Raw genomic sequence first — 144179 nt, 5'->3', positions numbered from 1 at the left:
GACCTTCTATTTATAGAGTATAGGGACTCCGGTATCCCATTAAGAAAAAGAGGCATAATTGATGTCAACCTATAATCATACTTTCTTAATTGATAAGGTCTTCCCTCGTTAAGTAACATTTATAATTAAAATAAAACTCTAAAAGTTGTAGAGATTTTGAAGATACTAAAAACAAAGCTTAACAAACATAATAATTATAAACATGGTTCAAAAATAAGATTTACAAAAAACTTGTTTGTTTAATTACATCTTTGACTTAATATATGCACATTTATTAGTATACTAATTGAGACCCCAATGAAAGATGTACTAAAGGTCTGACCTTAATACAATGCGAGCATCCAATTAATAAAAAATGCCAATATATGACACATTGATTGTCTAAGACCAAAGTTGGCATAACAAATATTGTTTTGGAGGCTAGTAACAAGTGTGATTATCAACCATTGTATCTTAGTAGGGTGACATGCCCCCGTACACATCAAATTACTTAACTGGCAAAGTGGTAATATCAAGTCTATTGTAAGCATATGTGTCACATGCTCCACTACCTTTGCCAGATCCATGGGTGATTTTTCCATACTGACTTTATGAGTAAGTTTATCTCTTGAAGGCTTTATCTTCAAGAGACTCTACTACAAAAAAAGAATAAGATACATTCATCTCATTCAAGCTTATACCCCTAACCTGATTTATGAGACATCAAAGGCGGTGTATCCAAAGTTTTGAGGCTGAGGTTTTTTCTTGTGTCTAAATTAACATAACTTATATAATTTTTTAGATGAGCTCATCCTTTTTTTTAATATTTACATGGAGAAACCACCCCCAAGTTTAGAGACCTAGTCATGTTGGTTATGCCTGCTATGCTTAAAATCACTATCCTGACAACGCAAAACTATGTGAATATAGCCTTTGACCTCAGGAAGTTGCCATACTTTAGCTTGCGCAAGGGGTGACACTCACTAGATTTGAACTTAGGCCGCCATCCCACTACATTGAACCCCTTTAGGGCAAATGATCTTGCAACCAAAAAACAAAAAAAACTATGATAAAATCTTGCATAAAAATACCAAAACAACAATTAAACATGTTCACAGCTATATTTGACTATCCTTGAATTTTATTAAAAAGTTATGCAAGGTCATATAAAATATACCAAAGATAGTAGGTGGCCAGGTGCAATGAAGCAACACACTAAAAATGTGCAATCACATTGCACCCGATCCGTGGACTAGAGAAAGAACGTAGTATGTCCTAATCTTTGCGACATGGACACCTTATTTGGCGATCCTGTGTTTAGGGAACATAACATGACTGGTGGACACACCACCTGATATGGTAGTACATGCGTTTGACACTATTTGCAGTTTTTTTTTTTTCCTTTTCTCGGCTATGCAACCGAAAGAACTCTCACTAATGATTGCAAATTGCCAGGCTTTTTTTTTTTAAAGGCAACCTGAGGTTAGGCAGACTCCACCAGTTATTATTCAACATACCATTGGATTTTGAACCTGCAACGTCTCACCACAAGGAGACTTGCATTGACAGCTCCTATCAACCACGTGAAGCTTCTGGTTGGTAAAACTTTTGAGGTCCTCCTTATCCACTGTTGAGTATACCCAGCAATTCGGCGTCACAACAAGTGACACCCGTCCATGGGTTTTGAACTGTGATCGTCATGTCATAGCTATTTGTATTTTTTAAATAGATTTTGGTTTTCATATTTTTTGTCGATGTAAAAATATGTGCTCGCCTATCCTACTTTTCTCCAAAAACATGTAATCGTGTTTCACATCCAAATCTTCTTCGTATGTTCTGATCCTCTTCAACCTTTTAGAAACGTGGATCTCAATTCAATTCAATTCAATAAAAAAGGAGGTGCATTTGGATCCAGAACTGAGCTCAATCCAGGTCCTCTTTTCATGACTTCCTAGCAATAGCATCACTAAACAAAATTAGCATTATACCACTGTTCTTTTTTTAGATAATCCAAAGGAAAATCTCCCATCTCATCGATGTCGCATTGGCTAGCCTCTGGTTGGTAAAATCCTTGTGCCTACAAAGGAGTACACTAGCTTCAACCCTGCGGCAAGGGTTGTCACCCATGGGCTTCGAACTTGTGACGTCCCCTTAACTTGGTGGCATTCACAAGTCCCAAATGAGCGAGGCTTCGTGGGCATTTACCACGATTCTATCTAAAAGAATATTTATGCAAAAAAAGCAAAAAATTGCTCAGTTAAGATGCTTGTTCTGATGTGGTTATAACAACGTCCAGCATGTTTTCTCATGCATTTTTTAGACTTTTGCCAAGAATGTCCAATTGATCAACGAATTCCATGAGAATCGAATATTTTGAGGGGACTTTAACAAGTCACCGTCGGTATTCATTCTAAAGAAGCAATCAGTAATAGTGTGTTTGTTTTACCCCAAAAGGTATGAAAATTAACAATTTCCCACCTTATTTTAAACAAAACCCAATAAGATGGGCTCATGCGGCACCCACGTGTTTTCCTATGAAGCAACGAGTTTTGTGAGAAAATGGAGCCATGGCCTCTCCATTTGCGAAACACTTTCACACAGAAGACTAAATTCTCATGCTTTTCATGTGGAAGCAGCTTTCCCTTCCATGCTATCGAAAAATGTCTGTCATTTTTTTAAGAAATTTTTCGTTTAAATATCTCGAATATTATAAAAGCAGAATATATGGAATGTCGGTTTAGTAAGCAACGAAGTAGTGATGGGAGTGTAGTGAAGCTTGGTGAGCAAGAAATACCGGTGAACGATTGTTTCAAATATTTGGGATCTATCATTCAAAAGTATGGAGAAATTGATGGAGATGTAAATCATATGATAAAGGTTGGGTGGATGAAATGAAAAAGTGCAACTGGAGTGTTGTGCGATCGTAGAATGCCATTGCGGTTGAAGGGAAAGTTTTATAGAATGACTATTAGGCCCGCTTTACTATATGGTACGGAATGTTGGGCTGCCAAGAGACATCATATTCAAAAAATGAGTATAACTGAGATACGTATGCTTAAATGGATGTGTGGAAATACAATAAAAGATAAGATTCAGAATGAGGAGATACGTAAGAAGGTAGGCGTTGCACTCATTGAAAATAAGATGAGAGAGAATCGTTTACGGTGGTTTGGACATATTCGGTGAAGGCCTAATGATGCTTCAATTAGATGGATGGAAAAATGAAAAAATATATTAGTTAAAAGAGGTCGGAGTAGGCCTAGGAAGACTTGGATGGAGATGATAGGAAAAGATATGAATGCTTTGAACCTCACCAAGGACATGGCATTGGATAGAAATGATTGGAGGAGAAGGATTCATGTGGAAGACCCAGAATGATTTTCTTTGTTGGTTCATATCGCCGACCCCAATTGTTTTGGGATGAAGGCGTAGTTGTTGTTGTTGTATTATAAAAGCGGAAGCAAGGGGTATAGGTGCAAAAAACTGGATGCTTTATAGTTTGTTTTTAATTGACGCTCTTGTCATGTAAGTTAAGAATGTAATTAAAAATTTGTATGATTATTTGCATAATTTTTTCATAAAAAAAATGCAAGTGTTGGGGCCTGTTTAGATCAAGGAACGCTGAGATAGCAAGGAGTAAATGCATTTGGCAAAAAGTTGGTAAAGCTATCACCTGGTGGCTGTTTGGAAACTGATAGTTAGGATGGGAGTTAATGCATTTGTGAGGGGAAGTGGCATTGTATTTAGGGCCTGTTTGAAATATGTAGCTGGGATGGACGTTTATGGAGTTTATGCATTTAAAGAAGTGGCAGCTGCCAAATCCATGATTTAGTGTAAATACGAATTAAGGAGAAAGGGCTTCACTTCCCATCTCAAATGCATAAACTTTCATCACAAAACGGACAACCAAGGTAGTTTGACTAAGATTTTACCTTGGAACCACCAAACGCATAAACGCCCATCCCAAAGCTGAGATTCCAAACAGGTCCTTACACTAAAGCTAGAATTTACAGCAGAGGTGGTAGCTGCCAAGTCCTGCCACTTCCCATCCCAGCTACTAGTTTCCAAACAGGCCTTATTTACGTGTCACATTATAATTTTTTTGGTTTTTTTACAAATTTGTTTTCTCACCTTATTAGCGAGTTGCAAAATAGTCGCTGCATGATAGGATTTAGCAAATTCGTCTTCACCTTTTTTGGCCGTTTGTGCAAAATAGTTCTTCTGTTAAGAGGGCATCAAACTAATCATGGTCAGACGTTGACCATGGTTAGAAGTCATGAAAATGACTTCCATACCCTTGTCATTTAGTTCCACGATCAGTTTGCCCTTAACTAACCCTCCCTCTCTGGCCCAAGCCATCTGTTCTCCTAACCCTCTCACACACCAGAGCTCTCCCTCTCTTACACCCAAACTGTCTATTCTCCTAAGCCTATCTCTCACACCGGAGCTCTCAGCAGCATTCTCCGGCAGCTCATTGAGATGTATAGCGATCCCTAAATCATGTCCAGCATTCTCCGGCAGCAGCGTGCCCAGGATCCCTAAATCGTGTCACTCGCTGAGGTGATAAACCCCTCATTGAGGTGTCCGGCGATCCCCAATTCGTGTCCGGCATTCACCGGCAGCAGTGTGTCGAGCGATTCCCAAAATTCGAGCTTGTGAATCCCAACCAGAACTGAACTCGAACAGGATTCAAATCGGTTAGAATACATTTTAATTTTCAAACTTGGTTTAACAATCGACCTTGTGAAACCCAACAGGAACTGATCTCAAACAGGATTCAAAATTTCAAATCAATTTGAATATGCTTTAATTTTTTGACCATTCAAAATTCGATCTTGTCAGGAAAGGGTAGAAATGACAAATTGCCCGCCTTTAACAGTTACTATCACGAAAACAAACGGCCGTTAACTTCAGGTACGATTTTTGCAAAGGTCAATGAAAATGCAAGGACCAATTTGCAAAACAGCAACTTTCTGGGACTATTTTGAAAATTGCCAATAAGGTGGGACCAATTTGCAAAAAAACCTAATTTTCTTAAAAATTAATGAGTTATTATTTATAACTGTCTCTTTCTATATATATATATATATATATATATATATAGAGAGAGAGAGAGAGAGAGATATGCTGCGGTGAGTACCTACTTTCACTTATTACAAGTCATGGTTGTAGGTTGCATTTCTCAATTAAACTTTATAGATATACTCAACATAGTACGTTCTTGATTTTTAAAGGTCTTAAAAAACATGCTATAATCCCATCATCCAAAACTTGTTTTCTACTAAATAATGCTTATACCGATATCTATAGGTTTGATCAACTAAAAAGTTTAAGAAATTTGACAATCTAAAGCTTTAATGAGTTGGGAGTAAGTACTTCAGGAGCACCGTACCGTATCATTATTAATATATGAGAGAGAGAGAGAGAGATTTATTATTTTAATTTACTCTCAATCTTGACAAATGCAGATGATATAAACTTTTTTTTCTCCCCATTTGAGTTGTCTTTTGGGTCCCGACCACATGGGTGGCTGATTATCTAGAATTCATAAAGTTTCACACTATCCATTGATTTCACTCTGAAAACTAAGGCATCTTCTTTATGGGCACGATTGGAAGTGAGAAAAACTTTCATAGGAAAAGAAAGTACTGCCTATGAGAGTTTTTGATATGAGAAGTTTTATAAAAAAAAACATTTTTTGCTTGTTTGTGTAGAATAAGAAAAACAGAGTTGGAAAATGTGAAAAAGTGAGGGGTGGTGGAACTTTGAAGCTCTATCAGAGAGAGGCCCTCTACCCCTAGCAGAGTTTGGCCTATCATTGTCAATGACAGCACCTCCATCACAACCATGCTCCTCATCGTGATGGCTGTCGTCATCATCGTCAATTCACCGATCAGCATGGCAGCAAGAAAGGCAGTTATGCCGTCTCTAAGGTCTCTAAATCCGGTAGGGTGAACATTGTCGTATGATCCATGGTAGACCACCCATCCACCAATGTCTCTTCAATCATCGACTCCCTCGGCCAAAAGGCCATCGCTGGAGCTGACCCTTCTTCTTTCTCTTCTCCTGCAGCCAGAGCTGGCCAAACGGTCGTCAAATGGAGGCTGTATCATCACTGGATCTGAGTATCGTTATCGGGGGTGGTGGGTGGTGAGATAGATGGTGGATGGTGGTGGTGAGATGGGTTGTAGAAAGTGGAAAATAAATTTTTTATTGATAGGAAACATTCCTCTACTTCCCTTCCCCTCCCCACCCCCATAGAGGAATGTTTCTTGTCAAAAAGTGTATTTTGAAAAAAAAAAAAACTCTCCCAACAAAAAAGTCTCTCATTTGAAAGGGTAAAAAAAATCGTAGATTTTTTTGGTTTTGCATCACTTTTCTTACATTTTTTTTGCTTCCAAATATGCCCTATCAGTACATTTGAAAGTGAGAAAATGATAAGAAAAAAGCAAGTAGAAAAAAAATAATAATAAGAGTTTTCAAAAGAAAAGTTTTTCTAAAAAATAGGACTTTTATAGAAAAATTCCTCAACCCGATAGAGTAGAGAAATCTTTTCTATAAAAAATTCTTTATGATTAGTTCAACCATCCACCTACAACCCATCTCATCCCATGGCCAGCCACAAGAAGGGCTTCCGTCCGCCATCTTCATCTTTATCTCACTCACCACCATTTTCAAGTCTCTCTCTCTCTCTCTCACTGATCGGCCCTCCATTCCCTCTCTCATTTTTTTTTTGTTTCCTTCACACTACACAAACAAGGGAAAAATTTTCATTAAAAAAAAATATCAAAACTTTTTATTTTTTTCGTGTGAAAATTTTTCTTACTTCCAAACGGCCTTATACGCACTGAAATGAATGCCACAATGGAAAATGACTAGGGAGCCCCATAAATTTTGTCAGAAACAAGCGTTTTTGTATGAAAACTGCCTCGCACGGGGTTTCTCTAGTTATAAAAAAAACATGCCACAAAGAAAGCATACTGATTCTTTGAACATGGCTACTGATCCCTACGTACCTAACTGGACATGGTCTAACCAATCTAAAATTGCATTTGAACTAGAACCAACAAGAGTCCTCAATAGATCTGGACATGATTAACCTTTGATCTGCAAAGAAATGATTGTGCGTGATTTAATTGGATCCGATGTGTCCAATAATTGAATCGGATCTAAATGGGGCAACTGAACCATATAAATTGTAACAGTTAAAAGAATGTTTGCAATGCCTTGTGATTCTTGATCTTGTAATTACCAATCACAATCACAATACTTTCTCAAGGTTAGTGAAACATGAAAAAGTAAAAGTTGTGATTTTGATTTTCAACTGTAATTGTTTTTGCCTATTTTACTCACAAGGTTAAATCACATCTACTTTCTCAGCTTCTACTTTCTCACCTGTGATCAAAACAAACATGCCCTTAGTCGATATCCAAATCAAAGATGTTTTTTTGACATCACTAGCTTCAAAACCATACATGGAACCGGAAACCAAACAGAGTGGACCCTTGATTCACATCCGGTCCATACAAGTAGGGATGGCAGTGGGGCGGGGCGGGGGACAAGGTCTCCGCCCCTGCCCCGCCTCAAGATTAGAACCTCCATCCCTGCTTCCATCCCCGGCGGGGATGGATTTTAACCTCCACCTCTGCCCGTTTCATGTCCTCCATCCCCTGTTCAAACGGGGATGAGGCAGGGCGGGGATACTGCGGGAAAAAGTGACGGGGATGGGTCGGGGCGGGGATGAGGAGGGGACGGGGTGGGGTGGGGAAAAGTGTACGTCCATCCCCGCCTCCATCCCGGAACGGGGATGGATTTTAACCTTCGCCGCCGCCTCCACCTCTGTTTCATACCCTTCATCCCCGGTCGAAACGGGGCGAGGCGAGGCGGGGCGGGCCCCCGCTTTCCCCCGGTCCACTGCCATTCCTACATACAAGGGTGGATCCAGGGAGAGGAGGGGCTTGAGCCCCTTCTAAAGTTTTGAAATTTTTTATTATTTTATTATAAACATTTATATTGCTCCCTTTTATATTTTAGTTTATTATTAAAAATTTTTTACCCTCTTTTATACAAAATCTTGGATATATTTTAGCTTTATATTTTATTTTATTATAAATTTTTTTTGCCCTCTTTTAAACAAAATCTTGGATATATTTTAGCTTTATATTTTATTTTATTATAAAATTCTTTTGCCCCACTTTAAGAAAGTTTTGAAAATTTTTATTATTTTATTATAAAAATTTATATTGCCCCCCTTTATATTATAGTTTTATATTTTATTTTATTATAAACTTTTGCCCTTTAAACAAAATCCTTGATATATTTTAGTTTTATATATTGTTTTATTATAAAAAAATGTTTTCCCCCCTTTAAGCAAAATCCTGGATCCCCCACTGATTCCATATATGTACCGCAACTCATGGAAGGCACTATGTGAAACAGAAAAAGAAGAAAAACCGTTAAATGATTAATACATGATCGCAAAGGTTTTGCATTTAGAAAGATGGATGAAAATGAAAAAGGCATACAAGATGCACTAAAATCAGTAAACAATATATATATATATATATATATATATATATATGAGTTCAATTCAGTTTTAATTTTATAAAACAAGGTAAAAAAATAGAGATATGCATAAGATTTTTCCACGAAAACAAGTAAAAGTGTATGAACTACAAGATTCAAATTCAAGACTCAATGTGATCTGAACTCCAGTTTCAACGAAATTAGATTCATACTGAGATTTTCTAAAAAAACTTTTTGTGCTCTAAACATGTCTCCAAACCCAAGTATGTGTATAAAAATGCAAATCTAAAACCTACTTGGGTTGACCAGGACCCAAGCCGAGTAATATGTATGGGTGAAGTTCGAGTCATGGTTTTTGTCCAAACTAATCCATCTTGGCTCGAGTATTTTGTAAGCCACACCCACACCCACACACACAATATTCTTTGAATTATACTGATCAGGTTTGGGCTTCCATTTTCTCAATCAGACATAAACCAAACCCAGACCTGAAACTAATCTCCTATTATAAAATATGTCCTCTGAGTTGGTTATGGACCAAATTGTTTTTTAAAGATATTCATATTTCAGAAAATTGGCCTGAATCATATCTCGACCTATATTAAAATTTGTTTTTTTTAATTCAAAGAATCATAATAAATCCAAAGAAAGGAAATTAAATTTATCAAAAAAGAAAGTAAAAATGCAGGTAAATGACACTTAAAGGGTCAATCAACTTCTAAAATATGCATTTTGATGCCTACATGGGCCCCACCTTCCTGGCTAAAGGTGGTTGTGGTTTGTCACCTAACATGTGGTGACCACAGTTTGAAACCCACAGGGAACATTTCTTGCAGCAAGGTCTAAGCAGCCTGTATTTCCTAAGTGAGGAGAGAAACTTTAAAGGTTTTACCAATTGGAAGCTTGCAATGTAAAATCCATAATTGAGGGTTCCTCTTAGCCTAGAAAAAAAATAAATAAATAACCAATTGGGGCGGTTGTCTGGCAGGAGCAGTTAATTAGTGCACATCACCTTGTGTTGAGACGTTGCAAGTTCGAACCCCAAATGGTATGATTGTAGCCTAATCCCAGCTTTCTATATATGTCGAAAAAAGAAAAAGAAAAAATTAATAAATAAAAAAATAAAAACACATTTAGTAGTTAAAAAATAAAATAGTAAACAAATATCACAAATCATTAAAGACGTGAAAGGAAAACCAATTCATGCAGATTTTCAATTAAATTGAATAAGGTGCCTATTTGATTCCAATGGTCTGGCTTAGACTGATTTTGATAACATTGCTTATTATTTGTTGGAGTTGAGGTGCACTCTCATGGATCGGATGCCCGAGCCATTGGTGGACCTAAATTGGTAGATTCATCCAGAGACGTGGTTAGATGATCAAGCTAAGTAATTTACAAAGCACTGGGGGGCCACACAAAAAATGCAGAAGTGTAACGATCTACAGATTTTTTTTTTTTTTTATGTAAAACACAAACACAGAAAATAGCTACGCTGGCACAGATTTTCTGTTTGATCTGATCCATGATAGTTCTTAACCACCATGACAAAAGTGGGAAACTTTTTCCCATTATAGTCCAAAAGCACTTTGCGGTAGCACGTACGCCCCTTGTGTCCATCACTAACAGCAACAGCGACAAATATGGCGCCCACCACGCCCCTTGGGGCCGGGGGAGATGGGCCACACCTCTACCCAATACTCAAAAGTAGAAGAACCACAGCATAAATTGGGGGCTCAGCAGTCACTCAGCCTCCCCCCCAACTCCTCTCTTCCTCCTCCACCACCACCACCAACCAACCCTCGTTTCTCGGCCAGAGATGCTGAGCCCACTGGCGTCGCTGAAAAGAGCAGTCCGCCGCTTCAGGAGCGGCGCGCGCGTCGCCGACGAGAACGCGCTGGACGTCCTTCCGGAACTCGACGCGCAGCAGCGGAGGAACGCGGCGTCCCTCATCCGCGAGATCGCTTTGCTGCCGCTCTCGCTCCTCAGCTGCGCCACCTGCGCCCACCAGGGAGACTTCTTCGCCGGCGATCACCAGTCGGGGTGGCCGGACGCAGGCAGCGAGGCAGCGTCCAGAATCTCCGAGATCAACCACCTCATGGTGCGTGACAGCATGCGTTATGCCATTTTCGTGTAATTTTCGATTGATTGTAAAGTTAAAAAAAAGGAAAAAACAAAAGAAAAAGCTTCATAATTGAGGGAAAAAAATGTTTCTCCGGTTTTAATTTGCAGCCCCCTTCTTCATGCTGTTCATAACCATTTTTTTTTTCTTTTGGTAATTGTTATGATTGGTGTGTGGAGTAAAAGAATATATATATATAATAATAATAATAATAATAATAATAATAATAATAATAATAATAATAATAATAATAATATAGTATGGGTTCGATTTAAAATAAAATATCCTTTTATTTTGTTTTAATTTTATTTTTATAAAGAGATAGAAGATTCGTCAGTTTCCTGAACAACTGGATTACCAGACAAAGTTTTACTAATGCTAACAAATTAACACACACACACACATATATATATAAAGTGAGCACGATTTCTAATGCAAATTCAAATTCTTTATATTAGCTCAGACACTATTATTTTGGTTAAGAGGAGAAAATTAATGAAAGCTGGGGAATGTTCTCTTTCTGGTAAAGTTGTTCATGAATTGAAAGATAACCATGTTGGCCAATTCTCACTTCAGGGCCATATTTTTCATTAACCTGCAATTTCTTATCTATCTCCTAGTCAGTGTTTGAGTTCACCCACTTATCCCATAAAAAGCATGTTTTGTTTTATTAATAAGAAATCACTCCCAAGCTCACTCTGGTGTAAAAAAACCCCATATCATTCTTGCCCACAGAAAGACCACACCTAGCTTTAGCCTTGTAACAAGGGGCACACACCTGTAAGTTTCGAAATCGTGACGTCTCTTCAATTTAGTGAGGTTCATGAGTCGCTTACTGGATGATCAGTCATTTGGTTGGCAACTTGCATAAAAATGCAATTTCCCAACTTATCCCTCTTTTTAAGGATATAAGTACAACCTGACACCTAAGGAATAAGCAGAGGTATTCCACATCTTGGAGCTGGAGGTTCCGATGACACCAAGAAAGTGTGAAACCTCTTACTTAAAAGGAACCAAACTGTCCACGTCAATTTTTACCACAAAGCATTGTCTTTGGTCTCCCTTCTCTGAAAAAGAGAATACTAAATTCTAGTGTGACATTAGTGCCTCATGCCATCATGATGAAGGTGGGACGCGGTAGGACCAGCAAAAAATTGGTCAAAGTTTGACCTACTTTGTGACCACCATAGCCTTGGCTCCAATTGCATCAAGTACATCACAGCATATATCAAAAAACTAACAAATTACATGTAAGATAGCCCCAAGGGGTTTGGTGTGGTGGGATGCAAATGGGTCTAGCCAAATATCATAAAAATGCTCATGCTGGATCTGGTCTATTTGCATCCCTAGCCTAAGCCGCTAGATGGGTGGTCTAGGTTCAAATCACACGGGCTACACCCTCCCGCGCAAGCCCAAGCTGGTGGCTCTTCAGGGGCTTGAGAAATAGAACCATCCGATTTGATATTCATGCTAAGGTTATATACAATATGACATCATGATCTGTCTCAGAATCTGGTATAGACCTGGACCATCTGGTTGGCTCAGTTCTACTAGGTTCTTGCTTTAAATCTACCAGATAACCTAACCTACCTTTTTGAGAATTGATTATGATATTCTTATAGCTTTGCCTAAATAAAGGACATCACAAGTTGAATACCCAAAGTGTGTGTCCTTGCTGTAAGATTGAAGCCAACAGGAAATTATCTCCAGCAGGAAAGGGGATTACTCTTGAGGTTTTTACACTATAGGACACCGATCAATGTGGCACCTCTGCCCATAATGAGATTTCTGAATCATAATGGTAGTTTCTCTTCGGTATAAAATAAAAGGCAGAAGGGAACCCAACCCTCCGGTTGTCTGGTAGGAGCAGTTAGGGAACGTCACCTTGTGTTTGGGGCGTTGGTTCAAAATCCAATGGTATAGTTGTATAACTGGTAGGGGTCTGCCTAACCCCAGCTTGCCTTTAAGTAAAACCCCAATAAACCACAAGTAACGTTATATTTGCTTTCCCCTATATGTATTTGTATTTTCCAAGGTATCTCTGCCAGAGTTACCAGAAGCGCGTTTCTCCGAAGCACGAAACATCGCGCTTTCGAAGCGTGAGGGGAAGCGTCCAACTTTTATGGGAAGCACACTTTCCTTTTATGGGAAGCACGCTTTTCTCACGCTTTCTCATTTTTTTCATGTTTTTTGCTTTTCTCTTGCTTTCGGTTCGCTTCTTAGGTCGCTTCCGAGACGGTTCATAATTTTCTTTTAAGTGGTCTCACGCTTCTCCACTTCCTAAATTTTTGAAAGTGCCTCGCTTCCCGCTCCTGCTTCCTCGACTGGTAACTCTGATTCAAACACAGTAGGGCTTTATCAGAACTTCACCTCTAAGAAATTATCCCAGTTACTTCTTTCCTATAATCCAGGATATAAAGCAATTTCTAACATTAGTGTTGTAAATTACGTTTCAAAGAAAGGAAAGCAGTTGAGTTTTTTTTTAGTTAAGGCTGGATGTAATTTTGTAATTAAAGTGTGCATTTCTCTATTTAGTCTTTTAATGAGCAGGCTGGTACATGTATGAGTTCTTTATTTTGACCATAGTTACTATGAAACGAAATGGATACGGGAAGAATAGGAGGCAGAGAAGTGAGTATTAAAAAGTAGTATGAAGTGAGAAGCGAGATTTGTTTTGGAAGCAATTGTGGAAGTGTGTGCAAAGCAAAAAAAGTGGGAAGCAAGCACTTTCCTTTTTTTTTTTTTTTATAACCTGAAGAAATCGCACCCGGCATGAAGACCTGGTCGTGTTGGCTCAGCCTGCCATACCTATGGTCGTTGTGCCTGCAGCGTAAAACTCCAAAGCTAGGACCCCTGCCTGTAACTATGATTTTTACTAGAACTACAGTTACCGACTTCCCTCTAATACTAATCTCTTACTTTACCCTTCTTCTTACATAAAATGCCACTGGTATGAACAAAGTTCCAAATTGCACTTCGGATTTGATTGGTGACTTCTGGCAATAACCGATCCAGTATGCGTAGATTCAACTGACATGCTCATCCAGTCGACCAAACCGATTAGTGGCGGATTGGACCTCCTTTTGTGGGTTAAAAACTCAAAGTCCCATTACTGCTGGATCTAGACAAGTAAAATATGATGGTCACGTTTGAAGATGCCCAATTTCATCTTCGAGTAGAGTTGTGAAGGTGATCCACTCTTTTTGTTCTTTTTATTTCTGTTTTATTTCTTTTTCTTTTTCTTTTTTGAGGGGTGGGGGCGGCCAACCACACCCCCACCCCTGACCATGCATTTATAGGCCTCCCGTTCATAAAGCCCTTGAGGTCCTGCTGCCCACCTGGGAATACACTCAGCTTTTACCTTGCTGCAAGAGATGCTCCCCATGGGTTTTGAACCATAGTCATCCCTTTTTAGATGATAAATCACGGTTGCCCCTACCAAGAAAGATGGAGCCTTAGGCCCACTCCGAAAATTGATTGTGACATGGATTTTTGTTTATTTTTTCTTGCAACTCACGTTGACTTCATGGTGCTTGTGGTTAGAGGACTTTGTGCGATTTTGAAAACATCACCACCATATGACTTTTGAAGTTTGAACTTGGATATCTAAATATATCACAATCAAGGCCAAATTGTCAGAAAAAAAGAAGGTCCACTTCATTCAAAGAAAAATTAGCTGTTGACATTAGTTTCAAGTGCCTTCTTATGGAAACCCATAAATCATCCAAGTCTTACTTTAGGATTCCTAATCTTTCTCTTAAATCTTAGGATGTAACAACATGAGATCACCAATGTTGGCATTTTGGTTTTTAAGCACACTGCTCATAAATCCTAGTCTACCTACCGGGGGAGGGGAATGTTTCTTGGGCCCATTCTATATGTTCTGGTCTTTGGGCTCGATGTCTCAAACCCTTGGCCTATCGCTTTATTTCTTTAATACAATTAAGTTTGCTTTTTCTCTAAAAAAATAAAAGTACACTGATTGGTACTACAGCATATATATTACAGCATATATATGGTTTAATTCTATACAAGATGATATTGCAAAATCAAGCTAGTTATGACAAGTTGATATGCGAACATTAGCTCATTCAGACTAACGATCTCGCATTTTTTTTTTCTTGTTGATACATGATTGAATTAATAATAACAATGATTAAAAAGGTGATCGCTCTCGTGCACACATATACACACAATGGGTATACGAGTGGGTTTGTTAGGACTCCTTTTTGTTGAGTCCCTAGTTAGGACTCTTTAAAAATCATAGTTTAGGTGTTTTTTTTTTTTCATCAGAATCAGGAGAGATGTTTCTCACTGCTTGTTTACTGAAAGACATGGCTTGGATCAATTTGATTTAATGAAAACTTTTGAATAATTTTAATATGTGCATGAGAAATATCTAAACTAATTCATGTTTTGTACCGAGTAAATGTTTATAAGTTTATTGCTCTATTCTATTCAGATCAAATAAAAAGCACAAACACATTGTTCACACACACACATAGGGATAATCGTAATGGTGGACGCCCAAACAATGGACGCTACCATCAGACGAATCTCCACCGCTGATCATGCATGCAATCAGCAGCGAAATTTTTTTTTCTGCAAAAATAGTCTTTAGCAGCAGTCGAGACTGCCCCTAAAGACTTTTTTAACAAAAGTGTGCACACCCTTGTTCAAGGGTGCACACGTTCTAGCCTCATCTGACAGAAAGTGTGTTCGACACACACACACACATATATATATATATATATATATATATATATAGAGAGAGAGAGAGAGAGAGAGAGAGAGAGAATTGAACATATTAGGCTCTATTTTCTCGTTCTGCCCTGTTAGGCCCCATAGTTTGAAGTGTTTTATGATAGATCTGAACCATTAGATGTGTTTAGCATGCTCGATCTAGTGAGAATCAACTCTTGGATCATGTTTTTCCAACAAAAAAATGTATTTTTATGAGCCAGGATACCCATTGATTTTGGATCATCATAAAAACCTGTATACAAGTCAGATTCTGGTGATCCAAAACCCAGATCCCACTAAACAAAACTTATAGATCACATCTACGGTGTTAGATGTGGGGAAAAATACCAAAAACTATGATTTCGAAGGGGCCTAACAGGGCAAAACCGGAAAGCATGGCAGAACCAGAGCATATATATATATATATATATAGTAGAGTGCAGGTGTTCGAACATTAGGTACTTGAGATACCTACTTGATGGGTGTTTTTTTTGTTTTATTTTTAAATTCTGACCATATAGATATGATCCATGTAGGGATAGCTCTTGAAGTGTTGGATTCCGGCACATGGGTGGGTTTTTATAAGGTTTAAAAAATCAACGGTCTAAAATCTTTGTAAATTTTTTAAGCCCCAAATATCATTTTTTCATCAAAACACATGATCCAGGTGTGGTTCCCTAATAAATCGACCATGCCCAATACATTTATGGGGTCCAAACTGAAACACGTATCCCAGACACCTAATGTTCAAGCACCTACGCTCAACGATATACACTAGACTTGGATGATTGGGACACAAATCTAACTCAACCCCTTTACTGTTGACTCGTGGTCTTTTATTGAAAGGCGAGCTGGGGTTAGGCATGCCCCACCAGTTGAAATTCAACGTACCATGTGGTTTTGAACCTTCAACGTCCCACTAGAGGGAGACGTTTACTGATAGGTCCTACCAACCACAGGAAGCCCCCGTTGGTCTGTTACTTGTGGTCCATGCTCTGCTTTTAATTGGGACTTAGGCACCAAAGTGGAAAAAGCTAAAAATTAGGATGCTTAGGTCCATTCCAAGTCCACTGCATAGTATTCCTTAAAATTACGTTTTTAATCAAAAGGATTCGACCTTGTTTGTGCATATATGTTCACATTCATGTTTTTGAATTGTGACTTTTCATGGGCCCTTGACATCGAATGAGATAGCTGAATTGTTAAGTGTCAGGTGCCTAATCAATAGGCAAGAAAAAGGCTTTAGGGTGATTAAGGCGTGTAAAGTCAAGTCTTTAATTTGTTAGGATCTTTAACAATCTACCATATACTATGCAATTGACATATTCTGCTGTCCACTCTAATTAAGTTATCTTTTACTCTGGCCTTAACTCTTCCATCACTCTAGTTCAAGTAGCTTTCTTCCTAAAATTAAACTCTAAACGTGGTAGTTTCTTTAATATCAAATATTAGGTGCCTAACCAATACACCAAAAGGTCTAGAGTGATTAAGGTTTGTAAAGTCGAGTCTTTAAACCCGAAGGATCCTATTATTAAGTTACACTATCATAACCAAAGGGTCTTGAGTTGAAATACCATAAAGGATTTCTCAAAAAGAAAAATAGTTTACATTTTACATGAAAGGTGTAGACCTTGTTCATGCATACATGCTCACATGCATGTTTCTGAGTTTTTATGGGCCCCTAAGGTCAAATGAAATAGTTGGATGGTTAAGTTGCACTATCGTAACCAAAAGGTCTCGAATTTGAATTCGAGTGCCCCAACTCGCAAAAGGAGCTTTCCTGTGCCCCCACAAGATGCAAGTGTGAAATGGAGTCGTGAGGATAAGACTGAAGTCCTGTGTTACCCAATTTAAAAATGTGTTTGCAGCCCCTACTAATCATAAAAGTAGTGGGGATCCTATTTGGGTTGGAGTTGGTGATGTAAAAAGGCTCAGTTGGAGTTCATCCCCACAACTTGAAATGAAAGTAGATGCACTCAATTATGCTTTCGACGTTTTTTTTCTCTTTATCTCATCTCTTTATTAAAGAAATGCAACAAGCCATAAAGCAAAGAAAACAACTACTAGGATGGGGGAGTAGGAATTTTCACATAACATGGTGAGGTGGATGTTTGTGCCACCTTACAACAAAAAGCAAAACCTGTGGTTTTTAAAACTTCTACCATTTAACCTAATTTTTCAAAGTTGATATTGATATTTTGATGCCCAATATCCATTATTTGCATGTTCACAACATGCTTAATAATTACCATAAGGTCAACCCAGAGCAAAGCAATTATAGTCGAGATATTTTAGTGTACTTATGGTCGTTGATCTTTGCATTGTTAGAAAAACCTGTATACAAGTTGGAATCCAACATTCCAAAAACTGATTCCTACTAATCGAACTATGGAAGCATGTAGATCACATCTATGAGGTTAGATTTAACACCCCAAAAAAAAGTCTTGTTAAGTCTATTGTATCCAATATTCTTCATGTGTGTGTGTGTGTGTGTGTGTGTGTGATTACTCATATGGGAGAGCATATCAAGTAAAACACTGTTTTACAAGGCTAACAAAAAATCCCAAGAAGTGGCACTTGTCTTGCTTTGCACTGAAAGTACCTGTAACTTAAACAACGAACAGGTTCCAGTCATCCTGTATGTGATACCCTTTCATCATACAACCTCTAAGATCCTACTGTTCTGACAGTATAGATATGGTTTACATAGTCCGTTAGTTAAGACTGGCAACTGAATCATTGAAATTGGACATTTCTATACCAGCTCTCTGTCTGTGAAAGAGTTCAATGAAAAAAAGAAATTCAATTCAAACTCTTAATAATCTAAATGAAAGAATTAATGAGATGGAGGAAATAAAATGCGCAAGAAAGTGGATAGCATTCCTCTTCATACAAAAATGGTGTTAGAAGGCGCTAAATTAATAGGTGCCGGAGCAGCTACAATTGCTTTAGCGGGAGCTGCTGTTGGTATTGGCTCGAGAAAGTGAGTGCCACATTTAGATAGCAGCATGTCGTGCTAAGAACTCCGAAGGATTGAGCGTCTTGCTCCAAACAGATGAAGGCCTGATCTCAATTATAGAAAGAATAGCTCTTGTTTTTCATTGGGCCAGACCAAACAACATTGGAAGCATTCGGTTGGTTGGTTTACTATATGTAAGGATAGGGCTTCCACCCATAGAATTAGATCGTTTCGAGCTCATGAACTACTACCTTCGTCTTGTTTGTGGACAAACTATTTTCGGTCAGGCCTATGGATGGATCCGATCTACGGGCCGGCCGGCCCCGGCGGTTCCCATGAGCATAGGAAAAAAAGACTCGAGCGTTCGACTGGGGCCCTTACTAGAATTGGTTCCAACACGTTTACTAGAAGTGGACAATCGAGTGGTTGTATCAGCCAAAATTCATCTACGTGTGATTGTAACAGCAATTTTCCAACGATTCAGAAATTAACAGCTATAAAAACACTGAACTTTATGATTTAAAACATACATGTTTTCCCATTAAAAAAACATGATCCAAGGTTTGATTGCTATCAATTGTTGAACATGCTAAATCCATCTATGGATCAGATTTGATCAAAACAGCTTGGAACGATATCTGATAGGTGGTATTTATGACAAAAAAAAAAGGTATGACTTATAAGATGACCAGAACCCTTCCCTCATCGTAACCTACAGGGGCCATTCTTGTGTTAAACACTCACAATACGTTTTAGTTGAGAGGGGCATAGACGTGTCTCTTTCTTGAAAGTAACTAACGACATTAATCTCTAGTCTGCATAACCCCTGGTTGGTTAAGTATCTTGTAATTGAAAAACATCGTCTTGTTATCTCATGATTTCTTTTTTTTTTTCAAGTCTAGCAAATTTCACCTTGAAAATTGATTAATCTAACTACTCTGCTCACACACACACACACACACAAGAGCAGATCAGATGATCTGTGAAATCACCATGGAAAATGCACTAACATTGATGCAGGACAGAAGCAAGATATGTTCGGGTTGAGGATGCGTTTGGATTCATTTGATTTTTTTTTGTTTTTTAATTAAATTTAATTGAATATTTAGTATCGCATTGGATTATGCATTATAGTTAAGTATCAGATCTATTTGAAATCCGTATTAAAATTAGGGTTTTTGTATTTTTTTCTATAAATACTTATCGTAGAGACTCTATTAAAAGATGGTCGATGAAAAATTGGTACTTTTGTCATTTGATTCTTGCAAATTTATAGATTTTCATGGTAACCTAGCATTGAGGATTAGAAGTAGTTGGTAGCATAGTTTGATCCCTGCAACCTTGGTGTGAGGTTGCATCAAACATTCACACTACTCATTGTGATGAACAACTGCCGCCTTCATGGCTGCCAATGACGATGTCATCAATACCTTTACGATGGGTTCAACGGACGGTGAAGATGGTAGAACATTTCTCTTATAGTGTTGAGTAAATTTTGGAGGAAAAGTTATTGATGGGATTGCAGAAAAGTCTATTGCTGAGCCTACAGACCGTAAGTTATTGGTTAAACACTAGGACAGACTTAGTCTGCTCCCATAAATCTAGTGGGCTCAGGTAATGCAGCACCGTCTTGGTAATTACTTTCCATATCCTGCTGTCTTGGAGTCAAAAAGCAGATCATCTCTCCCATCTTTTGCACTTCATATTCCTCAACCAAATGATGAAATACTGAGCTGACTGAGCATACTGTTTGAGTGTCATCTTCATTTCCTTGAGTCATCAAGGCATTATAACTTCCATCTTATCCTCTTGAAGCTCTTCCACTAAAAGAGTAAAAGATGAAATTTGCTCTTTCACTATACATTGATCAATGTATTCTGTCTTTTCAGTGAGACCAAACGACAATGTGTCAAAAAAAGAAACAGACCAGGACGGTCGTAGGGCTCACCCAGGGTTCCATTAAGCGGCCCAGTTCTAGTCATAAAAAAAAACAGAAACAAAACAAAGAGAGACCGAACAAGGGAGGAGGCTCCTTCCTAACTGGGAAATTGACTGATCTATCAGTCTAATTTGAAATGGAAGCCACACATCTACCGTCTTCATGAAAATATTTTCTCAAAAATCTGCTGTCTTTTTTTTGATGACCTGATTCCCAAAAGCATCCTTCATTGCATTGTGCACCTTGGAGCGACAGCAGATACGGTCATATTGTATATAACCAATCATCTGATATATTCAATTCTCACTGCACGGTGGGTGGTTTGGAGGGAGCGAAGCTGGAGACCATTTGTGGCTTGAGCTAGACCTCCATCTGCACCTGCACTGCTTCTGATGCCTACCACATGGTCAACCTCAAGTGGCCGAAGCAGGATTTGGGTTGGATACGCCCTATCTTTACCAGCTGTCCTGAATTACTTGTAAAAACTGGGTGTTGATATTGTTGGTGTATTTGCAAAAATTGAATTTGGAATACAAATATGCACTTACCAGTAGACGCCATGGTCGATGCGACATGCGGGTGCTCGACGTTCTCCTCAGCCTATTGACGCCCACGATGAGCTCAGGCCTTGAAGTCAATCGTGAGCAGGACCCTGAACCGAATGACAATTACGGGCAATAGGCTAGAGGCTATTGTTATGACTGCTCTTATCATACAATCAAGCCCTCCATTTATAATGGAAGATAGGGAGTGATTACAAAATGTGAGTTCTACACATTCACGTAACCTCTACCCCCACTAACACCCATTTAGTGCCTACTAACAACCTCACTAACCCACTTATAGTGTTAAACTGGGTCACACTATGGGTTGAACCTAAACCCAAATATTCAACATTCTCCCACTTGACCCATTGACACTAAAAAGGTATTAAATTGAGGTTTATACTGTTATCTCAACTTAATTCTTTATATGAGTTCACATGCTATCATGTATCACAAGAATAAATCATAAGTCATGAAGATGATCATTTTTTTAAATGTTATATTTTCATATACTATAATACAACTCATTTTTAGTGCTTTAACATGTTAAGATTACCTTTATGAATAGGTTGGTCTTTGACCCATTTTATTGGTTCTTTAATATTGTTATTTTGCTATTCTCTCTAACCAAATGAGAGATCCTTTATGCAAAATCAACGATCCTTAAAGGCATAGAGAATCAATTCATTTTCACAAATGTGATCACATAATGTATTGTCATACATTAGAAGGAATAAAAAAGACCTATCCCTTTTACATGTTGAGAATATAATCCCGATGCTAACCCTTTAGTAAAAAGATCTGCAGTCATTTTCTTCACACCAATTGTATCAATACATAACAGATGATTCTCAGTTTTTTCTTTAACAACAAAGTATTTTAACTTCATGTGTCGACATAAAGTTGAGCTCTTGTTATTATTTGAGAAGAACATAATTGCCTCATTATTACAAAAGATCTTTAGTGGTCTCTCAATAAAGTCCATAATTTGAAGACCCATAATGAAGTTTTTTATCCAAATGGTCTAAGATGAAGTCTTGCATAGAGCAATAAATTTTACCTCTATGGTATGAGCAACAATTATAGACTGATTTTCACTTCTCTATGAGACAACACCACTTGCTAGTAGGAAAATGTATCAAGTAGTAGACTTTCTACTATTAAGACATCCTTCTAAGTTCGCATTAGAGTATCCAATAACCTCTAGGTGGTCAAAAGAATGGTCCAAGCAACATGTAACGCTTGCCACACTCATAGGTGTAACAATGAGGTGACTTCTGCCGGTTGAAGTAGTCCCAAACAATCTCATCTTTATGCAGATTCTCAATCAAGACTCGGTACTAAGGAGTAGGTTGTGGCTCTTTGCCATTGTATCTTAAAGAGTTGGCTCTCATTATCACATGCTGGAGAAACCAAGATTGTAGGGCGTAGGTACACCCTTCCACCAAAACTGCATCTTCGAGAGTGAAGCAGGTCAAACCATGATAAAAAAAAAAGCTAGGGTAGCCATGGCAATAGAGAGGCAGCTAGTCTGCTGACTTCTTCACCTTTGCAAAAGCTTAACAGTTCTGATGTCCACATATCTTTGTCTGTCCTGAAAGAAAACCAATCATACACTGCACAGGACCGTGGCATGTTGAATTCTCTCTCGAGCTACTCTAGACAGAGTATCAACATCCTCGTATGTCCCATACTGGCGATAGAGCTCGAATAGATCAATGTATTGATCCCTAGATTCTTCAATAAATGGCCACGATCTACGTCTTGTCATTCGAGCTAGAGCATCTCGAAGATCAAGTCCTCTCATATTGATTAAGAATTGTTGCTCTATGGGATCATCTGACTGACCAGCTGGTTGGGGTAGGCCAATGATGTCGGTGTACTCATTCAGAAGTAGTGTCATCTCTCCCCACGAAAACCAAAAGGTGCAGGCTTGAGGATTCCATCTCTCTGCTAGGGCTTGAATAAGGTTATCATTGATATTATGCTTGCCCACTGTTGATGCCAGTTCCAATCCACAGTCATTCAGATGGTCTGAAAAATATACGGGAGAAGTTGGTGAGCCAAGAATAGTATCATCAAGGAAGGAAATGACCAGTGTCTAGGATCCTATGTTCTGGAAGACCTCACCTTATCTTATATAAGATATGACCCTTAGGAAAAATGGTGTCATTCTGGTTGAACACCATTGGAACACACTAACAATCATGAAGAGAGTTAGAACAAGATGATAACAAAATTTGAAGGAGACATAAGATTTGTTGAAGATGATAGATGGCAGGACTAGATTTGATTGAAAAATCGAGATCGAGGATAACAAGGAGGAAAAAGATACACGTTTGGATTGTTGGAAAATAAAAAAATTTAGAAAAGACATCAAGGGTTTTAATAAATGTATTCTAAAAATATAGGAAGTAGTTAATAAGGATCGCATAATCAAATTCAAATCACAACAAAGCTGCACAAACAAGAATGCACATACAACACTCCCTAAAGGATGACTCTACCATGCAATTTTTAAAAGGCTTGTAGGACTCTACCCTAACTCTAAGGGTTCAAATCATCTATGTCCAATCATAACACGCCTATATACTTGAATTGAGCCTCAATGTATGTGGCATAAAATATCTCCAGGGTTCTAAGGGTATGGCTCTTTGACATCTTTGAGCGCCTATCGATATACTTTGGACTATGGCCCTCAGTACTGACAGGGGGGTTATTAGCCCAAATAAGTGGCTCAGTTGTGAGGCTTTGTCCCGAACTATGGTTCAGGGATAAAGCCCAACAACATGATGACTTAGACAACATAGGTAGGGGTGTTTTATTAAAAATGATTCAAGCATGCAAAAATCATAGGGCTCTAATGCATTTTGACCTAAGACAGAGCTTTAAATAATAAAAGAGCATACAAGGTTTGCATTCAACACCTAGATTAAGGAGGGTTGTATTTGACTTAGGTCTAAGTGAGCATGAATAGACCTCCTCAATCAATCCTACCAAACCACACCTAAGCCTACATGCATCATGTCAGCTAGGTCAGATTCTAGGCTCCTAGGTCCATAAATAAAGGCTGACATGATAGAATGATAACTTAGATATTTAAACAAGATAAGACATAAGTTCAATCAATTTGAAGACAAGTCCCATCATGGTCGCCAAAATCTATATCCATGCAAAATTTTTACTTTGCAATTCAACTAACCTTTTAAAAATATTTTTAGAAAACTTGCCTCTGTTTTAAAAAAATACGGAAAAAACTTGAAAGATGGGACTCGCCTGTCGGTACGAGGTTTAACCGTTCCTGACACCTTAGCCAGGGGTTATTGAACAAAGGATTGAACGATTATGCCTTGTTTGTTTAAATGCCTAAGAAATTATTCTAAATCCTAGAATGTATAAAAAAACATACATATGGCATGAGTTTTGAAAATAGTTAATAAAAAACATGATGCATGCTTGAAATTCTTGAAAAAACACTTTGAAAGAAGTTTGAAGAATTTTTTTGAGATGTTTTGAAATTGAGTTTCTGAAAAGATCAAATGACTGGATGTGTGGCCTTGTTAGCATTCGCAGGATGTAGCCTAAGTCTAAATTATGCATGAATGTATACTCTTTTGAAATCCAAAAAAGAAATCCTTTACAAATCTCCTTCATTTTGAAATTCGTTTGATGAAAATGAGTTTTTATGCCTTATAAAATTCAATAAAGATGAATTTGCCACATATCCATGGCTATGACCATAAATATGTTTTAAATACCTCTTATTAAATTCTAAAAGGAAGATTTGAGAAAATATCTTGAAAACCTTTCAAAATATGCAATAGTTTTTTTCTAAAAAAGCCTAAGTATTTAGGCTTTTTGTAGCTTAAAAGAGGTTAATAAACTTGAATTTCATTCGTATTTTGACTATGGAAACAAATACGAATTCCACTAATTTTATTAACTTCTTAAAAGAGGGTGCATGTGCCATTCGTGGATCACCAAAGTGAAATTAAAATGTGCATATGCATGATAAATAATGACAATTAATATTAAGAAAATAAACTATATGCATATGCAACCTAAACTATGCATAGAGTAAATAAATTTTTACTATTTTGGCTCTTTTACATTTACATTGAGAAATTACATGATAAAATAAAGAGAGAAAACATAATATAGAACTTCGAACTTCCTGCAAAATTAGCAAACATGTTAGTAGCATCCTCGTTTTCGCACATGACAAACAACTTAAGGCCTTACACTTGTGCCCGGGAGTCTACTTCTCATTGCAGTTGTAGCACGTCCCCTTCTTGTGCCTATCCGTCATTTGGGCTTTGCTAATAAATTTGGTTTTAATGGGAGGACCAAAGTCAACCTTGGTATCATCTTCTTTGCTTGGGGTGCATGTTCCTGGCCTATTAGGGGGTCAACTAAGCCTCTTAACATATGTGTACTTTTTTTATGTGCTCTTCCACAACTTGAGCCTTCACAAAACACTAATCTCTGGTCAATCTTTGCACATTATGCTAAGGTCCTCGAATTTCACTTGGCACTCTTGAATGAACCATTTTTTCTTTTAAATTTTCATCTCTATATTATGATTAACATAGGAAGAAAGTCCAAATCTTTTCAAGAGTTCTCTTCCAAACTCATGCCAAGTGGGTGTTTGATGGCGTTGTTCATGCCATTGGTATACCACCTTAGGGATTTACCTTTGAGGTGAGCCACGATGCATCCTAACCTATTTTTGTGGGGTATTGATTGACTGACATACTGTTGTTTTGATTTGTACATCTAGTCATGCAAATTTTTTCTCGTGAAGATTGGAAAGAGTATCTTGGCAGGTCACGAAAGAGAGATGACAAGTTAATGCGTCATTGAGCCCAGCTCCACGGTCATTCGGGTGTAGTCCAAGGATAGACTCATGCACGTCCTCCTCCTCATGATCATCATGCTTCTTGTGAGAGACTTTGCCTCCGCCTTCGTTAGTGAATTAGAAATGTTGTTAGGAGACTTGGACTGTTGTCTAGAGTTGTTGCAGCAGGTTAGTGATGTTTAGAAGGTTGGTTTTGAAATCGGCCATACGAGTGGAGTAAATAGGTTTTGGTTTTCTAATAAGCTTCGAGAGAAAAATCATAACTCTCAAACAGTGTCACAAAAAAAAATCAGATTTAGAGAGATAATTCTAGACACCTTGAACTAAATTCTAACCAAATTTAAAGGTCACAGGACTTAGAACGAGGGAGATATGATTTTAGGAAGTGGTAGGTTTTTCAGGGTTAAACAAGGCAGACTGAGTTTTGGTTCTGAAAGACCCGAATTGAAAAATCGATTTCTTTGTACATAGAGCTCATTAAATCATGAAGTTTAGGAGGTTAAAACTAGACACTTTAATGAATACTGAGTCCATATTTCAGGCTTAGATCTTTCACATCTTGGGCTAAGCGAATTTTAGAAGCTGACAAATTTCTAGGTGTGTGAGAATTCAAATTTGAGTTGAATTGGGTTCAGTAAGTTCTACCTTAGAATTTGGGTCATGAGAAGGGCTTGATCGACTTGCTGAGTTTTGGTTGGCTTAAAAGGGATCTTCTACAATGGGTGGGTTGGCCGAGAAAGGCCTGATTCACCAGGAGATCGATTTGAAAAGTAACGACCGCTAAAAACTTGGTGGTATGCTTGGAGTTGAGTGGACCTTGGCAACACCTTGGTTCGCTTATTGAGCTAGACCCATGAGGGATCAACACACAGATATGCGAGAGGGATGAACCCTTGAGAGAGAAAGAGAGAAGAGGGGTAGAGAGAGCCCAAGAGAGAGAGAGGGACGTGAACTAGAGAGAGACTAATTTGAGAAAGAGATCAATTCTGATTTTTCATTTCATATCTCACAAGCCAAAAGCAAGGCCTATATGTAGGCCAAGGATGGCTCATTAAGCCTTACACAAGTTGCAAACAATTCTTAAAAGCAAACCTAAAACTGGATAAACCTTGAAAGAGTTAGGCTATTGTTAATTAAACCCTTCTTGGACCAAGTCTATTTCTAGAGTCTTGCATCCCATAAATAGTTTGGCTCTTGGTCCACCTTCTTCCATTTTTAGGGGCTCCATAAACCACCTTGCATGACCTTTGCTCTCCAGAAATAGGTGAGCTCAGCTTTGAGCTCCAAAATTAGGAGAGAGTGTCTCGTGAGTGGGCCCCATTAGCTCATTCATTTGAGTACTGGGATCTGGATCTGCATCTTCAACAACTGAGTATGCATCAGATCCCACCAGTGAAAGGTACCCACACTCAATCAGAGTCGAACTTGGGATGAAGGAGTCAGCTCCCCAAGACCCTAGCTATATCAATGATTTGAAGTCCCTGATATAAAGGCAATGAAGGAGAGGTCCGTGGTGCTCTCTTTCGATTGGGAAGGGTCAGACCAGAGATCCTCAAATCTCTCGTCAACTGATTTCCCTATTCGAAACGCCCTCTAAATCCCAATGGGGACATTGGATATTGAAGTCCCGGATCTCTTCTGGTACCAAATTCAAAGCGATAACTTGATCTCAAATTCAACTTTGCAACCTCAACTCATAAATTGCTCAGGTTCAACCCATGGATTGAATGGGGATGTTCCCTGGATTAGGATCCCTACATGCAAGAAGACGCCTTGAGATGCTATTTGTAGGAACTACTTAAAACTTCAAGCATCTTAGAACGTTTGGGTTCTTGGGAAGCATTGTCTTGAACCCATTTATACCCGACCCAAATTTGTGTTTGACCAAATTGTTTCGTTTGCTGCGATACATGTAAGCACCCAGCTTGGCACTCAAACCCATCATTTACCTGAACCTATATTAAACAGAAACCATTTTAGACCTGAATACCAACCGGTTCTCTAAAATTTATACTCGAACCAATCAAAACCATACGTACATAGGTTGTATTCGAACCCATTCAATACCCAACCCATTTGAGAACCGTAGCAACAACCGTGTTTGTGTTTCTGATTAAAGCTTCCCATTATCATCGATATGAAAGGATTGGTGCAAAGCTATGGCCAGAAAGTTCCTTCTTTAGGCGGTCATTGACTGTTGAAGAACAACCATCCTTTCATTCATGTGCGGTCCAAAGTCTTCGCCAGCTGACTGCCAACCCACTTTTAAATATTTCAAAAAGAAGAAAAAGAGGTGCTTCACATCTACATCGAATAAGCCCACCTTACGGGTATGAGGACCCAAATTGGGGGCCCTGACCTGACGACCACAAGTGATTGGAATCCTATGCCACAAATATGGAAAGTCGATTTATTAAGCAAAAAAAAAAAAACTTAATATGTTTAAAATATCAAATATTCTGAAATCGTGGTGTCTTTTATCACGATATTAATATGATCATAAAACCTTTTTGCTGTATTTTTTACGTAGTAACTATGTGTTTATATATTTTGCCTACTTTCTATATTTTATATATGCTGATATTTTCTTAAATTTTTACTAAGAAAACAAACAAAAAACTTCAAAATATTGAGAGATTTTCTTGAGCTTAGATATTTTTTTCAGTGTAAGAGAGCATCTGATCGCTAAAATTGCATGGTGAAGATCTTCGGGACCGCGATCAAGGTAATCTTGTAATCGCATTCCTTTTCGAAGGCATTTCAATTTGTAAAAGTTCGGATCGGGTGCAATATGATTGCACAAAAAATTGTGTATTGATCACCTCATCACCCTCCATCAGGTCTTGAGTCCCACACCTGACGGGCCCAGGTTCTTAATTTACAAATATTTGTGGAATCATATAGCACCTGATCTTTTCACAATTTGTAAGGCCATGTTTTTTCAAGAAAGAAAAAAGCCTTTTCTCGCTAGAAAAGGTAGGATTGTTTTCCCACGGGACATTAAAAAATGCAGCCTGCTACAAAGTAGCCAGCTCACTTGGTCTGCCATGGTGCCCATACCTTTCTCCACGGGCTACTTCCTTTTCCTAGGAAAAAGCTTCCCTAGAGCTCCCTCAAGGCCGAACTTGTATCCAGATATATGATTTGGAGATGAATACCTAGTGTATTAATGTGAAGAAATTCGGTGACCAAATAAAATATGACAAGAATTCGAATGAATCTTACACCTTTTGATACCAGCGAGTGGACTGGGAATGCATTTTTTGCCAATCTACTAATCTATTGTGGCATTTACATAATGCCACTAAACATATACAGTAGCAATCTTCAACCCATATAGTGTGCCATTATATTTAACAAAGCTGCTGCTATATGTCTATAGTGACATGACTTATAGTGGCCGAAGAAGAATTGTCTCTGCATATATAGTGGCATTTTTTGTGGTCTTTATTAGCATTTCATTTCTATGAATTTTACTCCATGTCACAAAGATACAGGTATGACTTGAAACGCAACTCTAGTTCAGCACCTGTTCATTTTTTTTTTAACGAGAACATCAAATTTTTATGAATAAAAACTATTTTTTTGATAAAATGCTATTTACTAAAATATTATTAAAAGGGTTAAAGCCATAAAAATTTATGAAAATGATGTCCATGCATAGTGTATTATAGTGTGTCCAACCGCACTACTCTAAATGGCACGCCACTATGTGCATATTACAATTATTGTTTTCTAATGATCAAATTGGGAGAACGATACCACTAACTTCATGGTATCATCATATGATTTAATCTTTGTTTACAATTCAGCTAGGAAGTTTATCTTTTGACCAAATTTTCTCCCCATCCTTATTACAATCAAGCAAATAAACAAATGGATAAAACTCCCACATAAAAGAAGTGAAATGAGATAGCTAAATGGTTAGGTCACACTATCATAATTAGGGTCTTCGGTTAGAGTCCCATGATAAATATCTCTAGCTTAACTTAAAAAAAAAAGATAGAAGACCAAATTGGCATCTGTTCTTTATGAATAAAAGTCTAGCTATATCTTGATTAATAGAAGTTCATAGGAGCTTAATACTTTTTTGCATATATAAAATCAGCTAACAACTAGCTAGGCACTCGAATAAGGCTAGTAAATGAGCGAGGTGATTCAAGTTGGGTTCATGCTTGTGGCCAAACTGATCACAAGTTGGAGATAGACAAGATGAGCTTGAGCTAGCTCATTTTCAATAAAAAAAAATTGTTGTTTCAAAGCTGAAAATAATAAAATTTTTAAATTCAAACTTATTCAAATGAACCTGAACAATTTCATTTACAAAAAAAGGTACATTGCATCAAAGTTAAAAAGCAAATGAAAGCTCATACCTAGAGATCGTGTTTCTTGCTGCAAGGCCGAAGCCAGCAAAATAACCTGTAATTTTTTTGGATGAAGGTAATTACAAGATGCCCAAATTTCATTGATGATTTCTTCTTCTCATCAGGAAGAAAACAAAACTTTTGAATAAAAGAAAAAAAAATTGCAAGTCAACTTCTTCAGGTATATTTGTTACTGTTTGAGTAAGATACTGGTTGAGAGAATGAAAGCACCTTGGAGCTAGTATTTCACTCACCAAGCTTTATTTTATTTTGCTGAGTTCGACCAGTCCTCCTTGCGAGCTGAACACGGAACACACGGGTCAGACCTTTCTGCAAGATGCGTTTACTCTCCAATAATTGCATGTACGCTCAGTTTCGGCCTGAAATCCGCTGCGCCATGTTTGGTTTGTCGTTTTGAGCGTTAAACTTAGTCCGGTTGAGACGGAGCGTGTGGGGCCCATCCACAAAAGCGAGCATGCTGGGGTGTCATTATGGGACAGCAGTCCTCCACACTCTCACTGTCAGCTTTTTCCAGTGGTGTCAAGTTTTGTTGGTGTTGTGGTGGTGGTGGTGGCAGCGGCGGTGGATAGCTGTAAAAGTGTGCGGAGAGAGAGAGAGAGAGAGGTTGTTCCTTTTGCTTTCCTCTGCTTCATGAAGCTTCATTCTCACTTCCATTCCTGATACTTCTCATAGGAGCTAGGCGCAGCTCGCCCGGAAAAAGAGGCCGATCCAGTATCGAAATCGGTCTTCCGGCAATGCTGAAGCTTATCTTGGCCGGACTCCTGGTCCTGTGCTTCGTCTCTTCTTCTCCATCTCTTGTTGCTGCCGCCGGAAGTCGGCGGTCCAGAACTGGGGGCACATGGAAGACTCTTTCCGGTAATAATGAGCCTCCGTTCTCTTTCACATCACCTCTCCCAGATGAACTTTCTTTTTCCTCGATTTCTTGAAATCAACCAGAAAATTTTGAGAGCTTCGTGGCTCCGTTCTTTTGCGAGGAGAATGCGAAACTTTTGCTTCTGAATCAGAAGTTGAAGAAGAAGAAGAAGGGATTTTCGTGTGGTGCTCCTTCAATTTCGCCGCGTTGAGAGTCGGGTCTGTGGTTGGTGATTCGTTTCCTTCTGTCTGTGATTTCAGGTGATCCGCCGCTCGTGGTAGCGAAAGGCGGGTTCTCCGGGCTCGTCCCGGAGTCGAGCTATTTGGCGTACTTGTTGGTGAGATCGCTGAGCTTCCCCAACACCGTAGACTGGTGCGACGTGCAATTGACGCGGGACGGAGTGGGCGTGTGCGCCCGCGATCTCAATCTCGCCAACTTCACCAATATCATGGATGTTTTCCCCAACCAGGAGAAGACCTACAACGTCAATGGCGTCTCCACGAAAGGGTATTTCCCGATTGATTACAGTTCAGACGCCATTCTGAACAATGTCTCTTGTAAGTCCTTCATCCGCCATTGTGCGTACCTTTGATCTGAGCTATAAACTCTGTGATACTGACCTCTGCATTCTCTGCATGTAGAATTTGTGATATTTGTGATACGAATTCCGGGGGATTACAAATAAGATTTATGATTAACTGTTGGTGCCCGGTGTCCTTGATTCACTTTTGGTGTCTGATTTCTTGCTGGTTGCCTGACGTTGAAGACACATAACCAGTTCAAGTTATGGGCTTTAGATTTTCATGAGCATTCTGAGCATACTTTATGTTTTCTGCCCGAGAGAAACGGGCCGACGAGATTGATGGGCAGCTTTTCCTTTTGAGTTCATAGTGTCTGTGTGTGGTCTCGGAGTAGATCGAGTGCCTCTTTCGGAACTCACGGGAGTTCTGCAATGTAAGTCATACATGATACGAACTTGATTCAACATATTGACCTGCGAATGCATTCCGGGGATGATTCGCCTCCGCATTATCCATCCTATCCTCAGGCAAACCATTTACACAACTTTTTTTTCATTTTATGTGAAAATTTGTCATACGGGTGTGCATTGGTTCAGAAAGGACTTGTTTGATGTTAATGCGGGTTTCCATTATCTGCCTTAGAAGGCCTGCTATTGTCATTTCCTTTAGGCATAGGCATTTGTTTTTCTCTTTTCATGAAATGCAGTGGAATTGCCACCTAGCAGTACTTTTTTATTTTCTAGTCTTGGAATTCATCTAATCACTTCAAGCTCGTCTCCATAGCTTGAATGCAAGGCTTCCATCAAATCTGCCTTTACATTTATTGACGATGCAGTTTGTCAAACCATGTTCATTTTGCAATTGTGCCTCTTTTATGTTGCTATAAACTAAGCATGTGTCTGAATCCAAAACATGCTAGCTTGAATCAGAAACATGTTGTTATATTTATATCATGACTTTTTCAGTTGGTGCCGTGATCTGAATTTGATGGGCCCATCACTATTTTCTCTGTCTAACATTTGGTATTTAAGCATTAAATGGTTTTCCTTTTGTTGATTCATTCTCCAGTGATTCAGGGAATTAATTCTAGGCAAAGCTTGTTTGATAACCTACAGATCCTTAGAGTTGATGATCTGCAACAAATGGATCCTCCAATTCCAAGTCTCTGGCTGAATGTGCAGGTATGCCCATATATTCTTTGCAATATACATTTTTGGAATGTGACTTATTTTGGTCCTTGGAATTTTGATAGCAATAACACTCATGCAGTCATGCTCCATTTGAACTACATCTAGGGAATTTTAGGAGATTCATAATTAGATAAGCAGGTTTAGGGTGACACAAGGAAGAACTGGTGCAGATAGAGCGTTATTTAGGGCATCCTACTAGGCCATGGCCATATGCTCAAGCTTGTATTTGGTAAGAAGATATCAATCTTTCATGGCTTAACACCCTCTCTTTTTGTGTTTTTGGCAGCATGATTTCTTCTTCACACAGCATAATCTGAGCATGAGATCATATATTATTTTTGTGTCAAGAAGGGGAATAGTTAACTATATTTCCTCCCCAGAGCTTGGTTTCTTGAAAAGTATTGCATCACGGCTAAGAGGGAGCAAGACAAAGCTAATTTTCCGCTTTCTAGATCCAGAAGTTACCGACCCGTCAACTAACCTGACTTATGCTTCACTCTTGAAGAACTTGACACAAGTCAAGACAGTTGCCTCTGGAATTCTTGTGCCCAAGAGTTATATATGGCCAACGACTTCTGATCTGTATCTATTGCCTCACACTTCTCTTGTCTCAGATGCTCATTCCATGGGCCTGGAAGTCTTTGCATCAGATTTTGCAAATGATATCTCCTTCAGCTACAATTACAGTTATGATCCAGTAGCCGAGTATTTATCATTTGTCAAGGGTGCTGACTTCTCTGTGGATGGTGTGGTGACAGATTTCCCAGTGACAGCATCAGCTGCAATAGGTACTGTTCTCTGTTTTATCATATAATTTTTCGTTTTCTTTTTGGGTATTAGTGAATGCTGCATAGAGATTTTGGCAGCTTCTTGGTTTTCCCGAAATTGCATTCTTCTGGTCAACCTTTGTGTAATTCTGTGAGGTAAAATTTTTGTTTCTGTTAGATATATTGGAACAAGTAAATGCCCTTGCATATCTAATTTCCAAAAGCAAAAACTAATCTTTCAATCATGTTTAGCATTTTCTATTTACTATTTGCATGTGTTGAAGTTGATTCCAACATGTTTTATACCAATTTTAAACCATCCTTATATTCATGATTTGTGAGCCATGGATTTTTTTCATCATCTATAAATTGAAATTTATGGTGTATTAGGCATGCTACAACCTTCTAAGATAGTAAATAAACCATGCTGAACACATATGTACAGCCGTGTGTCTACATACATATTATACTGTGCAGATTCTTTTTTTTATCCTATGCTGGATGCTTCAACTCCAACTTCTGTCAAGTGGCAACTATATCATGCATGGTTGTCCCATAGGGTTTCACTGAATCATGTGGGTCTGGTTTGGCTTCAGTATATGTAACAGAGTCTTGGAAGGTGATAAATGGTTCACATTGTTTAAAATGGTATTCTGTAAAAGCTTTTAGAAATGGTTCCTGTTAGCTTTAGGTATATCACTAAATGTGGAGCTGCATTTGGTAGCTTTGGTCACCTTTCTTCTGCACAACAAAACATAATTATGAAGATATTAAAGTTTTCCATTTAGCTGTTCCACTTGCTCGCAAAATATTCTTCAGTCTTGGATTTTGTTTGTCTTTCTAGTGTTGTGATAGTAAATATGTTTTCTTCCCTGTGAGGGGGTTCTACTGGTGGGGCAAATGATGCTCTCTTACCATTTCTCTGCTTTATACAGTGGAATTTCTGATTATCTTGTTAAAATTATTAAGACTTTGATGCTATGCATCTCTTATCAGCTATAGGGCAAAAGAGATGTTCTTGTTCACCTTCTCTATGCTATCCAAACGAGCCTTTTGATTTCATGTCTCTGATCATGGCAACCTTGCTCAACAAGCCATATTAGACATTGTTTGCAATTCTGTCCAGGCATACACCTGATGCATTATTCTTTGCTGAGACATTGTTCATCACTCTTGACATGTTAAATTTACTGTTTCAGGTTGTTTTTCTCAGGCAGTCAACAGTACCTCTAACCATGGTATATCAGTCTTGTCACATTCTTAATCTATGTTGTTCTCGATGTCAAGTTTCCTAATCATATAATGGGGTTACCGCTTTGTAGGAAAACCATTGGTTATCTCACATGATGGATCTAGTGGGATATATGCAAGCAATACTGATCTGGCATATCAGCAAGCTGTAAAAGATGGAGCTGATATCATTGATTGCTCAGTTCAAATGACAAAAGATGGTGTTCCTATTTGTTTACATAATGCTGATCTTTCATCTTGCACGACAGTCGCTGAATCAAAATTTAGTTCTCTTGTGACTACAATTAATGAGATTCAGCCACGTGGTGGAATTTTCACCTTTGATCTCACATGGGAAGACATTCAAACATTGAGGCGTAAGTGACCAACTGTCATACCTCACAATTTGCTCCGTATAGAGTAGCACCCTTTAGTACTCCTATTCTACTATCACGTGGGAAATAATATTTTGATAGATGACAGTAAAAAGAGCAAACACATTCTTTTAGGTAGAAGGTACCTGCCATTTTTTAGATTTTAACCTACAGGATAGTTTTGCTAGAACATGAGTTAAGATATATCCCACTTGGTTCATGCGACCAAGTCTCATAGTGAATAAAAGTTTGTCTGGTAGCATCTTCAAACATGTAACTCAATAGACTTAACAGACAGGCAACTAGTGAAATAATCTCTGTTTTTCCCTTTTAACCAGAAAAATTGGGAAATGTTTTGAAAGGCACATTTTTTATTGCAATTCTAAAGTTGAAGAGCTTGTCTTTTATTTATTTGTTTATTTTTCTGCTACAGATGGTGATAGTTGCTTTAATGGATGAAAGGAGTACAAAGCTATCTTCGATGATACTTAAGAAACACACATGTATCAAATGCAGAATCTTCATGTGGCAAGATTTATTTTTCTGTAGCAAAAAAGTCATCCTATATTGTTTTCCATTATTCTCCTTTTAATACGTTGTGTGAACCATATCTTTTTGCCACAATATACACTTCAATTGCTGGGAATTAACCTTTCCTCCTTTCCATCTCTCAGACTGCCAGTTATAGAATTCAGCACTCCCAGATATATACAAGCTTGGTTAATGGGACTTTAGTTGGAAAAACAAGACAACAGGGTTTGCTGAATGAAACATGGAAGCATTGCAACACCCATCCATTTTTTTCTCATTACCTGGATGTGATCTCACCTGCCTTGGAAAGTTCAGTTCTACTAGTTTGGCTATCACATTTTACCCTTCATCTCTGCAATTCTCTTGTGCTTCAAAAGTCTCATTTGGCTTATCCAACAAGTCCAATAAAACAGGCTTCATGTGTCAATTATAAAATAAAAAGTGCAACTTATAGTAGACAACAAGAGATGTATTGGATCTGCTCATCTTAGTGGAGAATCCATTGTTTTTAGGGTGTGTTTGCAACCACAGAAAAAATATTGGTGGGGGACTTTTTTCTCCATGTCTTTGGGGATATCTTCCCCCAAAAGCGCCCAAAAGTGCAGAGATTTTTATTGTGTTTGAAACACACCTGTGGAGGGTAAAAAAGTCACTGATTTTTTTTTACCTCCTTTTCAAGTGCGCGCTATGTTTCTTACATTTCTATTTTTCTGGTACACGCTTCTTATATGAAATTGTATCCCCACAGCTTAGTTTATAATCAAGGATGCTACTTTGTGTGTGTATAAATCTTAAACAAAGAATGAAAAAATCATAGAAATGGCTGTTGAATATCACTGGGCATTAAAACATAAAGCTCTAGAAGATTATTCCATTCTGTTAAAAAACAATACAGTAGCCTGGTTGCTATCACCTTTTCTTCATTGCTCTTTTGACATAACCTTTACCATTCAAAACTTCCAAACTGAGGAGGCACCTTGTTGGATGTCTCTGTTCCATTATATACCATGTACCCCTTCTTTGCAAACTGTTTTGACTTCGCATTGTTGGTGCTTTTTGACACATGCCTAGCTCGAACACAAATTTTGAAAGAGAGAAACATATGAATTTTTTATGGCACTATCATTAATTACGTGCTTCATGCCTTCACGCAAAGATTGGACCACCTTTAGGTAGCACAGGTAGTCTTCTTTTGGACTGGTGCTTGTAGGTTCTAAGTGAACTTGTCTCCATGTTAACATGATCCCTCACTCTGTGCACTTGTTCACGAGGTGATGTCTTGTTGCTTCTACCCCTATCTCTTGTCTGCTATGTAAGATTTTGATCTTAACACATCAGTGGAGAAGTACTTGATGAAAAGGATGTTAAAAAATGACATACAAGAGAGAATAAGGTGCCTAGGGAAACAAAAGAAAGGGCCTTCTGCAGTGCTCCACAGGGTGCCTCATAGTCTTATTTATAGATAAGACTTTACTTGGTCAACAAGATACCTCTACACTTCTCTATGCAGTAGTTGCTGAATCGACTTCCCAACACCTGCATTAATAATGCATTACTTTTGCCTATTTCCAAACAACAACAAATACAATATTGCTTTTGTCACAACTCACAGAATATAACCGAGAAACAAGTGAAACAAATATAACAACATTGTCTATAAAGGGTAACAGCTTGTAAATTCACCAAAATGCCCCTGGTGTCATTTTTTGCAGTTAATATGGCTATTCTATTTTAAGAACAAAATCTAACCTGTTGCTTTTGGTCATGCTAACAAGTCCATGGCTTCCTGAATACTTAGCTGCAACTAACCAATTTTTCTTGAGGAATTGGATGATGGGAAAGCTATGCTAGTGCAAACTTAGTTCTTCCTGCTTATGACAAATTTTATATTGCAAAAATTATTAAGATCTTAATGTATTGTGCATGCAGTTGCTCATATGTTTGGAGTAGTTTTTTTCTTTTAATCTAATTGTATTACTGGCACGACCTGGATTAAGATTATTATGTACTGCAAAGTCTGCAATAATTCATCAGTCGTTGCATTTTCATTTCTAGCATTGTCATTGTGATGGTTTTGTCCATTTTATTCATTAAGAAAAGGATCTAAAAATATCAGTATGTTAGTTTATGTATTTTTTAAAATAGGTTATTAGCTATATCACATTGATTAGTATGCAGGAATGGGACATCAATGTGGATACACTAGGTATGTGATATGGAAATTCTCAAAAATTAAAACATGGGGACATGACCATACAATATATATATATATATGATTCTTAGCTTAGAGCAATAAAACTATGGTGTCAACGGGTTGGGTTTACCCAGACCCGACCCGTGCCAAACCCTATGGGGTTTGGGTATGGTGATAAATAAGAAGACCCGATTAAGACCCGGGTCCGGATCCGAAGGTCCGATTAATACATGGAGCCAGGTATAGGTTGTGAAATTTTATACCGGGCCCGACTCGAGTTCCGATTAAGACCCATAATTTTTCAATGTAAAAATGATAAAAAATATTATTTTACCGGGTATAGCCCAGGTCTGGTTCATGTAGTTTTTATCGGGTCTGGATATGGTTTCTCTTATTGTGGGTCCAATTAGACCCGGGTCTGGACCCAATACCATACCTGAAAATATGGGCCAGGTTTGGTTCCACCTGGGTCTGAACCAAACCCAACCCGTTGACACTCTTAAATAAAACATAAATATCATCTCAAGTGTAAGCTCTTGATTAGCAATTCTAAATCACTATAATTAAAAACATCAAAGAATATAGTAAAACTAAGTTGAAATTGAACTGTAATGCAATTTATAAAATTTAAGAGAAAAAGAACACAAGCGAATACAAAATAAGTAATTAAGATTATATAAGGAAATAGATAGATAAAGTTAATGAGACAATGTTGATTCGCCCCACATTGGTTTGATTGTGTCCATAAAGTGTCCAAGTGTTGGATCAATGTCAATATGTGATATGCATACTAAGTGAATTGTCCATGTGGCATATATTATTGGTGCAATCTGTAGTTTATTACTTTTTTTATCTAATGGTCAATGTTCACTTTATCAAGTATTATATGCATTTTTAACATCTGGTCTGTATTAACTTCAGTAGGGTTGTTGATGTTAGACTGTTATATTAGCACCTGGATTGTGGATCTTATTTTTTTGGTTTTCTGCAGCTGAAATACGACAACCATATTTAAAAGAAGGCCTTTTGCGAAATCCTGCTTTTCTTAATCAGGGAAAGTTCATGACATTGTCCAACTTTTTGAACTATACAAAAACTCAATCTATCACTGGAATCCTGATGAACATTGAGGTAAGTGAAGACATTTATTTTTCTGTTGTTATCTTGCATATACTGATAAATTGTTGATCTCAATCAATTTTGTATTTTCTGTTTTTTTTAGAAAAAAGAATTTTGGACAGAATTGATATTGCATTGATGTACAACCATGTAATTTGGTTGCAATTGCATGAAAAGTTATTAAGCCAGGAAATGTAGACCAAGCCACATTATAAAAGTTTAAGGTATTTGTGTGAACCATGTGACGTGAATTGTACAAGATTGTAACACAAGTCACCTCAGGAGGTTATCTTTAACTAACTGATGTTAAGATGAATGCATATATGTGAAAGATGTCTATGTGCATCTAATAAAACTGTTGACCATCCTTAGACATAAAATGTGGTCAAGGTATTCTTCATGGTTCATTCTGAGCAGCTCTAAGTGGAGGAAGGCTGCATGCCAAGATTCAATAAGGTTGATAAAATATATTCTAGTGAAGAATGTCCGCCTTGATGTTTAGGATATTGAATCCAGCAAGCTCAGTTCTGTAGGATGGCCTGTATCTTTAAGGGGCTCTTTGCTGGAGGCAATGGAACACTGTGGTCCATTAGAAATTGTGCAACTATGGAGATGTTGCAGATTTGCAAAGTTCAAACAATACCATTGGAATCAGATATATTTAGCGGCCTAACTAAATGTGTCCTCTTACTTAAGGGTACCACTTTCTGGAAAGAAGAATCTGAAAGAGTGAAGTTTTCATGTTAATATCCACATTGATGTTCGTGATCTCTATTCATTTCTTTTCTATTCATTTATCTTTTTCTATTCATTAGCTTTGCATTTTATTATTTTTTTTTATACCCTATACTTATTTATATGTGATTTTTCTTTTCTTTCTTCCAGTTGTTTTATGTAAACAACAGGAGCTTGCTCATATTCTTGACACTGGAAAATTGAATAAACAACAAGAGTTTGCTCAAATATATATCCAGGCTTATACATTCTAGCAGTTTCCCATGATGGCGATGTTGAAAACCTGTATGGCTGGCACCATGTTAAAGGCCTAATCTCCTTGGCAAACACCCAGCCTTGCTTCAACCGGGAACCAGCAACAATATGGCCATTTGAGTAGATATATCCTTTGTACTGATAAATAGATCAATCTGAAGCTTGTGTGGAAAAAAAATCTTTTAACTGGTACCCTTCTGGTGTGAGTAGGTGGCACCGATGATGATGGCTAGTGCTGTCCTACTAGTTTCAAGCCAATCTGACAGAGGAATGGTACCAGATAATGCTAGAATGTATCATAGCTGATGTGTACAAACCTTTATTTTTGTGTGTGTCTATATATATCCTCCTGCCATCAAAGTTATTAAGAGTTCATATAGTAGATCTTTTAGCCATACCACATCCTAATTTCATAAATTGCAGATCCAAACCTATCATTGTGTGCACATGGTAGTGATACCCAAAATATTTGTGTCAGATGCTAAGAATTTATAGGTACCTAAAATTCTGTAAAACCTTTAGTATCTATCTCAAGAAAGTGGTTAGGTTGGACTTTAACCCTATCCACTGATGAGAGCAGGAAAGTTAACTGCCAGAAATATGATTTAACATGGTCATCTAGAGGCAAATGGTGCCGTTTCTTTGTTCTCTTCCAAAGAGAGAGCAGTGGCCTAACAACAAAGTAATACATAATGCATCAAAGGTGAAAATTTGAAGGCAGTTATATTAATTGGTTAAGAAGCAAATGATGAAATCAAATTGCAGAGAAGCTTGTCTCAAGTGAGTAATGGCAGCATTTGGTAATACCATGTCAATTTCAAACTTATAATGCTGCTTATTAGAAGCTTCTATAATATCACTAGTTCTTCAATTTAAACTATTTATGACATCGGTTTTTGAATGGTTGAATAGTAGTAGGGAAATGCTGGCCTCTCTGTAATGAAACAACAAAAATAAGTGCAGAATACAAAATCCACTAAGGGCAATACAATAGCGAAGCGGTGCACAATCACAAGGCCACAAGGGCCATACACATAAGCCACTAAGGGCAAATACAAGAGCTCAATAGCATACACACACAAGCCACTAATGGGCAAAGAGCAATATAAAAATATATAATTTTATCAAGTCTAAAATGATTAAGAGGCATTGTCAAAAGAATGCATCAAAGGTGAAAATTTGAAGGCAATTATATTAATTGGTTAAGAAGCAAATGATGAAATCAAATTCCAGAGAAGCCTGTCTCAAGTGAGTAATGGCAGCATTTGGTAATACCATGTCAATTTCAAACTTATAATGCTGCTTATTAGAAGCTTCTATAATAGCACTAGTTCTTCAATTTAAACTATTTATGACATTGTTTTTTGAATTTGTGAATAGTAGTAGGGAAATGCTGGCCTCTCTGTAATGAAACAACAAAAATAAGTGCAGAATACAAAATCCACTAAGGGCAATATGATAGCAAAGCGGTGCACAATCACAAGGCCACAAGGGCCATACACATAAGCCACTAAGGGCAAATACAAGAGCTCAATAGCATATACAAACACAAGCCACTAATGGGCAAAGTGCAATATAAAAAAATATAATTTTATTAAGTCTAAAATGATTAAGAGGCATTGTCAAAAGAGGGGTTTAAACCCCTTAATATACAACGAGAGAGAGAGGGAGCTAGTCATAAGACCCTTTACAAGGACATTTAAAATACAAAAATATAAAATATAAGAAAAAATAGTACAATCAACCCTAGAATACACTCTTATATATATATATATATATATATATATATAACATGCACAAATGCTTCCCTTTGGCATTTTCCTTTTATACAGTGACTAGCAAAAATTCTGACTACTAAGACCATCTTATTCTCAACTTTGGTTGCATCTTAATGAAGCTGAACAAAATTATTGAAAATTTATTGTTGGCTATTTTTTCACTCAAAATAGATATGAATGCTGTGACTCTTCAAGGTACATTTAGGTCCTACTGCTTCTAATATAGTCAATAGGAGAGCTTTTGAGAAAGCAACTAAACAGTACCAAATATTTGAATTATTTTGATGCACGGTAGTGTATTATTTGTTTCCTTAGTTTTATTGATGGATATCCTTTATGCTTCTGTCCTGGGTAATGTTTTTGATCTTACATCTTTTCCTGCCAATTCTGTCTTCACTTCTGAAACTGTATGTGATTTTAGCTGTGGTAGATACTGATTCCAATAAAATGTCCGAATATTTAGGCCCTTTTTTAGGAACCAGTGTTGGAGGGTTATGCGAGGAGTTGGGGGAAGTACCAATACTGGAATTCAAGGGAAATGTATTTCAAAGGAGTTGTTGACTCCTTCTATTGTTTGGAAGCATAAAGTAACTCCTTCAAGGATTCAGGGTTTCAACTCCTCACCATGTTTGGAGTATGTAGCATAAGAGGCCAAGCTTGAACTATCCCTTCATTCCAGCTGGAACCATGTACTTGTCCTTTCTTGTCAGCAGGGTGCACTCAAAATCCAGTGCATCAGACCACACCCTCTGCACATAGTTGGTCATTTCATACTTGACTTATGACCCCCACTGCATGTAAACTCAACAGGGAATTTATCATTTTCTCGCCATCTTCCACTTTGTCCCACATCAGCCTAACTGTTCTAATTGGTGCCAAGACATCAAAAATCATACTATGTAGGTGACAGTAGTGATTGGCCTCTTTAGTGCCACAGCTAGGTAGAATGGGTCTAAGGAGGGTCTTATTTTCCTGAGGAGGTGAGAGAAGCAATACAAATGAAAAAGCATCCGGGATCTAATGAATTTATTATAGGAAAGAAAGAACCAAAACCAACATTCACAATAAGACCATAAAATTCACATAAAAATTAACAATGATGAAAAAACAACTTAGTTTGTGAATAGCCTCATGATAGGGATATATCATGAAGGAGAAATCCAACTAGCGTATATAAAACCTCATGATGTCATATAGTTATGAGAGTGATAAATAATGCACCGGTTATGATACAATGTGGGTGTTCGCCCCATATGGCCAAGTGGGAGATGTTGGATTCTGATACGGATCTAGTGTGACCATTGGGTCTCACACATGAAACCCATAAGTTAAATATGGATCTAGGTATTAGATCCAATTTAGTGGGTCAGGAATCCTATGACCCACTTATGTAGTGGGTCATTCTGTTATGAACCGCTAAGATAGTAGTAGGCCCCATGTCACATTGGATTCCTAGCATGTATGGGAATCCAATGAGATGGTTATGGCTGGGTAACGGCTACCCAGGGGAGGATAAGTATCCCAACCCCTGCCTCAAATTCCCTCCTCCTCTATCACTTAGAGCTCACCCTCAGTGCGTACACCATGGTCCTAAATCCTTCAGATACTGACCGAATCCTTTAGAAGGAAGAAAAAAGTCCGAATTCAAACCAATGTGAAAGATAACCTCACTTTTGATATGATCTTGAAAATTACATTACAGAGAATTATGGGTCGATAATAGTTGCTCCTGCCACTTTCAGAATCAACACAATATGTGTCACGTTAATTCTTTTGAGTAGCTGACCTGATTCAAAAAAGCTTTTTATGGCCATAGTCATGTCCACCAATAATGTACCAAAACTTTTGGAAAAACAAGACTGGAAACCTGTTAGGGCCTTGGGCACTGTCTTTCTTCATCTCGAACACTGCATTCGATAACACTACATTCGATACTTCTTCATCTTTGATATGGCTAATAAGGAAAAGATTATCAGCCTCAAGCACCCTGGGAACAGCCACCCCCTCAAAATCGTCATGCTGAATGTTAGATTTATAAAGCAGGTCTCGAAAGAAGGAACGAACCTCCTGTTTCATCTTTTCTTGAGAAGTGATCAGAACAACATCAGAAGACTCAATGCCTTTAATTAGGGATGTACATGAGCCGGGCTTGTCAGGGTTTGGCTTTGCTCATGAAGAAAAATTGGTTGTTCAAGCTCGGCTTGAGCTCGAGCTCGAGCCGAGCTTGAACAACCATGGCTCGAGTCGAACTCTAGCACAGCTCGGCTCAGCTTGAGCTGAAAACCTTTATTTTAAAAATGTTTTTAAACTTTTTGAATTTTGTGTAAAATGCGTTTTTGAAAGAGAGGTAAACGATGGGATTTGAACCCATGCCACTTCCAAAGATGACCAAAGACTTACCTGTTAAGGTAAGACATCTTTTTGTGACAATACTATGAACAAAATATATACATATATAAAATCTATTTTTTTTATATAACTATGTGAACCAAGCTTATTCGAGTTGGACCTGCCTGTTCAAGCTCGGCTCATTTATTTTTTTCAAACGATTTTGAGCCGAGCTTAAACAGATCAAGCCCGAGCTAGCAAACTGTTGATTCAACAGGTGAAGCCAAAGAGACCGCCTTCTACTATAGTAGTTATGAGCATAAATTCCAGTAAGAAATCAAATTTCCCCATTCTTAGTAACTTTCACCGTGAGGCATTGATCCATGGCATTGATTAGTTCAACACTGATAGATGCATCCTCCCACAAGCATAGAACTCAACATGTCTTATACTGATCAAGATTCCCTATGAAATGAAAATTGTGGAAATCACCTTTAATTTTGTCCATTCCCTGATTCTTGAGTTTGGTCTCTAATAAGAAAATAATATCCTTTACAAATTTGATTAAACTCTCTCCTAGCCCATGACCTCCCTAATCCTCTGATGAACCAGTCTGCTCATCTTCGACTGTGTGAATCTTCTCTTTCTAGTTGAACACCTGATTAGATTCCATCACTTACCTTGGATCTGTACCCGCTTTGAAAATCATGTTTGGACAGCACACCAGATCAAAAGAACTGGATCCATGCTCCGAAGACTCACCAACAATGCCCGTAATAGCCAACTCCCCATGAGGAATGTCCCTTACCTTAGAGGGACTTCCAGCTACGTGATTTAGCTTACCAACTTGGTTCCCATCTTTCCACACTGAATTCAAGGAATTAGATAACTTCCTTTTACCTGAGATTATTTCCAAATGACAGTTTTACCGACCTGATCCGGCTCTATACCCAACACAAGCTGAGCAGCCATGGAGTTATCCTCCTTAACATGTAATGTAATATCACCAATCACTTCTGAATTATGTTTCTTTTCAGAACGTATTTGAGCATGCTCCTGCTCCTGATCTTCCTGGGCATCGATCTGCATATCCTCTTCAGCAAAAAACGAGAAAAATAATACCTATATTTGAAGAACTAATCAGTTATTTCTTTCATGGCCCCGCATATGCCAAGGCTGCAAACCTATTATAATCATCCTTCTGGCTTGGTTGTAGAGACTTTTTCCTCCATACCTTCTTAACTTTTACATTCTGCCAGCCTTCATCATTGAATTTTGTCTGTGATTGAGTTCTCTTGACAACAAATACATGCACCATCATGATCGTCCATCGAACCACAGGACGAACGAAAAGAGAATATTTTCAAACTCAACTGGCTGATTAAATATTGAGTTATTTTCAATCTTAATGCCAATATCCTCCATGGGTTTGAACCCAGTCGCTTGTTCAATGTAAATCCTTGCAAACAATGCTTGTTGAAAATTCTGTGTAAGCATCAATGTTGATCAGTTTCCTACCTAGATATTCAGTGACACCCATGAAGAAATTAGTGATCCAAAGCTCCAGAGATAAATCTGGGAGACGGACCTAGACAGGGATGGTAAGCATAATCTCTAATTTCCAAGGCTTCCCAGGATACCATTGATTACAAATCAGTGTTCTACCAGCAACTTTCCACACTCCTTTCCTCACGAGATCCAGATTACCCTGACTCTTAAAGTTTAAGAAAATCTCATTACGTCCAGTAGAAAAGTACAGCCCACTAATGCTAGGCCAAAGTCTCGTTAGATTTTCAAAAATAAGTGAGAACTCCATTCACTTTATTTTTTCACCACCTGACACGCCTGCCATGACTGTAAGAAACCAAGGTTTTTGCATATCTGAATGCGTGGAAGCAGGTATGAAACCCTCCGTATACCATCAGCAGCTCTTACTTTCAAGGGTGAGACGCCATGATCGGCCATGACCCATCTGGATATGATTGTCACTAGGATCCCAAAGTTGCAAAGATGGAACACACTTCTCACTCTCATGGCCCTTCTCACTCTCACGGCCCTCCATCCATCTCAAACCACAGAAACTATGATAGCTGCAATTTCCTAGATAACTTTTAAGTATGATTTTTTTTTTTCAGTGGATGCTCTATTTGCTGTTGCTTGCCTTTGGAAAAAGCTGTTTCAGATGTATCTAGTAGCATCTTAATAGCTGAGCATTTTTGTAGAATGCTGCCTACCTTGCACGAAACAGAAGTATGAGCATAATTGATGCTGTAATTAAGGCTTTGGATGATGCCGGTTATGGCAATCAAACTAAGCAGCAAATAATGATCCAATCCAAAGACAGTGCTGTGCTGATTAAACTGAAGCAGCAAACCAGCTACAGGCTTGTATACAAGATCGAGGACATCATTGGTACTGTTCTCGACTCTGCTATCCAGGACATTAAGATGTTTGCAGATGCTGTGGCTCTTCTCAAGAAGTCAATAATCACAACCGGTGATTCTGATTCTTTTAGCACCGGGTCCACAGACGTCATTAAAAAAATGCATTCTGCTAATATATCAGCCTATGTATACACTATTCAAAATGAGTTCACATCTATCCCTATGGATTTTTTCTCTGATCCAAATACGGAGGTGAATGCATACGTAGGTGCAGGAGTTGATGGTCTTATCACTGATTATCCTGCCACAGCAAAATCATACTTGAGTGAGATTTGCATTTCATGATTGATTTTCTGTTCTTGTTAGGTGACTAGCTTACATATTTCTTGAGCTGTCCTGACCAAGTGCATAATGCCATTATTGTTTCTCCTGCAGATAATGCATGTTATGACCTTAAAGATAAGCCATTTTATATTCAGATTCCTCAGCCTGGTTCACTGCTTCAGGCCCTTCTTCAGGCCGTGCAAAGCCCGTTAGCACCAGCACAAACACCAAGTCCATCTCTTACAGATGCAAATGTCCTGGAAGAGCCTTTGCCACCCGTTTCACCAAAAGCACTAAATGCTAGTGCTGCAGGTGGCACTCCAGGACCAGCTGCAACACCTCCAAGTGGTGCCCGACAAGTATCATTTAGCATCATCTTGTATCTGGCCATGCTGCTTCTTAGCCTTTTGTTGTCTTTTTGATCAGAACTGTCATGTTTATTCTTGTTCATGTGTGTAGTCTTAAGTCTTCGCAACTGTAATCAAGACTTTTTCTTTCCATTTGTGGATTATCTGATTCCTTTTTAACTCTTTTTTTTCTTTGGGGGGTCTGTATTGTTGTCATCTTTGTGAGGGAATCGTTTCCTGTAAAAAATTTACTGCAACATTTGGCAATAAATTGTTCTGATCTTGTTCTATCTCATTAAGGCACACACGGAAAATTGTTCGTTATTGCTTCGTTGTAATATGACCCAAATTATAGCTAAATAAAAGGTTCTTATTTCATGATCTATGAAAAAATAGCACGATAATTTGAAAGTATGTTGATATTTTTTTCACTGATAATCCTGAAAATATCATGATATTTCCAAAATATTACCTATTCTGAAATAGTATGATGGTAACCTTTTTTTTACACAACGAGAACTAATAACTATATCTTTCATATTGTTCATATTTTCATGTTTTTGTTATTTGCATTGGCTGATATTTTCCTGAGGTGTTTCCAAAGAAGACAAGGTTTTAATTTATCGCCAGATTTTTCAACGAGAAAATCCCGTACCAAGTTGTGTCATTGTTTGTTGAGTGGTCCGTGTTAGATATAATGGCCTGCTGGATTAATCAAGTTGTGACTTTTGCACCTGTTAGCGAACAGTCCACTGCTGTGTGCTTTATGAGGGTGAAACCTTGCAAATTTCTTATGGAAATGCTAGCTTACTCAGGTGCCCTTTTGCTGGAGCAGAGAGCACAATTGGTTCGAGTCTTATCTAGGGATGTAAACGAGTCAAATGTGCTGAGATTGTGGCGTTCAAGCCCTGCTCATGCTTGTGGCAAGCCGAACCGAGCTCAATGTGGTGAAGTTCCCAAGCTAAATGACCTGACCTTGAGTTGGCTCATTTATAAGAAAAGTACATTGTCTCAGGGATGGAAGTAGCAATTGAACTATGAGCCAAGCTGCAGCTGGCTTGTCCGGAGATACGTTATTTCAAAGCTGGAAGCAATAGTATTTGAATTTAAACCTCCAAACACTAACTATTTATTATACGTTAACTACAATGTAATGTATATTTGTAACTACATGCCGAGCTTATATGAGCCGAGCGAGCTGAGCTGAACACCTGCTATTTATGTTCAGCTTGTCAACCTTATTTTCCAAGTTTGGATGAGCTTTTTACAAGCCAAGCTTGAGCTGAGTGATCTGAGCTGAACACCTACTGTTCATGTTCAGCTTGTCAACCTTATTTCCCAAGTATGGATGAGCTTTTTACAAGCCAAGCATGAGCCCGAGCTACAAGCTCTCCTTTCACAGCCCTAGTCTTGACTACGAGACAACCACGTCCTAAACATCCTGTCCCAATTAAATTTGCTGGCACTTCAAACTCATGAAATGAAAATGTAGCTCTTGGGCATTCAGATTTGGACATATTCTGGCTCAAGCCAAAACATGGTTGAAGTAGTTCTTGGCAGATGCTAGCTTGATCACATATAGTGTTTTGGCTTTTGAGGCAGACACCATTAGGCATAAGCGAAAACATCGTAGAGCAGATCATGTCCAAGGAACCTTGGAATGGAACACTGTCTTAATCCACCTTGGATACCATTCATCAAGACGAACTATACCCAGAGTCCACCTAAAAGCTTCAGCCATTGATGTTGGTTATCCAGAGTGAACGGCTTGCAAAGCCTTTGGGGCTAGCCATATCCATGTGACAACTTGTGGGTTGCATCCAGCTAAGAATACCCTGCTTTTAAAATAAATTGCCACAAGAAGATATACAACTATTCTATGAGAGGTTTAAAAAATGGTGCAAAATATGTACAGGCATTATGCAATAAAGAGAAATATCTTCAGGCAGACAGTCATATCATTTTTTTCTATTTTGTTTTACGGAAAATGATCATACTGGACGGATAATTTAAATTGATTCTCTAAAACCTCCACAATTTTTTATTTACTTTAGAAGTCTAAAATCGCAAATATCAGACATTGTTAGGACCTTTTTACCCTTCACAACTGAGAATTGAAGTCTTATTGCGATAAAATTGTACAATTTGTTGGTTAGATACAACTCCCACTTAAATCCAGAATCACAGGTTTTTTTATGCAAACCTCACGAACTCGCATAAATTTATTTGCAATTTTTTTGTAAAACCGAAACCACAAAAATTGTAAATATCCTACGCTTTTGCGTATCTTTCACAAATTTGCATAAATTTATGTGTGAAACTCCACTTACCACTAAATTTGCAAATATCCTATTGTTTTATATATACTTCCTGAAATTACATAAATTTATCTATGAAACTCTACTTACCACTAAATTCACAAATATTCTATTTTTTCACATATACTTTCAGAAATTGCATAAGTTGATATATGAAACTCCACTTACCACTAAATTCACAATTATCTTACTTATTAGCATATACTGCATGATCTTGCATAAAGTAATTTTTGGATCGCCATATTTCATAAATATCGTACTTAAATATTTGCATAATTATGATAAATATGCAATATTTTTTATTTTTTAAGAAAAAATTTCTTGAATCATATATAAACATGTTGTGTTCTCAACCAGATTATTTTTGCATAATCTAAGACTTTTTTTTATCTTTTGTCCCCAACCAGTGGTCCTCAACCTGCTTCCCTTCCGGCAACTATTTCTGAGACACTTTATCACTGTTGAACCATCGACGTTGTATTTTTTTGGTAAGCATAATATTCTTTTTTATTTAATGGTTGAATCAAATATTATTCTTTTTTGTTTAACGGCTGAATCAAACAATGTTTCTTTTTGTTTTTTTGTTTTTTTTTAATAAAATATTTTTTCAATATTGTTGTAACACAACAACAAAAGCCAATGAAGAAGTATCAACTGGGTCATCTTGGTAATTTAGAAACATGACTTAGTGTACAGAAGTGGGTAAAGAGAGAGCCACATCCCAAGCCAAAAATGTGGATGTCCAACATTTTTTACAAAAAATGCACCATCGATAATCACATACAATTGTGCTCAAACAATAAGCTGGAAGAAAAGCTTGAATTGTCATGCAGTGAACATCTACAAATTTCAAAGTGATCTATATCTAAAGCAAAATATACAAAAAAAGTGGAGTAGTTTGTAGGCACAATTTTGCCTCTCATCCCAGAAGTATCTAAGGAAGGGGAGGGTGACCTATTGGCTAGCACTGAAGTTGTTGTTAACCTCAATACTCAGATAAATAAAGTCGAATCACAGTAGTGAGAGGGCGAAGGAGATACCTAACCAAGGGGTTGAGGTTAATGTGGATCCTCCTTAGGAAGTAGATGTAAGTGAAGGTCATGCAGTTGGATCAGATGCAAATATCGTTCATGAGTTTGATATTGCTCTCCATGCGGAGGAGAAAGTGAAAGCTCCGAAAAGAAGTCGTAGCGGGAAAGAATGTCTGGTGCTCGTGGACATGTATTACTAATATCCATGAATGCAATTAAAATTAAAATTGAAATTGCTACTATATATGGATTCAATAATTGATTAGTTTAATGTTGCTACTATTCATTAATGCAATTGATTAGTTTGTCATGTATATGTGAAACATGTAGAAATTCATTAAAATTGATCGATTTTATTGATTAAATTAGGATATATATATATATATATATATATATATTGCTACTATCCATGATTGCAATTGAAATTAAAATTGCTACTATACATATATATACATTCAATAATTGAAATTCATTGATTTCAGTAAAATTAATTTGGATTGTAGGATTTTCAGCCAATTGATTAAGAAGAGCCAACATCCTATATGCATTAATTCTATTTAAAGCAAGCATACCAATGGTTTTTAACACTAACGGAGGAAGCGAATGAGTTGTTGGATCAAATGTATTTTTTCAAATTCTTTAAGATCATAGCATAGAACATCAATCACCCCCTCTTAGAGGTCATTGTGCAGTTTTGGAATTCAGCAGCCAACACATTCCAATTGAGAGATCTTAAGATGACCATCACGTTGAAGGATGTGACACGAATCACTGGACTGAAGTGTCATGGAGAGACAATTAGTGGACAACGGTGGAGAGATTTCAAGTACTTGTGTGATATTTATTCGCAAGCAAATGATGATGCATTCAAAAAATTATTGTATGTTGGAGGGAAGGGTGGTAGTAGTGTGGACAAGACAATCAGAGCATTCTTGCTATACTTCTTTGGTTCATGCTTATTCATCAACACTAGTGGAAATCGGTTTATGTATCGTAAATCAAACTATTGGAAGACTTGGATTGCATTGATCAATACGCATGGGGAGCAACCACACTTGCACACCTGTATGCAAGTTTGAGTAGCATGAGTAAAAGAAAAAACCTTGCCAGGATGTTGGTGTTGTTAGATGTATTTATTCATTCATTGTATTTAAACTTTTGATTTATAGTTATTTATATACTTATATACTGTGTTTTGATACATATTGGGTACTAATCTATGTTAATTATTATTATGCAGGTTTGGATATGGGAGCTCATATCCATTGAAATGCCCAAGATGTGTGACATTGCTCATGAATTTTTATGTGCCATAATATAGAGTCGGTCATGCAATGAAGGTGGTCATGATCAAAGATTGGTGGGTCCTCGCATGTCACGTTCTGATGCATTGCATCACTTCGCAGGTTGACTAGGACAAACGTAAGTATTGTTGTTGATATTTCATGTATTTTTTAAATAAATGCATGTCTATAGGCTTAACCATAAAAGAAATGTAGGCAAATTAGTGCCTCTGTGAAGGCGTGTTGAAAGAGAAGGAGAATGTTGATGTGGTTGTGGGGGTGAATGGTATTGCAAGGAAGGATATTTAGTTGCACAATAAGACTGAAGTTGAGCATCAAATGGCCAGCCGAGTCATTCGGCAATTTGGATTTATTCAACAACCAACCAGTCACTCTCGCGCAGTTAGAAAATTTCTATTGCATGCCATGAAGGATTGCCCCATGATGTTCCTCTTTGAACTTCAAGACTGGCATGAGGGCGGAAAAAACATCGACTTGTCGTACATGGCATGTGTCACCAATGATGATTTTGTAGTCGCCCAACAGGTTTTATGTTCTTCAATGACAAAGAATGCCTTTAAGAGAAAAAAATTTAGAGAAAAGCACGAAAATATCGTAAGTTGATAAGAGAATTGGCTCTTGTACTTGAAATCCACATGCTGAAGAATATGTTATGTACTCAAAATAATATGATACATACTTAAGTTAGCCTTCTAGAGAATGAAAATAAGTTCATCGAGGAGTTACGATCGCAGCAATCACATCATCCTCAATTGTATAAATTCATTCAATTGTGTTCCATTTTTTTATGTATTCGAAGAACAACATTGTAACTCATTGATTTGTATATAATGTCATCGAATAGTTGGAAGATTTATATATAATGTCATTAATTGAATATTTTTATGAATAAATTTTTATATAAAGTCATTTGAATGTCATTAAATGATTTGAATGTTTAAATTGAAAGCATTGTTGAATGTTTAAATGATTTTAATGATTTGAATGTTTAAACTTAAATCACTATTGAATGATTTGTATATAATATCATTGTTTATATGTTTAGATGTTTTCAAAGCATTTGAATGTTTATATGTTTTTAATCCTACTCTTTAAAAGATTTGAATGTTTAAACTGAAAGCACCATTTAATATTTAAATTATTTGAATGTTTAAATTGAAAGCATTGTTGAATGATTTATATATAATATGATTCCTTATATGTTTTCAAATCATTTGAAAGTTTAAATGATTTGAATATCTACTTGCTTACATTCATTTATTTGGGTTGTTATATGTGAAACTTCATTTAAAAAATTGAAACCACTAAAATCTCAAATACTTCATAAATTTGCTTAAACATATGTCCACTTAAACGAAAACCACTAAAATTGCATATATCATATTTTTTGCATATAATTCATAAATTTACATAAATATATTTGTGAAAATCCAACTGATTTGCAAAATCTAACTATTTTGCAAAAATCCTATTGTTTCACGTAATCGCTAAAACAACTAAAATTACAAATACCTAATTCATTTGCGAAACAAAAAATTTTTTACGAACCAGTAGGATTGTCATAAATATATTTATGTGAAATCATGAATTATATGTGAAAACATATGATATATGCAATTTTAGTAGTTTTCATTTAAGTGAAGTTTCACAAATATACTTATGCAAAATATTGGCATATATATGAAAGCTTACGATATTTACAGTTTTGGTGGTTTTAGTTTCACCAAAAATTCACAAATAAATTTATGCGAGTTTGTGAGGTCTGCATAAAAAAAACCTGCGGTTTTGGATTTAAGTAAAAATTGGATCTAATCGACGAGTGGTACAATTTTATCGCAATAAGGCCTTAATTCACAATTGTAATGACTAAAAGTGTAACACCCCAAGATTTAAAACTAAAAAAAAATGCATAATTTTTTTCTATGGTAGTAGAAAACAACCTTTTCTACTCTGGTTAAAAACCTCAGGCATGTTACAGGTTCAGTCGCTAACAGTAAGACAAAATAATACTTATAAATTATTTAGATTAAAATTAGAGTATTTTTATTCTAAAATAAACCATAATATTTTTATAAAATTAATACAAACAAGTACTCAAAACTGCAGTTCTTGAAAAAGAAAAATGATTGGGTCTCGATGATGCCACAACTTTCCACTACACTCCTGCAACTATTCAGTACCTATAATTTGTAGGAGGCCAATATCTACAATCCCCCAACAAAAATACAATAACATAACATATTTTCATATAAACATGCATACATGAAATGACATTTTTTTCATGTAAATAAACAATTTTCAGTGTAGTCAATAACTAAAACGTAACAATTCAATATCATATGTAAAAATCATACTCATGTATAATTATTCAATTACCTGTGCAAGCAATGCATGAATAATTTACATTTCTTTCATTTATGTTTTGCTTTCTTAGATGATGCATACAATTCTTTACTATATGCATAATCTACTTTTGTTTATCTTTCATGATATTCTGCGGGTACTATATAGACAATATTTGAACCAAAGGCTCGACCCAAGAGTACATTCAATAAATTGGTAGATTATTACCCTGATCTTGCTCATTTTTTTGGTACTAGGTATGGGTCAGTAGTGTCGAGAGAGAACTCCCACCACCTCCAACCTGATAAATCATATTTATTTTCAGTTGAAATAACCTCAGTATTACTTCGCAACATCAATGCCAGATATCCCTTATCTTCATGGTTGAGAAAGTAACCATTCGTGCTTCTCAATATCCCATAAAACCAAAGGTACCACTTACCTTCTCATTATAAGCTCATATACACACATTTTATTATCAATTTTTTTGACATACATGCTTAAACATCACATTAAACCTTCGTAAGGTTCTTGGTCACTCATTCTAGGCATTATAACACATATAAGTCAAAGGTTAAGAGTCACCCATTTGGGCTTCAACCTTCATAAAACAATAATTGCATAACACATTCTTTATCATAGACATTATGCAATTCATACATCATTCAATATTCATTTCATCAAACATCATGTCATGAGCATGCTACATTGTATCATAAATCTATATTGTATTTATGCATCAAAATCTGTTTTTTCATTCATATACAAGCTTTAAAACAAATATAATTGTGTCAACCATGCATATTAAAAAGCATGAACTATATGCATACATTTGTTCATAAAATTATAAAATACACTCATCAAAATATATTTCATATTTGAAATACTCGTGTATGAAAAGTTGACACTTTTTGCTCATATACATATTTTTGCTCATAAAAATTCAATAGTTTTATAAATATAACTTTTTCTCGTAAAAACATGTAACACTAATAAATTTTGAAATTATATATATAACTTCTTAACATAGAAATTCAAGTATTTCAAATAACTTAAAACTATTCATGCATGTAAGTTATCTTAAACCTACCTAAGTGATATGCCTGCGATCAGGTGAGAAACAGAAAAATCTCAAAAAATATCTACCAGAATTTTTCTCAATAAGCGTGACATAGTTTGAATTTCGCCAAAGATTCAACTATGAGCCGGAACACGTGTGCTCGCCTTAGGTTATGTATGTGCGGAGTTCACTCTACTTTTAATACTTAGAAGGGGATCAGGTCATGATGAACATGAGCTTTTTGCTCATGCCAACATACTGGCTGTCTGTTTGCATTTTGGATGAATGACAGTTAGCATATAACTGTTATGATGACTTTTACAAAAATGACGGCCAGATGTTGGCATGAGCAAAAAAAGCTCACGTTCAGCATGAACTGATCTGCTTCACTTTTAAGCGGGTCTTACGGTGGTACGTGGAGCGAACCGCCGTGAAGGGAAGCGGTGAGGCCGGCCGAGCCGAAGTGGAGAGTGACACCAGGGGTTGTACCGGTAGATCTGCGACCACCACCGGCAAAAGCTCCAACGGTTGATCAGAAATGGAACAGAGACCCTGGCGAGGGCTGTCACGTGCCTGTGCACGCGCAGTCAGTCCGGCAACTTCAAATGCGCTAGATCGGAGATCCGATGGTCTGATCAAGCCGATCTTGGTGGGAATAGTTCGCAATTAGCAGGGAGGGTCGAGTGGTGGAATCCGACAGCGACGGTGGTTGCCGATCACTGCGAGCAGCACGGAGGGACGACCGTGGTGGTGGCGGGTCAAGTGCTGGTGTCCGCCGGTGACAGGGCGGCGAGCTGGGAAGGGAAAGGAGGCACAATCAGCAGAGGGAGCAGCAGGCTGGCAGGCCAACTGTCTAGACGCTGACAGTGGTGGTGGGCGGTCTGCCGGCAAACAGAGGGAAATCAGAGAGGGAGCAGGCGGGTGGCAGCCTGCGCCCCTTTGCCGGAAATGCTGAAACAACAAGGGAGGCAGCAAGAAGAAGGCACGGTGGTTGACAATGGTGATGGCAGTGGGTGGTGGTGGAAGAGATGGCAGCAGGGTAGAGGTCCGATCAGTGGTGAGGGAGGAGGAAGGAGAGTGGCATCGATGACAGGTTGGCTGGGGTTGACGTCCACAAAAACCAGCGAAGCGGGAGTTCGAGTGGTGATGGAGGATGGCGGTGGTTCAGCTAATGGAGGATGGCGGCAATGGAGGCGGTAGTCGGTGGTGATGGAGGACGTTTCAGGCGGCTGACAGAAGGGAAGGTGGAGGTTGTTGGAGATGGTAATGGACATTGGTGGTGCGTGAAGCAGGCGCAAGGTGGAGGGGGTAACATGAAGTGAAGGAGAGGTAAGTGGGTTCACACGGTTGGAGCGTGGGTGAGTGAGAGGGAATGGTGAATTGGGAGAGAGAGATCGTGAGTGAATTTGAGAGAGAAGACGGTAAGGTCGTGAATGGGTTTTAGAAGAGGGTTTAAGGGGGGTATAAATAGGGAAAACTTGGGAGAAAAAAAAATTAAGGGGAAATGAAAATTTTATTTTGGATTTTGAAATTTTGGGTTTCGAAATTGGTTTCAGGAGAGCGAAAATAAAGAAGGGGAAAGGAAAATTTAGTTTTTGGGTTTGGATTTTAAAATTTTTGGGGTTTTAGAAATTAGTTTTTAAGAGGGAAACCAAAATAAGTTTGGATTTGGATTTTGGTATTAAATCTACATCCAACCTCCTTAAACAACTATATATATAATTTAATATTTGTTCATATATATTTATATGGGTATTTTATTTAGATCCATTTGGGTCTCAGTAGACTCAAATCTTATCAAAACATGCTGGATTTGTTTGGGCCTTGGGTGGATCCAAACAAATCTCATAATACACCAGTGAGATATATTTGGATATCAAATCAATCCAAATCTAAATTTTCTTAAGTAGGATCCATTTGGGTCCCCAACTGAATTTGAAAACCTTATTTATTTGGTAAGATCCAATTGGATCTTCAAGTGGATCAAATATCTTATTTTCTTAGTGAGATCCATTTAGGTCTCCAAATGAATCTAAAATAGTTTTTTATTGGAATTCATTTGAGTCTCCAAATAAATTCATAACCTACTTGACTTAGTGAGATCCATTTGGATCTTTAAATGAATCCAAAATACTTTCTACATTAAATGAAACATACCTTTTGCGGTGAAACCTTAACAAACACATAATCACCTATAACAAATGTGAGTTCTCTACATCTCTGGTCAGTGTAATTCTTCTGATGACTCTGAGCTATCAAGAGTCTCTTCTAAATTAGTTCTACCTGATCAATGTTGTTTAATGAATTATTTTTTTGTGTGCATATTCAATATTTTTTAATAAATTACTTATTTATATGTATATCTATGTAGTTCAAGGTGTATGACCATACATATTCTTACAAAAAAAAGGATTCAAAGGGTTCTGAGTTTCGAAGAGCAAAAAACAACCTATCATACATGAGGTATAAACAATATCTCGAATCATGTGTGTATATTTGATATTAATCATATATAATTTATTTTGTTATTAAGAATAGGTTAATGAGAACGAAAAAATTGTAGAAGAGAATACCCCAAAGCCGAAAGAGTATGAATTTGGCAAAAAAACTCTCTTGGCAAGTGACGTAAGTATTAGTTTTGCACGTTAATTTGTTTGTTTTTTGTTATATTTGTACGTAAATTTATTTGTTCTTTTGTTACCACATTGAATTTACTATGCATTATCTAGTAAGATTTGTAGAAAGACTTCAAGTGACTCATAATGAGGATAGAAAAAGAGACAACTTGTCGAAGACCCTTTACCTTGCCTTATATTTCTCTGTGAGTTATAAAAGCGATGTTTATATTGTTTTACTATTGATTAATAAAAACTAACTGATAAACCTTGTATGTTCACAATAGATGGTCACAACTCAAGAGACAATGGCTTGCCATATCATTTTCTTGATAATGACACAATATATTTTTACACAACTTTGCATACTTACAAATAAATTTTCATGTGCACAATTTGGTTACACTAAATTTATATTGTAACTCTTAATTTTTTTCAACTGGGGTTGGGTTCTTTGGAAAATGGACATAAAAGAAAAGGAACACGTCGAACACATATTTAACATATAAAAACCTCAAACAAAAAGTGTGATAATATAACTTACTCAATAATGTACTCATTTTTTTTATGTTTGGTATCTTTTTTTTTATGTATGTTTGTTATCTCTTTTTCGTGCATATATGTTACAAGTTTATTTTTTTAGTAATTTAGGTTTGACTGTTACAAAGTTTGGACGACTTAGAGAATGAGGGGTATTCCTTAACAAGAGAACGAGTAATTACTTTACATCTATTTCTTTTGTTAACTCATTTTGTACATGTACATGTTTTTTACTTAGTATTTTCTTATTTTACAGGTATGAGTGTGTATATAGAAACTGAAGATTAAACTTCATGCAGTTATGTGTTTATATATCAGTTGTTCACTAGTTTGAAATGCTTGTTGTAGTTGTTTGCTAATAAAAGATTATTTTCAGCAAAATGTCACAACTATAATAAATCCTATGACGAAGTTCTACAAGTACATGAAGGAAAGGACTTTTAAGGGTACAAAAGGCAAAGACATTGATTAAAGAGGTGCCGAAAGAGTCTCTCAGCTAGCTAAGTTGTAGACAATTTTGCACCTTTGAAATAAATCAAGTTAAATTTACATTTTTAATTGGATGAATCAAGTTAAAAGTTTGTAAGGTTGGGGACTACTGGTTTGGGAGAAAAAAAAAGTCTTAGATTATGCGAAAATAAGCAGGTTGAGAACAACATCAGGTTTATATATGATTCAAAAAAAAATATAAAAAATAAAAAGGATCGCATATTTATTATAATTTTGAAAATATTTAAGTACAATATTTGCGATATTTAAAGATTCACTAATAACTTAATGTGAAAGCATGTAATATATGCAAAAAAATAAGCTATTTGTGAAATTAACAGTAAGTGACACACATAAATTTATGCAATTTCACAAAAAAATGCAAAAAAGTAAAATATTTGCAAATACATTTATGCAAAAATTTGACGTATACGTGAAAAAGTAGGATATTTAGAATTTTGGTAGTTTCAGTTTCACTAGAATTTCACAAATAAATTTATACGGGTTGGTAAGATCTTCACGAAAAAAACCTGTGAGTCTAGATTTAAGTGGGTGTTAAACATAGCCGATGAATGATACAATTTTATCGCAAAAATGCCTAAATTCGCAGTTGCGAAAAGTAAAAAGGTCCCAACAATGTCGGATATTTGCAATTTTGAACATTGGAAGAACATAAAAAATTGTAGGGTTTTAAAAAATTGGGTCAAATTACCCATAAAGTACAATCATTTTTGGATAGGCTTTTCCCATTGGCAAACCCATGCAGCAGAATTTTGGTTTAAACTTCAGTTTTGCATAAAATCTTCTTTTTAGTTGTGGAAGAATCTTTTAATCATGTTGCCGTCAAATTAGAAGAAGAGTACGCATGTGGGTTAATATCTCACAAAAACCAACTGCGTAAAGTAAGGATCGAGCAAAAGACTCAATCTTCATGGGTACACATTCCTGCTGCCTCCTCTGGAGTGTAAATTAATCAGTACGTCATGAAAACCTTTTAACACTGAAGGCTGTCTAGTATGGAGCTAACTTCCTTGATAACGTTACTAGAATTTGCATATGAACCTTGAAGGTTGATAACACGATAATCGAGCCCTCTCCATTGTGAAATCAAGGAAAAGTGTGGCCTTCTATAAAGGCTACTAAGCAGCTCAAGAATAATTGTTTGGGACATTGCAGCGATTATATGAGTGAGGCCAGCCCCATGAGCTCCTATAATCACTGAAGCTTCCTGTACTGCACGCACTTGATCTCTGAAAGACATGTGAGCAAACAATCCGTTCACAAGATGTACGTTACATTTCACTCTTGTAGCAGCCCATTCTTCGAGGGCATCAAACACCTCCTGCTCATTGCTTAACCTCGATTCCACCTTTCCAGTATGGCGGGGGTGTGCCACATAATCTTCTCGCCGCACAAATAGCACATTATGGGAAGAAACTGGCTTTTGAATGCTGTCTTTTACTGGAAGGCCAAATGATGCTCTAAGCATTTCTCCAAACTCAGTGAGCCGCGAAGTCTTAGCTGTATCAGGGCTAGCCAACAAATCAAGAGCAGGAGCACCATGACACTTTATGACCTCAGTCAGTCCCTTAAACAAAGACGTCTCATAGCCCAAAGGTGATAGAATGGCATGACGGAAGCACAGTGGACCAGAAGTCTTAGCGTATCGCACACTTGAATACAATGCTTCCCAAGCTTCTTCCAGAGGTGCCTGATGAGCCAATGACAGAAACAGCAGTCAGATTCTATCAACTATTGTGCCCTTCTCATTTTTGTTACAGGGGGCCAATAGAGGATATTGAAGGAAAAAGCATATCCTTGAGTCTTGAACATGACAATGCAATCAATTATATGGTTTCACAATATGCATTACTATATACAGAAAATATTGCTTAAACCAAATTATCAAAAATCACATTCAGCTCTAGGTGTTTTCATCGGCAGCATAAGATGGGGGGAGGGGGGGTTTGGGGTTTGAATTGGACCCTATTTATGGAAATTTATTTAAACTTCATAGTCCATATTATATCCCATGAATATGGGTACAAATATGCAGTACTACACAGACATTGCAGGTAGAAGGGTGCAGGGTTATGGCTGGTTTCTCTCTCCAAAACAGAGAGCCTCATGCCAAAAATAAGCTGTTGCACTTGCACTTACAGGCAGGTAATTTGCATCATGCCTTCCATGGAAAGCAAGTGCATAACCCATCTCGGTGCTCCATGATGAAAACTGCTACAACGTTCTCATCTCGTGTGTCAGGGCTGCATAAAGGGCATCGTTTCCAGGGAATGCAAATGCAGCCTTCAATGATTATAACAAGAAAAGGAAGAGGAGGAAGAAGAAGATTTCTCCAACTTCATTGGTAATGACATATCCCTCATAGATCCTCCTTCCTAGGATGAACCAACTTTTCTCTCATTGCCTAACCTTACAATCCACACTGTTTTCCACTCAAATTGACAACCATAAAGGTGCATATGCGAGGCTCTCTGTGTGTGACGCTCATGTCTGTGTGTAACGCTAATAGCATCATCCTTTCTCATTCTTCACTCTTGCGTCACTGCAAACCCATATTCACATGCGTGACGCGCTCCACATCTCATGCAAACCAGCCTCAATGGCGCATATGCGAGGCTCTCTGTGAACTCGAAATTTGAAAAATTCAGAGGGTGGTTGAAGCAATACCAAATAAAGGTAGGGGATCTTTTAGAAATTTAGAGGGTGGTTGAAGCAATACCAAATGAAGGTAGGGGATCTTTTAGAAATTCAGAGGGTGGTTGAAGCAATACCAAATGAAGATAAGGGATCTTTTAGAAATTCAGAGGGTAGTTAAAGCAATACTAAATGAAGGTAGGGGATCTTGGAGAGCTTGAAATACTTCGAGCCATGGATTGGACTTGCTGCCAAAAAGCTCTATTGTCTACTATTCTCGTCCAATCCCTTCCCATGAAAGCTCACACCTATTACTAGGCTTTAAGGATCAGCACTTGCAGGCTACTATTATGTACAACCAATTCTTCTTTCATTCTCGCACTTCAGTTCAAACTTCAAACTAAACCAAAGCTACCACGAAAAAACTGTAACTTACATCAAATAAAACATCTCTTATACAACCTAAAGGCAAAAATCTTAAACTACAAGCACAGACAAACACAAACTCCCCCAAACAGATAAATTATAACTCTTAATATTTTTATCAATTTGCATGGACTGATTATTTTGTTCATCTTTTAGCTATCCTTGAAGCATTCTCATATAGTGTCACAAGCGCACCATGTTGAAGTGGGATGGATTTGATTAAAAAAAAAATTAAGTGATAACATATGCTCGAGGAGTGTCAAGTCTCAACTATAATGACTTCAGTGAGATCAAATCATTCTCTGCGTTTGGAGCATATCATAATATACCGAAAGAAAGAATTTGAATGCGAGAACAATCACTGTGGAGATGAGAATCAATGTACCATTTTTACCAGCAAATGCTAGGAGTCATACCTTGCAATGGCCATCCACAAATATCAAATGCGGCCGAGCAGGCAGACCAGTGACTCTCGAGGCGACGTACGAGCTGTACCAATCCGTCACCGTATGGAATAAATTAGCATACTCGAATCGAGTAACAAGCAGCACCGGATCGTCGATCCACTGTGATCGCAGAATCGCAAAAAACAATCTCGCATCAATTCGAATGATCAAAAGATGGGAAAAAGGAGCAGCGTGAGATTCGAATAACCATCGAGAAAATGTGGGGAAAAGCCTTACCTGAGAGCACTCAAACCGCTCGGGAGGAACGGTGCGGATTGAGCCGATCAAATTGCGCATAGTGTGGAACAGCACAGCCCCGACGGGCACGAACCGATCGAGATCCTTCCCGCCGACCATCCTCCGCTCCTCCTCGCCCTCTGCCTCGACCACGAAGGCGCCGTCTTCGAAGACAGGGAGCTCCTCCTTGTCGCTCCGGCCGATGACCGATTCCAGATCCTCGCCGCCTCTCGACATCCGGATGCGGTCTGGGTCCATCCTGAGCATCCCCCCCTCGCAGACGGAGCTCCGGAGGGTCTCGCTGTAGAAGCAGCGGAACCACCCGCGGCCGCGGCCGGGGACGGGCGGGCCGAGGAAGTCGACACGGCGGCCGAAGCCGTGGCCGAAGTAGGACTCGCAGGAGCGAGCGGTGATGTTGGGGTCGAGGGACCAGGGCGTGAAGGAAGGGAGGGCAGGCCATGGCTTCAAGGAGGAGGGGAGGGCCTGCAATTTGGTGTCGGAGGGAGGGGAGTCAGGGGAGAAGAGTCGGATGTGGGAGTGGAAGAGGTTGAAGGAGATGAAGAGGCAGACGAAGGCACAGAAGAAGAAGAGGGGGAGGGCGTGCCTCAACACACCACCACTGGTCCTCCGGTTCATGGCTTCTCTCTGGTTTTGCCTGCTGTTTGTTTGTTTCTTCGGGTCGGGTTCTCGGTTCTGTCTCGTGGGCTGTTGTGTTGGGGAAGGAGGAGGGCGAAAGACGTCTCCGAGTCAAACTCACACTAGTGTTTGGTTCGTGGGATGCGAAGCCATTTCCTCGGAATCTGATACTCTGTTTTCTAGCCTGCGTTTTGTTTTCTGGAGCAGTACCGTAGTTACTAAAAAGTCGATCAATGATTTTTAAACCTTTGGTTTATTAAAACGTATGTGGTTTTCTGGAACATGGTATGCTTTATGTTTGAAGTTGAAAGCTCGCAGTAGTAGGTAGCTAAGAAATCCACAATGCTGTGGATTTAGCATTTCCAAGTTACCAGTTTGGGAGCACCTTAAAATTTCCGGCCATATATTTGAAAAATCTTGACAAAGAATATGGATGCAGCTGAGTGAATCAAACTGAAAGCTTATACCCACAGGAACAGCTATGATACAATCGTTAAGGGCCCAACTTTCATCAACATGATAAAAAAGCCTCTCATGAAGACATATCTTCAGATAGATTCAAATTAGCCCATCTTCAAATATGATGATCATTCTTTATCAGCCAGTTCTGCATCAATACATCCCCTTGAACACTGGATTTGTACGGCAGAAGCTTGCACCATATTCCTCATATTCTGATTTTGTATAGCAAGCCTGACCACAAAAGAACCCTTCAGTTAAGCTTTTCAAAATATTATGTGATATTTGACAAATTCATTCTCATTTGTTTTGAAAAGCCAGGATTTTGCAGTTGCCTCCTCACTTATGGGTTCTCAAACAAATGTTCTCGTCATGGTATTTATGGATTTGGATTTCAGGCTACTTTTGGACCAAATGGGGGCGTCATATCCTAAATTATAAAAGCAGAAGCAAGGACAACTATGTTCAAAAAATTGAATACTTTAGAACTTTTTATTATTTGAACATTATTGCCATGTGAGTTGATAATGTAATTAAAAATTTGTATGGCCATTCGTATAGAGTTTTTATAAAAATCCAAGTATTACTTAAATGTCACATTATATCTTTTTAAATTAACTACTATTTATAACTGCTGCTCTCTCTCTCTCTCCAAAACGTCTCTTCCCCTTCTTAATAGGCATAAAATGAGGTATCTCTCTTTCTCTCTAAATAATTTTTATCTCTCTTTTTAAGGAAGCAGATCAGGTCATGCTGAAAATGAGCGTTTTCGCTCATGCTGACATCGTGGCCATCCGATTTGCATTTTAAAAAGCTCAAAAGTCAACAAAACCACGTGGCATTCATCCAAAATGCAAACGCATGAGCGAAAACGCTCATTTTCAACATGACCTGATCTGCTTCCCTTTTTAATGGTTATAAATTGAAAATATTTTATAATGTTTAAAATTTATCAATTTGTTTATGATTCTTTTTTTTTTCTTTCAATCTTGATAAATGTATATGATTTAAAACTCTTTTTTTGTGCCCTTTGCTTAAGAAATACCTATCTAGAATTTATAATAAAATTATTTTTTTTAAAAGAAAACAATCATTTTAAATCGAAAAACATGTCTTAACATTAGCGAAAATTTGATTTTGTATAAAGAGTAATAGGTTTTTCATAAAGTTTTGAAAATGTGAAAGAAATATGTGGCTTCATGCTTCTTAAGAAGCAAACTGTTGAGATTTTTCAGAAGCTTTGAGTAACTATAAACATTCTTGATTGATAGTTAAGGTATGTAATTCTATGTCAGTATTTGTTATAATCAACTTAGCAAAACCCTTTTTTTTATTTTGTTTTGTTTTTTCCTATTAAATCTAACATCATATTGGGTTGCCAAAATCCTATTTGTGTATAGTTTTTTTTCTAGCGATGCAAAAATCAATAGTTGCAAATATACTAAATTTTCTGATTGATAAAACATATCCTGTTGTTGACAAACATGATTCAAGATTCGATTCTCATTGACCATGCTAAGCACATCTAGGAGGTCCGATTGAGTAAAAATAATTTCCATGTAAAGGGTTGTTTACATGACGGGGCAAAACCTGGTTTGCCAAAACCTAGGTTTTTTGCTTATTTGGGTGACCAAAACCTGGTTTTCAGGTTTTTGTTATTACAAACTTAAAAAAAAAAGAAGAAAAATAATTTTGGCCATTTTTGCGGCCAGTGATTGGCTGGGAAATTTCCGGAGTGTCACTTTGCATGAGAGACACCATCCTCACCATTTTTTGGTCAGTGGGTGGCCCAAAAATGGTCGAATGACTTTTTTTTTTGTATTTATAACTAACCTAAAGAAACTGCCCTTGGCAAGAAGACCTGATAGCATTGGCTCAGCATGCCATACCTACGGTCACATAAAATTTTGAGGCTAGGACCCCTACCCCAGGTGGGATGACTTGAAATAAACCACTTTCTGGCCAGCCACTGTTCAGAAAATGGTCAAACAGACATTGACTAAAAAAAAAGAAATTTTGATTGTTTTTTACCACCTGATGGCCGAAAAACAGCAAGGACAGTGCCGTTTATAACAAACAGTACCACCCGACTAGTTTTTGACCGCTGCTTGGCTGGAAAGTGGTTGGACAGTGGTTGGGTGTATCATGCACAATGGGGCAATGATGGTGATGGAGGTGAGAGGACGACAACCACCCCCAACCCCAATAAACCAAGTTGTCTAAATGAAAAAAATGGAGGTGGGGCAGTTTGTTACAAACTAGGTTTTAAAGAAAACCGAAGGCAACCACTTCTCAAACGGAGGCGATGACAACAAAGTACCTAAAAGAAGAACACTTCTATGCCTTGCACATAACACATAAAATAACTTCTACCCGAGCTTCAAAATAAAATCCTTATTCAAGGAATACCACAATATATATATATATATATATATAATTTGATTAACAAGCGCAATGAATAATAAAGAAAATAAAGAATACAGACACACATCAATTTTAACGTGGAAAACCCTCTCAAAATGAGAGGTAAAAACCACAAGGTTAAGAGCAACCCAACAACAACTCACTATGTGATATAAAGAATGACTATAAAAGAGCATACACAATGCCTACCCACAATAAGCTCACAAATCATCACAATAGAGAAACATCAAAGCAAATAAAAAGGTAGAAGTGAAAGAATATCACCTAATCAATAATGATGATCTTTCCACAACAAAAACCCTCTTTCTCTTGCTCTAATCTTTACAAAACAAGAAAAGGATAAAAAAAAGATGAATAACACCAACAATCAAAGCTTTTCTTCTTTCTTCCTCCTTCTCTCTCACTCTCTTTCTTACAATCTTGTGGAAGCCCCACACAAAACAAGAGGAAGAAACCCTCTTCCCTCTCTTTCTTTCTCTCTTTTCTTCAAATAGCAAAACCTAAAAAGACTCACCAAGCATACCATGTCATCATGCCCTATTTTCTCCTTTTTTTTTTCTTTTTCACCTTTTCAATTTTAGTCCCTCACTTCTTATTTTTTTGCTCATTTTCAAGCCTAAAAAAAAAAATTTGCAAGGTGAATGCGTCCCTTCACTTTCCTTAGATCGGGTCCTCCACATGGAGGGGACCCAAATCCAACACTATTTGCTATAATCAACTTAGCAAAACCCTTTTTTCATTTTGTTTTGTTTTTTCCTATTAAATCTAGCATCATTTTGGGTTGCCAAAATCCGATTTGTGTATAGTTTTTTTCTAGTGATGCAAGAATCAATAGTTGTATACTAAATTTTCTGATTGATAAAACATATCCTGTTGTTGACAAACATGATTCAAGATTAAATTCTCACTAAATTGACCGTGCTAAGCACATCTATGAGGTCCGATTGAGTCAAAACAACTTCCATGTAAAGGGCTGTTTACATGAAGGGGCAAAACCTGGTTTGCCAAAACCTAGGTTTTTGGCTTATTTGGGTGACCAAAACCTGGTTTTCAGGTTTTTGTTATTACAAACTAAAAAAAAAAGAAAAATAATTTTGGCCATTTTTGCTGCCAGTGATTGGCTGGGAAATGGCCGGAGTGTCACTTTGCATGAGAGACACCATCCTCGCCATTTTTTGGTCAGTGGGTGGCCCAAAAATGGTCGGATGACTTTTTTTTGTATTTATAACCTAAAGAAACTGCCCTTGGCAAGAAGACCTGATCGCACTGGCTCAGCATGCCATACCTACGGTCACATAAAATTTTGAGGCTAGGACCCCTACCCCAGGTCGGATGACTTGAAATAAACCATTTTCTGGCCAGCCACCGTTCAGAAAATGGTCAACCAGACATTGATTAAAAAAAAAAAAGAAATTTTGATTGTTTTTTACCACTTGATGGCCGAAAAACAGCCGTTTATAACAAACAGTACCACCCAACTAGTTTTCCACCACTGCTTGGCTGGAAAGTGGCTGGACGGTGGTTGGGTGTATCATGCACAACGGGAGCTGTGATGGTGATGGAGGTGAGAGGACAACCACCCCAAACCCCAATAAACCAAGTTGGCTGAATGCAAAAAATGGAGGTGGGGCAGTTTGTTACAAACTGGGTTTCAAAGAAAACCCAGTTTGATTTTGTAGCATCCCAACGCCCCCCAGTCACTGTGCAGTTAGTGATGATGGGAGGGGTAGGGGTGTTCCTTGCATTATCCAAAAAAAAAGAAGAAGCCTTAGTTACTGAAAGCTGCTTAAAATCTTTGATACTTGCTTTGAAAACGTGAAACTATATACACTTTTTCACGCTGACGAAGCTTAATGAGAAATTCTTTTTCAAGAGATGAATGATGATAAAAGTAAGCTTCTTTATTTTTTTTATTTTTACTTTTAAAGAATCATACTTTCTTTATTTTTTAATTTTATATATGTGATATAAACTCCATGGAGGATTACATCCACCATCTAATTTGCGGCAAGAGATTGATGATGACATTCGCAAGTCGCTTCTACTTAGATGAGTGGAGCCCAAGAATGTCTTTCTCCTCATTTTTACAAGTTTGGATGGGATGCCATTGATTTGGAAGTAAAGGGAACTTGGAAGATTCATTTGAATTCTCAGGGGAGAAATGTTTGTTGAGATTTTTTCTACATGGCTTTTTCTTTTTTCATGAGAGACCATTTCATTGGAGAAAAATAAAATGTGTGGCCTGTTTTTTTTTTTGAGAGAGAAAGGACATGTGTCATTTGTAAGTATAATAAAAAAATGTAATTTATTCTGATATTTACCGGTATTTACGTTTCTTTTATTGGATAGGGAATTTCTCGCATTTTATTTTCATGATTTTTTTTTTGAAAAATCACCGTTGTTTGTGGTCAATGGAAGACCTAGGATTCTAACTCGAGATTGGTGTCATCTGATTCTGGATCGGAACCTAATCTTCACAACGACATCGTCTAAACTTAGGTGGACGGCAAAAAAAAAAAATCTAAATGCAATAAGTCTTGTTCTCGCCAAAATCTCGAGCGAGAAAAAATGCTCACAGATTTTGAAAATTTGGTTTTTCTGAGAATAATGTTGAGATTAGAAAGGAAAATAATATTGTAAAAATAACCGATATGATGAAAATATCACGCTTTTTTGTATTCTATCGTCTTTTGGAAACATCACGATAAAATATCGCCGATATTTGTGACGCGAAGAAATATCAATGGATTTCAGAAGCAAGAGAGAGTGACAAATTCCAACCACACGACGAGGCGTTAAGATGGCGAGGCTGAAGCTCAACAATTGAAGTTTCTTCCCACTCGGCAATCTTCGCTTCTCTGCGATCCTTTCTTCCCCATCACTCTCTTTCCTTCCTCAAAAACACGAAGATTTCCCCCACCAATCCTTGTTTCAGAATTCCAAGCTCAGATTTTCCACCCCCTTCATCTCGACTCTCCAAACGCCCACGAACTCAAGTAGCGAGGGAGCTTCGGAGGGCGTCCACCCCTTCTTCGTCTGTGTCCACTGCTCCAGACGTCCCAACTGGGGCGGAGGAGGAGTCCTCGGATGCTTCGGACAGAAGCTCGCTCGCGTCGGTCGTTCTTCCCACCAACGAGTCCCCCAGTCTCCTCCGGGTTCGCCATACTGTAAGGGCTATTCGTTTCATTATGTATTTTCTGTTTTTTTTTTTTTACGAAAACTTTGTTGTTCTTGTTAGAAGGTGATGCTCATTTACTACTGTGCTGGTGGAGTTTGATGGGTATATGGAAAGTTTTCTGTTTCTCACTTGGTTGGGATTTAATTTCTTTGTTTTGGTGTTTTTCATATGTTCTATGACTCCCCAAAAACTAATTACAGTTCTTTTGGTTAACCACCAAATGCATTTTATTGGTTCTTCAATTTCTTGCAATTGGCAGAGTATCTGCAAATTACTTGGTTGTGATTTTTTTCCTTTGTATTTGGTGATTTTCATGTCTTTTCTGATACCCCAATAAGAAAACAGTTCTTTTCTTCTTTTTCTGATGATGGAATAGAGTTCTTTTTATTAGCCACCAAATGCATCACTTTGGTTCTGCTCCTTCTTGGTTCTTCAATTCCTTATAATTGGCAGAGTACCTGAAAACTTACTTGGTGGTGATTCATTTGCTTTCTGTTCGGTGATTTTTATGCGTTCTCTGACAACCCAATAAGTATTATAGTCCTCTTCGCTAATCACCGTATGCACCACTTGAATTCTTAATGTTCTTGGCTGTTCAATTCTCTACCATTTTCCGGGTATTTGGAATCTTACTTGTCGCTCCTTAAGCTGGGGAAGGGCCGAATTTGAGCTCCCATCCTGCAGAGAAGATCTCAAAAGCATACTTTTGCGTGAAGATTCAATTTAGCTGCTCTCATTATATGACCATGTATTATCCCGCATGCCATTTGTCTCAAATAGTATAATAGTTTATCTTCCTAATCTTACCAAGCTTTTTCAAATTATGCATTGAAATGAGTTGGGCACTTAACGCATTCTGCTCACGTTGCCAGTTTGAGTAAGATACAAAATCCTGAAAGAAAACATTAAAACCGGCCTTCAGATCTTGACTGCAGTGGATTTTCTGCTTTTAAATCGTTGCTATTAGTTTCTTTCCTTCTTAGGTTTGATTATTGTTTTACAATCATGCAGTGCTCACATGTAATGGCCATGGCAGTGCAAAAGCTTTTCCCTGATGCTAAAGTGACAATAGGCCCATGGATCGACTCTGATTTTTACTACGATTTTGATATGGAGCCTGTAACAGACAAGGACTTGAAGACAATAAAAAAGGAAATGGTCTGCAGATATTTCTATTAAATTATTTCTTCATTTTTGTAGGAAGGTCTTCATCACCATACATAGCTTGTGAATATTCCTTAAATTATTTGTTTCAGGGTCCGGAATTTATGTCTGACATCCTCTGTAGGATCGCATTATCAGGCAAAATTTGCCTCTGATAAGGGAGGAGGTTTAGAGAGCAGAAGCTCAAAGAAGGATAGAAGCAATTGGCGAGCCTTACAAGTTAGAAATTCTGGAAAGTATTAAGACAGATCTGATCACAATATTATCATATAGGTCAGTGCAGTAACTTCATTATTCTTTCAAGTGTGTGACGTGTATTCTATCCAAGTTCTTCAATCATTTGGCATACATTCTATTTGTTTCATTTCACATTTTTTAGTTGAAGGATCTCTGACATTGAAAATCGCTGACTGTGGGTCACTGGAAAGAGTCTATAGAAAGCACTGGCAAATTCATATGGAATATAAGTGAGCTATTATGTTCCCATAATTTGGAAACTTGCCATGTACTCTTTGTGGTTAACATTACATCCATCAAACCAAATTATTATAACAAGAACAGGGTTTTTCTAATTCAAGTTTTAATTTTAGGTCAAACTTTGTAGATATGTTTCCTTTTTTGTCTTCCAGGCCTCCAAGTCTTGCAGCTTCATGTTTTTGACTAGTGACCTTTCATTCCCATATATTTAAAATATTGGCAGATTAATATGAAGTGTTCTGGTCTTATTTTTCAACCAGCATTCGATTTACAAGTCCAAATGTGTTAGCATTTTGATGAGAAAATATTGATATTTACTTCCTTTTCTGTCTCTAATATATTTTTTATTGACAGACAGAGATGCTATCAACCCTTTTAGTAGATGTGTACGTTATGTAGTTATATTATTGGATGCTAGCTGCTTTTAGGGTTAATCATGGTCGTTGTAGGTTTAAGCAATATAACTTTGTGCCGACACGATGCATGAATATGGGGAATAGTTCATGATTTTTCTTTTCTGACTGAAATTTGTATTGTTTTATGCAAATTATATGTGTTTGTTTCTCCTGGTTTTGTTCACATTCAATCAGATGCATACTTGTCTATCTAAAACTTCTCCATTCATAAATATCATTGCTTGATCCATTAATTTAATTTTAAAGCAACTGGTTACATAAGCAGGAAATGAATGGTGGGACTTATGTGCTGGACCCCATGTCGAAAGCACTGGCCATATTGACAAGAATGCTGTCATGCTTGAATCTGTGGCTGGTGCGTATTGGAGAGGGGATGAAAGTAAGCCAATGTTGCAGAGAATATATGGCACAGCCTGGGAAAATGAAGAACAGTTGAAGGCTTATGTCTATTTAAAAGAGGAAGCAAAACGCCGTGATCATAGGTGCCTTGGCCAAGAACTTGATTTATTTTCTATACAGGTGCCTTCTTTTAGTTTCAGTTTTTGGGAAGGATATACATTTTTATTATTGCTCCTAGTCAACTAGTCAATTTATGTATATGCTGTCAGATAGGTGGGTGAAGTCAATTTCCCATGTAATTCTAGTGCAAGTACAATAAAAAATTTGAATTTTTTCTTTCCATTGCAAATGTGATGAATTCTGTAAAGACTATTTAACTATTCAAGAACATTCAGTGTGTTCCCTTGCGACTTACAGTGTACAGTTGCGCTAGAGTCTGTTTTGCTTTTGTTGAGTCTGATGTAAGCTGCCCGGTTCAGGTGAATCAATACCCCGAAGGGGCAGCCCGTATACTTGAACTGTAATAGCCTGCGGGCAAAATTGTGAATGAATTAAATGCGTTGAGCTTTCTTTTGTTCACCCTCGTTGTGATTGCTTCTTGTGATTGCAACTTCTCTCCCTCTATTCTCTCTTGCTCTCTTGCACTCTGATCATAAGCTTCCGCGACCGGCAAGCGAGCTGACGAGTAGGCTTGCGGCGGTAAGGAAGGACCGTCGCGCCGCGCTGGCCCATTGAAGGAAATAGGCCCGTGACAAGTGGTACCAGAGCCCGTTCTCGTGCTGGGGAAGGGACTCCGGAGTCGGTGTCGACAGACACGCCGACAGGCTGCGATTTGTGAGCAAGACATCGTGGCGCCTTATCAACACTTGCGCAACACCAGAGGCAAGGCAGTTGCCGAAGCTGAGGAGATGGGTTCACCTCGGGGCCAAGAAGAGTTGGCTGCAACTGTTAACAAGTTGGTGGAAGATGTGACTTCGCATGATGAAGCGATTTCACGCGCATGTGAATCATTCAATGGATTGAATGATGTGGTGGCGAGCCTGCAAGAGCAGGTGAACTTACTAATGGGGCAGGTCACTTCGTTGACGACTACAGTGACCGATCTTGAGTTGAGAAACCGTACGTTGCAGCGGACGGTGACCCTGAATGGCGGAAATGGTGAGAGATCGTCAATGATTGATGTACCTAGACCCGCAAAATTCAATGGTTCTCGCGACAGCAAGGCCATTGAGAACTTCTTGTTCCAAGTAGAAGACTACTTGGATATCCAAAATGTGACCCTTGAAGATCTGAGAATCAAGGCTGCAGCGGCCTTACTTGATGGTGATGCTATCGCTTGGTGGAGGCGGAAGCGCAATGACATGGAGAGGGGTCAATGTGTGATAGACACCTTTGACGACTTCAAAGTAGAGTTGCGCAACTACTTCATGCCAAGAAATGCGCAGAGACAGGCTTACCGGATGGTTCGTGAACTCAAACATACTGGTTCGTTGCAAGACTATGTCCGAACGTTCCAGAAGCTTATGCTGGAGATACCTAACATGCCAGAAGACGACATGCTCAACTGGTTCATTGTGGGACTTCAACCATGGGCACAGTCCGAAGTGGAAAGGAGCAACCCCCGTATTTTGGAAGATGCATATGTGGCGGCGGAGCGCTTAGTTGATACTCAGCGCAAACCTTTCACCCCATCAACCAAAGTTGGGAAGAAGCCTGACCACGGAGGCAAGAAGGATGAGCAGCGCAACGATAAAGGTGAGGCGTCGACACGCCATCAATCCGAAAAGAAACAGAACTACACAAAGCATAACAACAGCAACAAGGGTGCGGTTGTGACATGTTGGTTCTGTGGTGATAGACATATCGCCCGACAATGCCCAAAGCGCCTTGTAAAGGACGACGGGCAAGCCAATGCTGCACAGGAAGAATGCAGCGATATTGAAGGCAGTGACACTGAGACCATGCAACCGAGGATGAGCGCCATGCGATCGATTAACGCAGCTAGAAGTTGCGCAGCTAAGAACATGCAGGTCAGTAAGGAACTTATGTACGTGGAAGTCATTATGAATGGAAAGTCTACTTCGGCAATGGTAGACTCCGGGGCCACACACAACTTTGTCTCGCGGGAAGAGGCAGAGCGGTTGGGCTTGAAAACTTGGCCAAAGCAGAGGACTATCAAAACAGTAAACTCTGAGGCCAAGCCCATTCTTGGTGAAGCAAGAGATGTGGCTACTCAAGTGGGGAGTTGGGTCGGCAAAGCCAACTTCTCTGTGGTGCCCCTGGACGATTTCAAGGTGATTCTGGGTATGGAGTTTCTGCGAAGCCAGAATGTGATGATGCTGCCAAAGTTTAACACGTTGACGATCATGGGATCAGACCTGTCCCACACAGTGCAGTGCCTTACGCAGAAAGGCAAGTCTTCAGTGTTATCAGCAATGCAACTGAAGAAGGGTGTCAAGCATGGAGAGCAGACATTCTTAGTTGCAGTGCGTGCAGATGAAGGGAAGGTAGAAGCAGCAGTGCCGCCGACCCTAGCCCCTCTATTGAAGGAGTTTCGGGGGGTGATGCCTCCGGAATTGCCAAAGCGTCTTCCGCCAAGACGCGAGGTCGACCACAAGATTGAGTTGACCCCGGGAGCAAAGCCTCCCGCAATGGTTCCATACCGTATGGGGCCAGCAGAGTTGAAGGAGCTGCGCAGGCAGCTAGACGAGATGTTGGACGCAGGCATTGTTCGTCCATCAAAAGCCCCATTTGGTGCTCCGGTCCTTTTTCAGATGAAACATGATGGCTCTAAACGGTTATGTGTGGATTACCGGGCCTTGAACAAGGTCACGGTGAAGAACAAGTACCCATTGCCATTGATAGCAGACTTGTTCGATCAGCTAGGCAGTGCCCGTATCTTTTCCAAGCTAGATCTGCGATCGGGTTACTGGCAGGTGAGGATTGCCGAAGGTGATGAGCCGAAAACAACTTGTGTCACCCGCTATGGTGCTTACGAATTTCTAGTAATGCCATTCGGGTTGACAAATGCTCCAGCCACGTTCACGACTTTAATGAACCAGATTTTCTACCCTTACTTAGACAAGTTTGTGGTAGTCTATCTGGATGATATCGTGATCTACAGCAGTAACATGGAGGAACATGTCGGGCACTTGCGAACAGTGTTTCAGGTGCTGAAGGAGAATGACCTCTGTGTTAAACGAGAGAAGTGTCTCTTCGGGCAGGAGGAGATCAGCTTCCTTGGCCACGTTGTGGGGCGTGGTGTGCTGCGTATGGATGGGCAGAAGATAAGGGCCATCCAGGAATGGGTTCCGCCAAGCAAAGTGCCAGAATTGCGGTCATTCCTCGGCTTGGCAAATTATTATCGGCGTTTCATCGAAGGTTATTCTCTCATTGCTGCGCCCCTCACAGATTTGTTGAAAAAGAATCGGGTATGGCTCTGGACAGGAGCGTGCCAAGATGCCTTCGAGGGCTTGAAGAAAGCCTTAGTGAGAGAGCCAGTGCTGCGACTGCCTGATCATTCGAGACCCTTCGAAGTCCACACTGATGCCTCAGACTTTGCCATTGGCGGGGTTATTATGCAAGACGGGCATCCGATCGCATATGAGAGTCGTAAGCTGAAGGATGCAGAGAGGCGGTACACAGTGCACGAACGTGAGATGACCGCCATTGTGTATTGCCTCAGGACCTGGCGGCACTACCTTTTGGGTGCCGAGTTCGTCGTCAAGACGGATAATGTGGCCACGAGCTATTTTCAGACGCAAAAGAAGCTGACGCCCAAGCAAGCTCGATGGCAGATGTTTTTGGCTGAGTTCGACTTTGCCTTAGAGTACAAGGTTGGAAAAACCAATGTTGTGGCGGATGCTTTGAGCCGTAGGGCTGAATTAGCTGCTGCGCGCGCAGAGCCTTCCGAAGTGCATTTGGTGGGTGCATTGCTGATTCGCATCCGCGAGGGTACACAGCAGGATCCGACCGCACAACACCTTGTTTCTCTGGCGCAGGCAGGGAAGACTCGACGATTTTGGCTACAGGATGGCCTCCTGGTAACAAAAGGGGGAAGCATCTTTGTACCACGGTGGGGAAGCCTTCGCCGAGAGCTACTCAAGGAGTGCCATGATACACTATGGGCCGGCCATCCTGGTCAGGAGCGGACCTTAGCACTCCTTGAGCGCGGCTACTATTGGCCGCAGATGAGAGACGATGTTGAGGGGTATGTGCGGACATGCCTCATCTGCCAGCAAGATAAGGGGACAAACCAGAAGGCTGCCGGTCTCCTTGAGCCTCTACCAATTCCAGAACGTCCTTGGGAAAGCATCTCTATGGACTTCATTGTTAGTCTGCCAAAGGTAGAGGGCCTCAGTTCTATTTTAGTCGTGGTGGATCGTTTCTCAAAGTATGCCACCTTCATCTCAGCTTCCAAGGAGTGCCCTGCAGAGAAGACTGCAGAGTTGTTCGTAAAGCATGTGGTGAAGCATTGGGGCATACCAAAGAGCATTGTGAGCGATCGCGATGCTCGCTTCACGGGCAAATTCTGGCGTGAAGTATTTCGGTTACTTGGCTCTGATTTGCTGTTTTCAACAAGCTTCCATCCGCAGACAGATGGGCAGACAGAGCGCATCAACGGGATACTGGAGTTGTACCTTAGGCACTTTGTTAGTGCCAATCAGAAAAATTGGGTGAAGCTTCTTGATGTGGCACAGTTTTGTTATAATCTGCAGAAAAGCGAATCTTCAGGCCACAACCCGTTTGAGATAGCCACGGGGCAGCAGCCACTGACCCCGCACACTCTTGCCGCACAAGAAAAAGGAAGGCCATCCTTCGCCTATCAGTTTGTTCGCGACTGGCACGAGCAGAATGAGTTGGCGAAGGCATTCTTACACAAAGCGGCGAAGAGAATGAAGAAGTGGGCGGACAAACACCGTCGGCCCGCAGGGTTCCAGGTTGGGGACCAAGTGTTGGTGAAGTTATATCCTGGTCGCACAGGCATCTTCCGCGGGCGGCACCGCGGACTACTCAGAAAGTATGAGGGACCCTTCACCATCACAAAGAAGGTGGGCAAGCTGGCATATAAGCTGGAGTTGCCCCCAGACTTCAAGGTGCACCCGGTGTTCCACGTGTGCAACCTCAAGCAGTTCCATCCAGATGATGGAGACCCGGAACGCAATGTGCCGCAACGCGCTCCCATCATGCAGAGGGCCCCGGCAGCACAACGGGCCGAGAAGCACCTCAGTCAGATCCTTCGCCACAAGGTCAACTACTTGGGGCAAGCGAAGAAATACTTGGTGCAGTGGGAGGAAACAGCAGAACCAACGTGGGAGCCTGCATTTCGAATGAACAGCCGCTACTCGGCTGAAGTCAGGGCTTACCACGAAACAGATGGCGCCGAGGACGATGCATGATTTGAAGGGGGGAGCATGTTCCCTTGCGACTTACAGTGTACAGTTGCGCTAGAGTCTGTTTTGCTTTTGTTGAGTCTGATGTAAGCTGCCCGGTTCAGGTGAATCAATACCCCGAAGGGGCAGCCCGTATACTTGAACTGTAATAGCCTGCGGGCAAAATTGTGAATGAATTAAATGCGTTGAGCTTTCTTTTGTTCACCCTCGTTGTGATTGCTTCTTGTGATTGCAACTTCTCTCCCTCTATTCTCTCTTGCTCTCTTGCACTCTGATCATAAGCTTCCGCGACCGGCAAGCGAGCTGACGAGTAGGCTTGCGGCGGTAAGGAAGGACCGTCGCGCCGCGCTGGCCCATTGAAGGAAATAGGCCCGTGACACAGTGTGTGCTGTAGATATAAAGGAACAGATTGAACACTAGCTGTGGTTTTTTAGCATTTTCCTTATTTCGGCACACCAGATATGTATCAGATATTCATCCTTCTCTGCTAATGGAATGAAAATTGACCTGCTCACTGCTAGATACCAGGAATTGTTAGCAATTAGATTAATGCAATATGATGACTCCTCTTCGGTTGATTGAGATGCCCTAACTGTTAAAATATAGTATGTGTATGGATCTGGATCCAGATCCATACACACGTTAAATAAAACATGCACAATGATGTTTCATTAATGGCATTTCTGTAATATTGTCCTATTGTATACTTGCTTCTATTTATAAGGATTAGGGCTTGGAGGTCGTGTGTGTTAAGCTGCCCCAACTTTTGTGCTTTCTCCCTTTCTCTCTGTTTCCTGTGCAGGCTGAGCCGTGAAGTAAACCTATCTCTCGATTTTTTATATGGTATCAGAGCCACGACTGTGAAACCCTACCAGCGACACGTTCAACGAGATCTGAAAAGGCAGCCGTGAAGACTTCTTCATCCTGTTCTTCAGCTGCATCTCTTCCTTCTTCTTCAACATCGTATGTCAATATCGTCTGTCAACATCTTCTTCAACATCGGATGCATCTCTTTCTTCTTCTTCAACATCGTCTGTCATCCTTACCAGCCGTGAAGACTCCTTTATCTTCTTCCTCACTGCTTCGGCAGCGTCTCCTTCTTCTTCAACATCTGGTATCATAACATCGTCTGTCAATATCGTCTGTGAACATCTTCAACATCATCGTCTGCGCCTACGATTTCTCCTTTGACTGTATCTTCTTCTTCAATATCACCCTTCTTTTGTCTACAACCGCACTTTCTGTGTTGTACTTTCTGAATTTAATATTTTCCTAAGTCCGTGCTGTGAATACTCCTTGTACTGCTGGACGATTCATATCATTTTGTTCGAAATATTATTGTCATAGTCTAGCATTTACCATCGTATCAGATTTTCTCGAATTTGTTTTTGCTGTTCTCCATCTTTTTCAATCAGCAGTGAAATCAGAGTTTTCTGTGCAACGTCTATAGGCAGACTGTAACATATTACATTCTTGCTTAAAAAAAAAGGGAATTTTCTTTCAAGGTATTGGTTGCACAAGTACATGTTTTATTGAAGCTCTGCTGATTGATTAAGTGACCTCAACTCAGTTTGTTTTCTTCAATCCGTTTTGTTCGCATATTCGTTGTTTTCATTGATATGGATTCATACTCGTCATCCAGTCCCTCTGCAAGTTTCTTAAATCAGTTTGTTACCGAAAAACTTACTCATTCTAATTTCTTAACATGGAAGAGACAAATATCCGTTTATACGAAGTCAGGATCTCGATGAACATCTGGATGGTTCCATTCCTGTACCACCATAACTTATTTTGCAGGAAACCAAGGATGAAAGGGGTGATGCAATTACCAAATCTATTAAGAATGCAGAGTATACAGCTTGGAGAAAGCTGGATCAATCTTTGGTTGCGTATATTACGTCAACACTCTCCCAAGAAGTGTTGGCTACTCTTTCAGATGATTGCACTACGACAGATTTATGGAGTAAGCTTTCTCAGATATCAGAAGTCTGAGTTATGTATTTAAAGAATGAGTTTCAAAGTTTAAAGAAAGGCTCCATGACGATTATGGAATGCATAGGCCGCTTGAAGAGTATTACTGACCAATTGGCTGTTATTGGAAGTACTATTTCAGATAAAGACAAAGTACAACAACTCCTTAATGGGTTGGGCTCTGATTTTAACATGTTTACCACCACTTTGACATGTCTTCCTCACTTGCCCAATTTTGACGATCTTCAAGCAAAACTTCTTTAGCATGAGATGATTATGAAACAAAGGGCAGAAGGAAATGAATAAGCTCGTTCCCATTCAGTTTTGGCTATGGAGACTTCTGTAGGTTTTGGATGAGGGAATGCAGGGCATCAAGGAAGCAGAGACCGAGGCCGTTTTGGATAGGGAGGACGTGGTATCTTACTTACACCTAATATTTCGGGTGTTTTTAATGCAGGGAATCGGAGGAGAGTACCCACTTGTTTCTTATGTAACAAAAGAGGACATGTGAAAGCCGATTGTTGGTTTAATTTGCAGAATAGAGGAAAAATAAACAAAATTGAAAATAAAGCTTCTACTGTGTACATAAAAGCGCTATCTACAGATGTGCATCAACTTTTGTTATCAGTATTGTCACAGATGATGATCACGCAAAATGAGTAAGGTGAGTGGTACGTTGATTCTGGTGCTATCACTCATGTCACGGGTAATGCGGGTAAGTTATCTCACTTATTGCTTTATTTTGAAAAAGGTAGTATAGTTACGAGAGATAAAACTTATCACTCCATTAGTCATACTGGCAGTGCACATATCCCTATGTCAAAGTCCTCACTTCACTTGTCCAATGTCCTCCTTGCCCCTAATATTAAAAAGAACATTGTCTTTGTAGCTAAACTTGTTGACGATATGAATTCTTCCGTCAAACTTACTCCCTCTTTTGTTTATGTTAAGGATCTACGAATGAAGGAGACGTTCGCTAAGGAGGAGCGACAAGGAAACATGCACGTCTTCAAGGAGATTCCCTCAGTGTCTTCGCCTTCAGTCCCAGTTCTCCAGTTGAAGTCGTCCAAGCATTCTTCAGTGTCTTCGCCTTCAAAGTCTTTGTTTTTCCCTTCATTGAAAGTTTTTAATTCATCTCATTGTAATAAGCCAGATATTTGGCAGTCGCTTGGGACATTGTAGTCGGGGCTTCATTGAAAATCTTGTATCTGATGGTCTTCTTCCAGAGTCTAGTTTATGTTCATTTTTAGAAAGTAATAAATGTTCCTTATGTGAACTCTGCAAAAGTCATGTTCTTCCGTTTCATATCATTAATAAAAGAGCTTCAAGGCCATTTGAGATTATTTGTTCCGATGTTTAGGGACCCATACCTATTCCTTCTCTTTCTGGCAGTCGTTACTATGTTATCTTTATTGATTCTTATTCCCGTTATACTTGGATATATTTCTTAAAACATAAGCATGGAGTTTTTTAAATATTTCGAGAATTCCATTCGATGGTCAAAACCAAGTTTTCCTGTGATATTGTGCATTTACAATGTGATGGTGGAGGGGAGTACTCATCGAACAAGTTTATTGCCTTTCTTCGGGATAAAGGAATAAGTCGACAAGTTTCTTGCCCTCATACCCCTCAATAAAATGGGGTTGCGGAGAGGAAACACAGGCATATTCTCGAGAGTGCGATGAACATGTTACATGATAGCAATGTGTCCGTTAGTCTCTGGACAGAAGTTTTTCACACATCTGTTCATGTCATAAATCGTCTTCCTATGGCACTCCTGGATCAGAAATCTTCCTATTATACTTTATTTGGGCAACAACCCTCTTATGATGAGCTATGAGTTGTGTGTTTTTGGTTGTGTATGTTATGTACATATTGATTCATCTTTGCGAAATAAGTTTCAGGACAAGGCCGCTAAGTGCAGATTTGTTGGGTATGCGGATGAATACAAAGGCTATCGATGTTATTACCTTACTATAAAACGTATTAGGACTTCCAGGAATGTTATTTTTGATGAACAAAATTTTCAGATCAATGACTCCGAAGAGTTGCCATCTCGAGAAGTAGAGGTATATGATCCATGGATGAGCGCAGATCTTTTTGCTAATACAGGAGAAACATGTCAGGCGAATTGTCCTTCCTTCGGCTTGAGTAGGGAGTTGGATGACTCACATATACATGTTAAACCATCTCCAGTTGAGCCACCTCCAGTAGAACGCTTCTCTGGACATATATACACTAGAAGGGACAAAAATACAGGGCCGAGGAATGTGGAAAGCATTGCTAATGATCCAGCTCAAAGGTCATCACGCATTAGGCATCCTATTCAACAATGGGTGAGTTATGAGACTTTTTCTCTTGACTTCCAGTTGTTCATGTCCCAACTCATAAAACATGAGGAACCTACTTGTTTTAAGCAGGCCATTCAATCCCGTCATTGGACTGAAGCCATGAATGAAGAAATGGAAGCACTTCATGAGTGCCAGACTTGGGAAATAGTACCTCGACCAGAAGGAAAGAATGTAGTTGGCTCAAAATGGGTTTATAAAACAAAGTATAAGCTCGAAGGAAGTATTGACAGATATAAGGCGCAACTTGTTGCTCGAGGATTCACACAACAATATGGTGAAGATTACGATGAAACTTTTAGTTCGGTAGTCAAAATGGGTACAATTCATGTCATTATATCCCTAGCAGTCGACAGAGGATGGAGGCTTAGCCAGATGGATGTTAAAAATGCATTCTTGTATGGAGTTTTAAAGGAGGAAGTATATATGGAGCAACCACCTGGGTATGCTGAGAAGGATCCTACTGCCTAGGTGTGCAAACTAAGGAAATCTCTGTATAGGTTGAAACAAGTGTCTCGTTCTTGGTTTGAAAGTTTCTCTATGCAAATTCAAGGCTATGGTTTTAGAAGATGGTCTCTGGATCACTCGCTCTTTATTTACCAAAAGACATACATTGCTATACTTCTTCTTATATATGTTGATGACATTGTGATCACTGGGAGTTCAGATAACCATGTGCAAGACGTGAAACATTTTTTAATGAAAACTTTCAAGATGAAAGATTTAGGGGAGTTGAGGTACTTCCTTGGTGTGGAAGTTGACAGACAACAAGACACATTGACACTCATGCAACAAAAATACACTCTTGATCTTCTAGAAAGAGCCGGGATGACGAATTGCAAACCAGTCAGCACTTTGGGTGTATTACATCAAGGGCTGAGCTCTGAAGATGGCCATCTTTGTGTCAACCCTACAATGTATAGAAGCCTCGTGGGGATGTTGCAGTATTTGACCTTTACCAGACTTGATATAGTTTATGTTGTCAATCAGGTATCCCAGTTTATGCATGCTCCAACGGAAGGTCATATGGAAGCTGTGAAGCGCATTCTACGTTATTTAAAAGGAACTATAAGAGACGAACTTGTTTATCACAAGAACGATAACCTACATAAAGGGCATAAACTCATCACTTATACAGACCTAGATTGGGCAGGGGATCCAGATGAGAGACGATCTGTCTCTGGATATTGTGTATATATTAGACACAATTTAGTGTACTGGAGCAACAGAAAACAAAAGGCAGTGGCACAATCAAGTACAGAGGCTGAATACAGGTCGATGGCTGCATGCACGACATAAGCTACATGGATTAGACGCTTATTGAGTGACCTTGGGGAGACAATTATTTGATCATTTTTTCTATGTGACAATCAAAGCGCAATAAACATTGCGTGTAATCCTATTCAACATAGCAGAACAAAACATATTAAGTTTGATCATCATTTTATACGGCAGAAAGTCGAGATGAAGGAAATAGAACTACGTCATGTTCGAACAAAAGATCAAGTGGCAGACTTGTTTACCAAGGGGTTAACAGGACGTCAATTTTGGCTATTGAAGAGCAAGTTGTACATGCTCCAAAACCACGTACAATTTGAGGGAGGGTGTTAAAATATAATATGCGTATGGATCTGGATCCAGATCCATATGCACATTAAATAAAACACACACAATGATGTTTCATTAATGGCATTTCTGTAATATTTCTATAATATCGTCCTATTGTATACTTGCTTCTATTTATAAGGATTAGGGCTTGGAGGTCGTGTGTGTTAAGCCGCCCCAACTTTTGTGCTTCTCCCTTTCTCTCTGTTTCCTGTGCAGGCTGAGCCGTGAAGTAAACCTATCTCTCGATTTCTTATACTAACCTGCTACAATACTATTGTACTACTAACTGTAGATGCTTATTCTCTCTCCCTCTCTCTCGTGCTGTGTACTGAACTCGCTACTGTAACTTTAGCACACCCTATACAGGTACTTTACCGACTCATGCTTGGAGAGTGCAGGAGCTTGTATGAATCTTGTTACTCTATTGAAGTCAATTACTACAATAGAAGCCTTGGGACCCCTTATCCTGATCTTCCTTGTCCCTATGAAGACTGGAAGGATGCTAATACTGCTTCCTTGCAAACTGTAACTTTTGTTCCTTCTTACTTGCACGCACACAACACATACACACACACGTGCACACAAGGTGCTCTCATCATCTCCGACGTTTAATGGAAATTGCAGCTTCTGTTACAAACAAATTTTAAAGTGCCATGGGGACTTCTAATTGTTGCTGACAAGGGTTTTTAGACCAAAAAGTAACATTGAAAGGTTCTATATGTTTCCAGTGTACCTTATCCTTTTAATGGAATCACTTACATATCCTTGGTGGTGGCTATTAATGTGGGCACTGCCATGAATTTCTCAATATCTCAGGGTGAAAAGAAAGTCACGAACATGTTAACATTGACTGATGGATATGGATGAGCCAAGGAACCCTAAGAAGGTTCACCAACCTTTAGTACCCCTCAAACTTAATAACTCAAGTGTGACTGTTATTGATTTGCAGGACTATTTTCAGTGATCATCTGTGATGTTATATCACTTGTTTGCAGCAATCAATCACACAACTGCTTTTCATTTTACACCTTTTATTATATATGCCGCACTGATTCTCAAGTTAAATAGGTTAGGGATAAACCAATGAGAACAAAAATCAAGATAATTCTTCCTTTAATATATGTGATAATGTATGAACAGTTAATCATGCAATAGCAGGCATGTAACTTGCTCATCATTATTGCACATATCATTTTGCATAATGTGCACAAATTTAGGTGGAGAAATAGCCAAAAAGAATTATGGTGTTGCTAAAAAAGAAAATGAAAATAGAACATGCTCTAATTGTTCAAGGTATCTATGAAAATATGGCATGTAAACATGAGTGATGCAATAGAACCAGTTTATGTTTACCTTTGAAGAAGCCCAAAATGGGATAGCAATAAGGCGGCAGTAGTCAAGTGGTCCAGCATAATAGGGAAATGTAAAGCCAACTCAAGCAAGTATGAAGCAGCCAAAATGGTTTTTCTTTTTCCTTTCTTGAGCTCAGGAGAAACACATATGCATGTATATATGGGCGAGCTGTTATTTCATCTTTTATTTGAGTAGTATAACAGAAAAGATCTTATTAATGTTAAGATATATGCATTGTATTATATACCTATGTATACCTAAGTATACCTAAGTATACCATTCATATACTTCTTATCTATTGTATATTGTACCTTTGGATATTTTTAGATCAAGTGTACATAATGTATACTTTAGGATAGAATAGATTCTCTTTTCTTTTCCTTTTTTAGTCATTATTTAGATGACTATTTTTGTAATTTTTATTCTTATTTTATTTACTATTTTTGTTCTTTTTTGGTCAAAATAGATTGACCAAACTAGACATTATGATCCAGCCTAATGGCTAGTTGAAGGAGATCCAACTAGCCGTTGGACCCTCCTTCAACTAGCCATTAGGCTAGTCCTCTTCTTTGCTCTTCATTCTCCTCTATAAATATGTGTGTGTATCCCTTATGTATATTAAGAGAGGATGGATGTATGTAAAGTGTGTGTGCATGAGTGTTGTAGTGAGTTGTTCTGTATATTTTTTGTACATTTTTTTATTAATAAAATATTTTAATTTTTTCTCTTGTTTTTCTTCATGGCTATGCATGGTTTATTGTATCTAGTCAAATGCATTTTAATAATGCATTTGGACTTCATTTATGTTGTCATTTTTAGTGTTTCCTGTGCCTTGGGTTCCGTGCCATTTTCATGACATCTAAGTCTCGAAATTAGCTTTTCAAATTCTATTAGAGACTTTTTCATTTCTGAAGGTTATTCTAAAATATTAGCATCTTTAAGAGCACTTTCACCCATGATTCATCATTTGTTTCTTAGAGATATAGGAAAATTTTATTTAATTATTGGTTTTATGTTAACAAGCATCTATTTGAAACTTCTGCAGGAGGATGCAGGTGGAGGGTTAGTATTTTGGCATCCAAAAGGTGCCATTGTCAGGCATATTATTGAGGATTCTTGGAAAAAAATGCATATAAAACATGGCTATGAGTTGCTATACACTCCTCATGTAGCCAAACTGATCTTTGGAAGATCAGTGGCCACCTAGACTTTTACAAGGAGAACATGTATGACCAGATTAAAATAGAAGATGAACTTTATCAGCTAAGACCAATGAATTGCCCTTACCACATTCTTGTATATAAGAGGAAGTTGCATTCATACAGGGACTTTCCAATTAGAGTGGCAGGGTTGGGAACAGTTTACAGATATGAATTATCTGGAAGTTTACATGGCCTTTTCCGTGTAAGAGGTTTTACTCAGGTATGCTGCTTTTATGCATTTGTTCACCACTAATCTGTTTAAAATGTGCACACACTTCCTAATTTATTTTATCACATGCTTTCTCATTTATTTCTGCTACACTTCTTAATTTCTGAAACGAACCATCACAGAAATTGTTCTCTTTTTCTGGTGCAAATTGTAAGAGCTAGACTAGTTCACCCCCTTGATTTTCTAAAGACATCCTGGCTGAGAGTTATGTTTAAGAACCCAATTCCTTTTTCATAATAAAGATTTTTTTCTAGATTGCTCTGTTAGGGAAGATCACCCAATACTTTGTGAATGGGGTAAAAAATCGGAGGTCTGTGAGATTTGTACATTTGACTCCACAGGCCACTTAGAATTGCCATAGGGATGTGCAATAGGACCTATAGATCAAGATGTGCAATGGCACTAAGCCTTTTGAATGTCTCAAGTGGGATTTACCCATTCGTGAGAATATCTCACAGCCTGCTTCTTTTGCCTAATCCCTTCCTGCCAATAATGTCAAGTTCTAAAGATATACCAAGCACCTTTCACTAGTCCTGGGTAGTCGAGAGAGAGCTTCCAATGACTCTAACATGATGCATCAGACTTTACTCATGAGTTCTTTACCTACCACCCTACGGCTGCTATAGAGATTTTTCCTATCTCTATGGTTAAGAAGAAGCAACCTTCCGTGCTTAAAATTTATTCACACTGAGCTTAGAGTACCACTTACCTTCTCATTGTAAGCATCAATAGAATTAATGTTCACATGCTATTCTTTCAATTAGATTAATTTCATTGCTTTACATACACACACATAATAAATCTATTTCAAAGATTTGTGCCTCCATTTTGGGTATCTTGATGCATGATTCAATGTCATTATCAGTGTTGTGAGAGGCGTACGCCTCAGTACTTGAAGCGTACGCCTCACAGGCGAGGCGCACGCTCAAGGTACTGAGGCGCACACTCAGTACCTGAAGCGCTGCCTCTTCAACGGTGATTTTGAGATTTTCTTTTTTTAACAGTCCTGGTCAGGTAAAAAATGATGAAGATATCGAGCAATTTACAACATTATGCCTAACTTATCATCTATTTACAAAAGGCCGTTTGATTTCAGAGCTATTACATTAAACAACCTGTTTATTTATTTTTGTTAAGGTACTTTATCTGAATGCATTTTAATGGCAGCCTGAGGTATAAAATGGTGTTTTTTTTCCAGTTTTTGTAGGACTTCCAGGCTTACATGTATAAGTTTTAATTAAACAAAAAAACTTCTGAGGGGCAGGGCAGGTCTGTCGGCGACCTCATGGATCTATCGACGACCTCATGGATCTGTCGGCGGCCTTTTTTTATATATACATGGAAAAACTGCTCTCAAGATCAGATGTAGCCAGTGAGGGTCTGTCGGCGACCTCATGGTACAAACTACAGATCGTCGTCCTCCAATGCATAATTTGGTACACTCTCCTCCTCTTCCTCTTTGAGTACTGCAATGCGCGGTTTCTCATCGACGAGCCGTTCTTGGAAAACGCTACAAGCATCGTCTCATTCAAGGTCGATTCTGACGTCGCCTTCCTGTTCGGCCCCGATCAGTTAATGGCGGACGCAGAGATCGGTGATGAATATTTATTTTATTTTCTTATGATTTTGTACTAAAATAACTAAAAGCAAATTAGTAGTTCTTATTTAAAATTTTCATTATTTTATTAATATTATATATTTTATTATTCTGATCATGAAGCTTACGCTTCAACGCCTCGAGGCTTACGCCTCGCTTCATAACATGCTCAACGCCTCGCTTCGCCTCATCGCATTTAACAACCTTGGTCATTATTACTTTCATTCCATGCATGCTAATTGTAACACATTCACATTTATTTACACATTCATTCATAGGCATTGAATACGGTTATTAATAAAAATTTGTAAGTTGGGAATGATTTGACTTACCTGGATTCACAAAATCTTTTTTAGAAATGTGGAGACATCGTATGCAAGTTTGGACCATTCTTTGCCCAAAGGAAAGATAAAGCCTAGACAGGTTTTTCGATTTTTGTAGCTTGAATCGCACCATCAAGAAACTCGGATATGCAATAAAAACCGTGTGTAAGTATCTGTTCTAGAATATTAAAAACTGAAATGAAAGAACAAACTTAATTAAATGATTTAAAATTTTATATTTTTCGGACTCAAAGGCTCATTTAGCTTTTACGATCTTTTTTGTTCATCAGCACCTCCGTGTAGGTACGATGGTTCTCTGATAACTTCGGGACAAAGTGCAGGCATGGCTTGAGTAGGCTTGTTTTGCAGGCCAGCACTTAAGTATGAATTTTTCAGATTTTCTGATCCTCTCAGATTATAGGGGCTATCCTTATTTATAGGAATTCTGCATGGAATATGGATTAAAAAATTATTGAGTTTTAATCCAATCCAAATGATTTTTTCTTATCCATATGAAGGATAAGACTCATCAAAGAAGAGTTCCGCTTGACATAGGAATTTGGGTAGGATAGGATTCTATTTTTTTGGGCTCTAGGAAGACAAGGTTAAGCTTTTGGGTGGTTTTTATCTACATGGCACGTGTGGATGGGGGTTTACAAAAAACTAGGAGACGTTTAATGACTGGTGGTTGATGGGGCAAGTCATCCTCATTTAATACAGTGTGAACTGCAAGAAACCACAGTTGAACTCACGGATGTTTTAATTACTTAAGTTCCTCATCTTTAGGCATTTCTCATGATGGTTTGCTTCTCCAGCTTTATTTTTGTACCACTTAGAGCATGCCGTCAGTATGTATATTATAAAAAAGGGCAACATGGTCCAGCTAATTGTGGTAGTTGCTTGGATTCCAGGATATAGGTACACCACATTTTTAATGAATTTTAGCTTGGTTATCATTGATTTTCTGTAGAACGTTTGCGCCACATATGGTTACTGTCATATTGTTTATGTCAGGTTGATGCACACATTTTTTGTCTACAAGATCAAATAAAAAATGAGATCAGAGGTGTCCTGAATCTTACTGAAGAAATCCTACTCCAATTTGGTTTCAAAAAATATGAGGTGAACCTCTCAACAAAACCGGAGAAAGCTGTGGGTGATGATGATATATGGACAAAATCTACAGATGCTCTTAGAGATGCTTTAGATGACAAGGGTTGGGAGTATAAGATAGATGATGGAGGTGGTGCTTTCTATGGTCTCAAAATTGATCTTAAGATTGAAGATGCTCTTGGGAGAAAGTGGCAATGCTCAACAGTACAGGCAAGTGCTTAACCTCAAACTTACCCCCCAAAAGCCTTCTCCCACTAGTCAGAGTTTGCATCAGTTCTTTCATCCTTTTTCTGGCCTTTGCCTGAAGTGCCCATTTGTTACAGTTCAGCCTTGTTACTAGTTGTGAACTTAGCTTCTGCTTTGTCAAATCAAAACAGAAATTGTGACTTAATTCAGTACGGTTGTATCTTGAATTTCTCAAATTCCTTATGCTATGTTATGGGTTCTGATTTTTTTTTGTTATTAACAGGTCGATTTTAATCTTCCCCAACTATTTAACATATTTTATGTTTACTCTAAATTAGAAAGGAAGCGTCCCATCATGATCCATAGGGCAATCCTTGGATCTTTAAAGCGTTTCTTTGGAGTACTTATAGAGCACTATGCTGGAGATTTTCCTCTCTGGATATCACCAATCCAAGCTCGTGTACTACCTGTGACTGATACACAGGTATTGTGTATTTCTAATGTTTGTACTTTCTTAATCATTGTGTTTGTTGCAGATTGCAGTTATGCTGAGATACAACAATAATCTGTATTAAAAATTAAAAAGGATTTGAGTGACCAAATTGTTTTCATGATTGATGATTTCATAGCAAATGTCAAGGTGGGGTGGTTAGCTTGCATTATCATAATGCAGGGTTCTCAGATTTGAATACCAGGGGGTTTATCCCACAGCTTGACTATCACAAAATAAATAAATAAATGGCAAAGTTCTCAAAAACATAATGCTATCCTTGTTAAATGGTTCTATTGCTGCCTATATTAGTTTTTCGATGGATGCTTGTAGAAACGACTTCTTTCTAGTGCTTACTGCAGCAAAGCAAACAGTGACTATCATGGGCACTCTAGGAAATGCATGCATTAGTTGATCAATATGTTATCCTAGAAATGACAATTGATGTTCACTGATTTACTAGTGGCTGGAGCATGAAGATTTGGTGACAAGTACCAATCTGTTTCCTGAATTTGCAAATATTATTTGCTTGACCAACCAAAAGAGTTGTTACTCCTAACTCACAACCAAAGCTTCTGGAATAGCAGAATAATTGAGCATTCTGTGCTGCTTCTAGTTTCTAATGTTGTTTTATATGCTGTATTATGCTTGATACCTTTCCGCTAAAAAAAGGTGATGTTGACTTCAACATAATCAACAGTGGGCTGCTTGGAATCTGGCCTGTTTTTTTTCAACAGCATTGTCCGTTTTGTAGAGTGTCTTTGAGCCTTATTAGCTGTCATGACTGCTCAATGGCTACCTCTGCAAATTCTAGGAGTGTGCATAGAACAGTTATTTATCATTTGCCAAGGAAGAAGCTATCTGAGGATTGAACTTATTACCTAACACGGCTATATTTTTCATTTAACTTGTCCTAAAGCTGAGACAACTATTTGGTTTTGTTGTTTTCACGTATAGGTGGGTTACTGCCAAGTGGTAACATCTAGATTGAAGGCAAAAGGTATCAGAGCAGAGCTTTGCCATGGCGAGGCGCCTACCAAAGCTGATAAGGAATGCTGAGAAGCAGAAGGTTCCATTAATGGCTGTTGTAGGGCCAAAAGAAGTTGAAACCCAATCAGTGACAGTCCGGTCAAGATCGGGTGGAGAGCATGGTACCATGATCATTGATGAATTAATAAAAAAAATCCAACTTGCAGTGGAGAACAGAACTCCCTTTTTGTAAGATATCATCAGGTTATGTCTCCTAATGTTGTCCCATGGGGCCAGATTCTTTTGATTTTATAAATGTAATTTGGATTCATAGCATTGCCTTCTTGATAATATATTAAACATGATTTACAGAATTATAAGATTGTGCTCATCTTTTTGTCTGTGGGATGGAGTTCTTCAGTATTGGGGTAAAGAACCTCTTGTTGTGATGACCTGTTGCTTTTGGTTTTTCCATGTTGCAAAAAATTGAACAATAAAAATAGATGGCAAGTGTTGATCGAATTGATTGGGATTTGAAATTTGAAGTCTTTGAAAGCTGACAGATCAAAATCAGTTTCTCAATTTGTACGGTTCAAAGCCTTTGAACAATTTGCTTCTAACCTAGAAAAAAGCTACTCCAAATCAATTGCCAAGAGGTCAACAATCATAGAAGCTGCTTAAATAGTTCCAATCATCCCCTCTAATGGTGGAAGAATATATAATTTGCTATTTATCTTACTGCTTGAACCGGCAAAAGACATTTCTTGTTAAGTTGCTTACCCATTTAAGAATGAACTCACTGAGTTTCAAGAAATCATATCTTCTTCCTACGTATTCACCCAGCAGTCAGAAGCTCTTTTAAATGGGCTATCTAATCCTATAGTAATTAAATATGAATCTCCTTTTCTAGGCACTTAACTAGAGGCTTTTTTTTTGGGGGGATAATCACTTAGATTGAGATTTTTGAGGCAATAATATCCTACAACGTTGTAATACAAAAGAAAATTACAAGACCGTGATATCAATATCTAACTAATCCATTTGTGGTATTTAATTTTCCTAACTTATTTGATTTGGACACCTGTGGGTTTAGGATTGTAAGACGGGCTATAAAGTCTCAAGTCCTCTCTTCAAGGTTAACACTGACGCTATTGCTAATTCAACTGCAAAATATGGCGATACATTAAAAAAAAAAAGGCAGAATGAACTCGTCCTGAGACAAAGTCATGTTCAAAATGTATCATAATTGTTTAAAAAAAAACCTTTCCCCAATTTTTAATGTTGAAAAAATGAGAACTAGGGCATTCCACGGGTCTAGCATTGGACCCACCAGGGTTCACCAAAACCCGCCCAAATATTGAGTCGGATTTGAGATATGTCGGGTCAGAAAAATAAAAGTCCAAGCCCGACCCATCTAATTCAAAGGATAATTAACATACATATTTCAGCTTAAAAACACATAAGTAATGCTCGGATTAGCTGGATTGGGTTATATATTTGGTAAAGTTCATAGCTCAAACTGGCCCGGTGTTACTCGGGTCGAGTTTGGGACGACCCACGTATTCGGGTCTGCATTTTCATTCCCTTATGTGGATATACATGTTCGAGTCAGTTCGGGTCCTAAACCCACCCATTGACAGCCCTATGAGAGTACACCAAATGACATTCACTTTTCTTCTAAGCCATTCAGTTCCTTTCTAAAATACTTTTTTTTATTAAATACCAACCACAAGTGGGGCGCAAGAGTTGCAATCCGAACCGGATCCAAGTCCATACCCGCAATGGGAAGGCTGCCATTTTTGCTTGGTCTTCATTCCTTCCTGTTGCCCACAACCAGAGATTTTTAAGAGAGAGAGAGAGAGAGAGAGAGAGAGAGAGAGAGAGAGAGAGAGAGAGAGAGAGAGAGAGAGAGAGAGAGATGAGTTCTCCTCTGTTCCACTCACCCAACTCTCCCGTGTCGAGCGAGAGGTGGAGGGACGAAGTTTACGTGAGCACGGTGCCCCTCCGTGCCACCAAGGCCCCCGCGCAGTGGCTGATGTCAGCGGCTTACTCCCTCAACCTGTGGGAGATGAAGCATTACATAGTCCTCATCAGACCCTCCTCCTCCTCCCCATCTCAATCTCAGGTTTTTCACATCCTCTTCCTTCTCTGTCTCTTCAAGTTCTTAGCCCTTTTCTTCTATCTTGAATTGGGTTCTATTGCTACTTGAGAGAGAGGACGAAATTCTACATAAACCTTGCTTATCCTGAAAATTGGTATTATATAGTTTGGCCTTTTAATGGCCATATAGTTGACTTCCATTTTATCAGATTAGTTCTGTTACAATATATTTTTCTTTCTTGCTTTTGTTTTTATTGGAATTCATGTATAGAATTTCTGGGGAATAACCGCAAAAATATGTCGATATATGGTTCGTTTAGGACTTGAGGGAAAGAAAGAATCATGGTTGAAGTGATAGATGTTTTACAATCTTTCTCTTAGCTCAGCTGACGTTTGGGCCTTGTCATACGAACCATGGTGTTTTAACCTTAGTGAAAGTCGCCATGTTGGGTTAGAAATCTGAAACCTGTGCCTAAGTGCAAGTGGAGCTGGGGCTTGCACTTTGTGTTTTTAACCATACTGGGATTCTATTGAAGTGGAGCTGACGCTTACATTTTGTTTTTCTAACCATACTGAAATTCTATTAAAAAACAGTTTCTGATGTGCACATATAAATGATTCTTTCGAATATGCAGGCTCTTGTATTTGATTTTCAACCTCAAGATCCTGAAAATCTATTTGTAGCTCTGGCTGCATTATCGGGTAGGCAAGTTCCAGGTATGCTTTGTATCGTGCTAGATCTGATAATATTTTTGATATGATGACTATAAAGGAAGAAACGTTACACTACAAAGCATGACTGTTTGTAGTTGTACCATGTGAAAAATACAAAATATGGCGGGATTCACATTTAGAGGAAGAAAATACAAGGAAGCATGACTTTTCTACCATATGAAGATACAAAATAGGCAAGATTTGAACATATGAAGAGTTCATTTCATTTTTTGGTCATTTAAATGTTACAGACAACTAAAAGAACATAATGTGAAACATGGTCCATGTAATCACTTCAACAAAATTACAACATCTAAGCCTGGTAGACTTCCAACACTTACCAATATGACTTGCAACTGTGGATGCTGGTTGAATGTGTTATCAAGAATTCTGCTCTGTGCCCATGCAATGGAACTATGTAGGCTATAAAATCATGGAGTCCAAGCCTTCATGGACCAGTTTCCATTCCATAGGTGACTCTTATTAACATCTTACTTGGAGTAAGACTCATGTAACAAATTTACTAGGGGCCTTAGATATACGATCAGATCTCCTAAGATTGGTCACATCTATGGGTTGGTTTTGCATGAACTTATCAAGTGCACATGGAATAGACTTTAAGCTGTCCACTTGTGAGTGCAAAACACTTACTATCAAATTGATATGCAGATGCCTACAATAGTACAATGGACTTAGCTGCAGGCAGTATTGCATATCAGACATTCACCCTATCACATGTGGCACCTCATTGTCTTTTGGAGATTCCCTCTCTGGAAACTTAGTATTTAATCCTGCCAGCTCTTTTCACATGGAGAATCTGGATCCTCACATTGTTATCTTCAGGAGGGATGATCTTCCTATGATTTCACATGAGTTCGAATGACTGCAACATTGGTATCATGAAATCATATCACCTAATATTGTCCCATGTTTGATTTTATGGTAGACAGATAAAGACGTGTTCATGGAACACACATCCTAGTATGTTGGCAGTTTCAGCCTTCAGAGCCTGCTTTGATGATTGACAAATTTTGGGAGCTTGGCACAAGAATGAAGTGAAATTTTAACAGTTATCCATGTATCTTTTGAGCTTTTGACATCTAGTGATAGCCTGTTTCTTTTTCATATTTAAATTGATGTCTTTCATTTTCTCTTGCACTACAAAGGACACTGCTTTTATCAAATCCATGTGTTGTATTTCTTTTATGATGTTTTATAAGCCATTTTCTGCATGAGTGACCTAAATGAGATCAATGTGTCTCAGATATTTAGGATATTTATTTTTATGCTCTTTTTAAATGAAAAAGTTTCTTGTTTCAGGTATTACTCGTGTAAGAAGTGTAACAGCATTTCCAAAAAGCAAATCCTGGTTTGTTGGATTTTCAAAGGGGAATGGAGTTGACCTGGCTCACAAATTTAATAAGAGTTGGCAAACTAACCTGGAGCTTGGGAAACATGATTGCCGTCATTACACCAATGGTTCGCTTCATCTACCTACACTAGTCGAATACCCACTTCTCTGTGTGTGTGTGTGGTGCATGCATGCATTTGTACGAGTGTACATTCCATTTAATTTTTTATAGAAGCCTAAATCAAGTCATGATCCAATCCTGAGCTCCAATATATCACCTGCCAGGCTGCTCCTAGGCTCAATCCTGGCCAGACTGCTCAGACTTTAAATTTGGACCCATGCCAAACTTGTCCATGCATTGGTACCATAATGACAAATATCGCGAGATTTATCAAAATCTCGCTATAATATCGCGAGAAAAGTTCAAAACGGCAATTTCTCGCGAGATTTTCAAAATATCGCAAGATTTATGAAAAAAACATAAATACCATGATTTAAACGTGATATTTACGTTTTAAACGGCTATTTATCGCAAAAAAAAACCATGTATTTTATTTTTTAATAATTTTTATTAATATTTTCTTATAAAAATATTTTTTATATTTTTTAATTGATTTTTTTATTGCCGAGATTTTGCTGAAAAAATGCGAGATTTATGATTTTTTTTTTTTATTTCTCGCAAGTTTTTGAAAAACGAGAAATTGCCTATAAAAACGTGTCACTATGATTGGTACACGCTGTTTCATTTCAGTCAAGGCATAAAGGCTTTTCAGTTGTCTTGTGTACTATGTTGTGATCATCTCTTGGGAATGTTTTAAATTTCAAGAAGACTTCATGAATAACTGATAAATTTATTTGTTGCTCTACAAGGGTTGGTCGAGTGTTTGACTGGTGAAGCACAAGCATTGGAGCGTTTACGAGGGGAATCCTAAAGTTCATTGGTATGCGAACATCAATTTATAACACTGGTTGAAAGTGTCAAGGAGCCAAACTTTTGGTCAATATATCAACTTGTTCCTTAGAGCTTAAATGCTCTAATGAAATAACTCTATCTTCATAAGCCTTCTTTGTAAAGTGACAATCAATTTTAATATGTTTGGTTCTCTCATGAATTTTGGGATTTTTAGCAATATGGATTATACTCATGTTGTCACAATATAAGAAATTACTTCCACTCCAAACTTTTTTAGAAGCCATCTTATTCAAATGATTTTCGCAGTGACTTATGCCATGGCCCTATATTCTGCCTGTAGACAATATAACATGCTGTTGTTTCTTGTTCTTCCAAGATATCAAAGAACTAGCAAGAAAAACACAAAATCTTATAGTTGAAAGATAGTCCTTGGTTGATCCCCCAAAATCTGAATCACAATATGCTCTGATAATATCTTTAGAAGACGAAGTTGAGAAAAACATGCCAAAATGCAGTGTCCCTCACATACTGTACTATTCTAAGCACAACTGCTAAATGAATTGAGGCGGGGCACTCATAAATTGACTAATTGTGTGCACTACATATGTGATGTCAAGTCTAGAGATAGTTAAATATATCAAACTACCCACTAGTTGTTTGTAAAACACATGATCTTCAAGTTCCTCACTATCTGTGGCCCTTAACCTGACATTTGCTTTTATAAGGGTAGGTATTCTTTTATAGTCATCAACAAGTCTAGCCTTCATCACTAGTTCTGCTGCATACTTATGTTGAGACGAATTGAGCCCTCTTCTTGAGTATGTTATTTCCAGTCCTTGGAAGTACTTCAAGTATCTCAAATTCTTCATCTCAAATATGGTTGCCAGACTTTTCTTGGTGTCCATAATTTTCTGTACATTATCTCCAGTGATGATTATATCATTAATATATAGAAGCGATATATACTTTCCATGCTTGGAAGATGATACAAACAAAGAAGGACCACAATAACTCTGCTAAAAAATCAAAGATTTTACTGCATTGCTAAAATTTTCAAACCAAGCATGTGGTTCCTGTTTAACCCCATACAAAGCTCTTCTCAACCTGCACACACGACCCTGAGGATTCGAATATCCTTGAGGCAATTCCATGTAAACTTCCTCTTCCAATTTCTCATTTAGAAAAGCATTCTTTACATCTAGCTACCAAATGTTCGACTGTCGAATAACAACTTCCAGCAAGGTCCTTGTGGTCATGTAAGCCACTGGAGCAAATGTTTCAGCAAAATCAATGCCAAACTACTGACTATAACCTTTAGCTACAAGTCTTGCCTTATATATCTCAATTAACACATTTGCCTTGGTCTTGATTTTGGGTACTCACTTATTCTCTACTACATTCTTGCTATGCTGAAGATTTACAAGGCCCCATGCACCCATTCTTTTGAAAGCTTTTAACTCCTCTACCATTGCCTGCTGCCACTTCTCTTTTGATGTTGCCTTTGCATATGAAATAGTCTCAACATAGGAGTTGATTAAAACAAGAAAAATACGATGTTGAGGAGAAAAAGACTCATATGACACAAACTGAGGAGGAACAAAAACTCAAAAACTACGATGTACCTGAGGTGGAAAAGGTGTAAAAGAGGAGGCTCTTGACTAGTGTGCTCTGAATCAGCTGGAAGGGGACCAGAATTGGTCTTAGGCCTTTCTGCTTCTTCAAATTCTATCTAATTCAAAAATGATATTTCTACCATATTGTCTTGCCTTTTGGATTAGGATAGACTAAACCTACCCCCTTCCTCTTGAGTTATCTATCCTTAACTCTCACATTCCTCTCCACCCCCTTTGACTCAGTAAAAAGTACTAGGAAAGCGAAGTCACCCGAGTCCTTTTCCTTAGGTTCAGCCTTGCTGAAATAAGGTGTATCCTTGTGAAATACTACATGCATCGAGATCCACACACACTTCTCCATTAATTCATAACAGTTATATCCTTTTTGTCTATAAAAAACCCCCAAAAGCAACACTTTATAGAGTGAGGTAAAAGCTTATCTCTATATCTACTAGGCAATTAAACAAAACAAGTGCACCTAAAGACTTCCATCATGCTATAATTAGGCACCGATTCATATCTTTTGAAATTGAGATATACCTTTAAGCACACTTGATGACATATAATTGATCTGGTATACCACCATACAAACTGCATCCACACAATATTTTTTAGGCACCATTCCATACAAAAATAATGCTCTAATAGTCTCCAAAATATGTCTATTCTGCCACACCATTTTGCTCAGGCACGTAGGGACAAGTCTTTTGATGTTCAATTCTTTAATCTTGCAAAAAGCTCTCAAATATGCCACTATTATACTCTCCACCAGAGTCAATACAAATAGCTTTAGAGAATTGATTTTCAACCATCACATACAATTTCTTGAAAATGTCAAAGAGTTCATTTCTATTTCGCATAAAGTAAATCCAAGTAAATTTGGTACAATCATTTATAAAAGTAACAAAATATTACAAACCACTTTTATAGAAGATAAGAGATGCTTCCCATACATCAGAGTGGACAAGTTCAAATGGATTCTCTGACTCTCCCTCTCTCAAACCAAATGGCAGGGCATGACCCTTTGCCAATCTACAACTCTCGCAATCTTGAACATGATCAGAAAATACAAACTTCAAATAAACATCCCAAAGTAACTAAGTACTACAACTTAGAGCTGGAGATGTGTCCCAATATCTGGTGCCACAAAAATAACTCATCCGGACTAGCTGCTCAGAGACCAATTTCACACCTCCTCTGATTGTTCATGTCCAGTCAATCCGGGATAATACAAGTCACCCTTCCTAAGGTCAAATTCAATTCTTTTCCCTGATAACTGATCCTGTACAACACAGTCAATAAGAGAAAAGATAACATTACAGTTAAACTGATTATTTTACCAAAAAAAAAAAGATTCATGGCTAAGGACGTGACATGATAAACTTGCGAGGTATTAAGTTTACTTTCAGGAAAAGAACTAGAAGAGACAATGCCAACTTTAGAAATGGACATAAGATCCCATTAATCATTCATTTTAGTGATTTTCCAGTTTGTTTCTGCATAAACTCAAGTATTAAATTAAATATATAGTACAACCACTACATGGAACATCCATGCTATACATAGATGAAATGTTACAAGCTGCTTCCATTGTTTTTGTATATTTTGTTTATGAATGCGTAATAAGACAATGCTACCCATGAATTTGATGTGATTCCTTACAGACAGAATGTCATGCATATTGCTAACCCTTTGTGCATTAAATTCAAGACCTAGATCCGCCGATTGGAGGCTGAACTTGATTTGGTGCATCTGGAGTCACTGCAATTGAATGCATTTTTGTGTTTTTTGGTCCAAGTTATGAGTAATGAGGATCCGTTATGTATTCTAAAATGTGACTGTAAACATGTCTGTGACACATTTCTAAGCATGCGGAGCATCTGCAAGTCAATATAGAACCACAATAATGGTTTGTTGTGGGCTTCTATATATGCCATCTTGAGACTGGTATATTGCTTTGTGTGATAGTATCAGTCTCAATCATGCCTTTAGACTTTTTGTATATTTGTCAATAATTGTCCTGAAATTGCACACTTTTACTGAATAAATACTTTGGAAGTAAAGGTGTTGTATTGTGCTAGATCATCAGAACGTTCTAGGATCTGTTGATAAGATTTGGCCAAAGGTTTTCGTCCTTGTAAAACATCAATATTAGTTCGCTTCTATTTATTGTGAATGTGGAGCGCTTTTTACCCCAGCATCCATATTCTTCTGAAGACGGACCATAAAGGTAACCATATATATCATCTGGATAACTAAAGATTCCCTCCAGAAAGATGTTTGTTGTTATTATTTGACTCCACTGACTAAAGTTGACTTTCTGGCTTATGTGGTTAATGTGGAGGCTGACGACCATTCTAAGTGGAGGTTGGAAATTACACAAGGCAATCCATTTATGGTTGAAAACCTAGTTCATGGAATGAGGAATCAGTGGATTTGGGTGTCTTTGATCCATTGATTGACCTTATTTCTTTGCATTAATTGAGAAAAACATTATTATTATTTTTTTAATTGAAGCCTAGATCAGTTGGTTGTAATTTGGAATTGCTTTTTAAATTACTAAAGGGTAAAATTCAAAGGATTTATTTCCTGATCCAGCAGGAATAACAGTGAAAGATGCCATCAAGTTGGAAGAGAAACCTCTTTAGGAGGTTGAGAAGGGAAATTGACATCATTGAAGAACCTGGGGAAGGGAAATCGTAAATGTTAAGAGTCGTCAATCTTTGACAAGATTATTTTGATACTTTATAGTTACATAATGCAAGTCAGCACCGTACATATTGATCAGCTGAAAGTTGAAAAGCTTTTCAGATGGCATGTTAGCCATTGTATGAGTCACCGACTTGAATTTGGGCTCCTAATGATCTTATTACAGTTAAAGGAGTAAACAAGCCTAGCTGAATCTAATTTTAGGTTCATACATGCATTGTTAAGAAATAGTGAGTTCAAGCTTGGACTTGCTTTGAGCCTAGTATACCAAGTTGGAACTTGATTTTCTTTGGTTCTTGAGCTTTACATCAAGTCGCAGCTGAATTTGGAACTTAACCTGTTCATTATCATTGACATCAATGGCATCATCTTTATCATCACTATAATGAAATGTTTTTGGACTTGTATTTTATGCAGCACAAGGTTGTCCTAAAGAAGCCTGTGTATGTATTTATGATTCAAACAGCATAAATTAGTATTCTCTTAAGCACTTTGTTCAAACTAAGAACAAAAGGAAAAAATGTAATAACTAATTATTAACTAAAATAAATGAGTCTTATTTCCCAGGGGCACACACTTAGGCATAGTGCAAATGATCAGTTATAAGTAAAGAATAATGTTGAAAGAGGAAGTTAACGATGCCTATCATGAGAGTTAAGCAAAGAAAGATGAGGGTTGTAAAGAAATGAGATATTTTTTAATAATCTAAATTTAATTTTAAGGTAAAATAATGGTTTTTAAAATAACAGATGCACACACACACACGCGCGCGCACACACACGTACTTACATATTAAGTGAAACAAGCTTTAGCCAGTCAGATCGAGTCAAGCTTCCTATGTTGCTAAGCTTGGCCTGATTTCTGCTCAGACTTAAAATTAGCATTTGAGCTTGCATTGTTAGCTTAACAGAAAACTTTCAGCGGGTCAAACTTGAGTCAAGCTCAAATAACTTGATTTGATTACCATCTTACTGGTGATTTGTTATTTAATTGTCAACATTTTGATCAATGGTGATCCACTTTCGCCTAAATATATTGAATAAGTACAAATTTATTTCAAATTTAATATGATTAGCTGTTCTAGCATCAAAATGTCCAGCTATACATTCAGACTATTGAGATATACGTACGAGGCCTTCATTAATGCTGATAATTGATTGTGTAAGATACCAAATAACTCTTGATATTATAGGGAAGTCATGGCTCGGGTTTGGTTCAGACCCAGGTGAGTTCAAATCTGGATCTGTTTTGAGGTACCGGGTCCAGACCAGGATCCTATCAGGGTCTGCTATAAGGAAAACCATGCCTGGGACCTATATGTATTACATGAACCAGATCTGGTCCATACCCGGTAAAATAATAACTTTTTTATATTGAAAAATTATGGGTCATAATAGGAACTTGGGGCGGATCTGGATCTGGTATGAAATTTCACAAACCATGCCCCGCTCCATATACTAATCAGACCCTTTGGGTTCGACCGGGTTTCTAATCGGACCTCCTTTTTTATCTCCAAACCCTGACCCTATAGGGTTTAGTATGGGTCGAATCTGTGTCAAACCTGACCCATTGACACCCCTAATAATTTCTATGATACTGGATACTGGGAGGTTCGGCTCTTGGAGGGAGGAAAATAGCAAGTTCATTGCTATTAAACTGTGTGCTCTTACCGAACAAATATCATTCTTTCATGGGTCTGGATCCGATTTTCTTTACAGTAGCTTTTGCTTCAAATCATTCCTCTTGCGAAATCTTCTTGTACATTTTATATTTAGACATTTTCAATGTATGCCGTGCCCAGAGCATGGCCAGAGCCTAAGGGGCCTAGCCTGGATTGTCAGTTTGGATGTGATTGGGTCCAGATCGTCATATATGGTTTGGATCAGTATCAGATCTGATTCACTGATTCTACTCTATATCATTGATGCCATGTAAGATATGTGTGACTCACTATGCTCTATTAATCCATAAGTTTATATGGCATGACTGTATCCTCTCAGCTTATCTAATAAAAGAATCACTTTTGGTGCCTACCCCTTGCATGCAAATCAAAGGGCTTCACATTCCTGGCTAGCGGGTCGGCTCATATATCTTAGGTTGACAAGATGTCGAGAGTTTGATACTCAGGGTGTGTTCCTTGCCACACAGCAGAAGCATGCCGAAGCTGGGTGCTTCACCTGGAGGGCAAGGTTTCCCTTGGGATTTTACGCAGACTAGGATTCAATAAAACAATGTTTTTGTTCCGGACTACCACGTTTTTCACCTTTTTTCTATGATGTATATACCTCTTTGGCACTCTAGAGTGCCCCACAAGGCCTTACAGCTTAAGAACTCCGTGTATTTGGATCATCTCTTTCCCTCTTGATGTACTTTGCTTTCAAGTATCTATAAACAATTTTTTTGCATCCTTGTCTCTTTGCTCTCTTTGTGTTTGTGCATGCGCGTACTCTTGCTTCTCCTCATGCACGTGTGCTATGCGTTGCTTGTGCGCTTAAAAGGCCTGCTTTTGGTGTTTGCAAATTCTCGAAGCCCGTTACAAGTTGGTACCAGAGCCTTGTCGACATTGAGAGTGACAATGGCACTAAAGAAGAATGCCATGACTCCTTCAAGCAGTATGGTTCCTGCTGATGAAGATTTTATGGCCGATGATTGAGTGTCAGCCATCTCGCGCGATGTTGCGGAGCTGACTGGGACAGCGACCAACATGGAGAAGTTGGTTAATAGAACTTGTGTTGCTTTTAATGATATCAATGCAGAGATCAAGATAGCAGTAGAGAGAGTGGAAGACTCGGTGGAAAGTCTTGCCACTAAACTTAACTACTCGGTGAAAGACCTTTCTATCATGGTTGTTGAATTGGATGTTGTCCGACAAAAGAATGAACAATTGGAGCGGTAGTTAAGGACTGCTCCGGCTGACGACGTTGCGACATACGTGGATAGACCACGTTACAGGCTACCTGAGCCCGCAAAGTATAAAGGCACGTGAGACTCACAGGATCTTGAGAATTTTATTTACAAGATGGACCAATTTTTAGAAGCTGCGAGGATAGAGGAGGACGCAGATAGGCTGCGGACCGCAACAATGTACTTTGCGGATGAAGCGACTCTCTGGTAGAGACGCCGCTTGGGTGATGTTCGACGGGGATTGATTGCTATAGTCCCATGAGAGGATCTCCAAAAGAAATTGTGAGACTACTTTCTACCTAAAAATAAAGAGAAAAGGCCAGCAAAAGATTGTTGGCGTTGAAACAGATAGGGTCAGTGCATGACTATGTCAAGACATTTTCTTTGATAATGCTGAAAGTTGAGAGAATGGATGATCAAGATTGGTTGTTCTATTTTGGCAACGGTATACAAGGATGGGCAAACCAAGAACTCATTCAGCACGACCTTGCAATGCTAGCTGAGGCACTGATAGTTGTAGAAAAACTTGTCGAGCTTGATAGGAATGCCCCTGCATTTCAAGGCAGACATCAAGGAAATGATTGCAACAATCAAAGGGACAACCGAAGGAATGACCAAGGACAAAATGTTGGTCGGGGGAACCAGCAAAATCATGGTCGAAAAGATGGCCAAAATAATAACCAAAATTGGAAAAACTTTCAGGGCGACAATTATCGTCGTCGTGACTGTCGTATCTGACACGGGGATCATTGGCATGATACATATCCCAACAGAAACCGCGGTCAAGGGAATTGAGATAACTGCACACCCCGAGCTGCGAATGCTGTTCAGGATGAGGAAGAAGATCAACCTGCAGAGGCGCCAACACTTGGCGCAATGGAGATGATGAATCCAGTAAAGGTCGCAACTGTTGCAGAACCGACAATATGCAAAGAGTTGATGTACTTGGAACTTTTGCTCAACGGAAGGCTTACCAAGGCATTGGTAGACACTGGCGCCACACATAACTTTATCTCGCATGAAGAAGCAGAACGGTTGGGATTACAATGAGAATAGAAAGAGAGTTGCATGAAAGTGGTTAATTCGGAGGCTAAGGCCATTTACGATGTCGCTCGTGATGCACCAGTGCAGATCCATAACTAGTCGGGAAGGATCACATTATCAGTCACACCTATGGATGATTTTAAAGTCATCCTCAGGATGGAATTCTTGAGAAGCAATAAAGCAGTGTTGATGCCCAACCTCAACGTTGTCAGCTTTGAGAGTGAGAATCAACCCTGCATGGTTACTGCGATAGCAGGGAAGCCCTATGAGAGCTTGGTGTCTGCGCTCTAGTTGAAGAGAGGCATGAAAAGCGGTGACAAGACTTTTTTGTCACAATCTATGCTACAGACGAGGCAGAAGAAGCCGCAGATGTCCCAGAGGCTTTAGCGCCAGTATTAAATGAGTTTGGCGATGTTATGCTTGTCGAGATGCTGAAGAAGCTACCTCCGAGGCGTGAGGTAGACCATCAGATTGAACTAGTACCAGGTGCATGACCACCCGCAATGACTCCTTATCGCATGACAATTTCTAAGCTGTAGAAATTACGCAAACAATTGGATGATATGCTCGAAGTAGAGATCATCCAACCATCCAAAGCTCCCTTTGGAGCACCTATGCTGTTTCAAGCAAAGCATAATGGGTCAAAGCGGTTGTGCGTCGATTATAGGGCACTGAACAAAATGATGGTGAAAAACAAGTACCCGCTTCCTTTAATCACAGACTTGTTTGATCAACTTGGAAAGGTGAATGTCTTCTCTAAGTTGGATTTGAGATCTGGCTACTGGCAAGTCAGAGTTGCAGAAGGGGATGAGCCAAAGACTACCTGTGTAGCGCGATATGAGGCATCTGAATTCCTTGTCATACCCTTTGGCTTGACGAACATGCCCACTACCTTTTCAACCTTAATGAATAAGATCTTCTACCCCCACCTTGACAAGTTTGTCATCGTGTACCTGGACGACATAGTGGTGTACAGTGACTCAATGGAGCAGCATGTTCAGCACCTTCAGATTGTGTTTCAGACTCTGAAGGACCACGAGTTGTATGTCAAGCGGGAGAAGTACCTATTCGGCCAAAAGGAAGTCCATTTTCTTCGGCATATTGTAGGAGGAGGCATTCTCAAAATGAACCACAGGAAGATTGAGGCTATTCAAGCATGGGAGTTGCCCTCTAAGGTTCCAGAGTTACGCTCCTTCTTGGGGCTTGCAAATTATTACCGACGCTTCATCAAGGGATACTCGCAGATTGCTGCAGCGCTCACAGATCTATTGAAAAAGGACAGACCATGGCTATGGTTTGATGCCTGCCAGAAGGCTTTTGATTGGTTGAAGCATGCTCTGACAGAGGAGCCAGTGCTGAAGTTGCCCGAATGTCAGCAACCGTTTGAAGTGCAGACCGATGCATCTGACTTCGCTATTGGTGGGGTGTTGCTCTAAGGACATCCTATCACATTTGAAAGCAGAAAGTTGAACGACACTGAGCGTCGATACACTGTGCATGAGCGTGAGATGTTGGTGGTCGTGCACTGTCTTCGCACATGGAGGCACTATCTTTTGGGGGCGCAGTTTATTGTGCGCACTAACAACATTGTGACAAGTTACTTTTAGACTCAAAAGAAGCTGAGTCCAAGGCAAGCACGTTGGCAGGATTTTTTGGCAGAATTCGATATGGACCTCGAATACAAGCCAGGCAGGACCAATGTTGTAGCCGACACCTTGAGTCGAAAGGCAGAACTCGCAGCTTTGCTCGCTTGGGACGGCAGTGTAAGCCAACTGATGAGTGATCTTCTCGAACATGTGCGAGAAGCTTCAAAAAGTGACCCAATGGCTCAACAATTGATTGCATTGGTGAAGGAAGGAAAGACACGAAGATTTTAGCTAGAGGCCGATTTGCTCCACGCAGCGGGCGACCGTCTATATATTTCACAGTAGGATACCTTGAGGAGGCGCTTGATGCACGAGTGCCATGATACCACCTGGGTGGGTCACCCAGGGCAATAAAGGACCTTAGCGTTGTTAGAACGCACATTCTATTGGTCGCAAATGCGCGATGATGTAGATGCTTATGTGCAAACTTACTTGATTTGCCAACAAGACAAGCCCATCAATCAGAGACCCGGTGGACTACTATAGCCCCTACCTGTGCCAAGTCGTCTGTGGTAGTGCATAACCATGGATTTCATTATGAGCTTGCTAAAAGCACAAGGCTATAGTTCGATCTACGTGGTTGTAGATAGGTTCTCGAAGTATGCTCTCTTTGTGCCTGCCCCTACTATCTGCTCAGCTGCAGATACTGCGAAATTGTTCATGCGAAACATAATTAAGTATTGGGGAATTCCTGAGAGCATCGTCATCGATCATGATGCACATTTTAATGGCAAGTTTTGGCGAGAAGTGTTTCGCTTAATGAGGACAAACTTGCATTTCAACACCAATTTTCACCCCCAAACCGATGGACAAATAGAGAGAATAAACGATATGCTAGAGGAATACCTATGGCACTTTGTCAGTGCCAACCAAAGGGATTGGGTTGATTTACTTGATGCAGCTCAATTATGCTACAACCTTCGAAAAAGCGAGTCCTCCGACCACAATCCATTTAAAGTCGCAATCGGATAACAGCCGTAGACTCCGCACTTCCTTTCTGTGTGAGGGCGTGGCAAAACACCTTATGCATACCAGTTCGTCAAGAACTGACAAGATCAGACAGAGTTGACGAAGACATACCTAAACAAGGTGACCAAACACATAAATAAATGGGCAGATAAGAAGCGTCGTTCAACAAAATTTTGTGTTGGTCAAGCTCTTTCCTAACCGCACAATTGTCTTTCAGGGCCACCACCGAGGCCTTATTCGCAGGTATGATGGTCCCTTCACCATTATCAAATGTGTGAAAAACTTGGCATACCCGCTAGACTTGCCAACAAACTTTCAAGTGCATTCGGTATTTCACATATATAACTTGAAGCCGTTTCACGAAGATGAAGGAGATTCTCAACGGAGCATGCTTCAACGTGCTCCCCGCAGCGGGCTCCCTCAATAGTCAGTGTACCAGGTAGAGAGTCAGAGGTCATCCTCAACCATTCCAACAACTATCTAGGAAAAGTCAAAAAGTACTTAGTGCAGTAGAAGGGATTGTCAGAATGTGAAGACACCTGGGAGAAGGCCAACAACATGTTTCAACATCGACAACTTGTAGAAGGCTACCATGAATAATTGGCATCGAGGACGACGGCAACTTAGGCGGGGGAGCGTGTCCAAGACCACCACGTTTTTCACCTTTTTGCTCTGATGTATATACCTCTTTGGCACTCTAGAGTGCCCCACAAGGCCTTACGGCTTAAGAACCCCGTGTATTCAGACCCTCTCTTTTCCTCTTGATGTACTTTGCTTTCAAGTATCTATAAAGAAGCTTTTTGCATCCTTGTCTCTTTGCTCTCTTTGTGTTTGTGCATGTGCGTACTCTTGCTTTCGCTCGTGCACGTGTGCTATGCATTGCTTGTGCGCTTAAAAGGCCTGCTTTCGGCGTTTGCAAATTCTCGAAGCTACATCGCGGGGGCCTTCGCTTCTAAGCCCGTGACAGTTTTCTACGATGCCCATAGAATCGTCCATCTTCTGTAAAAAAAAAATCAGAAGTTATTCTACATGATTTTGTTTAAAATAGGATTAAGCCAGACTCCAACTGTTTGCTGGAAAGAGTGGAGGCTTTATCATATTTACTTTTTTTTTACAATTTGAGATGACAGCAACGAGGCGGATTCACCCTTCTAAGTTGGTGTTCAAAAGTTACAGCTAGGAGGTTGCTGTAACTTTTGAACACCAACTTAGAAGGGTGAATCCAAATTGACCAAAAAAAGGACCCTTCCCTTTGCATCGAATAAACTTCATGAGTAAGATGGAGTTGAACTTCTCTTTGCATCCACTAAACTTCATGCATTCTTTTGGATATAATGAGATGACACCGACGAGGCAAATGCGCCCTTCTAAGTTGGTTTTGCGTAAGTTATAACTAGGTGGTTGGGACCTAGAAAGAATAATGTGCATATGTAGTGCATAGGGCAAACATAATCTGGAGACAAACTGCTCCTGCAGGAGGCTAGCTGATGTGTTTTTTTGTAAATCTGATATGACACCAACAAGGCAAATGCACAAAGTTGGTGTCTATAAGTTATATCTATGAGGTTGGGACTGCCCAGAAGGGCCCTGCACACCTGATTAGGTGGGTTGGCGCAAGGCGTTCAAGCTAAAGGATGTCGAGAGTTTGATACCTAGGATGCACATCCCTTGCCACAAGGCTGAAGCAACAGATGCCCTAGTGGGTGGTCTTAGGGTTTTATGCCGTCGGTGACCATACCTCGGCAGCACTTTCCAGCATGGTGAGTTTGCTGATCCAGCATTGGTTTCCTTGAGCAATATATGAAATAAAAAGGAAACCAGGAGTTTGGTCTACTAGAAAGAATGGAGTGCGTATAGTGCACAGGGGCTGATATATGATGGCGACGAACTGCTCATGACATCTGCTAAACTTAGCTCCTATATTCTTTTAGATAAATCTGACGTATCCCTACTAAGTTGGTGTTCAAGATAGTTGCTATATTAATGCAAAACACTCGGTGTGAGCTGGGTCAGGATGTTTCTTTAGTCCTTGATCCATGATATGCGAACATGCACCAAAAGTATCTTTCAGTAAAATACTGTGGTATGACGAAAAGATCAACCCTGTCAGACATGTAGCCAAGAAAATAACTTTGTGGCCACAACCCACCCGAGTCGCCTGAGTAGCAGTGCGCTTGGAGAAAAGGTGCTGGCCCTTTCCTCCTAGGTTCTACTCACACCGGGTGTGCGGGTGCCTTTAACTGGTTGGTTATGCAAGGGCTCGGGTGTCGGTGACCCCACTCGGGGTTTACCTTGCAGAGATTGTGCCCATTAAGTGACCCTATTATCGGCAAGGATTTCTCATCATAAAAAAAACTTTGCCGCCAGCAGAGTTCTACAGTCCTATTTAATTGAAAAAACTCACTGTAGTGAACATGACCAAGTTCCTGGAAATATTAAATGCATTTACTAAATTAGTGATGTTGCCACGTTCTGGTGTACTAAACACCCTAAACCAAGCTCCCATCTACATTTTGTAATATCATAAAAATACTATGATCATCGATTTTCACTCTCTCTCTCTCTCTCTCTCTCTCTCTCTCTCTCTCTCTCTCTCTCTCTCCCTGGCTTATGCATTTGCAGAGGACAGAATCCCCAAATGGTGGCAACGAAAGCAACTAAAAAATGTTTGCTTCATTTTTTCACTTTTATGCCAAACTTTTTCATCATATATTAGAAGAAAGTAGGGAAATGCAATCAACCACCTTCCCCGTGGGTACTGGCGCCAAACCGGGTTTGGACTGACTCTCCTGATCGGGCTGGGTTTTCCCATCCAATCACACACACAACACAACACCGGCACAAAAAAATTCTAACCGCTTTTCTTCATTTTTCACTGACTCGAGTTCTTTACTTTGCAAAATATGATCAAGAAGAAGAGTGCTACTGCTTAGACATCAAGCCGAAAACACTGAGAAAAGGATCAAAAGCCAAGAACGAACATAATGGTATCACAGAGTATATCATCGACAACATAATGTAGTACTGGCATCAAAAGCAACTCAAATTATTATTCATGCCTAGACATACATACATTCCGAATACATGCGACAAACCATATCCACCAATAGCTGCTAGCCACGTGGCTGAAGATTCTCTATGCAGAGTACAAAATAATTTGCTGCTCACGTGGCATCCCTGAGCTACGTTGGATCAATTATTGCCTCTTATCTCTGACCTTCATCACTACCATACCAACATGACTACGGACCTATCAAAACAACTCCAAATGCACCAACATCAGTACCATGACATCTCTTACTCTTCAACCTTACTCCACCTTGGCCTCTTCCTCTGCCTTGCTCTCTTCCTTCTCTGATGGCGTCTCTTCCACTGGCTTTTCTTCTACAGTCTCCTCGGGCACTGCCGGTGCAGCCTCGACCACGGCGATCTCCGAGACCGTTTGGACAACCTCCTCTGGGGCGGCAACTGGCGCCGGTGCCGGTTCTTCAGTTTGTGGTGCAACCACATTCTCTTCATCTACCTTCTCCACTGATGTCTCTTCAGTTTGAGTGACCTCCACTTCCTGCACAGCAGCTTCCTCCTTGGGTGGCTCTTCTGTTTGTGCGGGGACGGCCTCAGCTTCCACTGCTGCCACCTCTTCTACTACTTCCGTGGTCTCTATCTGTTCCGGAACATCAACGGTCTCCGGTTTTTGTTCCTCTTCTGGTGCTTCTGTTACTGCCTCTGCTGTCGTTTCTTTTGGTTCCTCGCTTGGCACTTCAGAAGCCGGTGCAACTGCATCCTCCTCGGCGGCTTCGGTAATGGGGCTCTCGGTTACCGTGGTCGCCTCCGGCAATGCTGTCACTTGTGCAACCTGCAAATCAAGTTCTCTAGTTACTAAACATGATAAATTCTTGTAATTGAAGATGACCTAATGCAGCTAAACAGATTAATAGGGATATCAAAGAACGATTTGAGAGGGAGCAAGTTGGTTTTCACATAGAAACTCTAGTGAACCGCCTACGATAATTTATTTCCACAAATCAACCAAAAGAATGATTCAAATGCAGAGCCAGCACGGCTATGTCTCTAATCATGGCGGCGGTTTCTCCGTGTAAATATCAAAAAATAAATAAATGCAGTGACGACCACTAGAACATTCTCCACAACCGATGCTAAAGATCAAGATTTGCTTCTCAGGTGTGTGTGGATGCAGACTGCAGTATGTGTGCGCATGCATGTGTAATTTCTGAAAGCCAATTCCATTTGAAAGAACGAACAGCTCGAGTTGAGACCTTTAATCAAGGACCCATGCTTTGAATTTTAAATGGAAGAGAAATAGAGAAGACCAACATGGTGCTTAGGACTATATGTCTCATTAAAACTAAAAAAAACTAAAACCAGCTTAAAACACATCTACCCACTAGAGTCTAAGCACACGCACACACACACACACACAGAGACCTCAACGCTAGCCATGAAGATACAGCAAATGAATTCTCTAGAGAGAAGAAGAGAAGCAAAGAGATCCTAAAAGACTAGAAGATAGCAAAGCATGTGTTGATGGCTTGGAAGGGGAAGGGGGTATGGGTTTATATAGAACAAGGGCTTCTCGATCAGAGAGAAAGGTTGAGGAGTGGGAGCACTAAGGGATCTGAAAATCACAATGCATGACATCATGGTGGTGGCAGTAAAGTTGATCCATTGATAGGAAACAAACTATTTTCTTTTGGCGTTTTATTTGGTTTTGAAACAATGAAACGCTATATCTTACGTGGCCATCTTTTGTAACTTGTAGTTGCCATGTTATCTTGAGTCCACCGTGCTTTGTGCGGTAGGGCTAATGGGTAACCTAGAATCAAGTACCCGTTTGTTACTCCCAGGTAAGAAAGGAAAGAAAAAAAAGTTGCGAAACTCAATTTTTACCTTTGCATAGGTCCTTGTTTTAGCTATGTATTCTTCTTTTAACCATTACGTAAAAACAAATATTGAAGACGTAAAATTGGGGGTTTCAACGGGTCAGGTTTACCCGGACCGCACCCGTACCAAACCCTATAGGGTCCGGGTATGGTGATCAATAAGAAGACTCAATTAAGATATGGGTCCGAACCCAAAGGTCCGACTAATACATGGGTCAGGGTATAGTTTGTGAAATTTTATACCAGACCCGGGTCTGACCTGAGTTTTGATTAAGACCCATAAATTTTTAATGTAAAAATAAAAAAAAATATTATTTTAATGGATATGGCCAGGGTAGGGTCTGGTTCATGTAGTTTTTATCAGATCCAGGTATAGTTTTTCTTATGATGAGTCTGATTAAACCCAGATCCGGACTTGATACCATACCTGAAAATTAATTGAGGTCAGGTCTGATTCCACCTGAGTCCTAACCAAACCTGACCCATTGACAACCCTACACAAAATACTTCATGCGGTGCCTGCAAGGCCTCTACTTATCTAATAGAGACCACTTGTGAACATCACCAAGTTAAGGAAGACATCACGAGTTTGGTTGTGCATATGTTGCTGCAAGGCCTAAATTAGGTGCGAGGGTGATACATGATCGGCAAAGAGAATTTGGGATTTTTACTCTTACGAAGCTTGCCAGTGAATGAAGTGGGTTTTTTTTTTTTTTATAAAAAGAGAACATCATAGGGTTATATATATTTGCTACAATCTTTTGTGAGTTCAATCTAATTGGGATTTGGATCGTACTTTTTTGATAAAAAAAAGTTGTTTGAGTAAAAAAATTTGATGTATTATCATGATTGATTTTTAATTACCAAAAAAAAAGACTTCTTGTTGGAATCTAATGATTCAAATGCTAATACATTCATGGGGTTAGATGTACTAAAAAATAAAATAAAAAGATTTGCTCAACCGTTTATAATTTATACATACAAGCGATTATAGCAAAGATATATGTCCATCTGTAACTGTGATTTTCTTATTAAAATGTGAAGAAAAAACAAGTATTTATGGTGAAATTGAAATTAAAACAAAAAAGTAGGGGTGAAAGCCTTGAGCAGATCCCCAAGTAAGTGCCATCATGCGAGGCGATGGAACTTCCCACCTATCAGGTTGGCAGAAGGACGGATGGGGGAGGGGGTGGGGCCCACCAAAAAGGCAACCCCCACCGCTCCCCTCTCATTTCAATTTTCACCCCCCATTCCTTTTTCTCGTGGGATCGGGGTGGGCGTGCTGACGTGGCCAGCTGTTTCCATCTCTCATTTCCCGTCGTCGGGTTCGCCAGCCAAACTAAATCAAAGTGGACCCCATCCACCCCGTGACAGCTCGGCCACGCCAGGCCAACTTGTGCTCGTCCGATGTGCGCCAATCGTACGGTCCAGATTCCAGTCTCTGCCGGAGGACCCCACCTCAAACACGTCAGTGTCGCACTTTACATATAGACCGAGTCGGTTTGGAGGCATTGTGCACCAAGAATATGACCAAAAAATCCCTTCCGTAATTGCCGTTCAACACGATTACCCTTTAGGACACAGCAAATGTAAAAGAGAACCACGTACGGTTTAGACTCCATGCCCGACTAAGAAAGAAGTTTCCAGAGATTGGGGTACTCTCGTAAAATTCTTAAGAAGCGGGACTACTTTCAGACGCATAAGAGCCGTGAAGCCAACGTCGGGCCTAGCGGCGTACATCGCCTGGGGCGATTCAAAAGGAGTAAACGCCGTTATCTCTCCATTATCTCTCCTCCCCCTCCCCTTTTGAGCTGCGTCCAAGGCAAGGATGCCAAAGCTCAAGAAGAGGCCAAAGCACAAAACTGGAAAGGGCGGTGGGGGTGCTGCGTGGGCGGGCCCCATACTTGCCACCTTTTCCATCCTCTTACCCAATGGCCTCATGACACGTGAAGGGGGGGGGGGGGGCGCTGGCCGATGATGTGGACTGATGTTGCATGCGCATGGCCCACCGGCCAAGTGTCTCCACCTCACATGTATTTATCAAATTCCCATGGTGGGTCCCCCTCATTTAGTCTTGTAAGCTGGCCTATGAGTCCGGTTGGATGATACAGGTTGGTTTGTCATGGAGCGGCTTGATGTTATTCACCTGTCCTACTTGGGTTTTTTCATACATTTAAGAAAACCTTATCAAAAACTAAAATGAACAAAGTATATAGCAGGAATGTGAGAGCTTTAGTTTAGTATGGGCTTCAGCAGCAACTCACCAACCAGGTGGGGATTAGCGACAAACTCTATTCGATGATAATCCATTACAAATTCATCGTCAATCCATTTAACGATGGATGAAATTTGTCATAAATTTTTTATCGCTAATTAACAATAAATTTGATCTATCATTAATTCGTGATGGATTAACGAATGTCATGATCCGTCACTAAATAAGGACTTATTTGGTTTTACGATATATATATTTGTCGATAATCTATCACTAAAATTTAACGATGAATACGTATCCGTTGCTAAATTTTGTTGCCAATTTATCGACGAATTCACGACGGATTACATTCCGTAGTAAAACATCGACTGATTCAGTTTTTGAGACAAATAAATATTCGTCCCTAATCCGTCGCTAAATTGGCGACGGATATTAGCGACAAATATTTTTCGTCGTTAATCCGTCATAAAATTAAAAAAAAAAGTATTTGAAATATAAATATCGATTTTTTTTTCGTTATATAATTTATATAACCTGTGTATAAAAAATAAAGTACAATAAAAAATACATATACAACGCAGGTGAAACAAATTTAACACAAGTTATAAGTGAAACAAATTTAACAACCCACTATAATCCTTGCCAAGTTCTAATTAGTTACAAGTGAACATATACAAAGAGTTTGTTTTGAAACAATAAGTACGTGAAACAAATTCAATACATGAATCTAATCATCTACAAGATTCAGAGCATCATCCTCTTCATTGTCTCGATCTGCCCCTTCATTTATGCCTCCATCAGCTGCTCTACGCTGATCATCTCCATCATCCTACAAGAGAATCAAAATGTTAGTATTGATAAACAGAATATAATGAAATAAATAATATGCAATGTATATAATCTAAGGCAATCAAAGTAACATGGTTGAATGACACATAGACTAGCAATAACTTTCATAGTGATGCAATTATGCTTATATGTGTTCTAAGGTTGTAAAAAAACTTTTATAGTGATTCAATCATGTATATATGTGTTATAAGACAGTCAAAAAACTTTTATAGTGATTCAATCATACTTATATGTGTTCTAAGGTTGTCAAAAAACTTTCATAATGATTCAATCATGCATATATGTGTTATAAGGCAGTCAAATAACTTTCATAGTGATGCAATCATGCTTATATGTGTTCTAAGGTTGTCAAGAAAAATTTATAATGATTCAATCATGCATATATGTGTTATAAGGCAGTCAAATAACTTTCATAGTGATAAAATCATGCTTATATGTGTTCTAAGGTTGTCAAAAAACTTTTATAGTGATTCAATCATGCATATATGTGTTATAAGGCAATAAAATAACTTTCATAGTGATGAAATCATGCTTATATGTGTTCTATGGTTGTAAAAAAACTTTCATAGTGATTTAATCATGCATATATGTATTCAATCATGCATATACTAGCTTGAAATCTAACAACATGAAACAAATGACATGAAACTTTATACCTGACGGGCACTAGAGTTCATGTTGAATGCAGACGAAGTTTCCCTGTCTCAAAAAAAGTTGCACAACTCATTATGGACAAGGTTGAGAATGACTTTATGTAAAAAAGTCACGTATTGTGTCCTGAAAAAGTTGGTGGACACCATCCCAAGAAATAGTAGGGTCAATCGGACGGTGGGAGTTGATGCTGGCGGGAGAACTCTGAGAGCCCTTACTGCAGGAGGCAATGACTGGTGTGGTATTCATGTTACTCCCAAACCCGAACACACGACCCTTTTGGATTTACCGATTGCAGTCACTCATGTCGCAGAATCAAAAGTAACATATTGTTGTTTACAAAAAAAAAAATGCATGGCATCGTCCTTACCAACTCTTTGAACCATGCCGCAAACTTATTTTCACGTTCTTTCTATACTTCTGAATTATTGTTATATGGAAGTTCTCTTTGTAACTCAAGATCAAATCGTCTGCACTTAACAAATATTTATATTACTGAACCATGTACGCATGTAGAAAACTTAGTGTTACATATTAAGTATACTTACTCGATGTAGGGGTCGATCATTGAGCAATTAAAAATGATATAGATTTGTGTTGCATCTTGCTCTCGATCTTCCAAGAGTCTTGACCGACAACTGCCAAAGGCATGCCCAAGTAGTTTAAATATCGATAGTTTGTCAGTCACAGTAACTTGTTCTCCATCATCATTACGAGGTGGGCAAGTGTAACATGTTAGAACATGAGGTTCAAAGTAGATAAAAGAGAAATTTGAAATCTCTTCTAAAGTGTATGCCTCACAAATTGAACCCTCCACTCTTGCTTTATTCCAAACCTTTTTTTTTTAGGTCAAACATGCATTTGTTAATAATATACATCTTGTGATACAATAAATTTTTAATATCATTAGAGAGAGAAATAAAAATAAAAATATACCTTTCAAATGGGTACATCCACTGATATTGCACAGAATCACCAACCCTAAGTTTGTATGGCAAGTGAATCATCACATGTTCCATAACGTCGAAAAATGCTGAAGGAAATATCTTCTCTATCTAACAAATAATAGTGACGACAAAATTCTTTACCTCAGTTACTACAACTTCCGATGCACACAATATTTAAAAAAATCGACTCAACTCAGATAATACCACCCATATAGGTTTGTCTAACATATCATGGAATGCTAGGAAAATCAATTGTTGCATGATGACATGACAATCATAACTCTTCAACCCATATAATTGTCCCTCATCTATCTTCACAGTCTGAGCAATGTTAGAGACGTATCCATCTAGAAATCTCAATTGTCTCAACCACTGACATATCTGTTTTACTTGATCTGGTCCAAGCATGTACCTTGCCTTTGGTTTCAGTACTTTGCCACTGTACTCTTAGAGTTCCAATTTTGGTCTTTTACATATTACTTTTAAATTCATATGGGCTTTCAGATTATCCTTCATTTTCTCTTTGACATTCATTACCGTATTAAATACATTATCCAACACATTTTTCTCTACATGCATCACATCCAAATTATGTCGTATCAATAAAGTTGACCAATATGGTAGTTTCTAAAATATAGATTTCTTTGTCTAATTGTGATCCTTCCCAAATCCAAGAAATGACATCGCACTACGGGTATCTGTCAGTCCATTTGGAAAGTATCGCAATCGTCTTAAGATCTCTATGACAAACAACTGTGTAGGTGAACCTTTTATTTCACTTGTGTCTGCTTGGAACACATTCCTTTATCGTCAGAACTGATGATTGCTGGGTAGAAATTGATGGTGACAATCAAACCAACACGGCTTCCTTTCATGCGTCAATCTAAAAGATTTTGTATCCTCCATGCAGTACAAACATGCCAACCTCCCATGTGTACTCAAACCAAATAACATATCATACGCAAGGAAGTCATTAATTGTCCATACAACAACCTTCATAATGAAGTTTTATTTTTTGTGGGCATCGTACGTGAGAAAACTGTCATTTCACAATATTTTCAATTCATCAATCAATGACTTTAAATATACATCAAGATTTTGGGTCGGAGACGTTAGACTAGGGATCAATAGAGACAAAAAAAAAAAATTTGACGCTTCATACACAAGCTTGGAGGAAGGTTGTATTGGGTGAAAAATACCGACCAACACAAGTATGGAGTTGATCTACCCCCAAATGGATTAAATCCATCTGTACATAAATTGAGCCTAATATTTTTCAATTCCATTACAAATGTCTGATGAGTACGATCAAAGTGCTTCCAAGCTTCCACGTCAACAGGACGCATGATCTTGTCTTTATCATGTCGAACTTTATTTGCATGTCATCTAATGTGTTTAGCTATTCTCGAAGACATACATAATCGTTGCAATCTAGGAGTGAGAGGAAAGTAGCAGAGCAACTTGTATGGCTCTTCTTTTGACCTCGTGATAGCATTGCCTCTTGTCTTTGGCTTGAACCGAAGATGCTCACATGATGGATATGATCTGCTATTTTCTTAATCTTTTAAATACAACATGCAGTGATTTGGATAAACATCTATCTTTTGATACCCCATACCTAGAACGTTGATCATAACCGTCGTACGATAGAAATTTTGTGACAATTTCTCATCTTTGAGCAATATACTCTTCACAATAGAGCATATATGATCAAAACATGATTGACTCAAATTATACTCTAACTTCAAATTCAGTAGTTGAAGAACTGCAGACAAGATAGTGTAACTGTCACAACCTTTCCAAAGTGGCTCATCAGCATCTCTAAGTAAGTCATAAAATCTACTAGCTGCATCGTTTGCTGCTTCTTTCTCTACCCCAGTTGTTACATCACTAGGACTCATAGTAGAACCCAATTCTGGTCTTGCGACATTAAATATCAAATCCATATATGGATTATCGTGCACCACATCAATCCGTGCATCAAAATTATTCTAAAATTCTTTCAAAATTCTTCACCATGAAGCGTTCAATTCTGATAATCACTCATAAAACCCTTCTTGTATAGGTGATGTCTAATGCTATGAGGTTCTACAAATCGATTGTTCTTACACATCGTGTAGGGGCACCTGATCCAACCTGTGTGATCTACTATACTGGCATTTGCCGTTGTAAATTCAATAAAACTGTTAATAACATCCATATATTCAAGTGATACCTAATTATCAACTATCCTACGGTACATCCATTCACGGTTTGTAACCATTTTTTCTTATGATATTACAGATATTATCCTAACCAGTTAAAAGAGAATCATAAGAATGCTATGTGGTTTACAAATTTGTTAAAAATTCTTGTTTGGTGATTGTAAATGAGCAATTTTTTTATTTCAGTTAATGCACAAATTTTCTCGCCCTCTCTACTACAAACATGTTTAACATAAAATGCAATTCTATGAACTATTATGCATGCATTGATAATTCAATATTTTCGTATAACACTATCACATCATATTTATATAAATCACAATGATATTTAGAAAGATGAAATCACATTCACAAACACGATACATTCAATTTAAGCATATTTTCATGATACAATTTCACATGAAATGCATAATCAAATATAAAATAACTTCATGCAAGCATGCATACAGTCACATCAAACATTGTAATATATTCAATCATTCATATCACAATAATGTCAAACATGCACTTGCAACAAATACACTTCAATATCTTGCTAATTACTACAATGCCTAGCATGACATCCGAACTCCAGCAAAACGGTCCTAGATATCCACAACTAAATGAGTGTGTGAGTAGAAAAGTACTGCATCCAAGAAAGTAAATAACATGTGATGTGCTTGCATCACTTACTCACCACGAGTATTTACCCGATTTGTATGCTTTTGTATTTGCATTTTTCTTCTTTCTTTTCGCATGACATTTTAAGCCGCATGCGATGCTTAGCATTGAGCATCACACATTTTGCTCTGCTATGCAGCTACAATGACTGTCAGCCAAAGACAAAGACACAGACAGTGAACTTCACCACGCCCTGCCTGACGAATGGGGAACATGACAGGGGGTAGAGCCTCCTCCACCTATCGGCAGAAGAACCACTCAGGTAGGGACTTCACCCTCCCATGCTCGACGAGAAAAGACAATAGCCGACCGGAGAAACAAAGTAGACAGGAAGCGGAGGGGCTCCGCACCTTGCCAAATGAAAGAACCAAGGATACAGGGCTCTGCCCCCTGCCGACCGAATGAAAACAAAAAAGGTACGGAGGAGGGGCCAAACCCCTCCCTCGTAACTCAAGCAATAGGGAGGGAGTCTCGGTCCCTCCCTTACGAAGAAGGAAAAACAGGAAGGGGTTGAGCCCCTCCCTTAAAACCAAGAAAAACGAGGCAGGGGCCCAAAGCCCCTGTTAAAATCTTTTTCACAGGCAACAGGGGGTGTCTACTCTGCCGACCTGTTGAAAAAACTGGCAGGGGCTTTAGCCCCTACAGGCCGACCATGGTTTGCCGACGGGAAAGAATGACAGGCCCCTGTCGGTCGACAGAAAAGAAACAGAAGGAGAAGAAGAAGAAGAAGACACAGAAGAAAGAGAGAGGGGGTGAGAGGTTACCTAGAGAGGTGAATGAGGGTTCGACTATGAGAGTCGAGCGAGGAAGAGCGTTCAACAATATATGTGAGGTAAGAAGTAACACGGCGGTAGGTGGTCGATGACGACACACGGCGATCGGCGGTGGCACATGACGATCAGCGAAAGGAGAGAGGGTTTAAGGAATGTGAGTGAGGGTTCAGGGTTGGTGGTCGGCGGCGGCACACGACGGCGAGATAGATGGAGTGAGGGAAGAAGTATCAGGTGGTCGGTGGCGGCACACAACGGTCAGTGGTCGACGATAGCATACGACGATTGAAGGAAGGAGAGAGGTTTCTGGGAAGGTGAGTAAGGGTTCAGGGTCGATGGTCGGCGGCAGCATACGACGGCGAGAGAGACAGAGTGAGGGAAGAAGTTACTCGGATGGTGGGCGGTGGAAGGAAAGAACTTGGGCGACAAGCGGCGAGAGGCTACTGCGTGCGAGGAATGAAAAAGAAAGGAAAATAAAGGGGCTCAGATTAGGGTTTTACAAGAGAAATTAGTGACGAAAAAATTCTGTCTCATAATCCGTCGCCAATTAGCGACGAAAAAATTCTATCGCTCATCCGTTACGAAGTTGCGATAGAGTTTGAGACAGATTTTTTTCGTCGTTAATCCATCGCTAATTAGCGATGAATTTAGAGACAAAATTTTTGCATCGCTAATTCTGCAACTAATTCTAATTTTAGGAACAAATAGTTTTCTCTAGCTAATCTGTCACAGATTTGCAATGAATTATTTTCATCGCAAATTTTCATCGTTAATTAACAAGTTTTTTGTAGTGCATGGGCGTTTGTATATTTAGCATACATGGGCATGAATGTAAAGCCTTTGAGATGGAGTTGCTGATGAGCGGAGCATGTGATGTGCATGTAGTTGTTTATGGAAGAGTGGTTTGGTCATTCACTGAGATACATGAAAAAAAAATTCTTGTGATCAAAGAAAAAGCGAGACCTTTAGGGGTCGTTTGTTTCACCCTAGAGAAAAAGAAATAGGTGGAAACCGAAATCCCCTTAAAGCCCTCCAGCGGAAAATGCTTCCCCGGGGAGGTGTGACACGGCTTTCCATGAAACCCCTTTCTTTGGGTGGAAAATGTGCGGGCCTCAGTTGCTCTTTTTGGCTTGGTGTTTGTTACAACCCACACTAGAAAAGAGCGTCACGTTCGTGTTAAAGATGCCTTTCACATGACCTCCCGTAGGGCTTGACAGAATTTTTAATAAATTATTCATAAAAAATTTAAAATGACAAAATGACCTGTAAAAGAAAAATGGGCAAGAAAAACTCCCACTATACGTAAGATCTTATGGCTATTCATTTTATTGAGATATTAGACCTCAATAAATGTGTGACATGGTTGTGTATGTGATGCCAATTGTATAGCAGAGGTGATAAGGTGTGTGGCCCAAGCACAAGAATACTTTCCAAAAAAATGTTAAATCCTGAGCATGAAGTATGCCAAGTAGCTGTCAAACACTAAAACCTGTTGAACGACACTGAGCGTCGATACACTGTGCATGAGCGTGAGATGTTGGTGGTCGTGCACTGTCTTCGCACATGGAGGCACTATCTTTTGGGGGCGCAGTTTATTGTGCGCACTAACAACATTGTGACAAGTTACTTTTAGACTCAAAAGAAGCTGAGTCCAAGGCAAGCACGTTGGCAGGATTTTTTGGCAGAATTCGATATGGACCTCGAATACAAGCCAGGCAGGACCAATGTTGTAGCCGACACCTTGAGTCGAAAGGCAGAACTCGCAGCTTTGCTCGCTTGGGACGGCAGTGTAAGCCAACTGATGAGTGATCTTCTCGAACATGTGCGAGAAGCTTCAAAAAGTGACCCAATGGCTCAACAATTGATTGCATTGGTGAAGGAAGGAAAGACACGAAGATTTTAGCTAGAGGCCGATTTGCTCCACGCAGCGGGCGACCGTCTATATATTTCACAGTAGGATACCTTGAGGAGGCGCTTGATGCACGAGTGCCATGATACCACCTGGGTGGGTCACCCAGGGCAATAAAGGACCTTAGCGTTGTTAGAACGCACATTCTATTGGTCGCAAATGCGCGATGATGTAGATGCTTATGTGCAAACTTACTTGATTTGCCAACAAGACAAGCCCATCAATCAGAGACCCGGTGGACTACTATAGCCCCTACCTGTGCCAAGTCGTCTGTGGTAGTGCATAACCATGGATTTCATTATGAGCTTGCTAAAAGCACAAGGCTATAGTTCGATCTACGTGGTTGTAGATAGGTTCTCGAAGTATGCTCTCTTTGTGCCTGCCCCTACTATCTGCTCAGCTGCAGATACTGCGAAATTGTTCATGCGAAACATAATTAAGTATTGGGGAATTCCTGAGAGCATCGTCATCGATCATGATGCACATTTTAATGGCAAGTTTTGGCGAGAAGTGTTTCGCTTAATGAGGACAAACTTGCATTTCAACACCAATTTTCACCCCCAAACCGATGGACAAATAGAGAGAATAAACGATATGCTAGAGGAATACCTATGGCACTTTGTCAGTGCCAACCAAAGGGATTGGGTTGATTTACTTGATGCAGCTCAATTATGCTACAACCTTCGAAAAAGCGAGTCCTCCGACCACAATCCATTTAAAGTCGCAATCGGATAACAGCCGTAGACTCCGCACTTCCTTTCTGTGTGAGGGCGTGGCAAAACACCTTATGCATACCAGTTCGTCAAGAACTGACAAGATCAGACAGAGTTGACGAAGACATACCTAAACAAGGTGACCAAACACATAAATAAATGGGCAGATAAGAAGCGTCGTTCAACAAAATTTTGTGTTGGTCAAGCTCTTTCCTAACCGCACAATTGTCTTTCAGGGCCACCACCGAGGCCTTATTCGCAGGTATGATGGTCCCTTCACCATTATCAAATGTGTGAAAAACTTGGCATACCCGCTAGACTTGCCAACAAACTTTCAAGTGCATTCGGTATTTCACATATATAACTTGAAGCCGTTTCACGAAGATGAAGGAGATTCTCAACGGAGCATGCTTCAACGTGCTCCCCGCAGCGGGCTCCCTCAATAGTCAGTGTACCAGGTAGAGAGTCAGAGGTCATCCTCAACCATTCCAACAACTATCTAGGAAAAGTCAAAAAGTACTTAGTGCAGTAGAAGGGATTGTCAGAATGTGAAGACACCTGGGAGAAGGCCAACAACATGTTTCAACATCGACAACTTGTAGAAGGCTACCATGAATAATTGGCATCGAGGACGACGGCAACTTAGGCGGGGGAGCGTGTCCAAGACCACCACGTTTTTCACCTTTTTGCTCTGATGTATATACCTCTTTGGCACTCTAGAGTGCCCCACAAGGCCTTACGGCTTAAGAACCCCGTGTATTCAGACCCTCTCTTTTCCTCTTGATGTACTTTGCTTTCAAGTATCTATAAAGAAGCTTTTTGCATCCTTGTCTCTTTGCTCTCTTTGTGTTTGTGCATGTGCGTACTCTTGCTTTCGCTCGTGCACGTGTGCTATGCATTGCTTGTGCGCTTAAAAGGCCTGCTTTCGGCGTTTGCAAATTCTCGAAGCTACATCGCGGGGGCCTTCGCTTCTAAGCCCGTGACAGTTTTCTACGATGCCCATAGAATCGTCCATCTTCTGTAAAAAAAAAATCAGAAGTTATTCTACATGATTTTGTTTAAAATAGGATTAAGCCAGACTCCAACTGTTTGCTGGAAAGAGTGGAGGCTTTATCATATTTACTTTTTTTTTACAATTTGAGATGACAGCAACGAGGCGGATTCACCCTTCTAAGTTGGTGTTCAAAAGTTACAGCTAGGAGGTTGCTGTAACTTTTGAACACCAACTTAGAAGGGTGAATCCAAATTGACCAAAAAAAGGACCCTTCCCTTTGCATCGAATAAACTTCATGAGTAAGATGGAGTTGAACTTCTCTTTGCATCCACTAAACTTCATGCATTCTTTTGGATATAATGAGATGACACCGACGAGGCAAATGCGCCCTTCTAAGTTGGTTTTGCGTAAGTTATAACTAGGTGGTTGGGACCTAGAAAGAATAATGTGCATATGTAGTGCATAGGGCAAACATAATCTGGAGACAAACTGCTCCTGCAGGAGGCTAGCTGATGTGTTTTTTTGTAAATCTGATATGACACCAACAAGGCAAATGCACAAAGTTGGTGTCTATAAGTTATATCTATGAGGTTGGGACTGCCCAGAAGGGCCCTGCACACCTGATTAGGTGGGTTGGCGCAAGGCGTTCAAGCTAAAGGATGTCGAGAGTTTGATACCTAGGATGCACATCCCTTGCCACAAGGCTGAAGCAACAGATGCCCTAGTGGGTGGTCTTAGGGTTTTATGCCGTCGGTGACCATACCTCGGCAGCACTTTCCAGCATGGTGAGTTTGCTGATCCAGCATTGGTTTCCTTGAGCAATATATGAAATAAAAAGGAAACCAGGAGTTTGGTCTACTAGAAAGAATGGAGTGCGTATAGTGCACAGGGGCTGATATATGATGGCGACGAACTGCTCATGACATCTGCTAAACTTAGCTCCTATATTCTTTTAGATAAATCTGACGTATCCCTACTAAGTTGGTGTTCAAGATAGTTGCTATATTAATGCAAAACACTCGGTGTGAGCTGGGTCAGGATGTTTCTTTAGTCCTTGATCCATGATATGCGAACATGCACCAAAAGTATCTTTCAGTAAAATACTGTGGTATGACGAAAAGATCAACCCTGTCAGACATGTAGCCAAGAAAATAACTTTGTGGCCACAACCCACCCGAGTCGCCTGAGTAGCAGTGCGCTTGGAGAAAAGGTGCTGGCCCTTTCCTCCTAGGTTCTACTCACACCGGGTGTGCGGGTGCCTTTAACTGGTTGGTTATGCAAGGGCTCGGGTGTCGGTGACCCCACTCGGGGTTTACCTTGCAGAGATTGTGCCCATTAAGTGACCCTATTATCGGCAAGGATTTCTCATCATAAAAAAAACTTTGCCGCCAGCAGAGTTCTACAGTCCTATTTAATTGAAAAAACTCACTGTAGTGAACATGACCAAGTTCCTGGAAATATTAAATGCATTTACTAAATTAGTGATGTTGCCACGTTCTGGTGTACTAAACACCCTAAACCAAGCTCCCATCTACATTTTGTAATATCATAAAAATACTATGATCATCGATTTTCACTCTCTCTCTCTCTCTCTCTCTCTCTCTCTCTCTCTCTCTCTCTCTCTCTCCCTGGCTTATGCATTTGCAGAGGACAGAATCCCCAAATGGTGGCAACGAAAGCAACTAAAAAATGTTTGCTTCATTTTTTCACTTTTATGCCAAACTTTTTCATCATATATTAGAAGAAAGTAGGGAAATGCAATCAACCACCTTCCCCGTGGGTACTGGCGCCAAACCGGGTTTGGACTGACTCTCCTGATCGGGCTGGGTTTTCCCATCCAATCACACACACAACACAACACCGGCACAAAAAAATTCTAACCGCTTTTCTTCATTTTTCACTGACTCGAGTTCTTTACTTTGCAAAATATGATCAAGAAGAAGAGTGCTACTGCTTAGACATCAAGCCGAAAACACTGAGAAAAGGATCAAAAGCCAAGAACGAACATAATGGTATCACAGAGTATATCATCGACAACATAATGTAGTACTGGCATCAAAAGCAACTCAAATTATTATTCATGCCTAGACATACATACATTCCGAATACATGCGACAAACCATATCCACCAATAGCTGCTAGCCACGTGGCTGAAGATTCTCTATGCAGAGTACAAAATAATTTGCTGCTCACGTGGCATCCCTGAGCTACGTTGGATCAATTATTGCCTCTTATCTCTGACCTTCATCACTACCATACCAACATGACTACGGACCTATCAAAACAACTCCAAATGCACCAACATCAGTACCATGACATCTCTTACTCTTCAACCTTACTCCACCTTGGCCTCTTCCTCTGCCTTGCTCTCTTCCTTCTCTGATGGCGTCTCTTCCACTGGCTTTTCTTCTACAGTCTCCTCGGGCACTGCCGGTGCAGCCTCGACCACGGCGATCTCCGAGACCGTTTGGACAACCTCCTCTGGGGCGGCAACTGGCGCCGGTGCCGGTTCTTCAGTTTGTGGTGCAACCACATTCTCTTCATCTACCTTCTCCACTGATGTCTCTTCAGTTTGAGTGACCTCCACTTCCTGCACAGCAGCTTCCTCCTTGGGTGGCTCTTCTGTTTGTGCGGGGACGGCCTCAGCTTCCACTGCTGCCACCTCTTCTACTACTTCCGTGGTCTCTATCTGTTCCGGAACATCAACGGTCTCCGGTTTTTGTTCCTCTTCTGGTGCTTCTGTTACTGCCTCTGCTGTCGTTTCTTTTGGTTCCTCGCTTGGCACTTCAGAAGCCGGTGCAACTGCATCCTCCTCGGCGGCTTCGGTAATGGGGCTCTCGGTTACCGTGGTCGCCTCCGGCAATGCTGTCACTTGTGCAACCTGCAAATCAAGTTCTCTAGTTACTAAACATGATAAATTCTTGTAATTGAAGATGACCTAATGCAGCTAAACAGATTAATAGGGATATCAAAGAACGATTTGAGAGGGAGCAAGTTGGTTTTCACATAGAAACTCTAGTGAACCGCCTACGATAATTTATTTCCACAAATCAACCAAAAGAATGATTCAAATGCAGAGCCAGCACGGCTATGTCTCTAATCATGGCGGCGGTTTCTCCGTGTAAATATCAAAAAATAAATAAATGCAGTGACGACCACTAGAACATTCTCCACAACCGATGCTAAAGATCAAGATTTGCTTCTCAGGTGTGTGTGGATGCAGACTGCAGTATGTGTGCGCATGCATGTGTAATTTCTGAAAGCCAATTCCATTTGAAAGAACGAACAGCTCGAGTTGAGACCTTTAATCAAGGACCCATGCTTTGAATTTTAAATGGAAGAGAAATAGAGAAGACCAACATGGTGCTTAGGACTATATGTCTCATTAAAACTAAAAAAAACTAAAACCAGCTTAAAACACATCTACCCACTAGAGTCTAAGCACACGCACACACACACACACACAGAGACCTCAACGCTAGCCATGAAGATACAGCAAATGAATTCTCTAGAGAGAAGAAGAGAAGCAAAGAGATCCTAAAAGACTAGAAGATAGCAAAGCATGTGTTGATGGCTTGGAAGGGGAAGGGGGTATGGGTTTATATAGAACAAGGGCTTCTCGATCAGAGAGAAAGGTTGAGGAGTGGGAGCACTAAGGGATCTGAAAATCACAATGCATGACATCATGGTGGTGGCAGTAAAGTTGATCCATTGATAGGAAACAAACTATTTTCTTTTGGCGTTTTATTTGGTTTTGAAACAATGAAACGCTATATCTTACGTGGCCATCTTTTGTAACTTGTAGTTGCCATGTTATCTTGAGTCCACCGTGCTTTGTGCGGTAGGGCTAATGGGTAACCTAGAATCAAGTACCCGTTTGTTACTCCCAGGTAAGAAAGGAAAGAAAAAAAAGTTGCGAAACTCAATTTTTACCTTTGCATAGGTCCTTGTTTTAGCTATGTATTCTTCTTTTAACCATTACGTAAAAACAAATATTGAAGACGTAAAATTGGGGGTTTCAACGGGTCAGGTTTACCCGGACCGCACCCGTACCAAACCCTATAGGGTCCGGGTATGGTGATCAATAAGAAGACTCAATTAAGATATGGGTCCGAACCCAAAGGTCCGACTAATACATGGGTCAGGGTATAGTTTGTGAAATTTTATACCAGACCCGGGTCTGACCTGAGTTTTGATTAAGACCCATAAATTTTTAATGTAAAAATAAAAAAAAATATTATTTTAATGGATATGGCCAGGGTAGGGTCTGGTTCATGTAGTTTTTATCAGATCCAGGTATAGTTTTTCTTATGATGAGTCTGATTAAACCCAGATCCGGACTTGATACCATACCTGAAAATTAATTGAGGTCAGGTCTGATTCCACCTGAGTCCTAACCAAACCTGACCCATTGACAACCCTACACAAAATACTTCATGCGGTGCCTGCAAGGCCTCTACTTATCTAATAGAGACCACTTGTGAACATCACCAAGTTAAGGAAGACATCACGAGTTTGGTTGTGCATATGTTGCTGCAAGGCCTAAATTAGGTGCGAGGGTGATACATGATCGGCAAAGAGAATTTGGGATTTTTACTCTTACGAAGCTTGCCAGTGAATGAAGTGGGTTTTTTTTTTTTTTATAAAAAGAGAACATCATAGGGTTATATATATTTGCTACAATCTTTTGTGAGTTCAATCTAATTGGGATTTGGATCGTACTTTTTTGATAAAAAAAAGTTGTTTGAGTAAAAAAATTTGATGTATTATCATGATTGATTTTTAATTACCAAAAAAAAAGACTTCTTGTTGGAATCTAATGATTCAAATGCTAATACATTCATGGGGTTAGATGTACTAAAAAATAAAATAAAAAGATTTGCTCAACCGTTTATAATTTATACATACAAGCGATTATAGCAAAGATATATGTCCATCTGTAACTGTGATTTTCTTATTAAAATGTGAAGAAAAAACAAGTATTTATGGTGAAATTGAAATTAAAACAAAAAAGTAGGGGTGAAAGCCTTGAGCAGATCCCCAAGTAAGTGCCATCATGCGAGGCGATGGAACTTCCCACCTATCAGGTTGGCAGAAGGACGGATGGGGGAGGGGGTGGGGCCCACCAAAAAGGCAACCCCCACCGCTCCCCTCTCATTTCAATTTTCACCCCCCATTCCTTTTTCTCGTGGGATCGGGGTGGGCGTGCTGACGTGGCCAGCTGTTTCCATCTCTCATTTCCCGTCGTCGGGTTCGCCAGCCAAACTAAATCAAAGTGGACCCCATCCACCCCGTGACAGCTCGGCCACGCCAGGCCAACTTGTGCTCGTCCGATGTGCGCCAATCGTACGGTCCAGATTCCAGTCTCTGCCGGAGGACCCCACCTCAAACACGTCAGTGTCGCACTTTACATATAGACCGAGTCGGTTTGGAGGCATTGTGCACCAAGAATATGACCAAAAAATCCCTTCCGTAATTGCCGTTCAACACGATTACCCTTTAGGACACAGCAAATGTAAAAGAGAACCACGTACGGTTTAGACTCCATGCCCGACTAAGAAAGAAGTTTCCAGAGATTGGGGTACTCTCGTAAAATTCTTAAGAAGCGGGACTACTTTCAGACGCATAAGAGCCGTGAAGCCAACGTCGGGCCTAGCGGCGTACATCGCCTGGGGCGATTCAAAAGGAGTAAACGCCGTTATCTCTCCATTATCTCTCCTCCCCCTCCCCTTTTGAGCTGCGTCCAAGGCAAGGATGCCAAAGCTCAAGAAGAGGCCAAAGCACAAAACTGGAAAGGGCGGTGGGGGTGCTGCGTGGGCGGGCCCCATACTTGCCACCTTTTCCATCCTCTTACCCAATGGCCTCATGACACGTGAAGGGGGGGGGGGGGGCGCTGGCCGATGATGTGGACTGATGTTGCATGCGCATGGCCCACCGGCCAAGTGTCTCCACCTCACATGTATTTATCAAATTCCCATGGTGGGTCCCCCTCATTTAGTCTTGTAAGCTGGCCTATGAGTCCGGTTGGATGATACAGGTTGGTTTGTCATGGAGCGGCTTGATGTTATTCACCTGTCCTACTTGGGTTTTTTCATACATTTAAGAAAACCTTATCAAAAACTAAAATGAACAAAGTATATAGCAGGAATGTGAGAGCTTTAGTTTAGTATGGGCTTCAGCAGCAACTCACCAACCAGGTGGGGATTAGCGACAAACTCTATTCGATGATAATCCATTACAAATTCATCGTCAATCCATTTAACGATGGATGAAATTTGTCATAAATTTTTTATCGCTAATTAACAATAAATTTGATCTATCATTAATTCGTGATGGATTAACGAATGTCATGATCCGTCACTAAATAAGGACTTATTTGGTTTTACGATATATATATTTGTCGATAATCTATCACTAAAATTTAACGATGAATACGTATCCGTTGCTAAATTTTGTTGCCAATTTATCGACGAATTCACGACGGATTACATTCCGTAGTAAAACATCGACTGATTCAGTTTTTGAGACAAATAAATATTCGTCCCTAATCCGTCGCTAAATTGGCGACGGATATTAGCGACAAATATTTTTCGTCGTTAATCCGTCATAAAATTAAAAAAAAAAGTATTTGAAATATAAATATCGATTTTTTTTTCGTTATATAATTTATATAACCTGTGTATAAAAAATAAAGTACAATAAAAAATACATATACAACGCAGGTGAAACAAATTTAACACAAGTTATAAGTGAAACAAATTTAACAACCCACTATAATCCTTGCCAAGTTCTAATTAGTTACAAGTGAACATATACAAAGAGTTTGTTTTGAAACAATAAGTACGTGAAACAAATTCAATACATGAATCTAATCATCTACAAGATTCAGAGCATCATCCTCTTCATTGTCTCGATCTGCCCCTTCATTTATGCCTCCATCAGCTGCTCTACGCTGATCATCTCCATCATCCTACAAGAGAATCAAAATGTTAGTATTGATAAACAGAATATAATGAAATAAATAATATGCAATGTATATAATCTAAGGCAATCAAAGTAACATGGTTGAATGACACATAGACTAGCAATAACTTTCATAGTGATGCAATTATGCTTATATGTGTTCTAAGGTTGTAAAAAAACTTTTATAGTGATTCAATCATGTATATATGTGTTATAAGACAGTCAAAAAACTTTTATAGTGATTCAATCATACTTATATGTGTTCTAAGGTTGTCAAAAAACTTTCATAATGATTCAATCATGCATATATGTGTTATAAGGCAGTCAAATAACTTTCATAGTGATGCAATCATGCTTATATGTGTTCTAAGGTTGTCAAGAAAAATTTATAATGATTCAATCATGCATATATGTGTTATAAGGCAGTCAAATAACTTTCATAGTGATAAAATCATGCTTATATGTGTTCTAAGGTTGTCAAAAAACTTTTATAGTGATTCAATCATGCATATATGTGTTATAAGGCAATAAAATAACTTTCATAGTGATGAAATCATGCTTATATGTGTTCTATGGTTGTAAAAAAACTTTCATAGTGATTTAATCATGCATATATGTATTCAATCATGCATATACTAGCTTGAAATCTAACAACATGAAACAAATGACATGAAACTTTATACCTGACGGGCACTAGAGTTCATGTTGAATGCAGACGAAGTTTCCCTGTCTCAAAAAAAGTTGCACAACTCATTATGGACAAGGTTGAGAATGACTTTATGTAAAAAAGTCACGTATTGTGTCCTGAAAAAGTTGGTGGACACCATCCCAAGAAATAGTAGGGTCAATCGGACGGTGGGAGTTGATGCTGGCGGGAGAACTCTGAGAGCCCTTACTGCAGGAGGCAATGACTGGTGTGGTATTCATGTTACTCCCAAACCCGAACACACGACCCTTTTGGATTTACCGATTGCAGTCACTCATGTCGCAGAATCAAAAGTAACATATTGTTGTTTACAAAAAAAAAAATGCATGGCATCGTCCTTACCAACTCTTTGAACCATGCCGCAAACTTATTTTCACGTTCTTTCTATACTTCTGAATTATTGTTATATGGAAGTTCTCTTTGTAACTCAAGATCAAATCGTCTGCACTTAACAAATATTTATATTACTGAACCATGTACGCATGTAGAAAACTTAGTGTTACATATTAAGTATACTTACTCGATGTAGGGGTCGATCATTGAGCAATTAAAAATGATATAGATTTGTGTTGCATCTTGCTCTCGATCTTCCAAGAGTCTTGACCGACAACTGCCAAAGGCATGCCCAAGTAGTTTAAATATCGATAGTTTGTCAGTCACAGTAACTTGTTCTCCATCATCATTACGAGGTGGGCAAGTGTAACATGTTAGAACATGAGGTTCAAAGTAGATAAAAGAGAAATTTGAAATCTCTTCTAAAGTGTATGCCTCACAAATTGAACCCTCCACTCTTGCTTTATTCCAAACCTTTTTTTTTTAGGTCAAACATGCATTTGTTAATAATATACATCTTGTGATACAATAAATTTTTAATATCATTAGAGAGAGAAATAAAAATAAAAATATACCTTTCAAATGGGTACATCCACTGATATTGCACAGAATCACCAACCCTAAGTTTGTATGGCAAGTGAATCATCACATGTTCCATAACGTCGAAAAATGCTGAAGGAAATATCTTCTCTATCTAACAAATAATAGTGACGACAAAATTCTTTACCTCAGTTACTACAACTTCCGATGCACACAATATTTAAAAAAATCGACTCAACTCAGATAATACCACCCATATAGGTTTGTCTAACATATCATGGAATGCTAGGAAAATCAATTGTTGCATGATGACATGACAATCATAACTCTTCAACCCATATAATTGTCCCTCATCTATCTTCACAGTCTGAGCAATGTTAGAGACGTATCCATCTAGAAATCTCAATTGTCTCAACCACTGACATATCTGTTTTACTTGATCTGGTCCAAGCATGTACCTTGCCTTTGGTTTCAGTACTTTGCCACTGTACTCTTAGAGTTCCAATTTTGGTCTTTTACATATTACTTTTAAATTCATATGGGCTTTCAGATTATCCTTCATTTTCTCTTTGACATTCATTACCGTATTAAATACATTATCCAACACATTTTTCTCTACATGCATCACATCCAAATTATGTCGTATCAATAAAGTTGACCAATATGGTAGTTTCTAAAATATAGATTTCTTTGTCTAATTGTGATCCTTCCCAAATCCAAGAAATGACATCGCACTACGGGTATCTGTCAGTCCATTTGGAAAGTATCGCAATCGTCTTAAGATCTCTATGACAAACAACTGTGTAGGTGAACCTTTTATTTCACTTGTGTCTGCTTGGAACACATTCCTTTATCGTCAGAACTGATGATTGCTGGGTAGAAATTGATGGTGACAATCAAACCAACACGGCTTCCTTTCATGCGTCAATCTAAAAGATTTTGTATCCTCCATGCAGTACAAACATGCCAACCTCCCATGTGTACTCAAACCAAATAACATATCATACGCAAGGAAGTCATTAATTGTCCATACAACAACCTTCATAATGAAGTTTTATTTTTTGTGGGCATCGTACGTGAGAAAACTGTCATTTCACAATATTTTCAATTCATCAATCAATGACTTTAAATATACATCAAGATTTTGGGTCGGAGACGTTAGACTAGGGATCAATAGAGACAAAAAAAAAAAATTTGACGCTTCATACACAAGCTTGGAGGAAGGTTGTATTGGGTGAAAAATACCGACCAACACAAGTATGGAGTTGATCTACCCCCAAATGGATTAAATCCATCTGTACATAAATTGAGCCTAATATTTTTCAATTCCATTACAAATGTCTGATGAGTACGATCAAAGTGCTTCCAAGCTTCCACGTCAACAGGACGCATGATCTTGTCTTTATCATGTCGAACTTTATTTGCATGTCATCTAATGTGTTTAGCTATTCTCGAAGACATACATAATCGTTGCAATCTAGGAGTGAGAGGAAAGTAGCAGAGCAACTTGTATGGCTCTTCTTTTGACCTCGTGATAGCATTGCCTCTTGTCTTTGGCTTGAACCGAAGATGCTCACATGATGGATATGATCTGCTATTTTCTTAATCTTTTAAATACAACATGCAGTGATTTGGATAAACATCTATCTTTTGATACCCCATACCTAGAACGTTGATCATAACCGTCGTACGATAGAAATTTTGTGACAATTTCTCATCTTTGAGCAATATACTCTTCACAATAGAGCATATATGATCAAAACATGATTGACTCAAATTATACTCTAACTTCAAATTCAGTAGTTGAAGAACTGCAGACAAGATAGTGTAACTGTCACAACCTTTCCAAAGTGGCTCATCAGCATCTCTAAGTAAGTCATAAAATCTACTAGCTGCATCGTTTGCTGCTTCTTTCTCTACCCCAGTTGTTACATCACTAGGACTCATAGTAGAACCCAATTCTGGTCTTGCGACATTAAATATCAAATCCATATATGGATTATCGTGCACCACATCAATCCGTGCATCAAAATTATTCTAAAATTCTTTCAAAATTCTTCACCATGAAGCGTTCAATTCTGATAATCACTCATAAAACCCTTCTTGTATAGGTGATGTCTAATGCTATGAGGTTCTACAAATCGATTGTTCTTACACATCGTGTAGGGGCACCTGATCCAACCTGTGTGATCTACTATACTGGCATTTGCCGTTGTAAATTCAATAAAACTGTTAATAACATCCATATATTCAAGTGATACCTAATTATCAACTATCCTACGGTACATCCATTCACGGTTTGTAACCATTTTTTCTTATGATATTACAGATATTATCCTAACCAGTTAAAAGAGAATCATAAGAATGCTATGTGGTTTACAAATTTGTTAAAAATTCTTGTTTGGTGATTGTAAATGAGCAATTTTTTTATTTCAGTTAATGCACAAATTTTCTCGCCCTCTCTACTACAAACATGTTTAACATAAAATGCAATTCTATGAACTATTATGCATGCATTGATAATTCAATATTTTCGTATAACACTATCACATCATATTTATATAAATCACAATGATATTTAGAAAGATGAAATCACATTCACAAACACGATACATTCAATTTAAGCATATTTTCATGATACAATTTCACATGAAATGCATAATCAAATATAAAATAACTTCATGCAAGCATGCATACAGTCACATCAAACATTGTAATATATTCAATCATTCATATCACAATAATGTCAAACATGCACTTGCAACAAATACACTTCAATATCTTGCTAATTACTACAATGCCTAGCATGACATCCGAACTCCAGCAAAACGGTCCTAGATATCCACAACTAAATGAGTGTGTGAGTAGAAAAGTACTGCATCCAAGAAAGTAAATAACATGTGATGTGCTTGCATCACTTACTCACCACGAGTATTTACCCGATTTGTATGCTTTTGTATTTGCATTTTTCTTCTTTCTTTTCGCATGACATTTTAAGCCGCATGCGATGCTTAGCATTGAGCATCACACATTTTGCTCTGCTATGCAGCTACAATGACTGTCAGCCAAAGACAAAGACACAGACAGTGAACTTCACCACGCCCTGCCTGACGAATGGGGAACATGACAGGGGGTAGAGCCTCCTCCACCTATCGGCAGAAGAACCACTCAGGTAGGGACTTCACCCTCCCATGCTCGACGAGAAAAGACAATAGCCGACCGGAGAAACAAAGTAGACAGGAAGCGGAGGGGCTCCGCACCTTGCCAAATGAAAGAACCAAGGATACAGGGCTCTGCCCCCTGCCGACCGAATGAAAACAAAAAAGGTACGGAGGAGGGGCCAAACCCCTCCCTCGTAACTCAAGCAATAGGGAGGGAGTCTCGGTCCCTCCCTTACGAAGAAGGAAAAACAGGAAGGGGTTGAGCCCCTCCCTTAAAACCAAGAAAAACGAGGCAGGGGCCCAAAGCCCCTGTTAAAATCTTTTTCACAGGCAACAGGGGGTGTCTACTCTGCCGACCTGTTGAAAAAACTGGCAGGGGCTTTAGCCCCTACAGGCCGACCATGGTTTGCCGACGGGAAAGAATGACAGGCCCCTGTCGGTCGACAGAAAAGAAACAGAAGGAGAAGAAGAAGAAGAAGACACAGAAGAAAGAGAGAGGGGGTGAGAGGTTACCTAGAGAGGTGAATGAGGGTTCGACTATGAGAGTCGAGCGAGGAAGAGCGTTCAACAATATATGTGAGGTAAGAAGTAACACGGCGGTAGGTGGTCGATGACGACACACGGCGATCGGCGGTGGCACATGACGATCAGCGAAAGGAGAGAGGGTTTAAGGAATGTGAGTGAGGGTTCAGGGTTGGTGGTCGGCGGCGGCACACGACGGCGAGATAGATGGAGTGAGGGAAGAAGTATCAGGTGGTCGGTGGCGGCACACAACGGTCAGTGGTCGACGATAGCATACGACGATTGAAGGAAGGAGAGAGGTTTCTGGGAAGGTGAGTAAGGGTTCAGGGTCGATGGTCGGCGGCAGCATACGACGGCGAGAGAGACAGAGTGAGGGAAGAAGTTACTCGGATGGTGGGCGGTGGAAGGAAAGAACTTGGGCGACAAGCGGCGAGAGGCTACTGCGTGCGAGGAATGAAAAAGAAAGGAAAATAAAGGGGCTCAGATTAGGGTTTTACAAGAGAAATTAGTGACGAAAAAATTCTGTCTCATAATCCGTCGCCAATTAGCGACGAAAAAATTCTATCGCTCATCCGTTACGAAGTTGCGATAGAGTTTGAGACAGATTTTTTTCGTCGTTAATCCATCGCTAATTAGCGATGAATTTAGAGACAAAATTTTTGCATCGCTAATTCTGCAACTAATTCTAATTTTAGGAACAAATAGTTTTCTCTAGCTAATCTGTCACAGATTTGCAATGAATTATTTTCATCGCAAATTTTCATCGTTAATTAACAAGTTTTTTGTAGTGCATGGGCGTTTGTATATTTAGCATACATGGGCATGAATGTAAAGCCTTTGAGATGGAGTTGCTGATGAGCGGAGCATGTGATGTGCATGTAGTTGTTTATGGAAGAGTGGTTTGGTCATTCACTGAGATACATGAAAAAAAAATTCTTGTGATCAAAGAAAAAGCGAGACCTTTAGGGGTCGTTTGTTTCACCCTAGAGAAAAAGAAATAGGTGGAAACCGAAATCCCCTTAAAGCCCTCCAGCGGAAAATGCTTCCCCGGGGAGGTGTGACACGGCTTTCCATGAAACCCCTTTCTTTGGGTGGAAAATGTGCGGGCCTCAGTTGCTCTTTTTGGCTTGGTGTTTGTTACAACCCACACTAGAAAAGAGCGTCACGTTCGTGTTAAAGATGCCTTTCACATGACCTCCCGTAGGGCTTGACAGAATTTTTAATAAATTATTCATAAAAAATTTAAAATGACAAAATGACCTGTAAAAGAAAAATGGGCAAGAAAAACTCCCACTATACGTAAGATCTTATGGCTATTCATTTTATTGAGATATTAGACCTCAATAAATGTGTGACATGGTTGTGTATGTGATGCCAATTGTATAGCAGAGGTGATAAGGTGTGTGGCCCAAGCACAAGAATACTTTCCAAAAAAATGTTAAATCCTGAGCATGAAGTATGCCAAGTAGCTGTCAAACACTAAAACCTGTGGTTGGGGGGCAAGCACTTTATCATCCCTTATCCAGTGGAGGTGTGGTTGCCTCAAAGGATGGGGGAATGCAGCTGCAGGGGCTTGGACCATGTGTCAAACAGTTGGTGGATTGTCCAAGCACTAGAAAACATGCTTGGGACAAGCTTTGCTTGCTCTCCCTTTCATCTCTTTCCCTGATCTGACCGCCACCTACCATTGTGTTGCTCGCAAAGTACAGTTCATTCCAAGGTGGCTTAGTTGTCCACAAACCTCGCCACTGATAACGTCCAAGGAGTGGAGGGAACCGTACCTTTTCCATGGACGGGGTTCACATGGTCTTGTCCTGCTAGCGACCTAATTCATGTCCCAAGTCTGTTAAAGGCCCATTGGTTATACACGGAAGGAATAGTGATCTTTGCATAAAAATGGCTGCCTGAAACAAAGAGTCCCACGGGAAAATGCAGGGCCATGAACTGCTTATGTGGCAGTGCGGCATTCCCTCGGATACGGTCATTTCATATGAAATGGCTTTCCCACCGGGGGCCATGGGAATCCATTTCGGATGAAAAGGGGGCATACGGTGGCTTTTCTAACAGCGAGCCCCTTTTCATGCATTTAAAACACTTTCCCCTTCCTGAAACACCTGAAACAAATGATCGCTAAGGCTTCGTTTGTTTCACCCATTTTACATACGAAAATGGGAGTTAATGTGTGAACCCTGTGGCGGAGCTACAAGCCGATGAGGCTGGGCAAGTGCCCACCCTGACTATGAAATCCTCATTAAAGAGGCCAATGTTGTGCCTCTCTCACCCCCAAACTCTCCTCTCTCTCTCTCTCTCTCTCTCTCTCTATATATATATATATATATATATATATATATATATATATATATATATATATATATAAAGTTAAGCTAACATTAAACTAGTGTTTAATAATTTTAATAAACTATAAATTGACTAAAATACTCTTAAAACTAGCATTTTTTAATGTATGATTACTTTTTAATGTCAAAAAGGTAAATTTGATGAATTCGTAAAGTTACTTTTGAAAAAGTAATCACACATTTTTTTAAAGTACTATTCTTGCATACATATGTGCCCACCATAATTGGTATTCCTAGTAATGCCTTTGTATGAAACCCTCCAATTTTGTATACACGTCAAACAAACGTTCCAACCCAATTTTTTCTGTGATGCCCACAGTCAGCAAGGGTTTCTTTTTAGGTGCCTTCATTTTACAAAATATTCCATTTAAGCCACTCCCTTTTAGGGGTGGCAATCGGGTCGGGTTGGTGGGTTGGCGGGTCAGGTTGGCGGGTTGACCCACCCGCCTAACCCGTTTATTAAACAGGTCAGCCGGGTTGGCATACCCCCAACCCGAACCCGACCTGTTTAATAAACGGGTTACACGGGTCGACCCGTTTATTAAACGGGTTGGCGGGTCGTGTCAGAAATTGCCACCCCTACTCCCTTTGAATGTATTTATATATGAAACTTTTCATACATGGGATGGCCTTCCCATCACGGAATGTCTTTCCCATGAATGCATTTTTTATTGGTGGGAATTAAACAAACGAAGTCTAAGGGTTTTTTTTGTGCATGCATTCATGTTGATGATTTTTTTTTAAGGCAAGGTGGGTTTAAGCATACCCCTACCAGTTATTATTCAAAGTATGCATGTTTATTTATATATATATTATAATATTTTTGACAAAGAGCATTGTATTAATATATGAGGGTTGGATTGGCGAGGGCCATCACCAATCACATACATAGCCAATCTTGGGGCTTAAAAGGACACCTGGTTGCATAGGCGATCACTTGAAAAACAACCTTGCACAAAGCTGAATTTACAGTAGGATGAAAGATTTGCAGTTATGCTCGAAATCGTCAGGGAATCCGAACTCCTTTTTTTCTTTTATGCTATGATTTCTTGTGTGTCTACCATACACTGTTTCACTTGCATTTTATAGGCTATTAAGAGAATTTAGGTTTTGGAACACAACCCCTGAGAGAAATCCCTTCATTCCTTAAGAGACACTTTTCTTGAAATATGAGTGTTGAAATAGCCACTCCAACAATCACTTATGGCTATATGTCCTTACATCTTCCACTTGGTCATAAGAGACTTTTTGTGTTTATATGCTTATTCTCAACCAGAACCTTACATACACACTTTCTGAGTAAATTTTATTTTACTTATTTACCACTTAAATATATCTAAGTCCCATCTGACTTAAAACATCCTCAGTGACTGCCTTGGTTAGCGGGTTTAATACCATGTCACTTGAAGAAACATAGTCTACTGCTATTTCATTTTTTATAAGCATATCATGAATATATTGATATTTAACTTTAATATGCTTACTTTTAGAGCTATCAGCTCTTGTTTGTATTAGTCTTACAACAACTTTATTGTCACAATATAGTTGAACTGGATCTTTTGGAATGTCCAATCTCAACTCATTTAAGAAACAAATTTTCTACACACCAAATGTGACCGCCATGTTACAGGCTATATATTGAGCTTTCTAGGTATGTTGTGCCACACACCCTTGTTTCTTGCATGACTATGCAATTGCCCTACCTCCTAACATAAATACATAACCATAGATAGACTTTGCTTCATCCCTATCACCAGAAAAGTCAACATCTGAGTATCCTACAAGCTTTAAACTATCTGACTGATAGCATAGCTTAAGTTCCTTAATTTCCTTTAGATATCAAAAAATTTTCTTCACTGCTTCCTAGTGAGAGAGCCCAGTGTTACTTTGATATCTACTTACTAGACTTACATCAAAGCTTAAGTCAGATATAGTACAAAATATTGTATACAACAGGCTTCCAATTGCTTAAGCATAAGAAACATTCAACTTTTTTTGTCCATCCTTTGGACAGTCATTATTACTTAGCTTTTGACCCTTTACTACAGGAGTACCTTTTGCCTTGATACTTTTCATTCTAAATTTCTTTAGAATGTGGTCAAAATATTTTTCTTGACTCAGACATAACAATCTCGATTTTTTATTTCTGTGGATTTTAATTCCAAAGATATATGATGCCTCACCTGTATCATTCATTTCAAATTGAGAACTTAATCATGATTTAGTTATATTTATTATATCTATGTCATTTCCTGTAATTAATATATCATCAATATAGAGGGATAACACAATAAACTTACTCTCACTTTTCTTGGCATATACACAGTGATCCAAACTATTTGCCTCATAACCCAATTTGGTTATAGCATTATGAAAAGTCAAATACCACTGTCTTGGTGATTGCTTAAGTCGATACAAGGATTTATTTAACTTGTATACTTTATCTTCTTGACCTTTAATTTCAAAACCTTCTGGTTACTGCATGAAAATAATTTTATTTAATTCACCATTTAAGAAGGTTATTTTCACATCCATTTGAAATAGGTCAAGATCAAAATAAGCTACCAATGCCAAAATAATACGAATAGATGTCAGTTTGGCTACATGAGAGTAAGTTTTTTCATAATCAATCTATTCTCATTGAGTATAGCCTTTTGCTACTAATCTAGTCTTAAATATATCAATAGATCCATCTGCCTTGAGTTTTTTCTTAAAAACCCATTTGCTACTAATTACCCTATATCCATTAGGCAAGGTAGCTAGTTTTGAAACTTCATTCTTTTCTATGGAGTCCAACTCATCTTTTATTGCTTTCTTCTGGAGTTTAGACTCATTAAAAATAATTGCATCTTCAGAACTAAAGTTATCAAGAGTTTCATCCAAATCTATGGAATAACATAATTCCTCGCCCAAGAATGTATAATAATCATTCAAATACGATGGAGGAGTTCTTGTTCTGTTCTATCCAGTTACTGGTTGTGAAGTTTGTTCATTATTTACAACTGGATCATTATGCTCTAAATCTTGAGTGGGTATCCCAAGATAATTTATGATATTCAAAAAGACATTATCATCTTCAGGATCAAAAACGCTTTTTTGAGTTTTCAAGAATTTTACCTCTCTATTCTCTATAAATCTTTTTTCAGGATTATATAGTCGATATCTCTTTGATCTCTTTGGGTATCTCATGAAGATGCATTTGATAGTTTCACTATCTAACTTATATCTCATTTTACTAGGAATCAACACATGAGCAGGTGACCCCACTTTTGTAAATAACTCAAGTCTGACTTCCTATCAGTCCATAATTCATGGGGAGTAAGCTCTATAATCTTAGAAGGAACCATATTTAAGATATACATGGCAGTGCAAATTGCTTCTCCTTAGAATTTTTTGAGAAGATTTGCATGTACCAATATAGATCTTGTCATATCCATTAAGGTTCTATTCCTTTATTTTGCTACACCATTCTGTTGTGGCATATAAGGCATCATTGTATGAGGAGTTATATTATTATCAGTACAAAAGGTCTTAAACTCATTAGAGTTATATTTACCTCTTCTATTAGATCTAATAACCTGATTTTTTCTTCCTAGTAATCCTTCAACTTCATGTTTGTATGCCTTAAACTTTTTTAGAGCTTCTGATTTCTTAAAAATTAGGTATATGTATCAATACCTAGAGTAATCATCTATAAATATGATGAAACATAATTTTCTTTCATGTGTTTCTACGATTAAAGGTCCACAAATATCTGTGTGTATCAGAACTAACAAATCACATGACCTACTTTCCTTAGAAAAATGTTTTCTTGTCGTTTTTTCTAATATGCATGGTTCACATTTTTTAAATTCTATATTTTTAAGGAACGATAATAATCTCATGCAAATTATTCTTTTTATTTTATTGACATTTACATGCCCTAACCTTAAATGCCATAAATATGCATCTACATTAAATGCACAATCAATATAACCAGAAATATTCATTGCATTACTTGTAGAAGGAGTTACATTAAGATGAAAAAGACTATGGTCAACATCATAGCGACCCCTGAGATTCACTTTTTCATCTTTTTCAGTAGTGACCTTGTCACTCCGAAAGCAAATTTTGAAGCTCTTTTTAGCAAAATCTTCCACTGCTAAAAGATTTCTTCTCATGAAAGGTACATAAAGTACATTTGTTAGTAAGAGATTTGTCTCTTCTACCTAAAGCATATAGGTCCCTATTCCGACCACATCACTATAGGTGTTATTTCCCATATACATCTTATGATCTTCAGGCTTTAACTCCTTCATTTCTACAAGTCTTTCTTTTGTCTTAGACACATGTTACGTCACCCTTCAATCTATCCACCACCCTTAGAGATAACTATCTGCGATCAATGATTCAGATACAGTGCACACTAATTCTCTTTCTCCATTTATTTGCTTTTTTGGAGTCTTTTTCTTGGTTCTATTTGGATAATTATTTTTAAAATGCCTAACTTTTTCACAAGAGAAACATGCTTCCCTGATTGTAGTCTTGGAGTTCTTGGTTAATTTGCACTGAACGTTTCTTATTGAATTTATTCTTCTTAAATTTTTTGAAGAATGTGCCTTTAGGCTTGAACTTGTGAGAATTTGCTGGAAAGGATTCTTGAGTATTCATAACTTCTCCCTTTTTATCTTTTAACATGTGCTCTTGCTCAAGAGCTAATTGCAGAGGAAGCTATGTTAGAGTAAGGCTTTTCTGGTTTAACCTCATGGCAATCAACACCATCTTCCATGTTGGAGGAAGGCTATTTAATATGGTAGAGATTTGCATATGCTTGGGAATATCATTTCTTGCTATGGCTAAGTTCTTAGCAATTACCAGCATTCGATTCACATGATCGACTACATTATCTGACTCTTTCATTCTGCAAGAATTATACTGCTCTAGAAGAAGTTGAATGTGGGTTTCTAAAGTCATATCATACTTTTTCTTGACTTCTTTCATCATTCTCTTCGCAGTGTCAAAATCTTTAAATACTCGGATAAGGTCATCTTGCATAAATGTTAGAAGAGTTTCTCGAGCAAGTTGATCATCTTCAATAAAGTCGTTATAAGCTTTCTTCTCTTCTTCAGTTGATTTATTAGTTAATGAAGATTTCACATTGTTCAATATGTATAGGGTCTTATTATGTGTCAATAGATATTTCATTTTTCTTCTCCACATTCTAAAATTTATTCTATTGAGTTTTTCAATTTTGGACAACTCAGTCATGACTATTCGATTTACTATTTTCTTAATTATAAATAAATATAAGAATTAATAAAGTATATTCTAACTAATATTTGTATATATAACAAGTTTTAATCCTTCTAAACTAGTTTATCATGTAATATGATCTTTAAGCATGCAATAAACTCACAAAAATTGTTAAATTTAAGTACTTTTTGACAAAGATCAGTAACAAGTGATTTTCTGAAACTCAGAACCACTTTTATATAATTTTAGAAAGTATTTAAGAGAGATTCTGTGTAAACAAAATCATAGAAACCTGTTTCTGCAACCTTTGAGTTTATCAAAAAGATAAACCTCTTTTCTGCAATTTCCAGAAAGGCAAAAGCCTTTTTAAGGAAAAACAAAAATAGAAACCTCAAAATTTTTTTTTATAGTTAAACAAAAAAGTTTAATCCTCTTTCTATAATTTCAAAAAAGATCAGTGCCTTTTCAAAATTATGAAAATTTTTAAAGTAATCATAAAAGAAAAGAACCACTTTTTTGCAATTTTAGAAAAGTCAAATACGAGTTTTTCTATTTTTTAAGAAAAGTAACCCCTTTTTAGAATTTACAATAAATTTAAGGTTTAATCTGATTTTTTTAATATAAAAGGGTTATACGTTATAACGAAAAGGGGAAAAATAGATTAGGGTTTCCCCTTTTCATTTTCTCTTAACCTGCTTTCAGAAAACCGTCGTTGGGTAGCGCCGAGCGACGTCAGTTTTTCAATGACCTCCTCTGGCCTATCCAAAGATGCCCCGGTAAGCAGACCCTTTCTCCTTCCTCTTTTTTTCTGTTTTTTTTGTTTGCCTCTATCGACAGACCAAGATGTTGGTCAGGCGGCAGCTCACGGCGTTTGCCTCTGACGACTACACAAGACACCCGACTTCCTATCGGTGCTGGAGTGGACGTTACTTGCACGGTGATGTCCCAACAGAGTAGCATGCACTAGCATTAGACCAACGTTTTGCCAACCACAAAGTTTTGGGTTTTTCGGCAGTGACCCTAAAGAATGGAGGAAACCACTAAAACCCGATTTAGGGGTGCGCAAGTTCAACGTTGGCTAGAGTCAGTCCAACGATAATTTTTTTTCACTAATCAAACATTATGGGCCTGTGTTGCCGAATACAACTCCACTGATTTCTGGTGATAGGTCATAACGATCGCCGTTTACTAGAATATATACATACATATATATATATATATATAATTTAGAAAAAAATGTACCCTTATAAATCGAGTTTTTTCA

General features: G+C 38.8%; 6 protein-coding genes and 1 pseudogene across 11 annotated transcripts; 4 read left to right on the top strand and 3 right to left on the bottom strand.

Moving 5' to 3' along the window:
- Positions 1–10324: 10324 nt before the first annotated feature.
- On the top strand, positions 10325–10642 carry LOC149848131 (uncharacterized). Its single transcript, XM_090003459.1, has one exon. It carries the CDS (start codon positions 10325–10327, stop codon positions 10640–10642), a length of 318 nt encoding a protein of 105 aa, XP_089859585.1.
- Positions 10643–30582: 19940 nt separating this feature from the next.
- Positions 30583–47278, top strand: LOC149848130 (glycerophosphodiester phosphodiesterase GDPDL3-like). Its single transcript, XM_090020351.1, has 9 exons — positions 30583–30911; positions 31170–31466; positions 32499–32611; positions 32907–33408; positions 34587–34625; positions 34710–34994; positions 38708–38847; positions 46154–46640; positions 46751–47278. The coding sequence occupies exons 1-9, from the start codon at positions 30791–30793 to the stop codon at positions 47059–47061; spliced, it is 2295 nt and encodes a 764-aa protein (XP_089876477.1). The 5' UTR covers positions 30583–30790; the 3' UTR covers positions 47062–47278.
- Positions 47279–59680: 12402 nt separating this feature from the next.
- On the bottom strand, positions 59681–63086 carry LOC149848129 (beta-1,2-xylosyltransferase RCN11-like). The gene is made up of 3 exons (XM_090003445.1): positions 62451–63086; positions 62184–62333; positions 59681–60397 (listed from the first exon to the last, which is right to left on the bottom strand). The coding sequence occupies exons 1-3, from the start codon at positions 63084–63086 to the stop codon at positions 59681–59683; spliced, it is 1503 nt and encodes a 500-aa protein (XP_089859571.1).
- A 7370-nt stretch (positions 63087–70456) lies between these two features.
- On the top strand, positions 70457–90705 carry LOC149848128 (threonine--tRNA ligase, chloroplastic/mitochondrial 2-like; annotated as a pseudogene). Its single transcript, XR_016435549.1, has 6 exons — positions 70457–70584; positions 71470–71723; positions 85262–85638; positions 88582–88890; positions 89150–89350; positions 90314–90705. The product of XR_016435549.1 is annotated as a threonine--tRNA ligase, chloroplastic/mitochondrial 2-like (transcript).
- Positions 90706–92176: 1471 nt separating this feature from the next.
- On the top strand, positions 92177–99857 carry LOC149848127 (PTB domain engulfment adapter). 5 transcript variants are annotated; one of them, XM_090020348.1, is made up of 5 exons: positions 92177–92450; positions 93061–93142; positions 94460–94618; positions 95361–95431; positions 99615–99857. In XM_090020348.1, exons 1-4 carry the CDS (start codon positions 92244–92246, stop codon positions 95420–95422), a joined length of 510 nt encoding a protein of 169 aa, XP_089876474.1. In that variant the 5' UTR covers positions 92177–92243; the 3' UTR covers positions 95423–95431; positions 99615–99857. The 5 variants fall into 5 exon arrangements, with proteins under 5 accessions (XP_089876474.1, XP_089876472.1, XP_089876473.1 ...); XM_090020346.1 differs by lacking the exon at positions 99615–99857 and adding an exon at positions 98727–99070; XM_090020347.1 differs by lacking the exon at positions 99615–99857 and adding an exon at positions 98681–99070.
- A 9450-nt stretch (positions 99858–109307) lies between these two features.
- On the bottom strand, positions 109308–110813 carry LOC149848126 (uncharacterized). The gene is made up of 2 exons (XM_090010488.1): positions 110735–110813; positions 109308–110144 (listed from the first exon to the last, which is right to left on the bottom strand). Exons 1-2 carry the CDS (start codon positions 110747–110749, stop codon positions 109599–109601), a joined length of 561 nt encoding a protein of 186 aa, XP_089866614.1. The 5' UTR covers positions 110750–110813; the 3' UTR covers positions 109308–109598.
- Positions 110814–125145: 14332 nt separating this feature from the next.
- LOC149848125 (uncharacterized) lies at positions 125146–126651 on the bottom strand. Its single transcript, XM_090020344.1, has 2 exons — positions 126573–126651; positions 125146–125982 (listed from the first exon to the last, which is right to left on the bottom strand). The coding sequence occupies exons 1-2, from the start codon at positions 126585–126587 to the stop codon at positions 125437–125439; spliced, it is 561 nt and encodes a 186-aa protein (XP_089876470.1). The 5' UTR covers positions 126588–126651; the 3' UTR covers positions 125146–125436.
- Between the last annotated feature and the right edge of the window lie 17528 nt (positions 126652–144179).

The sequence above is a fragment of the Nuphar pumila genome, chromosome 1 (genome assembly GCF_984573655.1).
Source record: "Nuphar pumila chromosome 1, dmNupPumi1.hap1.1, whole genome shotgun sequence".
Lineage (NCBI taxonomy): Eukaryota > Viridiplantae > Streptophyta > Magnoliopsida > Nymphaeales > Nymphaeaceae > Nuphar > Nuphar pumila.
Note: the sequence above shows the minus strand (reverse complement) of the source record. Positions and strands in the feature narration are given on the sequence as shown.

Coding starts and splice junctions, on each gene's coding strand:
- LOC149848130 (XM_090020351.1), top strand. CDS start 30,791: ATGCTGAAGCTTATCTTGGCCGGACTCCTGGTCCTGTGCTTCGTCTCT. Junction 34,626..34,709: donor CAACAGTACCTCTAACCATG/GTATATCAGTCT, acceptor ACCGCTTTGTAG/GAAAACCATTGGTTATCTCA. Junction 38,848..46,153: donor GAATCCTGATGAACATTGAG/GTAAGTGAAGAC, acceptor GCATTTTTGTAG/AATGCTGCCTACCTTGCACG.
- LOC149848127 (XM_090020348.1), top strand. CDS start 92,244: ATGAGTTCTCCTCTGTTCCACTCACCCAACTCTCCCGTGTCGAGCGAG. Junction 93,143..94,459: donor ATCGGGTAGGCAAGTTCCAG/GTATGCTTTGTA, acceptor TTCTTGTTTCAG/GTATTACTCGTGTAAGAAGT. Junction 94,619..95,360: donor TTGCCGTCATTACACCAATG/GTTCGCTTCATC, acceptor TTGCTCTACAAG/GGTTGGTCGAGTGTTTGACT.
- LOC149848129 (XM_090003445.1), bottom strand. CDS start 63,086: ATGAACCGGAGGACCAGTGGTGGTGTGTTGAGGCACGCCCTCCCCCTC. Junction 62,334..62,450: donor AGCGGTTTGAGTGCTCTCAG/GTAAGGCTTTTC, acceptor CTGCGATCACAG/TGGATCGACGATCCGGTGCT. Junction 60,398..62,183: donor TTGTGGATGGCCATTGCAAG/GTATGACTCCTA, acceptor TTGGCTCATCAG/GCACCTCTGGAAGAAGCTTG.
- LOC149848131 (XM_090003459.1), top strand. CDS start 10,325: ATGCTGAGCCCACTGGCGTCGCTGAAAAGAGCAGTCCGCCGCTTCAGG.